Raw genomic sequence first — 144,179 nt, 5'->3', positions numbered from 1 at the left:
AATTATAAGATTAACTAATCTGAAGATAGGTTCGACAGGTTCCAATGAGTTGTCATTCAATTAGACAATACCCCCTACCTATTAATAGTCAATAGTCCAATGTTCACAAGTGTCGGTCTTTTGTCCAAACCCGAATTATGGTAGAAAATCCAATAATCCCATCTTAATATTTAGCCCAACATCACAATTACTTCGGCTCAAAATAAGCATAATAATAATTTAGTTACGAGACATTAATTTAAAAAGGAAGAGCATAGCTTACAGTGATTATTTATTACGTAGCGTTACACGGACAGAGTTCCGACTTTAAAACCCGTAAAATATTTCTTACTAAACCCAACTAAACCATAACTTTATTATTAAAATTAACTTATATTAAAATTATAATATAAATATTTTTAAGTTTACAGAAGAAGGAATGAAAAGAGTGTGTAAAATTCGGCTGAAAACATTGCAATTTATAGGATTTGGCCAGGATTCTGGGCTCATGCGATCGCATGAGATTTGTGCTTCCAGGCCATGCGATCGCATGGCCAGCTGGGACAGATATTTTTGCTTTTCAAAACGTGAGCTGCTCGATTTTAATAATATATAATATAATATATATAATTTTATATAATTATATATATTATATTATATTCTTGTGCATAGTTGACTCGTAATTTTAGCTCCGATGTCTCGCTCGTTTACGCCCGGTTTATATCTCGGTTCCGGATTTTTGAACATCTTTTTTTGTGCTTAGATGTAACAACCCAACCCGTTAACCAACCAATAACGCGAATTTTTTTTTTTTTTGCTGGAACAGCATATGGCGCGGCGCGCCAAACTTGCCTGTTCAAAAAGTCATGAAATGCGAAAATGTTTGACCACTTCCCGACGTATTTAGACAAAACACTTTTCACAACCTATTCATATATGAAAAACTAACACGTTCCATTCATAAAATAAGTTTTACGAGGCCGGGCCTACATCGTCCGTTTTACGACTTTCATACGAAAATACAAGTTTTCAATCACACGACTATTAACACAAAATAAAGCCGAGCATGGCGATGGGGGATACGCTACCCAATCCTAATCAATCCAAAAGCAAGCCTTCTAAAGCAACTACGCAAGTCCACTAGTCCCATGCTTACCCGAGCCACCGCATCCATGCAAATCTCTAAAAAGGTAAACAACGAGAGAGTAAGCTAACGCTTAGTGAGTGAGAATATACTACATACATATATATGCATAAAATGGACACGCCACACAAAATCAAATACCGCATACCGGAGCATCCAAGCATAAAGGCAAGCTAGTCTAAGCATACCGTAAGATCACTAAGCAACGAGTTAAAGATACATCAACAAAATATAAGTTCACCAACAACGATGTGAACAATGTCAATAAGCTACACCAGGAGGGTTAGCTACATCACGACAATACAACATTTTATGTATACAATATATATATATATATATATATATATATATATATATATATATATATATATATATATATATATATATATATATATATATATATCGAATAACATAATTTGCTTACGCTTACAACACAATAACCATGGTTAACCAAATCTTCGCAAGGGAATGACTTCGCGAAACAAGTCATCGATGTTCATAACATCCGTTAGGGTACTTAACACCTCGTATCACTAACTCCTAGGGTGGCACCTTAACACCTCGGCACTTCACCCCGAGTGGCATCTTAACACCTCGATGCTTAACTCATTATTTTACAGAGTGGTGTCTTAACACCTCGACACTACACCCCTAGGTGGCACCTTAACACCTCGGCACTTCACCCCGAGTGGCATCTTAACACCTCGATGCTTCACTCGTCACGTGAAACGTGGTGTCTTAACACCTCGACACTACGCATTTCATGCTACAACAAATAGATACATTATATACCTACACATATAATTATTCCACTCACTATATTAACCCTTCATCATTGAGGTTATGTAAGTCCACATCACACGCCCATGTGATAACGTACACACAAAGTGTACACCTCGCCAACGTGGTCAACCAAAACGCACAACCGTGCCAATTGGACCTATACACAAGTCCAACAATTCCACCTATACGAGAAGCGAGCTCTACAAGCGAGAACCCCTTCTCCCGACCCGCACCCATCCTACACATACATATGCATATAGGATATTAACACTCACCTTGTCGCCTTGAAGAATGCTACCGAATAATCCGCAATCTCCGATGGAATGTACCTAATCCATTTATCACATAACAAGTAACACAATTAGGGTGGATATACAAATCAACCCAAATTGACAACTAGTGCAATTTTGACCCAAATGCACTTCCAAGCACAAACTGCGCCCAAACTAACCAATAATCACTAACACAAGTGAGAATGGTCCTAATATGCCAATCAAACCCAATCATAGGTGTTAAACATCTATCTTGCCCAATATGATACTTAAACCCTAATTTGACCCATAAGAAGTCAATATCACGCCATTAGCAAGTTTTGACACCAAAACATATTTAACTCAGTTCTATGCTTCAACTTAATCCATTTTAAGTTTATAAACCTTATTAAATCGGCAATTGAGTCATAATCATCAACAAACCCTAATTTTGACTCTAGTCAAAATTAGTCAACTATAAGAACCCTAATGGTTTCCAAATCACCAATAATCACTAACACTAGTGATTATACACCATTTACAAGTCTTAAACATGGTTAAATCATTAACCAACCCAAAACCCGCCAAATATCAAAATAGCAAGTTTCCATAAACCCTCTTCATCAACCAAATGGGTTTTATAACTAACAATCTCAAACCCTAACTTGAATATCAAATCTAACAAATGAAATTCGGAGTTAGGACTTACCAATACTACCAAAACGTAGCTAGGAGCGAGATGAACAACTTTAAAACCCGAGCTTTGGCTAGAATTCGACTCCTTCTTCTCCAAATCAAGCTCTCTCACTCTAGAACTCTTCCTCTCTCTCTAAATATGGATGAGAGTGTTTGTGTGGGTGAGAAATGAGCCCCAATGGAGTTCTAGATCACTTTTGGTGACCCTAAATCGACCCTAAATGAAAAGACCAAAGTACCCCTCATTTAGACCTTTTAAAAAGGCTGAAAATTGAATCAGACTGGTTCGGCGCGCCGCGCCAAGAGGTGGAGCTACGCTCCAACCTACAGGTCAGTTTTCAGAAACTTGTTTTGGCCATAACTTTTTGACCGTAGCTCCGTTTTCGATGAATCAAATATCGTTGGAAACGTAATAAGATTTCCTTTCCAATGGTAAGGCTTTGAAACATCAACACAAACTTTATTTGGGGTTGAAAAGATACGTACACACCTTGTCACTTCAGACAACGTCCAATTTCCTTCGGCGTTCGAGCAAGCAACACGTACACTTCATACACGCATCGTACACCATAAATACATTATGTACATTAAATATTTGGGTCTTACAACTCTCCTCCACTTAAACTCGATCACGTCCTCGTGATCTTCTCCACTTAACCAATCCGGAACTACTCAACGGCCCTCAATCCTAAGTTCCAATCCGAACTTTCCTAGACAATTCTTCCCAATGAATCACCTTTAACAACAAAATCGTCACCCGCGATTTATCAAAACCACTATCCGAGCACTAAAACCTGCTCTTTTCCCCATATCGGGAAAAACTCAACCAATCTCGTACCGAGATATCAATTCCTTAGCGTATCTTTACCAAGGACAACGCTAAAAGTGACCAAGTCTCAACCTAAAGTCAACGATCCGAACGTTGAAGATCGAACCACATGAATCCTTACGGATTACACTGACATCATAAGCAATGGCTAAAACCAAAAGCGCCCAAAACGACTATGGCAATGCTAAACCTAAGGTGTACAAAATCGACTATTGTCACACCCGTAACAACATGTGGTCAAGAAGATTAGAACGGTTTAAACAAGTATTGGTTAAGTTTGGACAAAAGTCAACTTTGGTCAAGTCAAATTCAACGAAAAAGTCAACACGTTCGGGTCGGGTCCCGAACTATTTTTCTGAGGTTTTTAATCATATATAAGCATGTTGGACAAGTTTCATGTTAATCGGAGGTGCGTAGCATAGTTAGAATTAAATGAAAAAGTAAAAATTTGGACAGCCGGGTTTGGAGCGCCGCTCAAGGTATTGGAGCGCCGCTCCATGTGTCTGTTCAGCAATCTGGGCAGTTTGAACACTTAAGCACGAATCCAACTTCAAACAACCATAACTAATGAACCGTAAACATTTAAAACACGTATCTTATATCATTGGAAAGGTAATTTAATGAGGAACACAACTAAACACCTTTCATCAATCAAATTCATCTTTTAAAATAACCGATTTCTCGTCAAGTGATCATTAAAGGTCTATTTTCAAAGTTTCAAGTTCATAAATTGCATAAGATGCTTCGGGAACTTAATACACACATATAATACGTTGTTTCGTAGGTAATCACGCATATAATACTATCAAACACTTACAAATAACATTGCAAAGCATTCAATGCATTAAAAGTCCATTTTACTTCTATCAAACCCTAATTCAAAATCACAAATTAACAATTATGTTTATGAAGCTTTTCCATGTCAACCTACATACCAAATTGTAACACCCGTTTTTCAGTTACACGTTATTTCGAGCGTCATTCGAAATACGAGGCATGTAAGTGTATATTTGGATCCTAAATAAAGTTGGAGTTGATGTTCTAAAACCTTACCATTGGATTTTAAATCTCATTACGTTTCTAACGATATTTGATTCGTCAAAAACGGAGTTACGGTTTGAAAGTTACGACCAAAACAAGTTCAGTTTCAGACTCAGTTCATTGAGACTCCGTCCAGACTTTAGGAAGCCGTCCAACAATGAAGGTTAGGACGCCATCCAAGCTTTTTGGACACCGTCCAGAAGGCCTGACTTGGCCAGCGGCTCTATTTTACTCAAATTAAAAGGGGTATTTGGGTCTTTTCACTTGGGGTCGGTTTGGGATCATCAAAAATGATCTAGAACTCCATTTGGAGATCATTCTCACCCACACAAAACACTCTCATCTTATTTTAGAGAGAGAGGGTTAATTTAGAGTGAGAAAGCTTGGTTTGGTGAAGAAGATGAGCGTTTCGGGTCAAAGCTCGAGAGTTAAAGTTGTTCCTTTCGTTCACGGCTACATTTTGGTAGTATTGGTAAGTCTCAACTCCAAATTTCATTGTTAAGATTCTTGTGTACATTTAGGGTTTGAGCTTGTTATTTGTAAAACCCTTTTAGATGATGAAGAGGGTTTATGGAAACCTACTATTTTGATATTTTGCGGGTTTTGGGTTGGTTAATGATTTAAGCATGTTTAAGGTTTGTAAGTGGGGTATAATCACTAGTATTAGTGATTTTAGGAGTGTTGGAACTTGTAAGACCCATTGAGGGTAAAATGGGTGAATTTGGGTTATGTTGAGATAAGGAAAACCCTAATAGCTATTATCTAGGGTTTGGCCATGTGAATTGAAGTTGTAAGTGTTAAATTGTGTTGATTGGTCATTAATACACTTGTAAATGATGGAAGAATTGTAAATGGGTCATGTTTGGCTAAAATGGTATGTATAAGTGTTGAAATGGGTCAAATGAGTTAAGGTTGACCTAATTGGGTGAAATGGGTATGAAACACCCTAAGTTTGTGCTAATTGGTGTTAGTAGACTTACATCACTAGTTTTAGTAATTAAAGATGAGTCTTGGCCATTTTATGGGCGGTTTTGGGTGTGAGTGAGTATTGTGGTTAATTCCACAAGTTGTGTATTAAATGTGTACTTATGTATTAGGTACCTTGCTCGAAGCATACAGAAGTGCTAAATCACCACCGACGTGATAAGGTGAGTGGAATAATTATATGTGTAGGTATATAATGTATCTATTTGTTGTAGCGTGAAATGTGTAGTGTCGAGGTGCTAAGACACCACGTTTCACGTGAAGAGTGTAGCATCGGGGTGTTAAGATGCCACTCGGGTGTAGCATCGAGGTGTTAAGATGCCACCTAGGAGTGTAGTGTCAAGGTGTTAAGACACCACTCCGTAAAATAATGAGTGAAGCATCGAGGTGTTAAGATGCCACTCGGGGTGAAGTGCCGAGGTGTTAAGGTGCCACCCTAGGGGTTAGTGGTGCGAGGTGTTAAGTGCCCTAACGGATGTTGTGAACACCGATGGCGTTTTCACGAGCGCCGTTCCCTTGTACTATTGGTTAACCATGGTTATTTGTGTTGTAGCGTAAGCATATTATATTTGTTCATATTATATATGCTTTTGTTATGCTAGCTTGATTATTGGAGGTTATAGCTTGTAATTGTGATGATAAGCTAATTGTGTTGCTAGCATGTATGCGGTATGTGAGTAAGTGTTTGCAAGTAGGTATATTATATATGTATGTGTATAATTATTGCATTCACTAAGCTTTATGCTTACCCCTCTCGTTGTTTACCTTTTTATAGGTATTTTGTTATGAAGCTAGCTAGTTGTTAGACTAGAGGCATAGGAGCGTTTGGGCTCGAAGGGGTAGCTTTTGGTTATATGGACACGAATTGAGGATTTGGTAGTCTCCGGGATTATGCTCTTGGTATTGGGTTGGGTTGTAGAGTTCTAATCCGTCTAAAGAGATAAATGGGTCGAAACTGCTACTTTATTTGTAAAACGGGTCATTGTGAGCCCGGGGTTGTAAAACTTGTTTTTATGGTGGCAATATCTTAGTTTTACTTAATATGTCATATTGTGAAAATGGTTTCGTTGAAAAGTGTCGGGAAGCGGGTTTTCCACTCGCGTGTAAATAAAAACTGATCAGTCCACTTTAGTTCATTTGGACGCCGTCCAGAATCATGGGACGCCGTCCTGGTCTTTATCTCTGGACGCCGTCCAGATTATGGGACGCCGTCCAGATACGCTGTCTGACAAAAAAAAAATAATTTTAAGGCGTGTTTTTGGTAAAACGATGTCGGGTTGTTACAAGTGGTATCAGAGCATAGTCTAAGGGAATTAGATGACCTTGGAATAGGTGCCTAGTCTTAGACTTATTGGCGATTGTGCATTATTTGCGAGGCTTGTAGGAGTACGGGTCGGATTGAGATTTGTTAGTGCCTTAGAGTAGGTGACTAACTAGGACTAGTGCTTGTCCAATGTGGGATTATGTGGGGCCTTATTTCGTGAGTAAATTAGTGCCTTAGATTGTTAGTGCCTAAGGTAAGTAGGCGAACGAGGACGTTGTTTTAGTGATAGTCACCTAGGCTGTAGGATGACGTGTTATTGCGGTGTACTTGTGTATATTTATTATTATGTTGTATATAGGTGTATATATACAGGTATCTTTTGTGCGGTATCCTAGGGATGAATCTATTGGGGAGATTCGTATGTTTGGCGGTTTTGAGTGATCAAGTTCACGGTAAGGACTTTGGTCATTCGGGTACTAGGAGTTATCGCGTGTTATTTTGTGTGAATGTTGCGTCAGTCCGGGTAAAGTACTTTGCGTGACCATGTGGAAATGGTAAGGTACGCATTTGTAATAGTGACCGATCACCATTATTACAAAAGTGTATCTTGACATCAAGCATGACATGACGAGTACCGAATGGAGGAAACGTGCATGGTTGGGGTAGATTCGGGATAAATGAGGAATCTTTATTGGTTCCTAAGTGATAGTTGTCTCGGGTGATGTGCTTGTAGTCGCATCGGGTTCGTTGCGAGTCGTGAAGTGTTACGATGGATTCGGTTAGTTAAGTGAGTGAGCCAACTCACAAGTTTGGTGCGTGCTTAGCCACCCTAAGTAGTGGGTGCATTATTGAGATTGTTATTGGTTTTAGTTACCCATCGTACCTAGGAAGATCGATTTACGTTTGCGTGTGTGCGACGAGGACTTGAATTCTGTAATGATTGTAGTTTTGAGTTACACTCGGTAGAGTGTGTGGTTAGAGAATCGTGTTAGGATTCTTGTTATGAGTCGCCTTGGAATTGGCGAATCGAGGAGTCTTCGGGTCGTTAAACTCATGGAAGTGGGACCCGTGTAATGTTGACTGTGTTAGTGTGTTGCAGATTATAGGGTAACATTCCTAATGGAATATCCCTTGTAGTAGTGGTTTTATCGAGATGTGGAAGGGTGTAAGACTAGGTGTTCTCAAGCATCTCCTTAGTGTTAGATGAAGGGTTTCGTTAGGCTATATCGTTTTGGCCTTGTGAAAATTGCGGGTAGCGTGTGATCGCTTGGGACTTTCGATAAGACAATAGGCCGTAAGGTTGTCGGGTAGGTATGACTTCGGGTCATTATTATAGAGAGATGGGTGATATCGGGTGTATGGAACCTAAAGATCGATTTTCTAAAATTCATTTGATTGTGGTGGGAGTCTGCATGACACTGCGTCAGGTGCCTTTTTATACCTGCTAGTGTAATGTTCAACTCCGGTAGTGGTGTGATCACTTTGTGCTTAGGGTGCCCGTGAGATACCCTTGGAAGCATCGGAGATTATAATAGTGATCGACGGGTGATGGTAATTCGACGGTTGCGAAAGTCGAAGTTTAAGAGCATTGTGATGAATACTTCTTATGAAGTGACGGGTGAGCAAATCTTGTTGCTCTTAAGTGATAGACGGGTAAAGATGACCGGTGAGCCGGTGACGGACTTAATGGTCGGTTAGTCCGAAGGGTTTTGATGAAGTGTCGATATTGTGGTGGACGCAATTATGGTGTCAGAATTGGTCACTCTTCTCCATGAGAGTGAGCAATTGTTGATAACGATTCGTCAAGTGGAAGGTCGGCTGATCTCGACTGAGAATCACTACTAAGTAAGCGGCGTGACATATGCCTAGGCTTAGAGGCATATGTAAGACTTTGGTGGAGTTTGCTTTTTGAACGATTAAGGTAGTTAGTTGTGAATTGTGGTATGAAGGTGCGATTTCATCGCGTGTACGACGTCTCAAGTGATTGTGCCTGTCAGCTCTGAGAGCTTAAAGTGAATTTGCGGTGAATTGATGTTTATGACCAACGGTGACAATGGTCAGGTGTGACGTGGAATTTCAATTCCGCGGGATGTTATCATCTTGGCGGAGAGAATAGGGAGATAAATCCTAAGTGGGGGAGTTTTTACTGTCGCCCGAGGAAAACTCTAGTGGGGTTATGTATAGTGAAATGTCGGAGCGTACCGTGCTAAGCCTCAATAGGTATTCGGAGTTCCTAACGAGGAAGAGTGACGGGTTGCTAATGTCGACTCGAGATCGTGCTTTACGATTGTGAGTTACAACTCTGGAATGTTATGCGTGAAGATTGTTATGATGGGATCGAAGGAAGTGTAAGACTTCCTATGTAAGGTGGTCGTGTAGTACCAATGTGCTGTATGAGACCAAATGTGAAGTTTGAGATCCCGGAGTGAGAGAATGAAGTGTCGTTGCGAGTGCTCCCGTAGTGAAAAAAAAAATCTGGGTTGTCATGAAACCCGGACAGTATAATTGAATGAGAACGAGTTCGATATCGTGGCGAATATCATATTTTCCCTGTCGAGAAATGCAATCGTGAAGATTGTCAGTGGATTATTCCACTTTATGGACGAATGTGAGGCGGAGAGTGTCGATTCTGATTGTCTCACATCGAGACACGCAGATGTTGTTTGTTTGCGAGAGTGTGCTCCCTAGTGATGCGACTGTTAGTTGCATTGAAATGTTGAGACCATCCTTAATGGACGGTCGAGGTAGGAAAGTTCACCCGGCGTGGTGAATATTTTTGTGAGTCGTGTGGCGAATTGCGGAAATTTTGTGATGATGATTCGCCGTTGACGGGACTTTGGTATACGAATAGCTTCTATGCTAGTACTAGGAAGCCGTATTGTATGGTTCAGAGGAGAAACCCTATGACGATGTGTTGATGCTTCGTCTAATTCATGGTGTATTATTTTTGTCCTGGATTAATCCAGTGACGGATTGGTCGTGTGCGGATTGACTGATTGAGTGATATGGTTACGGACGTAGCTTGTGGCGAGTTGTAGCCGAGAGAACTTGAAGGTATATGTAGTGATTTTCGTATTTTCCTAAATGGAAATTCTGGACGTTGAGTGTATGAGATATCATTTATTGCGGTAGTGCACGCTAGTGATTATTAGCGTGTGGTTAGATCTTCGGATTTGTAGAAGATGTTATGGATGTCGGGCTTGGTTGTGTTTCGTAAGATCGTGAGGCGTGACGACAATGTTTGTCGGCAAATTGTTCTACTCTTAGGACGATTGTGAAGTGTATGGTATGAGTTTGGATACTCGGCGTAGGAGCAACGGTTACGGTTGTTTCGACTCGTGGGTTGATTACCCAATATTGTGGTATTATGATGCGTTAGTGCACGAAGCGAGGATTCAGATGAGTTTACTACTTGTGTGACTCCGCGTTGGAAGCGGAAATGTTCGTGGGAGAAGTGCTTAACTTCTAGTGTTTGTGCGGATCACGAGGACGTGATCCAATTTAAGTGGGGGAGAGTTGTAACACCCGTTTTTCAGTTACACGTTATTTCGAGCGTCATTCGAAATACGAGGCATGTAAGTGTATATTTGGATCCCAAATAAAGTTGTAGTGGATGTTCTAAAACCTTACCATTGGATAGTAAATCTCATTACGTTTCCAACGATATTTGATTCGTCGAAAACGGAGTTACGGTTTGAAAGTTACGACCAAAACAAGTTCAGTTTCAGACTCAGTTCATTGGGACTCCGTCCAGACTTTAGGACGCCGTCCAACAATGAAGGTTAGGACGCCGTCCAGAAAGCCTGACGGGCCAGCAGCTCTATTTTACTCAAATTAAAAGGGGTATTTGGGTCTTTTCACTTGGGGTCGGTTTGGGATCATCAAAAATGATCTAGAACTCCATTTGGAGCTCATTCTCACCCACACAAAACACTCTCATCTTATTTTAGAGAGAGAGGGTTAATTTAGAGTGAGAAAGCTTGGTTTGGTGAAGAAGATGAGCGTTTCGGGTCAAAGCTCGAGAGTTAAAGTTGTTCCTTTCGTTCACGGCTACATTTTGGTAGTATTGGTAAGTCTCAACTCCGAATTTCATTGTTAAGATTCTTGTGTACATTTAGGGTTTGAGCTTGTTATTTGTAAAACCCTTTTAGATGATGAAGAGGGTTTATGGAAACCCACTATTTTGATATTTTGCGGGTTTTGGGTTGGTTAATGATTTAAGCATGTTTAAGGTTTGTAAGTGGGGTATAATCACTAGTATTAGTGATTTTAGGAGTGTTGGAACTTGTAAGACCCATTGGGGGTAAAATGGGTGAATTTGGGTTATGTTGAGATAAGGAAAACCCTAATAGCTATGATCTAGGGTTTGGCCATGTGAATTGAAGTTGTAAGTGTTAAATTGTGTTGATTGGTCATTAATACACTTGTAAATGATGGAAGAATTGTAAATGGGTCATGTTTGGCTAAAATGGTATGTATAAGTGTTGAAATGGGTCAAATTAGTTAAGGTTGACCTAATTGGGTGAAATGGGTATGAAACACCCTAAGTTTGTGCTAATTGGTGTTAGTAGACTTACATTACTAGTTTTAGTAATTAAAGATGAGTCTTGGCCATTTTATGGGCGGTTTTGGGTGTGAGTGAGTATTGTGGTTAATTCCACAAGTTGTGTATTAAATGTGTACTTATGTATTAGGTACCTTGCTCGAAGCATACAGAAGTGCTAAATCACCACCGACGTGATAAGGTGAGTGGAATAATTATATGTGTAGGTATACAATGTATCTATTTGTTGTAGCGTGAAATGTGTAGTGTCGAGGTGCTAAGACACCACGTTTCACGTGAAGAGTGTAGCATCGAGGTGTTAAGATGCCACTCGGGTGTAGCATCGAGGTGTTAAGATGCCACCTAGGAGTGTAGTGTCGAGGTGTTAAGACACCACTCCGTAAAATAATGAGTGAAGCATCGAGGTGTTAAGATGCCACTCGGGGTGAAGTGCCGAGGTGTTAAGGTGCCACCCTAGGGGTTAGTGGTGCGAGGTGTTAAGTGCCCTAACGGATGTTGTGAACACCGATGGCGTTTTCGCGAGCGCCGTTCCCTTGTACTATTGGTTAACCATGGTTATTTGTGTTGTAGCGTATGCATATTATATTTTTTCATATTATATATGCTTTTGTTATGCTAGCTTGATTATTGGAGGTTATAGCTTGTAATTGTGATGATAAGCTAATTGTGTTGCTAGCATGTATGCGGTATGTGAGTAAGTGTTTGCAAGTAGGTATATTATATATGTATGTGTATAATTATTGCATTCACTAAGCTTTATGCTTACCCCTCTCGTTGTTTACCTTTTTACAGGTATTTTGTTATGAAGCTAGCTAGTTGTTAGACTAGAGGCATATGAGCGCTTGGGCTCGAAGGGGTAGCTTTTGGTTATATGGACACGGATTGAGGATTTGGTAGTCTCCGGGATTATGCTCTTGGTATTGGATTGGGTTGTAGAGTTCTAATCCGTCTAAAGAGATAAATGGGTCGAAACTGCTACTTTATTTGTAAAACGGGTCATTGTGAGCCCGGGGTTGTAAAACTTGTTTTTATGGTGGCAATATCTTAGTTTTACTTAATATGTCATATTGTGAAAATGGTTTCGTTGAAAAGTGTCGGGAAGCGGGTTTTCCACTCGCGTGTAAATAAAAACTGATCAGTCCACTTTAGTTCATTTGGACGCCGTCCAGAATCATGGGACGCCGTCCTGGTCTTTATCTCTGGACGCCGTCCAGATTATGGGACACCGTCCAGATACGCTGTCTGACAAAAAAAAAAAAAAAATTAAGGCGTGTTTTTGGTAAAACGATGTCGGGTTGTTACACAAATTGAAGCTAGTGATGCTAGTAACACATTTAATACATGCACTTTTAACATCTAACAACATTTAAGCAACCAAATCTCAAAATCAACACACCCATTTCAAGTTTAAGCTAGTTACATCAAAATGACAAGAACAAGCATATAAATCACATATTCATGTTAGTCTAGAGCCATAGACACTAATTAACACACTTTTAAGTTTAAAAGATCAAGAACAAGAAATTTAGTGTTTTTAGAAAGTTACCCAAACGAGATGAAGCTAGTATCAAAACGTAGAGGATGAAGAGAGGATCACGAATATGTAGTCGGATTTGTTGTGAGCTTCCTAGATCCAAATTAGATGATGAATGAGTGATTTGGTGAGTTGAGATAAAAATGAAAGTATGAAAAAAAGAGAAGAGAGAATGAGATGAATGATGTAGTGACCCGAACTTTTTCATGTTTATATATATATTAAATGAAATTGATATTTACATGATTAAGTGTTTTCAACATGTTAAGCAATCAAACTTGTTAAGACGTGATTAATTGAAATAGGTTTCATATAGACAATTGACCACCCAAATTGACCGGCGATTCACGAACGTTACAAACTTGTAAAAACTATATGATGACATATATATATATATATATATATATATATATATATATATATATATATATATATATATATATATAACGATTATAGTTAACATGATATTATGATAAGTATGTATCTCATTAAGTATATTAATAATGAACTACATATGTAAAAACAAGACTACTAACTTAAGGGTTTCGAAACGAGACATATATGTAACGATTATCGTTGTAACGACATTTATATGTATATATATCATATTAAGATATATTAATACATCATATTATTATGATAATATAATAATTTAACATCTCATTTAATATAATAAACAATGGGTTAACAACATTTAACAAGATCGTTAACTTAAAGGTTTCAAAACAACACTTACATGTAACGACTAACGATGACTTAACGACTCAGTTAAAATGTATATACATGTAGTGTTTTAATATGTATTCATACACTTATGAAAGACTTCAAGACACTTATCAAAGTACTTCTACTTAACAAAAATGCTTACAATTACATCCTCATTCATTTTCATCAACAATTCTACTCGCATGCACTCGTATTTGTACTCGTACAATACACCGCTTCTAAATGTATTTAATATTGGTATATACACTCCAATGATCAGCTCTTAGCAGCCCATGTGAGTCACCTAACCATGTGGGAACCATCATTTAACATCTATCATGAAATATCTCATAAGATTACAAACTAATGAAGACTATATTACCACCCTAAGTTCACGTGAACTAGAGGCACCACAAACACATTTCCATTTCAATTTTCTTAAATCAAATTACTCTCTCAAGTGTTCTTCCTTTGTTCTAAGTGTCCTTAATCATCTTCATCAAAATCTAGCTCAATCTAATTCATAAATCCATACATAAACCAAGATACAAAACAACTACTCAAGAACACACCAACAACACTTCCAAGTTTGCTAGCTTACTTTCAATCTTGCAAATCCATTTATAGTGATCATCCAACCTCAATAAATCTTTCTTATTTACAGTAAGATATCTCTCTAATACAAGGTAGTACTCATATTCAAACTTTGATTCAATTTCTATAACTATAACAATCTTATTTTGAGTGGAAATCTTACTTGAACTTGTTTTCGTGTCATGATTTTGCTTCAAGAACTTTCAAGTCATCCAAGGATCCTTTGAAGCTATATCTATTTTTCTCATTTCCATTAGGTTTATCCACAAAACTTGAGGTAGTAATTATTTTCATAACATCATTCGAATCATATATATAAAACTATCTTATTCAGAGGTTTAAACTTGTAGTCACTAGAACATAGTTTAGTTAATTCTAAACTTGTTCGCAAACAAAAGTTAATCCTTCTAACTTGACTTTTAAAATCAACTAGACACATGTTCTATATCTATATTATATGCTAACTTAATGATTTAAAACCTGAAAACACGAAAAACACCGTAAAACCGGATATACGCCGTCGTAGTAACACCGCGGGCTGTTTTGGGTTAGTTAATTAAAAACTATGATAAACTTTGATTTAAAAGTTGTTCTTCTGGGAAAATAATTTTTCTTATGAACATGAAACTATATCCAAAAATCATGGTTAAACTCAAAGTGAAAGTATGTTTTCCAAAATGGTCATCTAGACGTCGTTCTTTCGACTGAAATAACTACCTTTACAAAAATGACTTGTAACCTGTATTTCCGACTATAAACTTATACTGTTTCTGTTTAGATTCATAAACTTAAGTTCAATATGAAACCATAGCAACTTGAATCACTCAAAACGGATTTGAAACGAAGAAGTTATGGGTAAAACAAGATTGGATAATTTTTTTTGTTGTAGCTACATGAAAATTGGTAACAAATCTATATTAATCATATCCTAGCTAACTCATATTGTATTATACATGTATTCTAATATATTATGTAATCTTGGGATACCATAGACACGTATGCAAATGTTTTGACATATCATATCGACCCATGTATATATATTATTTGGAACAACCATAGACACTCTATATGCAGTAATATTGGAGTTAGCTATACAGGGTTGAGGTTGATTCCAAAAAATATATATACTTTGAGTTGTGATCTAGCCTGAGATGTGTATACACTGGGTCATGGATTGATTCAAGATATATATATCGATTTATTTATGTACATCTAATTGGGGACAACTAGTTGTAGGTTACTAACGAGGACAGCTGACTTAATAAACTTAAAACATTAAAACGTATTAAAAATGTTGTAATTTTATTTTGAACATATTTTGATATATATGTACATATTTGTTATAGGTTCGTGAATCGACCAGTGGCCAAGTCTTACTTCCCGACGAAGTAAAAATCTGTGAAAGTGAGTTATAGTCTCACTTTTAAAATCTAATATTTTTGGGATGAGAATACATGCAGCTTTATAAATGTTTTACAAAATAGACACAAGTACATGAAACTACTTTCTATGGTTGAACGATCGAAGCCGAATATGCCCCTTTTTACTTGGTAACCTAAGAATTAGTAAACCAGTCTACTAATTGATGCGAATCCTAAAGATAGATCTATTGGGCCCAACAAACCTCATCCGTTGTAGTGGATGCTTTAGTACTTCGATGTTGTTTTATCATGTCCGATGGATGTCCTGGAATGATAGGGTATATTCTTATATGCATCTTGTTAATGTCAGTTGACAGGTGTTCAAACTATATGAATGATTTTTATCTCTATGAATAGGATGTATATTGAAATATGAAATCTTGTGGTCTATTATTACGATTTGATAAATATATAGGTTAAACCTATAATTCACCAACATTTTTGTTGACGTTTAAAGCATGTTTATTCTCAGGTGATTATTAAGAGCTTCCGCTGTTGCTTGCTAAAATAAGGACAAGATTAGGTGTCAGCTTGCTTGTATAATATTGTTTAAAACTACATTCGAGATTTACTTTTTTGTAACATATTAATATTGTAAACCAATATGTATTGGTAGTGTGTAATTGTGATATTTTTTAAATTATCATTTCTGGATAATCTAGGTGATGTCCTTTTAACCTTGTCGATAAAATAAAGGTTATGGTTTGTTTTTTAAAAACGAATGCTGTCTTTGAAAAACGTCTCATATATAAGTCAAAACCTCGCAACGAAATCAATTAATATGAGCATTGGTCTTAGAGAACCAGAATTTTTGCATTAGTGTGTCTTACCGAGTTTGTTAGGATGCATTAGTGAGTCTGGACTTCGACCGTGTTTTTTCTTCAAAAACGATTGCTTAATATTTTTTTGTTGGAAACTATATAATATTAACATGTAAATATTATGTGATATATTAATCTCTTAACGTGTTTGATATTGTGTGATAGATGTCTACCTCTAGTACAAATCCCATCTACTCACCTAATAATAATGAAGAGTCGAATATATTTTGGGAAGATTCACAAATTCCCGAAAAGGAACCGGAAGAAGAGGAACCAGAAGAAGAGGAACCAGAAGAGGAGGAACCGGAAGAGAAGGAACCGGAAGAAGAAGAGGTTCCGGAGGAAGAAATATTGATACCTACAGTAAATCGATTAAATAAAAGAAAATCCTCAACCAACGGACCAAAGTTAAAAATGATCAATGGTGTTTCTGCCGAGGAAGCAAAATATTGGGAAGATTACCAATTTTCCGATGAATCGGATCCCGATGAGGATTCCGATGATGCTATAGAAATTACCTTGACCCAATTTAATAAAGCAAAAGAAAATAATAAGGGAAAAGGTATAAAAATGGAGAAACCTGATTCCAACCCCGATGAACTTTATATGTATCGGCAACATCCGTATTTCCTAAATTGTAACAATAACCCGGGAACCTCTAAACCACCAGGTTTTTCTAAACCATTGTGGAAAACGACGGCTCGTATTAGAGGAACACCATATATCCCTAGAAAATTAGGAAAACGAACCAAGTCCGAAGAAGAAGAAACCAGTGATTCAGATTAGAGGGTTGTAATCATGTTGTGTATTATATATATTGTAGTGTGCTTGTACTTTTATGTTCTATGTAAAAATTGCTTGTATTGTTTGTTAATTATCTTTTACGAATCTAATCCTTGTCTATTTTACAGTATAAAAATAAAATGGACGTTAAGGGTAGACAACCGAATATTTTAGAAGACCTACCAGAGGATATGATTGAGGAAATCTTGTCTAGAGTCGGTCAGAATTCATCAGCACATTTAGTTATGGCGAAATTAACTTGTCAAACATTTAAAAGACTTTCCAGAAATGCTTTAGTTTATAAAAGTCTTTCCTTTGATAGGTGGGGTATATCACATTGGGGAGACCGTAAGTTACGTCGTGTTTTCTTTAAAGCATTAAATGCGGGGAACCCAAATGCAATTTTATGCTACGGGTTAAGAACCTATTTTGACTCAACATATCCCAACATAGGATTTCGTGAGTTAAAAAGAGCTTCTAACATGCAACATAAAGAAGCATGTTATACTAACGGGTTAGTGATGTTCGCTTCTTACCAAAGTGAGAAAAAGAACATTGGATTACAACTTTTAAATAAAACCTTCCCACAAGTGACGGATTCAGTAGTTGGGGTGAGAAACAAGGTATTTAGATTATTACAGGGCTGTTGGACATTACGAAACCCTCGTCCTTTTGATGACCTTACAACATGCTGCCTAGCCAATGGTCATAACGGTTACTTCCCATAAGATCAAGGATGGGAAGTCGTCTTAGTAAAACCTGAATGCATGACTTGTTTCTGGACTTATGAATTACATGTCTTTATTTCTTTTGCTGAACAACTTGCGTATTAACTAGAATTGCCTTTATAGCTGCCGAGTAGCAAAGTTATTATGTGCTATATTTCATCTTATATGTATAATAGCGGTATTGTAAGTTTGTAAAATATTGTATAAGTTTGAACGCGAAATATTATTGTAATAAGTTTTTCATATAGAATCGTAGTAGTTGAATTGTATAATAGCTGCTAAGTATGAACTTAACGGGTAGGTACTACCCGAATTAAAACTATAAAATGCTAATATGAAGAAAAAGCTTTTATAAATAAGTTCATATTATGCTACAAAATACTATTGACTACTCTTAAATTCTATATGATTAACTCAATTCTTTTGGCTATTTTTGAAAGAAATGGCACCGACGACTCGTAAGAACTTGAACATGAGTGAGGAAGTCTTCCGTGTTTTCCTTGCTACGAACATAGCCGCAGTGCATGCCGCAATGCAAAATAACAACAATAACTCTGGTTCTAGAAGTGGAACAATTCCACAAGAAATCGTGTAGGATGTTCCTACAAAGAATTCACTGCCTGCAAACCTTTGGAATTTGATGGAACCGAGGGTCCAATCGGATTGAAAAGGTGGACCAAGAAGGTTGAATTGATGTTTGCCATAAGTAAATGTACTGAAGAAGACAAAGTAAAGTACGCTACGCATACCTTCACAGGTACGGCGTTAACATGGTGGAATACCTATCTCGAGCAGGTAGGACAAGATGCTGCTTACGCACTACCGTGGTCAGCATTCAAGCAATTGATGAACGAGCAGTATCGTCCCAGAAACGAGGTCAATAAGCTCAAGGTAGAGCTTAGAGGATTATGAACGCAAGGTTTCGATATCACCACGTACGAACGACGATTCACAGAATTGTGCCTATTGTGTCCCAGAACGTTCGAAGATGAAGAAGAGAAGATCGACGCATTTGTAAAATGGTTACCGGAAAGGATTCAAAAAGATGTGAGTTCACAAGAGCCCGCCTCCATACAAAAGGCAAGTCGAATGGCTCACAAATTAGTGAACCAGATCGAAGGAAGGATTAAAGAGCAGGCGACCGAAGAGGCTAACATGAAACAAGTCAAGAGAAAGTAGGAAGAAACCAATGACAAGAGTCACCAATACAACAACAACAATCACAACCACAATCGCAATAACTATCCCAATAATCGCAACATCAATTGCAACAACAACTTCAACAAACGACCCAACAACAACTACAATAACCGTCCCAACAACAATAATAACAACAACAACAACAACAACAACAGCAACAATAACAATCCCAACAACAATCTCAATAACAACAATGGTAATAAAAACCAAAAACAGCTATGCCAAAGATGTGAAGAGCATCACCTGGGGTTCTGTACGACATTTTGCAACAAGTGTAAAAGAAATGCTCATAGCACGAAGAAGTGTGAAATCTACGGACCAATGCATAACAGAACTAAAAGAACAAATAATGTCGGAACCAATAACACAGCTATAGTTTGTTTTGGATGTGGAAAACCGGGCCACTTTAGTAGAAATTGCCCAAATCGGGGGAATACTAATGGGCAGGGCCGCGGAAGAGTTTTCAATATTAATACGGCAGAAGCACAGGAAGACCCGGAGCTTGTTACCTGTACGTTTCTCATTGACAATAAATCTGCTTTTGTTTTATTTGATTCGGGTGCGGATAGAAGCTATATGAGTAGAGATTTTTGTGCTAAACTAAGTTGCTCACCGACGCCCTTGGATAATAAATTTTTACTCGAATTAGCAAACGGTAAATTAATTACAGCGGATAATATATGTCGGAATCGAGAAATTAAACTGGTTAGCGAAACATTTAAGATTGACTTGATACCAGTAGAGTTAAGGAGTTTTGATGTGATAATCGGTATGGACTGGTTGAAAGAAGTGAAAGCAGAGATCGTTTGTTACAAAAATACAATTCGCATTATACGAGAAAAAGGAAAACCCTTAATGGTGTACGGAGAAAAGAGCAACGTGAAGTTAAATCTTATTAGTAACCTGAAGGCACAAAAACTAATAAGAAAGGTTGCTATGCTATGCTAGCACACGTCGAGAAAGTCAATTCTAAAGAAAAGAACATCAATGATATTCCCGTCGCAAAAGAATTTCCTGATGTATTTCCGAAAGAATTACCGGGACTACCTCCACACCGATCCGTTGAATTTCAAATAGACCGTGTACCCGGAGCTGCACCAATAGCTCGTGCTCCATACAGACTCACACCCAGCAAAATGAAGGAACTTCATAGCCAATTACAAGAACTTTTAGAGCGTGGTTTCATTTGACCAAGCACATCACCGTGGGGAGCTCCTGTTTTGTTTGTCAAGAAGAAGGATGGTACATTTAGGTTGTGTATCGACTACCGAGAGTTGAAAAAACCTACCATCAAGAACCGCTACCCACTACCGAGAATCGATGACTTATTTGATTAACTACAAGGCTCGTCGGTTTATTCGAAGATTGATTTACGTTATGGGTATCATCAAATGCGGGTGAAGGAGGATGATATTCCAAAGACTGCTTTTAGGAAGCGTTACGGTCATTATGAGTTTATGGTTATGCCGTTTGGGTTGACTAACGCACCAGCTGTGTTCATGGACCTCATGAACTGAGTGTGTGGACCATACCTTGACACGTTTGTCGTTGTTTTCATCGATGACATACTTATTTACTCAAAGAATGACCAAGAGCACGAAGAACATTTGAGAAAAGAGCTAGAGTTGTTAAGGAAAGAAAAACTGTACGCTAAGTTTTCAAAGTGTGCATTTTGATTAGAAGAAGTTCAATTCCTCGGTCATATAGTGAACAAAGAAGGTATTCAGGTGGATCCAACAAAGATTGAAACCGTTGAAAAGTGGGAAACCCCGAAAACTCCGAAACATATACGCCAATTTTTAGGACTAGCTTGCTAGTACAGAAGATTCATCCAAGATTTTTCCAAAATAGCAAAACCCTTGACTGCATTAACGCATAAAGGGAAGAAATTTGAATGGAAAGATGAACAAGAGAAAGCGTTTCAATTGTTAAAGAAAAAGTTAACTACGTCACCTATATTGTCATTACCTGAAGGGAATGATGATTTTGTGATATATTGTGACGCCTCAAATCAAGGTATCGGTTATGTATTAATGCAACGAACGAAAGTAATTGCTTATGCTTCTAGATAATTGAAGATTCACGAGCAGAATTATACGACGCATGATTTGGAATTAGGCGCGGTTATTTTTGTATTAAAGACTTGGAGGCACTACTTATATGGGGTCAAAAGTATTATATATACCGACCACAAAAGTCTTCAACACATATTTAATCAGAAACAACTGAACATGAGGCAGCGCAGGTGAATTGAATTGTTGAATGATTACAACTTTGAGATTCGTTACCACCCGAGGAAGGCGAATGAGGTAGCCGACGCTTTGAGTAGAAAGGACAGAGAACCCATTCGAGTAAAAGCTATGAATATAATGATTCACAATAACCTTACTACTCAAATAAAGGAGGCGCAACAAGGAGTTTTAAAAGAGGGAAATTTAAAGGATGAAATACCCAAAGGATCGGAGAAACATCTTAATATTCGGGAGGACGGAACCCGGTATAGGGCTAAAAGAATTTGGGTACCAAAATTTGGAGATATGAGAGAAATGGTACTTACAGAAGCTCATAAAACCAGATACTCAATACATCCTGGAACGGGGAAGATGTACAAGGATCTCAAGAAACATTTTTGGTGGCCGGGTATGAAAGCCTATGTTGCTAAATACGTAGGAGAATGTTTGACGTGTTCTAAGGTCAAAGCGGAGCATCAGAAACCATCAGGTCTACTTCAACAACCCGATCCCAGAATGGAAATGGAAAAACATTACCATGGATTTCATCACTAAATTTCCAAGGACTGCAAGTGGTTTTGATACTATTTGGGTAATAGTTGATCGTCTCACCAAATCAGCACACTTCCTGCCAATAAAAGAAGATGACAAGATGGAGAAGTTAGCACGATTGTATTTGAAGGAAGTCGTCTCCAGACATGGAATACCAATCTCTATTATCTCTGATAGGGATGGCAGATTTATTTCAAGATTCTGGCAGACATTACAGCAAGCATTAGGAACTCGTCTAGACATGAGTACTGCTTATCATCCACAAACTGATGGGCAGAGTGAAAGGATGATACAAATGCTTGAAAACATGCTACGAGCATGTGTTATTGATTTCGGAAAAAGTTGGGATCGACACCTTCTGTTAGCAGAATTTTCCTACAACAATAACTACCATTCAAGCATTGAGATGGCGCCATTTGAAGCACTCTATGGTAGAAAGTTCAGGTCTATGATTTGTTGGAGTGAAGTGGGGGATAGACATATTACGGGTCCGGAGATAATACAAGAAACTACCGAGAAGATCATCCAAATTCAACAACGGTTGAAAACCGCCCAAAATCGACAAAAGAGCTACGCTGACATTAAAAGAAAAGATATAGAATTTGAAATTGGAGAGATGGTCATGCTTAAAGTTGCACCTTGGAAAGGTGTTGTTCGATTTGGTAAAAGAGGGAAATTAAATCCAAGGTATATTGGACCATTCAAGATTATTGATCGTGTCGGACCAGTAGCTTACCGACTTGAGTTACCTCAACAACTCGCAGCTGTACATAGCACTTTCCACGTCTCGAATTTGAAGAAATGTTTTGCTAAAGAAGATCTCCCTATTCCATTAGACGAAATCCAAATCAACGAAAAACTTCAATTCATCGAAGAACCCTTCGAAATCATGGATCGTGATGTTAAAAGACTTAAGCAAAACAAGATACCAATTATTAAGGTTCAATGGAATGCTCGTAGAGAACCTGAGTTCACTTGGGAACAAGAAGATCAGATGAAGAATAAATACCCGCACCTATTTCCAGAAGATACGTCAACACCTCCAACTGCTTAAAATTTCGGGATGAAATTTATTTAACGGGTAGGTACTGTAGTGACCCGAAATTTTCCATGTTTATATATATTAAATGAAATTGATATTTACATGATTAAGTATTTCCAACATTTTAAGCAATCAAACTTGTTAAGACGTGATTAATTAAAATAGGTTTCATATAGACAATTGACCACCCAAATTGACTGACGATTCACGAACGTTACAAACTTGTAAAAACTATATGATGACATATATATGGATATATATATATATATAGTTAACATGATATTATGATAAGTATGTATCTCATTAAGTATATTAATAATGAACTACATATGTAAAAACAAGACTACTAACTTAAGGGTTTCGAAACGAGACATATATGTAACGATTATCGTTGTAACGACATTTAAATGTATATATATCATATTAATATATATTAATACATCATATTATCATGATAATATAATAATTTAACATCTCATTTGATATAATAAACAATGGGTTAACAACATTTAACAAGATCGTTAACTTAAAGGTTTCAAAACAACACTTACATGTAACGACTAACGATGACTTAACGACTCAGTTAAAATGTATATACATGTAGTGTTTTAATATGTATTCATACACTTTTGAAAGACTTCAAGACACTTATCAAAGTAATTCTACTTAACAAAAATTCTTACAATTACATCCTCATTCATTTTCATCAACAATTCTACTCGTATGCACTCGTATTTGTACTCGTAAAATACACAGCTTCTAAATGTATTTACTATTGGTATATACACTCCAATGATCAGCTCTTAGCAGCCCATGTGAGTCACCTAACCATGTGGGAACTATCATTTAACATCTAGCATGAAATATCTCATAAGATTACAAACTAATGAAGACTATATTGCCACCCAAATTCACGTGAACTAGAGGCACCACAAACACATTTCCATTTCAATTTTCTTGAATTAAATTACTCTCTCTCAAGTGTTCTTACTTTGTTCTAAGTGTTCTTCATCATATTCATCAAAATCTAGCTCAATCTAGTTCATAAATCCATACATAAACCAAGATACAAAACAACTACTCAAGAACACACCAACAACACTTCCAATTTTGCTAGCTTACTTTCAATCTTGCAAATCCATTTCAAGTGATCATCCAACCTCAAGAAATCTTTCTTATTTACAGTAAGATATCTCTCTAATACAAGGTAGTACTCATATTCAAACTTTGATTCAATTTCTATAACTATAACAATCTTATTTCGAGTGAAAATCTTGCTTGAACTTGTTTTCGTGTCATGATTTTGCTTCAAGAACTTTCAAGCCATCCAAGGATCCTTTGAATCTAGATCTATTTTTCTCATTTTTGGTAGGTTTATCCACAAAACTTGAGGTAGTAATGATGTTCATAACATGATTCGAATCATATATATAAAACTATCTTATTCAGAGGTTTAAACTTGTAATCACTAGAACATAGTTTAGTTAATTTTAAACTTGTTCGCAAACAAAAGTTAATCCTTCTAACTTGACTTTTAAAATCAACTAGACAGATGTTCTATATCTATATGATATGCTAACTTAATGATTTAAAACCTGAAAACACGAAAAACACCGTAAAACCGGATATACGCCGTCGTAGTAACACCGCGGGCTGTTTTGGTTAGTTAATTAAAAACTATGATAAACTTCGATTTAAAAGTTGTTCTTCTGGGAAAATTATTTTTCTTATGAACATGACACTATATCCAAAAATCATAGTTAAACTCGAAGTGAAAGTATGTTTTCCAAAATGATCATCTAGACGTCGTTCTTTCGACAGAAATGACTACCTTTACAAAAATGACTTGTAACCTGTATTTCTAACTATAAACTTATACTTTTTCTGTTTAGATTCATAAACTTAAGTTCAATATGAAACCATAGCAACTTGAATCACTCAAAACGGATTTGAAACGAATAAGTTATGGGTAAAACAAGATTGGATAATTTTTCTTGTTGTAGCTACGTGAAAATTGGTAACAAATCTATATTAATCATATCCTAGCTAACTCATATTGTATTATACATGTATTCTAATATATTATGTAATCTTGGGATACCATAGACACGTATGCAAATGTTTTGACATATCATATCGACCCATGTATATATATTATTTTGAACAACCATAAACACTCTATATGCAGTAATGTTGGAGTTAGCTATACAGGGTTGAGGTTGATTCCAAAAAATATATATACTTTGAGTTGTGATCTAACCTGAGATGTGTATACACTGGGTCGTGGATTGATTCAAGATATATATATATATATATATATATATATATATATATATATATATATATATATATATATATATATATATATATATATATATATATATATATATATATATATATATATATATATATATATATATATATATATATATATATATATATATCGATTTATTTCTGTACATCTAACTGTGGACAACTAGTTGTAGGTTACTAACGAGGATAGCTGACTTAATAAACTTAAAATATTAAAACGTATTAAAAATGTTGTAATTTTATTTTGAACATACTTTGATATATATGTACATATTTGTTATAGGTTCGTGAATCGACCAGTGGCCAAGTCTTAATTCCCGACGAAGTAAAAATCTGTGAAAGTGAGTTATAGTCCCACTTTTAAAATCTAATATTTTTGGGATGAGAATACATGCAGCTTTATAAATGTTTTACAAAATAGACACAAGTACATGAAACTGCTTTCTATGGCTAAACGATCGAAGCCGAATATGCCCCTTTTTACTTGGTAACCTAAGAATTAGTAAACCAGTCTACTAATTGACGCGAATCCTAAAGATAGATCTATTGGGCCCAACAAACCCCATCCGTTGTAGCGGATGCTTTAGTACTTCGATGTTGTTTTATCATGTCCGATGGATGTCCCGGAATGATAGGGGATATTCTTATATGCATCTTGTTAATGTCGGTTTCCAGGTGTTCAAACCATATTAATGATTTTTATCTCTATGAATGGGATGTATATTGAAATATGAAATCTTGTGGTCTATTATTACGATTTGATAAATATATAGGTTAAACCTATAACTCACCAACATTTTTGTTGACGTTTAAAGCATGTTTATTCTCAGGTGATTATTAAGAGCTTCCACTGTTGCATGCTAAAATAAGGACAAGATTTGGTGTGAGCTTGCTTGTATATTATTGTTTAAAACTGCATTCGAGATTTACTTTGTTGTAACATATTAATATTGTAAACCAATATGTATTGGTAGTGTGTAAGTGTGATATTTTTTAGATTATCATTTCTGGATAATATAGGTGATGTCCTTTTAACCTTGTCGATAAAATAAAGGTTATGGTTTGTTTTTTAAAAACGAATGCAGTCTTTGAAAAACGTCTCATATAGAGGTCAAAACCTCGCAACGAAATCAATTAATATGGAACGTTTATAATCAATATGAACGGGACATTTCAAATGAGTGGTGGTGAAGCACTTTGACTAGTTGACCTAGTCAATTCTTTGGGCACTTGGCAAGTTCAGTCCCTCAAGTCTCAAAGCGGGTGCGTGAATTAACCGAACGAATTATTTTGAAATACACGAGAGTAAACGGAAGATGTTATAATCCAATAACGAAAATATTGAGAACGTTAGCGAATGGAGGATACGAATCTAGATACGAACGATATTATCAAAATAAAAAGACGGGCGCTAAAAATAATTTAACGGAAAAATACGGGATGTTACAATTATGGTCTTACATTTCGTTGGTGTATCTGACGAGGAAGGCTCTCGTTCCTTTGGTATCTCTTTGCTTTATGATGTGAGCTACCACATGGTTTTTCTTATGGCATTTCTACTGGCTAAACTTGGATCTAAACTGACGCTTGAGATCTTCGAAGTTTGAAATCGAGTCTTTTGGGAGAGTGTCGAACCAGACCCCAGCGTCGCTTTTCAACATGTAGGAGAAAGTGTGGCATGCTACTGGTATGCTCCATTTTGTCATACTCACTGCCCCTTCGAAAATATTTAGGAAGTTATCTGGGTCATCTTTCCCTTCGTAATATACCAAGTGAGCTGGTATCTTCATCCCATCAGGAAAGGGACAGCATTGGATGTGTGACAACCCGGGAATTTCCAACCAAATTTAAACTTTATCTTTATATGTTTTTGACACGATAATCAGAGTCTGTAATGTTGAAATCTTAAAAACTTTGAACTGTGTTTAATAGATTCATTTGACCTTTGACTATCCCCGACGATTCACCAACCACTATTTGTAAATAGATACATATATATTTAAAATATATGAATTTAAAATATAAATTGAAACAATATATGACGTAATTGTTAGAATTAATAATGTAAAATAAAATAATATATAATAACTATTATTTAAAAAAATAAAAAATAACTATATATGTAAATAATGTATAATGAATATATATATATATATATATATATATATATATATATATATATATATATATATATATATAGTTTTGAATTTATTTTTGTAAGCAACAATAACGCTCAAATGTCATTCGATCGATAATAAGTAAGTTAAAATCAAACTTATGTAATTCTAAAATAAACGGTGATTCGAAAATGAGTTCTACAAATTTTAGACTTACTAAAAATGTATTTAGGACCTAGTTATTAAGTTTTAACATTTTTTATATTTCACCCATAAATGAAAGGGACAGTTGTAATTTTTATTTAACAAATTAAGGATCGAATTTTATATCATAATGACCAAAATAAATAAATATAGTGAATCTAAAAATTTGGAATTTTTCCGAAGACTTTTTATCCGCCACTGATTTACAACGGGGTACGAAATAATACCAAAATTGTTGGTAGACATTCATGGCTGCTATACTATTGCCATTAACTGTGTCAATTTGATGATTGAGATTACTATTTTGATTTTTGTTATCTTCTTCTCATTTTATTAAAATATCATAAAGTATATGTATATATATACAAACTACATATGATATATAACCATGACTATCTCTAAACCTGCCATCCTCCATCACCATTTACGTAAATCATCAAGATCATCACCAACCAATATCATAAAGTCACCATTTCTTTATCTTTCTTTTGCTCACCATTCTTCGTTGTAAAACATGATCACACTCTTCCATACATGATCACTTTAAATCATCACAACCATCACCAAGATCATCCTAATATAGCAATTGAAACCACAACTGTGTTTGTTTTTCTTCCTGCCACTCGACATCATCACTCTTAGATCTTCTCTGGTAGCCGAGACCCAACCAAGGTCACTATCATTTCTACCCAAAAATCGTCACCACAACTCCAACATCATCAAACCAAAAAAAAATCACTTGTTACTTGTTACCACTGATAATAGATGTTGTTCACTAGCTTGTTCGATCTAAACCAAAACCACTAGTTGAAGACCACCTACAAACAACGAGACCACCATCATTATTTCCATTATTTTCTTTCTGTATTTTGTTTGTTCATCGACACCCTAACAGCCCACATCACCATCCCTACTACTATCTAATTTCTAATATCTTTATGTTTTATGTTGTGGATCACGAAAACCACCCATCACCTCTCGTTACTTCTGTTTCTGACCTCGACCGTCACCACCCCACCAAAATACCAACAACAATCAACAACTCGTCATATAATCATGCTATTACTAACTTGTAATCTTTTTTAACCAACGAACCAAGATACCCACCTGCATATATTTTTTTTACGAAAATGATGTGTGATATGGATGAGAATAATGTTACAGCTTTTGTTATTTGTTTTGGTTCAATAAAAAGCATCACCATCGAATTATTTATTTCATTGTATTCACCACTTGCTAGTTAATGGAAATGGTGACATTTATTCTTCCTAATCCACCTTCCACCTTTATTCAATTGATTATTTTTTTTTTTTGCTGGAACCCAGGCCGAGGGCCTTTACTTTGCTGTTGGGCTGTGAGAGTTTAGTTGGGCTTCCATTCAGTTTTATTATCAAATTGTAGTTGGGCCGATGTTGGGCCAGAAATATTGAAAGGGAAACTGGTCGACTGAATCATCTTTATAGAAGATAAAGTTACATAATATACGGGTTATACATATGGGGATTCTATTTAAATCAGAAAAACTGTTATGGCAGAGTGGTGAAGGAGGTACTTGGGTTAGCTAGAGGTCTCGGGTTTGAGTCTTGTTGGTGGCGTATTTTTTTTTTTGAGCTTTTCTTCAAAGGTAGTAATCTTTTATTATTATTATTATTATTATTATTATTATTATTATTATTATTATTATTATTATTATTATTATTATTATTATTATTATTATTATTATTATTATTATTATTATTATTATTATTATTATTATTATCATCATCATCATTATTATTATTATTATTATCATATCATTATTAGAAAAACAAGTATTATTATTAATTAAAATTACCATGTTATTAAGATTAACATTATTAGTTAAATTATTATTTTATCATTATTATCATAATTAGTATTATTATTATCATTATTATTACTTTTACCATTATTATTGTTACAACTATATTATTATTAGTATCAATATTACTATTAATATTATTATTATAAAAGTTAGTTATATTTAATAAAACTACATTTTTTTAATTATTTATTCAAAGTATTTAAAGTAAATATACTTAGGTTAATAATGAAACACATGAATTACTAAAACTAACAATTATATTAATAATAATATATAGATTTATTCGACGTCAATTATATGTGTTAATATAAATATAAATGATATAGGTTCGTGAATCCGAGGCCAACCCTGCATTGTTCAATATAGTCATATGTATTTTTACTACGAAATACAGTATGGTGAGTTTCATTTGCCTTTTTACCCTTTATATTTTTGGGCTGAGAATACATGCGCAATTTTTATAAATGTTTTGCGAAATAGACACAAGTAATCGAAACTACATTATATGGTTGAATGATCGAAGCCGAATATGCCCCTTTTGCTTGGTAACCTAAGAATTAGTAAACCGATCTACTAATTGACGCGAATCCTAAAGATAGATCTATTGGGCCTAACAAACCCCATCCGTTGTAGCAGATGATTTAGTACTTCGATGTTGTTTTTATCATGTCCGAAGGATTTCCCGGAATGATAGGGGATATTCTTATATGCATCTAGTTAATGTCGGTTACCAGGTGTTCACCATATGAATGATTATTTTTGTCTCTATGCATGGGACGTATATTTATGAGAAATGAAAATCTTGTGGTCTATTAAAATGATGAAAATAATTGATTATGATAAATTAATGAACTCACCAACCTTTTGGTTGACACTTGAAAGCATGTTTATTCTCATGTATGAAAGAAATCTTCCATTGTGCATGTACTCATATTAGAGATATTACTTGGAGTCATTCATGACATATTTAAAAAAAAAACGTTGCATTCGAGTCGTCGAGTTCATCAAGATTATTACTAAGTCAATTATATTTGGATATATTATGAAATGGTATGCATGCCATCAAATTTTGATGTAATGAAATTTTGTATTTTAGAAACGAATGCAATGTTTGTAAAATGTATCATATAGAGGTCAAGTACCTCGCGATGTAACCAAATGTAATGTATTCGTCCAGATGGATTAGGACGGGTCCTTTCAGTTGGTATCAGAGCGGTGGCCGTAGCGAACCAGGTCTTGCATTAGTGTGTCTAACTAGGAGTTGTTAGGATACATTAGTGAGTCTGGACTTCGACTTAGTAGTTGTTAGGTTATATTAATAAGTCTGGACTTGAACCTGGTCTGCATGTCAAAAAGTTTTGCTTATCATTTGGTGTCGAAAATTATCTGCTTATCATTCTTAGTCTAGACACGTCTTGCTGCATTGATTGCATGAATAGTGTATAAACAAAATTCATATCTTAGCGTATCTGCTAAATCATATCTTATCGTATCTATTACTGTAAACTTTGCCTGACATATCTCGTAAATTCCGCCGTAATCTATGAAACCTTTTGCTCTATATATATAGATATTCTATATAGTTAGAATACCATCCAATATTCAAAAATCAATCCCTTATTCAAATCGTACGAAATGGAATTCGTCATTAGTTCAAGTCCCTCGGATTTCGAAATGGAATCTCACTCAAGCTCCGAAAGCAGTGTGACCGGAATGGATCAACCAATCAGCCATCATCTATTTTGGATGAATTGGGAATGGGTTCGTAGCCTCCTTAATCATTGGAGAAAAGAAGAAGGTGATCCTTTCCATCCGCCACATTGGCCTCTTGGCGAAGAACCTAAAGCACTTACCGGCGAACCTATCCGAAACACCATTTTCTCTCTCATTTCCAGAGTGTCTCGTCATGACTACATACTACATCAATTTCTAGATTTCATTTATCCGCTTTTCCGAACTGACAATCACCCCGGTGTGATAGAAGAAGTCAACGAGCTTCGCGCTCGGGTAGTGGCTTTGGAGAATATGGTGCAAAGGTTACAAACACCAGCAGCAGCACCAACAGCATAACTAGTACCACCATCAACAACACCAACCGTACCATTACCACCACCAACAACAACCGCATCGTAAACCTCAATTTCACAATCTGTCCCACGAGCATCGACGTCTTATGCCCTGTAAATACCAAGGAATACCAACAACCACAAACGATGAAGCATTGATTCATAACTTCATTGGAGAAATGTTCTGCGGCAATCATGTAATCTCTAAAGTCTTAGAGATTATCTATTCTAGCCCTAACCATAAATCAGATGAATGAACCAAAATGATAGGAGGAAGAATAGAAATTTTAACAAGAATGGCGCGTGATTTACAAGCTAGACTTGTTTTACCAACAGCATCAACAGTACCGTTAGCATCATCAGCACAGTCAGTGCCGTCAACATCGTCAGAATCAGCAGCACCTAAACATTACAAACTCCGTCAGTTCAATAATCACCGTGGACATCATTACGAATCAACAACGAGAATATTGTATCAATGAGTTATGAAGAATTAACTCAAGCCCTCCGAAGAATTTATATGTATATCTTACATATATATAAATTTTGAAACCATCATAAATCTTTCCGTACTAAGCTATTATGTGTGAATTTTAACTACTTGGTTAATTCATATTACTAATATGCTATGATGACATCCTTTGTCAGTAAACTTAACCATCATTAACTACAATCTCTGTTTTAAATTCAACGAATTCTATCTCATAATAAATCAAATGTATTATTCAAATATATGTTGATTTTACACTTTCATCATCGATGTACTCGAAACTTTTCAGATGACATTATTCGTACCTTGCGAAGTTCACAAGGATTCCATGAACACCAACATCATGCATCAATAAATAATGAAGTATTGATTCATAATTTCAAATACATTGAAGAAATACTCCGTAAAAGTTATGTAATTTCTAAAGTTTTAGGGATTATTCAATTCTAGTTTCAACCGTAAATCAAATGAGTCTAATTTAATATTAGCTCATTAAATCTATGTTACATCTGAAGAAAATATACACATATATATTTTCATGAAGACTATAATAAAATTCTTTTGTACAAAATATTAATTGTAAAAAAAAATTTTAACGAGTAGGTAATACCCGAGAGATATATAAATTAACAATTATTATGTTACATTCTTTGAATCTGATTCAGCAATCATCAACGATATTTACTACTTCCATAACAACATACATTCTTTGAAAGAAATCAAGACAACCATACTCATTCAATTTCATATTTGGATTTTAACTTCTCAGAATCCAACAAGTGGCAAAATGAAGAAAACATTGGACAAAATAAAATTTGTTAGAAACAAACAATTTAACTATGAGAAAAATTTTGTTAAGAATCCATGCTAACTGTTCCTAGCTAACTGTTCCTAGCTAACTGATTACATTTTATTTATCGCAATTTAATTATCGCAATTTACATTCTCGCAATTTACATTCTCGCAATTTTATTTATCGTCATTTAATTTCTGTTATTTATTTTACGCAATTTAAATATCGAGATACGTATACAAAGTTTTGACATATCATATCGACGCATGTATATATATTATTTGGAATAACCATAGACACTCTATATGCTGTAATGCTTGAGTTCGCTATACAGGGTTGAGGTTGATTCTACAATAATATATATACTTTGAGTTGTGATCGAGTCTGAGACATGTACACGGGTCACGACACGTATTAATTAATTCAAATATTATATATTGCTAACTGTGGACTATCAACTGAAGACTACCAACATTGGACAATTAAAATGAATTAAAACATTGATTATAACATATGAAACTAAACAACTCTTCAAGTTTGCCACTTGATTTCATCTTAAACCTCATTTGTATCTTTACGATTACAATCTGTGTTCAAACCTTTCATGATTCTTGAAAACACCTCAATCGAGAGGATGAACCAACCGCACTTCATCTACGGAAGGAAAGATTTATACATATAGACATGCATCTGAAAAACTCTCGAAAACTGAGTAAACGTTTAACACGTAGTTGTGCTAATTCCTTAGTGATATTATTATCCAAAATAACTTGATAATCCCTTTCAAAGTAGCAAATTTTGTCACAGCTCCAGCAAGTCAACTTCGACTTTTCGTTCGAAACAACCTTATTATAACTTTGATATATATGCGTGCTCTTTATTGTTAATGGAGAACCTTTTATATTCCACCATATTACCATCAGCGTTTAATCATCTAAAAACCCAATTCCCCTGAAACCACCTCGGTTTGATAACCGATGATCCAGATCCATTAACTTTGAAAATGCTGACGAAGCAGCATGTTGTAGATGGTGTTAATGGCCAAAAGTATGATAAAGAATAGAGTGTTGGGAACGCTCGATAGAAAATTTGATACTGAAAAATGGATTGAGCTAAACATGAAAGGGACCAAGGACAAATACAAGGACCAAACCCTATATTCAAAGAATCCAGGTAATTCTAGATCCGATGAAATCTTTAGAGAATATCTTACTCCGAAGTCATGTTAAAATCTTGCGGAGAATTTTTTCTTCATCAACCTTCGAACTTAGCGATTCTAAAATATCATCATAAATATCTTCGATATTTTTGAGGATATTTTCATAAATATTCAAGTCTGAAATTATCTACCTCTTCGTGTTTTCTGTATTCCATTATATTGGAATCTTCGTTAAATTTAAGTATAAATTATGAATGAATTGTGGAGAAGTGTTGGGAATTGAAGCATGAGTTAGTATAATATAATGGCGCTTGGCCAACGTGATTATATTACAGTAAGTCATGCTGAATTTCTAATGAAACGTGATGATGGTTCACAGTAGATCATACTATTATCATGTGCCATGTTACATAACTCTTTCATTCTACTTAACCTTTGAACATATCAAGAAAATGTATTCTTGATAGTTCTATCTTCCGTGATATTGATAAATTTAAAAATCAAATCGTGCTATCACGTTCCTTCTTGCTTAGAACATTATAATCATTCGAAATTCTGTATCTACGAATTCTGGACCAGTATTCGCTTGACTTGAAGTTGGGAAGAGAAAATAAAAGCATAGAGCTTCGAAAAAAATAAAGGAAAATATAAAGCCCAATAACAACACAGAAATTACAAACACTATATATCTATGCGAATAGCAAGATAAGACATGGGAGAATTAGAAATACTATAACCTCAAGGTAATCGTGGAAGTAAACAGATTCTTCTGGTGGTAAATAAAAGAGAAGAATGACAGAAGCGATTGTCAAAAGAAGGACAAGAATCAGTACTGGATTTAGCATTTTCAAAATCTTTTGGAAGTAGAAATTATGGAAGAAAATATAGAAGTGGTGAAAATAATGAAATGGAAGAAGTTCATTTATAGTGAAAATACCAGACAAAGCAATCGAGACAGATGATCACATTTAATAAAAGAGATCTTAATTTCCATAAATCCCGAAGAATCAGATCTTATAGATTTCCAAGATTTTCTTTTAAATATCTTGAATTCCGGAATTCAAACGTGACTACGTCAAAAGCAAAGGCGAATCTTTATTTTCTCATTTCACTCTTTTGTGGCAGCTTCACTCGTACGCTTCACATAATCGAATCGTTTTATCTATATTACTCAATGATGATAAACCTCTATTTATAAACTCATATTCTTCATGAAAACAATTTTATTGTTAGCCATGACCACCTCACTCAAATTTCGGGACGAAATTTCTTTAACGGGTAGGTACTGTGATGACCCGAGAATTTCCGACCAAATTTAAACTTTATCTTTATATGTTTTCGACACGATAATCAGAGTCTGTAATGTTGAAATCTTAAAAACTTTGAACTGTGTTTAATAGATTCATTTAACCTTTGACTATCCCCGACGATTCACGAACCACTATTTGTAAATAGATACATATATATTTAAAATATATGAATTTAAAATATAAATTGAAACAATATATAACGTAATTGTTAGAATTAATAATGTAAAATAAAATAATATATAATAACTATTATTTAAAAAATAAAAAATAACTATATATGTAAATAATGTATAATGAATATATATATAGTTTTGAATTTATTTTTGTAAGCAACAATAACGCTCAAATGTCATTCGATCGATAATAAGTAAGTTAAAATCAAACTTATGTAATTCTAAAATAAACGGTGATTCGAAAATGAGTTCTACAAATTTTAGACTTACTAAAAATGTATTTAGGACCTAGTTATTAAATTTTAACATTTTTTATATTTCACCCATAAATGAGAGGGATAGTTAATGTAATTTTTTTTTAACAAATTATGGATCGAATTTTATATTTTAATGACCAAAATAAATAAATATAGTGAATCTAAAAATTTGGAATTTTTCCGAAGACTTTTTATCTGCCACTGATTTACAACGAGGTACGAAATAATACCAAAACTGTCGGTAGACATTCATGGCTGCTATACTATTGCCATTAATTGTGTCAATTTGATGATTGAGATTACTATTTTGATTTTTGTTATCTTCTTCTCATTTTATTAAAATATCATAAAGTATATGTATATATATACAAACTACATATGATATATAACCATGACTATTTCTAAACCTGCCACCCTCCATCACCATTTACGTAAATCATCAAGATCATCACCAACCAATATCATAAAGTCACCATTTCCTTATCTTTCTTTTGCTCACCATTCTTCGTTGTAAAACACGATCACACTCTTCCATACATGATCACTTTAAATCATCACAACCATCACCAAGATCATCCTAATATAGCAATTGAAACCACAACCGTGTTTGTTTTTCTTCCTGCCACTCAACATCATCACTCTTTGATCTTCTCTGGTAGCCGAGACCCAACCAAGGTCACTATCATTTCTACCCAAAAATCGCCACCACAACTCCAACATCATCAAACCAAAAAAAATTCACTTGTTACTTGTTACCACCGATAATAGATGTTGTTCACTAGCTTATTCGATCTAAACCAAAACCACTAGTTGAAGACCACCTACAAACAACGACACCACCATCATTATTTCCATTATTTTCTTTCCGTATTCTGTTTGTTCATCGACACCCTAACAGCCCACATCACCATCCCTACTACTATCTAATTTTTAATATCTTTATGTTTTCTGTTGTGGATCACGAAAACCACCCATCACCTCTCGTTACTTCTGTTTCTGACCTCAACCGTCACCACCCCACCAAAATACCAACAACAATCAATAACTCGTCATATAATCATGCTATTACTAACTTGTAATCTGTTTTAGCCAACGAACCAAGATACCCACCTGCATATATTTTTTTTACGAAAATGATGTGTGATATGGATGAGAATAATGTTACAACTTTTGTTATTTGTTTTGGTTCAATAAAAAGCATCACCATCGAATTATTTATTTCATTGTATTCACCACTTGCTAGTTAATGGAAATGGTGACATTTATTCTTCCTAATCCACCTGCCACCTTTATTCAATCGATTATTATTTTTTTACTGGAACCCAGGCCAAGGGCCTTTACTTTGCTGTTGGGCTGTGAGAGTTTAGTTGGGCTGCCATTCAGTTTTATTATCAAATTGTAGTTGGGCCGATGTTGGGCCAGAAATATTGAAAGGGAAACTGGTCGATTGAATCATCTTTGTAGAAGATAAAGTTACATAATATACGAGTTATACATATGGGGATTCTATTTAAATCAGAAAAACTGTTACGGCAGAGTGGTTAAGGAGGTACTTGGGTTAGCTAGAGGTCTCGGGTTCGAGTCTTGTTGGTGGCGTATTTTTTTTTGAGCTTTTCTTCAAAGATAGTAATCTTTTATTTTTATTATTATTATTATTATTATTATTATTATTATTATTATTATTATTATTATTATTATTATTATTATTATTATTATCATATCCTTATTAGAAAAACAAGTATTATTATTAATTAAAATTACCATGTTATTAAGATTAACATTATTAGTTAAATTATTATTTTATCATTATTATCATAATTAGTATTATTATTATCATTATTATTACTTTTACCATTATTATTGTTACAACTATATTATTATTAGTATCAATATTACTATTAATATTATTATTATAAAAGTTAGTTATATTTAATAAAACTACATCTTTTTAATTATTTATTCAAAGTATTTAAAGTAAATATACTTAGGTTAATAATGAAACACATGAATTACTAAAACTAACAGTTATATTAATAATAATATATAGATTTATTCGACGTCAATTATATGTGTTAATATAAATATAAATGATATAGGTTCGTGAATCCGAGGCCAAACCTGCATCGTTCAATATAGTCATATGTATTTTTACTACGAAATACAGTATGGTGAGTTTCATTTGACTTTTTACCCTTTATATTTTTGGGCTGAGAATATGTAGTGACCCGAACTTTTCCATGTTTATATATATTAATTGAGATTGATGTTTACATGATTAAATGTTTCCAACATGTTAAGCAATCAAACTTGTTAAGACTTGATTAATTGAAATAGGTTTCATATAGACAATTGACCACCCAAGTTGACCGGTGATTCACGAACGTTAAAACTTGTAAAAAAACTATATGATGACATATATATGGTTATATATATAGTTAACATGATATTATGATAAGTAAACATATCATTAATTATATTAACAATGAACTACATATGTAAAAACAAGACTACTAACTTAATGATTTTGAAACGAGACATATATGTAACGTTTATCGCTGTAACGACATTTAATGTATATATATCATATTAAGAGATATTCGTACATCATAATATCATGATAATATAATAATTTAAAATCTCTTTTGATATTATAAACATTGGGTTAACAACATTTAACAAGATCGTTAACCTAAAGGTTTCAAAACAACACTTACATGTAACGACTAACGATGACTTAACGACTCAGTTAAAATGTATATACATGTAGTGTTTTAATATGTATTTATACACTTTTGAAAGACTTCAATACACTTATCAAAATACTTCTACTTAACAAAAATGCTTACAATTACATTCTCGTTCAGTTTCATCAACAATTCTACTCGTATGCACCCGTATTCGTACTCGTACAATACACAGCTTTTAGATGTATGTACTATTGGTATATACACTCCAATGATCAGCTCTTAGCAGCCCATGTGAGTCACCTAACACATGTGGGAACCATCATTTGGCAACTAGCATGAAATATCTCATAAGATTACAAAAATATAAGTAATCATTCATGACTTATTTACATGAAAACAAAATTACATATCCTTTATATCTAATCCATACACCAACGACCAAAAACACCTACAAACACTTTCATTCTTCAATTTTCTTCATCTAATTGAACTCTCTCAAGTTCTATCTTCAAGTTCTAAGTGTTCTTCATAAATTCCAAAAGTTCTAGTTTCATAAAATCAAGAATACTTTCAAGTTTGCTAGCTCACTTCCAATCTTGTAAGGTGATCATCCAACCTCAAGAAATCTTTGTTTCTTACAGTAGGTTATCATTCTAATACAAGGTAATAATCATATTCAAACTTTGGTTCAATTTCTATAACTATAACAATCTTATTTCAAGTGATGATCTTACTTGAACTTGTTTTCGTGTCATGATTTTGCTTCAAGAACTTTGAGCCATCCAAGGATCCATTGAAGCTAGATCCATTTTTCTCTTTTCCAGTAGGTTCATCCAAGGAACTTAAGGTAGTAATAATGTTCATAACATCATTCGATTCATACATATAGAGCTATCTTATTCGAAGGTTTAAACTTGTAATCACTAGAACATAGTTTAGTTAATTCTAAACTTGTTCGCAAACAAAAGTTAATCCTTCTAACTTGACTTTTAAAATCAACTAAACACATGTTCTATATCTATATGATATGCTAACTTAATGATTTAAAACCTGGAAACACGAAAAACACCGTAAAACCGGATTTACGCCGTCGTAGTAACACCGCGGGCTGTTTTGGGTTAGTTAATTAAAAACTATGATAAACTTTGATTTAAAAGTTGTTATTCTGAGAAAATGATTTTTATTATGAACATGAAACTATATCCAAAAATTATGGTTAAACTCAAAGTGGAAGTATGTTTTCTAAAATGGTCATCTAGACGTCGTTCTTTCGACTGAAATGACTACCTTTACAAAAACGACTTGTAACTTATTTTTCTGACTAGAAACCTATACTTTTTTTGTTTAGATTCATAAAATAGAGTTCAATATGAAACCATAGCAATTTGATTCACTCAAAACGGATTTAAAATGAAGAAGTTATGGGTAAAACAAGATTGGATAATTTTTCTCATTTTAGCTACGTGAAAATTGGTAACAAATCTATTCCAACCATAACTTAATCAACTTGTATTATATATTATGTAATCTTGAGATACCATAGACACGTATACAATGTTTCGACCTATCATGTCGACACATCTATATATATTTCGGAACAACCATAGACACTCTATATGTGAATGTTGGAGTTAGCTATACAGGGTTGAGGTTGATTCCAAAATATATATAGTTTGAGTTGTGATCAATACTGAGATACGTATACACTGGGTCGTGGATTGATTCAAGATAATATTTATCGATTTATTTCTGTACATCTAACTGTGGACAACTAGTTGTAGGTTACTAACGAGGACAGCTGACTTAATAAACTTAAAACATCAAAATATATTAAAAGTGTTGTAAATATATTTTGAACATACTTTGATATATATGTATATATTGTTATAGGTTCGTGAATCAACCAGTGGCCAAGTCTTACTTCCCGACGAAGTAAAAATCTGTGAAAGTGAGTTATAGTCCCACTTTTAAAATCTAATATTTTTGGGATGAGAATACATGCAGGTTTTATAAATGATTTACAAAATAGACACAAGTACGTGAAACTACATTCTATGGTTGAATTATCGAAATCGAATATGCCCCTTTTTATTAAGTCTGGTAATCTAAGAATTAGGGAACAGACACCCTAATTGACGCGAATCCTAAAGATAGATCTATTGGGCCTAACAAACCCCATCCAAAGTACCGGATGCTTTAGTACTTCGAAATTTATATCATATCCGAAGGGTGTCCCGGAATGATGGGGATATTCTTATATATGCATCTTGTTATTGTCGGTTACCAGGTGTTCACCATATGAATGATTTTTATCTCTATGTTTGGGATGTGTATTGAAATATGAAATCTTGTGGTCTATTGTTACGATTTGATATATATAGGTTAAACCTATAACTCACCAACATTTTTGTTGACGTTTTAAGCATGTTTATTCTCAGGTGATTATTAAGAGCTTCCGCTGTCGCATACTTAAATAAGGACAAGATTTGGAGTCCATGCTTGTATGATATTGTGTAAAAACTGCATTCAAGAAACTTATTTTGTTGTAACATATTTGTATTGTAAACCATTATGTAATAGTCGTGTGTAAACAGGATATTTTAGATTATCATTATTTGATAATCTACGTAAAGCTTTTTAAACCTTTATTGATGAAATAAAGGTTATGGTTTGTTTAAAAATGAATGCAGTCTTTGAAAAACGTCTCATATAGAGGTCAAAACCTCGCAACGAAATCAATTAATATGGAACGTTTTTAATCAATAAGAACGGGACATTTCAGTTGGTATCAGAGCGTTGGTCTTAGAGAACCAGAAAATTTGCATTAGTGTGTCTTATCGAGTTTGTTAGGATGCATTAGTGAGTCTGGACTTCGACCGTGTTTTCTTTAAAAATGATTGCTTAACATTTTTGTTGGAAACTATATATTTTTAACATATGAATATTATGTGATATATTAATCTCTTAACGTGTTTGATATTATGTGATAGATGTCTACCTCTAGAACAAGTCCCATTGACTCACCTAATAATAATGAAGAGTCAAATGTAAATTGGAATGATTTGTGGACTGATTCACAAGTTCCCGAAGAGGAACCGGAAGAAGAGTCGGAACCGGAAGAAGAATCGGAACCGGAAGAAGAATCGGAACCGGATGAAGAAATAGAACCGGTGGGGGAAATAATAAAACGGTTAAGTAAAAGAAAATCCTCAACCAACCGACCAAAGTTAATTATGGTCAATGGTGTTTCCGCCAAGGAAGCAAAATATTGGGAGGATTACCAATTCTCCGATGAATCGGATTCCGACGAGAATTCCGATGATGTTATAGAAATTACCCCAACTGAATTTAAAAAGGCAAAAGAAAATAATAAGGGAAAGGGCATAAAAATAGAGAAATCTAATTCCAACCCCGATGAACTTTATATGTATCGTCAACCCCCGAAGTCCTTAAGTTGTAACAATGACCCGGGAACCTCTAAACCACCAGGTTTTTCTAAACCAATGTGGACAACGACGGCTCGTATTAGGGGAACATCATATATCCCTAGAAACTTGGCAAAACGAACCAAAACCGAAGAAGAAGAAACGAGCGAGTCGGAATAAGATAGTTGTATTCGTGTGGTGTAATATATGGAATATAGTGTTCTTATGCTTTATGATATATGTAAAAATTGCTTGTATTAATAAGTATTTTTTTTATGAATCTAACTCTTGTCTATTTTACAGTTTAAAAACACAAAATGGATAGACAACCCAATATTTTAAGAGACCTACCCGGAGACATGATTGATGAAATCTTGTCAAGAGTCGGCCAGAATTCTTCGGCACAACTATTTAAGGCGAGATCAGTTTGTAAGACATTCGAAGAACGTTCCAAGAATGTCTTGGTTTATAAGAGACTTTCGTTTGAAAGATGGGGGATATCACATTGGGAAACCCATAAGTTACGATGTGTTTACTTTGACGCATATATTGCGGGGAACCCAAATGCTATTTTACGCAACGGGTTAAGAAATTATTTTGACTCAATATATCCGAATATTGGACTTCGTGATTTAGGAAAAGCGGCTAACATGCAACATAAAGAAGCATGTTATGCTTACGGATTAGTAATGTTCGCTTCTCACCAAAGTGAGAACAAGAACATCGGGCTACAACTATTAAACAAAACGTTTCCACAAGTGACGGAGTCGGTAATTGGGGTAAGAAATGAGGTTTTTAGATTATTACGGGACTGTTGGACATTACGTAACCCTCGTCCCTTTGATGACGTTACAACACGCTGTCTTATCAACGGCCATAACGGTTATGTTGCACAAGACAAAGGATGGGAAGTAGTCCTAGTAAAACCAGAATGCATGACTTGTTTCTGGACGTATGAATTACGTGTCTTTATTGCCTTTGCTGAACGACTTGTGTACTAGCTAGAATTGTCTTCACAACTATCTTGTATCAAAGTTATTGTGTGCTATATTTCATGCTTTATGTAAAATAAGCGGTATTGTAAGTTTGTAAAATATTGTATAAAAGTTTGAACGCGAAATATTATTATAATCAGTTTTTCATATAGAATTGTAGTAGTTGAATTGTATATTAGCTACTAAGTATGAACTTAACGGGTAGGTACTACCCGAATTTAAACTTATAAAATGCTAATATGAAGAAAAAGCTTTTATAAATGAGTTCATATTATGCTACGAAATACTATTAACTACTCTTAATATTCTGTATGATTAACTTGTTCCATTTAACTATTTTGAAGGAAATGGCACCGACTACTCGACACACCGTGAATATGAATGAAGAGGAATTCCGTACTTTTCTAGCTTCAAACATAGCCGCAGTACAGGCTGCGCTACATACCAACAATAACCTTGGATCTAGCAGTACAGGAAATCGTGTAGGATGCACCTACAAAGAATTCACTGCCTGCAAACCTTTGGAATTTGATGGAACCGAAGGACCGATCGGATTGAAACGGTGGACCGAGAAGGTTGAATCGGTGTTTGCCATAAGTAAGTGTACTGAAGAGGACAAAGTGAAGTACGCTACGCATACCTTCACAGGTTCTGCGTTAACATGGTGGAATACCTATCTAGAGCAAGTGGGACAAGATGATGCGTACGCACTACCGTGGTCAGCATTCAAGCACTTGATGAACGAGAAGTACCGTCCCAGAACCGAGGTCAATAAGCTCAAGACAGAACTTAGAGGGTTACGAACCCAAGGATTTGATATTACCACGTACGAAAGACGATTCACAGAATTGTGCCTATTGTGTCCGGGAGCATTCGAAGATGAGGAAGAGAAGATCGACGCGTTTGTGAAAGGATTACCGGAAAGAATCCAAGAAGATATAAGTTCACACGAGCCCGCCTCCATACAACATGCATGTAGAATGGCTCACAAACTAGTGAACCAGATTGAAGAAAGAATTAAAGAACAGACTGCTGAAGAGGCCAATGTGAAGCAAGTCAAAAGAAAGTGGGAGGAAAACGGTGATAAGAATCACCAATACAACAACAACAGCAATTACAACAATAATCGCAACAATTATCCCAACAATCGCAACATCAATCGCAACTACAACAAACGGCCCAACAACAACAACAACAACAACAACAACAACTACAACAATCATCCCAACAACAATAATAACCGCAACAACAACAACAATCAGAAGCAACTATGCCAAAGGTGTGAAAAGAATCACTCGGGGTTCTGCACCAAATTTTGCAACAAGTGTAAAAGAAATGGTCATAGCGCGGCGAAGTGTGAGGTCTACGGACCAGGGGTTAATAGAACGAAAGGAACAAATGGTGTCGGAACGAGTAATGGCGGAGCAAGTAGTGTCGGAGCAAGTTATGCCAATGTAGTTTGTTATAAATGTGGAAAACCAGGCCACATTATTAGAAATTGCCCGAACCAAGAGAACACGAATGGACAAGGCCGTGGAAGAGTTTTCAATATTAATGCGGTAGAGGCACAGGAAGACCCGGAGCTTGTTACGGGTACGTTTCTTATTGACAATAAATCTGCTTACGTTTTATTTGATTCGGGTGCGGATAGAAGCTATATGAGTAGAGATTTTTGTGCTAAATTAAGTTGTCCATTGACGCCTTTGGATAGTAAATTTTTACTCGAATTAGCAAATGGTAAATTAATTTCAGCAGATAATATATGTCGGAATCGAGAAATTAAACTGGTTAGCGAAACATTTAAGATTGATTTGATACCAGTAGAGTTAGGGAGTTTTGATGTGATAATCGGTATGGACTGGTTGAAAGAAGTGAAAGCGGAGATCGTTTGTTACAAAAATGCAATTCGCATTATACGAGAAAAAGGAAAACCCTTAATGGTGTACGGAGAAAAGGGCAACACGAAGCTACATCTTATTAGTAATTTGAAGGCACAAAAACTAATAAGAAAAGGTTGCTATGCTGTTCTAGCACACGTCGAGAAAGTACAAACTGAAGAAAAGAGCATCAATGATGTTCCCATTGCAAAAGAATTTCCTGATGTATTTCCGAAAGAATTACCGGGATTACCCCCACATCGATCCGTTGAATTTCAAATAGATCTTGTACCAGGAGCTGCACCAATAGCTCGTGCTCCTTACAGACTCGCACCCAGCGAGATGAAAGAACTGCAAAGCCAATTACAAGAACTTTTAGAGCGTGGTTTCATTCGACCAAGCACATCACCGTGGGGAGCTCCTGTTTTGTTTGTCAAGAAGAAAGATGGTACATTCAGGTTGTGTATCGACTACCGAGAGTTGAACAAACTTACCATCAAGAACCGCTACCCACTACCGAGAATCGACGACTTATTTGATCAACTACAAGGCTCGTCTGTTTATTCAAAGATTGACTTACGTTCCGGGTATCATCAAATGCGGGTGAAAGAAGATGATATTCCAAAGACTGCTTTCAGAACACGTTACGGTCATTACGAGTTTATGGTCATGCCGTTTGGTTTAACTAATGCACCAGCTGTGTTCATGGACCTTATGAACCGAGTGTGTGGACCATACCTTGACAAGTTTGTCATTGTTTTCATTGATGACATACTTATTTACTCAAAGAATGACCAAGAACACGGTGAACATTTGAGAAAGGTGTTAGAAGTATTGAGGAAGGAAGAATTGTACGCTAAGTTTTCAAAGTGTGCATTTTGGTTGGAAGAAGTTCAATTCCTCGGTCACATAGTGAACAAAGAAGGTATTAAGGTGGATCCGGCAAAGATAGAAACTGTTGAAAAGTGGGAAACCCCGAAAACTCCGAAACACATACGCCAGTTTTTAGGACTAGCTGGTTACTACAGAAGGTTCATCCAAGACTTTTCCAGAATAGCAAAACCCTTGACTGCATTAACGCATAAAGGGAAGAAATTTGAATGGAATGATGAACAAGAGAAAGCGTTTCAGTTATTGAAGAAAAAGCTAACTACGGCACCTATATTGTCATTGCCTGAAGGGAATGATGATTTTGTGATTTATTGTGACGCATCAAAGCAAGGTCTCGGTTGTGTATTAATGCAACGAACGAAGGTGATTGCTTATGCGTCTAGACAATTGAAGATTCACGAACAAAATTATACGACGCATGATTTGGAATTAGGCGCGGTTGTTTTTGCATTAAAGACTTGGAGGCACTACTTATATGGGGTCAAAAGTATTATATATACCGACCACAAAAGTCTTCAACACATATTTAATCAGAAACAACTGAATATGAGGCAGCGTAGGTGGATTGAATTATTGAATGATTACGATTTTGAGATTCGTTACCACCCGGGGAAGGCAAATGTGGTAGCCGATGCCTTGAGCAGGAAGGATAGAGAACCCATTCGAGTAAAATCTATGAATATAATGATTCATAATAACATTACTACTCAAATAAAGGAGGCGCAACAAGGAGTTTTAAAAGAGGGAAATTTAAAGGATGAAATACCCAAAGGATCGGAGAAGCATCTTAATATTCGGGAAGACGGAACCCGGTATAGGGCTGAAAGGATTTGGGTACCAAAATTTGGAGATATGAGAGAAATGGTACTTAGAGAAGCTCATAAAACCAGATACTCAATACATCCTGGAACGGGGAAGATGTACAAGGATCTCAAGAAACATTTTTGGTGGCCGGGTATGAAAGCCGATGTTGCTAAATACGTAGGAGAATGTTTGACGTGTTCTAAGGTCAAAGCTGAGCATCAGAAACCATCAGGTCTACTTCAACAACCCGAAATCCCAGAATGGAAATGGGAAAACATTACCATGGATTTCATCACTAAATTGCCAAGGACTGCAAGTGGTTTTGATACTATTTGGGTAATAGTTGATCGTCTCACCAAATCAGCACACTTCCTACCAATAAGAGAAGATGACAAGATGGAGAAGTTAGCACGACTGTATTTGAAGGAAGTCGTCTCCAGACATGGAATACCAATCTCTATTATCTCTGATAGGGATGGCAGATTTATTTCAAGATTCTGGCAGACATTACAGCAAGCATTAGGAACTCGTCTAGACATGAGTACTGCCTATCATCCACAAACTGATGGGCAGAGCGAAAGGACGATACAAACGCTTGAAGACATGCTACGAGCATGTGTTATTGATTTCGGAAACAGTTGGGATCGACATCTACCGTTAGCAGAATTTTCCTACAACAACAGCTACCATTCAAGCATTGAGATGGCGCCGTTTGAAGCACTTTATGGTAGAAAGTGCAGGTCTCCGATTTGTTGGAGTGAGGTGGGGGATAGACAGATTACGGGTCCGGAGATTATACAAGAAACTACCGAGAAGATCATCCAAATTCAACAACGGTTGAAAACTGCCCAAAGTCGACAAAAGAGCTACGCTGACATTAAAAGAAAAGATATAGAATTTGAAATTGGAGAGATGGTCATGCTTAAAGTTTCACCTTGGAAAGGCGTTGTTCGATTTGGTAAACGAGGGAAATTAAATCCAAGGTATATTGGACCATTCAAGATTATTGATCGTGTCGGACCAGTAGCTTACCGACTTGAGTTACCTCAACAACTCGCGGCTGTACATAACACTTTCCACGTCTCGAATTTGAAGAAATGTTTTGCTAATGAAGATCTCACTATTCCGTTAGATGAAATCCAAATCAACGAAAAACTCCAATTCATCGAAGAACCCGTCGAAATAATGGATCGTGAGGTTAAAAGACTTAAGCAAAACAAGATACCAATTGTTAAGGTTCGATGGAATGCTCGTAGAGGACCCGAGTTCACCTGGGAGCGTGAAGATCAGATGAAGAAGAAATACCCGCATTTATTTCCAGAAGATTCGTCAACACCTTCAACAGCTTAAAATTTCGGGACGAAATTTATTTAACGGGTAGGTACTGTAGTGACCCGAACTTTTCCATGTTTATATATATTAATTGAGATTGATGTTTACATGATTAAATGTTTCCAACATGTTAAGCAATCAAACTTGTTAAGACTTGATTAATTGAAATAGGTTTCATATAGACAATTGACCACCCAAGTTGACCGGTGATTCACGAACGTTAAAACTTGTAAAAAAACTATATGATGACATATATATGGTTATATATATAGTTAACATGATATTATGATAAGTAAACATATCATTAATTATATTAACAATGAACTACATATGTAAAAACAAGACTACTAACTTAATGATTTTGAAACGAGACATATATGTAACGTTTATCGCTGTAACGACATTTAATGTATATATATCATATTAAGAGATATTCGTACATCATAATATCATGATAATATAATAATTTAAAATCTCTTTTGATATTATAAACATTGGGTTAACAACATTTAACAAGATCGTTAACCTAAAGGTTTCAAAACAACACTTACATGTAACGACTAACGATGACTTAACGACTCAGTTAAAATGTATATACATGTAGTGTTTTAATATGTATTTATACACTTTTGAAAGACTTCAATACACTTATCAAAATACTTCTACTTAACAAAAATGCTTACAATTACATTCTCGTTCAGTTTCATCAACAATTCTACTCGTATGCACCCGTATTCGTACTCGTACAATACACAGCTTTTAGATGTATGTACTATTGGTATATACACTCCAATGATCAGCTCTTAGCAGCCCATGTGAGTCACCTAACACATGTGGGAACCATCATTTGGCAACTAGCATGAAATATCTCATAAGATTACAAAAATATGAGTAATCATTCATGACTTATTTACATGAAAACAAAATTACATATCCTTTATATCTAATCCATACACCAACGACCAAAAACACCTACAAACACTTTCATTCTTCAATTTTCTTCATCTAATTGAACTCTCTCAAGTTCTATCTTCAAGTTCTAAGTGTTCTTCATAAATTCCAAAAGTTCTAGTTTCATAAAATCAAGAATACTTTCAAGTTTGCTAGCTCACTTCCAATCTTGTAAGGTGATCATCCAACCTCAAGAAATCTTTGTTTCTTACAGTAGGTTATCATTCTAATACAAGGTAATAATCATATTCAAACTTTGGTTCAATTTCTATAACTATAACAATCTTATTTCAAGTGATGATCTTACTTGAACTTGTTTTCGTGTCATGATTTTGCTTCAAGAACTTTGAGCCATCCAAGGATCCATTGAAGCTAGATCCATTTTTCTCTTTTCCAGTAGGTTCATCCAAGGAACTTAAGGTAGTAATGATGTTCATAACATCATTCGATTCATACATATAAAGCTATCTTATTCGAAGGTTTAAACTTGTAATCACTAGAACATAGTTTAGTTAATTCTAAACTTGTTCGCAAACAAAAGTTAATCCTTCTAACTTGACTTTTAAAATCAACTAAACACATGTTCTATATCTATATGATATGCTAACTTAATGATTTAAAACCTGGAAACACGAAAAACACCGTAAAACCGGATTTACGCCGTCGTAGTAACACCGCGGGCTGTTTTGGGTTAGTTAATTAAAAACTATGATAAACTTTGATTTAAAAGTTGTTATTCTGAGAAAATGATTTTTATTATGAACATGAAACTATATCCAAAAATTATGGTTAAACTCAAAGTGGAAGTATGTTTTCTAAAATGGTCATCTAGACGTCGTTCTTTCGACTGAAATGACTACCTTTACAAAAACGACTTGTAACTTATTTTTCTGACTAGAAACCTATACTTTTTTTGTTTAGATTCATAAAATAGAGTTCAATATGAAACCATAGCAATTTGATTCACTCAAAACGGATTTAAAATGAAGAAGTTATGGGTAAAACAAGATTGGATAATTTTTCTCATTTTAGCTACGTGAAAATTGGTAACAAATCTATTCCAACCATAACTTAATCAACTTGTATTATATATTATGTAATCTTGAGATACCATAGACACGTATACAATGTTTCGACCTATCATGTCGACACATCTATATATATTTCGGAACAACCATAGACACTCTATATGTGAATGTTGGAGTTAGCTATACAGGGTTGAGGTTGATTCCAAAATATATATAGTTTGAGTTGTGATCAATACTGAGATACGTATACACTGGGTCGTGGATTGATTCAAGATAATATTTATCGATTTATTTCTGTACATCTAACTGTGGACAACTAGTTGTAGGTTACTAACGAGGACAGCTGACTTAATAAACTTAAAACATCAAAATATATTAAAAGTGTTGTAAATATATTTTGAACATACTTTGATATATATGTATATATTGTTATAGGTTCGTGAATCAACCAGTGGCCAAGTCTTACTTCCCGACGAAGTAAAAATCTGTGAAAGTGAGTTATAGTCCCACTTTTAAAATCTAATATTTTTGGGATGAGAATACATGCAGGTTTTATAAATGATTTACAAAATAGACACAAGTACGTGAAACTACATTCTATGGTTGAATTATCGAAATCGAATATGCCCCTTTTTATTAAGTCTGGTAATCTAAGAATTAGGGAACAGACACCCTAATTGACGCGAATCCTAAAGATAGATCTATTGGGCCTAACAAACCCCATCCAAAGTACCGGATGCTTTAGTACTTCGAAATTTATATCATATCCGAAGGGTGTCCCGGAATGATGGGGATATTCTTATATATGCATCTTGTTATTGTCGGTTACCAGGTGTTCACCATATGAATGATTTTTATCTCTATGTATGGGATGTGTATTGAAATATGAAATCTTGTGGTCTATTGTTACGATTTGATATATATAGGTTAAACCTATAACTCACCAACATTTTTGTTGACGTTTTAAGCATGTTTATTCTCAGGTGATTATTAAGAGCTTCCGCTGTCGCATACTTAAATAAGGACAAGATTTGGAGTCCATGCTTGTATGATATTGTGTAAAAACTGCATTCAAGAAACTTATTTTGTTGTAACATATTTGTATTGTAAACCATTATGTAATGGTCGTGTGTAAACAGGATATTTTAGATTATCATTATTTGATAATCTACGTAAAGCTTTTTAAACCTTTATTGATGAAATAAAGGTTATGGTTTGTTTAAAAATGAATGCAGTCTTTGAAAAACGTCTCATATAGAGGTCAAAACCTCGCAACGAAATCAATTAATATGGAACGTTTTTAATCAATAAGAACGGGACATTTCAGAATACATGCGCAATTTTTATAAATGTTTTACGAAATAGACACATGTAATCGAAACTACATTATATGGTTGAATGATCGAAGCCGAATATGCCCCTTTTGCTTGGTAACCTAAGAATTAGTAAACCGATCTACTAATTGACGCGAATCCTAAAGATAGATCTATTGGGCCTAACAAACCCCATCCGTTGTAGTGGATGCTTTAGTACTTCGATGTTGTTTTTATCATGTCCGAAGGATTTCCCAGAATGATAGGGGATATTCTTATATGCATCTTATTAATGTCGGTTACCAGGTGTTCACCATATGAATGATTATTTTTGTCTCTATGCATGGGACGTATATTTATGAGAAATGAAAATCTTGTGGTCTATTAAAATGATGAAAATAATTGATTATGATAAACTAATGAACTCACCAACCTTTTAGTTGACACTTGAAAGCATGTTTATTCTCAGGTATGAAAGAAATCTTCCGCTGTGCATGTGTTCATATTAGAGATATTACTTGGAGTCATTCATGACATATTTCAAAAAAAAAAAAAAACGTTGCATTCGAGTCGTCGAGTTCATCATGATTATTATTAAGTCAATTATATTTGGATATATTATGAAATGGTATGCATGCTGTCAAATGTCGATGTAATGAAAGTTTGTATTTTAAAAACAAAAGCAATGTTTGTAAAATGTATCATATAGAGGTCAAGTACCTCGTGATGTAACCAAATGTAATGTATTCGTCCAGATGGATTAGGACGGGTCCTTTTAGGATGCTTGGGGCAAAAGGTGTCTTCTGGTTTCCCTAAGGGTTTTCAGTGTTCGGAGTCTCCACTGGTCGGGTGGTCCCTGCTTGGTTGTGTGTCCATGCGGTTGATTGAGGGTTTTGTGGCATATTCCAGGTTTGGTGATAGTAGGGATTGGCCCCAGGTGCTAGGGGGAGATTTTGTGAGGTCAGTATGGGCAATGTTCTAATGAAGGTAGGATTTTGATTTACACATGGTATTACATGGGGTCATACATATTGAGTTTGAGGTAATGGTATGCTCCAATTTGGGTGTTGAGGTGGAGCAAAGGTGTTGGGTGCGCGTGGCATAGTAGTTTTTGCGGTAGACACTATACTATGGTTATACACTTGACCTGTAGGGATTTCCAAGGTTACCTGAGGTTGTGAGATGCCAGTAGTTTCTATGTGGTGAGTTGTGGTTTAGACAGGGAGATTCGTAGCGGTGGTTGACGTGGGGTTCTGTCGCTGTGGTTCTTCCATTTCCATTTCTTCGTCATATTCCTCGCTTTCGTATGTCAGTGCTCTTCTACTTTGTAGGATCCCCGTAGTCCTTAAATCTTTCATGACCGTTCCGATGTGGTCATAGTTGTTTAAGATAAATGTTTTGTCTATGGGTGTTCTACTGATCATGAACCTTGGAAGTTAGTCGAGGTGAACGCGGTAGGCGTAAGAGGTGATTATGTTAGTGTTCCTACCATTGTGAATTCCACCTGTGATTGGTTTGAGGTTAACGTTTCCCTGGGTGGTGTAAACCCAGGTGGTGTGTGGCTAGAGTTGGTCATGGCGCCAATTTTGTACATTTTTAAACATAGTATATATTATAAAGTCCCACTGGGTGTGCCAATTATTTGTACAATTCTTAACGTACCTTATCGAATAAATAAGTATACCAACTTTAAACCACATAAATGATTTAATATGGGTGAATTAAGGGTAAATTTATCTTCGTTGGTGATTCCCCGAAGGTAGCGAGTGTATGAACCACTTTACGCCACTGAAAGAGAGCTGGAGTTGTTAATGCGTGACATTTTGTTGAAGGATTTCATGGATCTTGCTCCATTTGGTGTTTCTATTTGTAGGGGAGTTTTCTCTCCATTTGAGGTTGCTATTTCCAAATGCAACTTGGAAGCATTAACTGAATTTCCCTTTTTGGCTTCTTACAAAGAGAGAGCTTCATTGTCTTCTTTCTATCTTTGTATGGTTGACCCGCCGATCTAGTGTGGAGGTACTGTAGCTGATTCTTGTAAGTTCGAGGTTCGATGCGTGAAACTCGATGCCACCGCTTCGCTGTGGTTTGGATTCGCATATTTCCTTCGTTCCTTATTCTGTACATATTTACTTTGTGCTTCGTGAGGTACGCTATCATCAAGGATATTTGATTTTTAGATGTTGGGTTCCTTAGGTTGTTATTTTTTTTTGCCTAGATGGTTTCTATTGTTCCCGTCGTTAAGAAAATTGGACACCCTCTTCCATAGTCTAGTGAATTTATTTTGTTGTTGTGGTGATTTAGGTTTTATTTCGCCGTAATTTGTTGTTGTGAGCTTTCGTTAGCTTGCTCGTTTTGTTTAGCACGGATGTTTCCTTGATTTGTACCTTTTTAGGGGTTTCATCTTTTTGATAAACTCCTATTGGGCAATAAAAGTTTACTGTTTTTACCCAAATAAAATAATCAAATGCCATTTATACACCAAGTATAATTTATGTGGAAAAGTTACCGTTGCTTTTCTCTGTCCCGTTTTCCATGCCCAACCCTAACCCCCACCGGAGTATTCATTTTCTTTCTCACCCCAAAATCACCTCCGTAAACAACCATCTCCAACCACCCTCTATCACCAACATCATTAATTTCTTTCACTTTCGATTACCTATCCTCACTTGCTATACACTATAAATGCCTCAAAGTCAGTTTCCCCAACCTTTAAATCAAAAATTTTATAAAACCCTTTTCATCCCCGACTTCTGATGCCGGAATTTTCCAGACTTCGGATCAACAAGGATGGAGTGAAGATGCCACTTTTCTATGAGACGAGAATGGATGATGAGGACTATCAGTTCTCAGAGGCAGATTTTGACAAGCTAAGGATGAACAACATTATCTTTATCAACAACTACTTGACTGATCTGAATGCATCTGCGAAAACATATCATGCTTCTGCAGTGAAGGCGGTATACAGGTTTATTCATGACTCAATGAGATTGATGTCCGTTCACGACATTCATATGGGGTTAAAATCTGGACATAAGAAGACAGGAATCAAACCACCGAATCAAGTGATTGATGAATTAAAATACATGTCCTTACTTGAAGTGAGTGATTGTCCATATGGATTCGTTTTTGTCAATTCTCACTACACAAAGATCTTCATCAGGGTCTCAGAGTTCAGGAGATACTCAGACAGAACATTGGGGTATGCTCTTAAATATTTAAGATTGAAACAACCCGAATCCGTTTACCAAAAATGAAGCACTATTTTTTTTATAAGTTAGGTCCCATTAAAGTGTTCATAATACATAACATTTTCCAACTCTATTTTAACCAAAAACATAATATCATAACGATACATTTAACAATTTATAATGACATTTGGTACACAAATAACACATTACAAAAGCATTTGTAATAATGACCCAATCACACAAAATACGGGTTAATACTAAATAACTCAACCCGAAAACAAGAGCATAATCCCGGGGACTACCATATCTCCAATCCGCATCCAAATATTCAAAAGTTAATCCTTCAAGCTTAAGCAACGTCCATCAACCCTAGTCTAGCAAATACGTAACTCCACATCAACGATACCAATAAAAAGGTAAACACGAGAGGGGTAAGCATAAAGCTTAGTGAATGCAATAATTATACATATACATATATAATCTACTTACTTGCAAACACTTACACAAATACCGCATACGAGCTAGCAATTCAACAACCATGCGATCACAATGCATAAACGAAATATCCACAATTCACAATAAGCTAGCATCATCAATAGCAAATAGTTCACAATTTAATATGCTAATACAAAACTCACACAACCATGGTTAACCAATAGTACAAGGGAATGGTGACCATCGGTGTTCACAACATCCGTTAGTGTACTTAACACGTCGTATCACTAACCCCCAGGTGGTGTCTTAGAACATCAACACTTCACCCATCATACTTCCCAGAGTGGTGTCTTAACACGTCGACACTTCACTCGTCATGTGAAATGTGGTGTCTTAACACGTCAACACTTCACATCTCACGCTACACAAGTAAATACATCATATACATACACGTATAATTATTCCACTCACCTTGGAATGCCCGCACAAGTCACGTATAACATTATCTTCATCCTCATGTCCGAGCAAGCAACCACCTATACTACACATAGGCACAATATACACATAAATAACAATTCTCTAAAAGAGAACCCGACACTCACATCCCTTAGCCGAGGGATCACACCTTGCTCGTTTAACCCGCCCATTTATCTCCTTATGAGCTCAACCCAATTACCACTTTGGGTGGTAATTCAAACCACACTAATAAGTACAAGTTAACCCAATTTGTACTGTACACTAACTAGACCAACCTAGGTCCCGACACTAGATTGCTACTTAGGTAGTGATCATTTGACTTATGTTAAAAACATCACTTTGACTCAAAATCACTTATCATGAGTGATTACTTCCAAAGACGCCATTTAACACTCAACACAAGTGTTTAAACATCCATTTGACCATTACCAAATTCGACCCAATAAACTTACCCATTTTGACACAAGTCACAAAAACACCAACAATCACTTAACGACTAGTGATTATATTTCCAAAACACCATTTAACACATCAATCAAGTATTTACACACTTGATTCACCAAATCTTGACTCAAAACCTATTTTGACACCAAACCAAAGTCAACACCCATCTTGACTAGCAACCTTTTTCTTAAGAACATCAAAACACCAACACACTTACATCCTAGTGATTTAACACCCAAACCATGAAAAATACTCCCAAATTCTTCATCAAACCCTAAACCTAAAATAATCGGGTTTACTTACACAATACATATAACAAAACCCTCAATTCCAACACTAACTCAAACCCTAACTCAAAACAAGAATTAAACACTTACAATTTGGATTAGGGTTTACCTTAGCATCAAAACGAGTTCCGGTAGCTAGAAACATCAAGATGCATCAAGTATCACTCTAATTTGGCCAAGAATCATCATCTTCTTCGCCATTTGGAGTTTCGTCTATCTAAAACTCTCCTCTCTCTCTAAAACCCCCCAAAATTACGTTCAAAAAGCTCCTGTCTGACCCCGAATCGCTACTGCAATACCCCCAATCGCGACTGCGATCATACCCTAGAACTGCTAACTTATTTTGGTCATAACTTTCAGATCGTAACTTCGGTTTTGATGAATCAAATATCTTTGGAAACGTACTAAGGTCTACTTTCCAATGGTAAGGTTTTAAAACATTAACTCAAACTTTATTTGGGGTCAAAAGATATGATTACATGCCTTGTGATTTAAATGACGTCCGAAATAATGCATAACTGAAAAGCGGGATGTTACAACTCTCCCCCACTTAGAATGGATTACGTCCCCGTGATCCTCATCATTCACCAAGAGGTAAGTGCTTCAGATCCTTCACCCTTACATACAATAGGAACCACGTCCTATGATCCTACGAAACACAATCAAGTCCGACATCCATAATATCTTACGTTAATCCGAAGATCTCACCATACGCTAATAATCACTAGCGAGCATAACCGCAAAAAGCGGTATCTCATACACTCGACGCCCAAAATGCCTACTTAGGATATATGAAAAACACCATGTACCCCTACAAGTTCTTTAGGGCTACAACCCGCAACAAGCTACTTCCATAACTATATCAGCAATGCGATCTACTACGTCTACTATGCTGTAACCCGAGTCTTACATCAATCCAAATCAAGAAGGATTCATGTCACATTAAAACTCCGTACTTCATTGGTTCATAAATGCACAAACCAGTTAATCATGAATGTTCTTTGAATCAAGAACCAACTTCCCCTGTCACCACAACTGGGTTATTCCTTCAACGAAGGAATTTCGATATTACCAAATAGTCATGCTAGGGACACAACTTTCTCATCAATCGATCCGCACACAACCATCCGTCATTGAATTAATCCAAGATGACACACGAGCTAGAAAATATATCAGCACCTGACACATGGTTTCTCCCCTAAACCCTACAACACAACCACGCAAGACGATTTCCTAGTACTAGCATGGAAACTATTTGTATACTATAATCCTGCCAATAGCAAATTATCATCACAACAAATTCACAATTCGTCACACGACCTACAAAAATATTCACCAATGCTGGGTGAATCCTCCTGCCTAGACCGTCCGTTAAGGATGGCCTCAACATTTCAATGCAACCAACGGGTTTCATCACTAGGGAAAACACCCTCGCAAACAAACAACATTCGCGTGTCTCTATGTGAGACAATCAGAATTGGCACTCCCCGCCTCACAATTATCCATAAAGTGGAATAATCCACTGACATTTTCCACGATCACATTTCCTGACCGGGAAAATACGGTTGATATCAGCTAAAAAGTTACGTTTTCACCCCAGTATTAAAGGCCAAAAACAAGAAAGATTTGAACTTTGTTGGCAAAATTCCCACTTCATCAGTTAGAATTGAAGAACAAGTAATTACGAAGATGGTGCAAAAAGAATCAAGAGAATCGGAGCTAAAACGAAGATTCTAGAGCAAAAATGGTGAAAGACAAGAAATCAAGTTACGATCCAGGGAACCAGGCATGCCAAACGACCTGCCAAACGGCCTGCCTGGCTCAAAAATATCCTGTCAAACGCCCAACCTGGCTCAAAAATGTCCTGCCAAACGGCCCAGACAAACGGCCCCTGCAAACGGCTTGCCCTGACAAACGGCCCCTGCAAACGGCCTGCCAGCCGTTTGCAGGCAAAATCCTAGCTTATTTAAAGGGTCTTTTTTATTCATTCCAACACACACTTCAATTTACTTCTTTCTCTCTCTTGTACAATATTAGTCATACTTTTAAGGTCTTCAACTCCGTGCGGGAAACCTAGTACCCGGAGAAGAACGCCGAAAATTGTATTAGGAGTGGTCTGAATTTTGAAGTTGTCACTTTTGTATTCAGAACTCATTTAATCTACTGGTACTTGATAACGCTAAAATTATACATATTTGTTGTTATTATTTCGATCCGATTTTGTATCATTTTGTATGTAATTGTTGTACTTGTATATTGTAATAAGTTAAAATGTGTGTATAATCCGTTGCGAGTGTTGAAGCGAAGATTTATAGAAAACATTGCTGATTTTAGAAGATTCTGCGCACCTGCACCGTTTTGGCCATAACTCGGTCATACGGACTCGAAAAAAGGTGAAATCGGAGCCAGACGTCCGTAACTCAGAGCACTATGAAATGTCCCGTTCATATCGATTATAAACATTTCATATTAATTGATTTTTTTGCGAGGTTTTGACCTGTATATGAGACGTTTTTCAAAGACTGCATTCGTTTTTAAAACAAACCATAACCTTTATTTATCAATAAAGGTTCAAAAACCATAACGTAGATTATCAAGTAATGATAATCTAATAGATAACATTTTACACACAAACATTACATATTGGTTTACAAGAATATTACACTTTGATTTAAATCTCCGAATGCAGTTTTTAAACAATATATTACAAGCATGCTGACTCCGATTCTTGTCCTTAAATTAGCATGCAATAGCGGAAGCTCTTAATAATCACCTAAAAATAAGCATGCTTAAAACGTCAACAAAATTGTTGGTGAGTTATAGGTTTAAAATATATATTTATCAAATCATTATAATAGACCACAAGATTTCCATTTCCATTTTTCAATAACATGCAATCTGCATAAAAATCAATCATATGATGAACACCTAGTAACTGACCTTAACAGGATGTATATAGAATATCTCCATCATTCCGGGACTCTCATCGGACATGATAAATTGAAGTACTAAAGAATCCGTAACTCGGATGAGGCTTGTTGGTCCAAATAGATCTATCTTTAGGATTCGCGTCAATTGGTGGCAATTATAATAAACACCAATTCTTAGGCTACCAAGCTAAAAAAGGGCATATTCGGTTCGATAATTCAACATAGAATGTAATTTCGATCACTTGTGTCTATTTTGTAAAACATTTATAAAACTGCATGCATTCTCATCCCAAAAATAATAGATTTTAAAAGTGGGACTATAACTCACTTTCACAGATTTTTACTTTGCCGAAAATAAGACTTGGCTACTGGTCGATTCACGAACCTATAACAAATATATACATATATATCAAAGTATAAACATATTTTATTTACGTTTTTAACGATTTAAGTTGTTAAGTCAGCAGTCCACATTAGTAGTTCACAATTAATTATCCACAGTTAGTAGTATAGAAATAAATCAATATATTATCTCGAATCAATCCACGACCCAGTGTATACAAGTCTCAGAATTGATCACAACTCAAAGTATATATATTATTTTGGAATCAACCTCAACCCTGTATAGCTAACTCGAACATTACCGCATATAGAGTGGCTATGGTTGTTCCAAATAATATATAGATGACGTCGATATGATATGTCAAAATATTGTATACGTGTCTATGGTCTATCAAGGTTACATAATATATATTAGACTATCATGTAGATATAGAACATGTGTTTAGTTGATTTTAAAAGTCAAGTTAGAAGGATTAACTTTGTATGCGAACAAGTTTATAATTAACTAAACTATGTTCTAGTGATTACAAGTTTAAATCTTCGAATAAGATAGTTATATATATATGAATTGAATGATGTTATGAGAATCATTACTACCTCAAGTTTAGTAGGTAAACCTACTGGAAGTGACAAGAAATGATCTAGCTTCAAAGGATCTTGGATGGCTTGAAAGTTCTTGAAGTAGAATTATGACACGAAAACAAGTTCAAGTAAGATTTTTACTCGAATTAAGATAGTTTATAGTTATAGAAATTGAATCAAAGTTTGAATATGAATTATACCTTGAATTAGAATGATAACCTACTATAAATAACAGAGGTTTATTGATCTTAAATGATTACTTTGAATGGATTAGAAATCTTGGAAGTAGACTTGTAAACTTGAAAGTGTTCTTGATGTGTTCTTGAATAGTTGTTTTGAAAGTTGATCTAGGTTAGGATTTATGAACTAGATTGAGCTAGATTTTGATGAAAATGATGAAGCACACTTAGAACATCAAGAGAGAGTTTGAGAGAGATCAATTTGATGCATAAAAATTGAATGAGAATGTGTTTGTGTTTGTGGTAGGTGCTCATTCACGTGAATATGGGGAGTCAATATAGGCTCCATTAGTTTGTAATTTTGTGAGATATTTCATGCTAGATGTTAAATGATGGTTCCCACATGTCTTGGTGACTCACAATCGCTACTAAGAGCTGATCATTGGAGTGTATGTACCAATAGTAAATACATTTAGAAGCTAAGTGTTGTACGAGTACGAATACGGGTGCATACGAGTAGAATTGTTGATGAAAACGAATGAGAATGTAATTGTGACCAACTTTGATAAGTATGAGTGTTTTGATATGTGTCTTGAAGTCTTCTAAAAGTGTACTAATACATCTTAATATACTACATGTATATACATTTTAACTGAGTCGTTAAGTCATCGTTAGTCGTTACATGTAAGTGTTGTTTTGAAACTTTTAAGTTAACGATCTCATTTAATGTTGTTTACCCATTGTTTATTATATCTAATGAGATGTTAAATTATTACATTATCATGATATTATGATGTATGAATATATCTTAATATGATATATATACATTAAAATGTCGTTACAACGATAATCGTTACATATATGCCTCGTTTTGAAATTCTTAAGTTAGTAGTCTTGTTTTACATATGTAGTTCATTGTTAACATACTTAATGATATATATAATTATCATTTTATCATGTTAAATATAGTGTAACAATATCTTAATATGATACATATGTATTTAGTAAGACGTTGTTATAACGATAATCGTTATATATATCGTTTCGAGTTTCTTAACTTAGTAGTCTCATTTTTATGTATATAACTCATTGTTAATATATCTAGTGAGATACTTACTTATCATAATATCATGTTAACTATATATATATATATATATATATATATATATATATATATATATATATATATATATATATATATATATATATCATCGTATAGTTTTTACAAGTATTAACGTTCGTGAATCGCCGGTCAACATTGGGTGGTCAATTGTCTACATGAAACCTATTTTAATTAATCAAGTCTTAACAAGTTTGATTGCTTAACATGTTGGAAACATTTAATCATGTAAATATAGTTTTCATTTAATATATAATCATGGAAAAGTTTGGGTCACTACAGTACCTACCCGTTAAATAAATTTCGTCCTGAAATTTTAAGCGGTCGAAGGTGTTGGTGCATCTTCAAGAAATAGGTGGGGGTATTTCTTATTCATATGATCTTTACGTTCCCAGGTGAACTCGGGTCCTCTATGAGCATTCCATCGAACCTTAACAATTGGTAACTTGTTTTGCTTAAGTCTTTTAACCTCACGATCCATTATTTCGACGGGTTCTTAAATGAATTGTAGTTTTTTATTGATCTTGATTTCGTCTAAAGGAATAGTGAGATCTTCTTTGGATAATCATTTCTTCAGATTCGATACGTGAAAAGTATTATGTGCATTGGCAAGTTGTTGAGATAATTCAAGTCGATAAGCTACTGGTCCAACACGATCAATAATCTTGAATGGCCCAATGTATCTCGGGTTTAGTTTTCCCTGTTTTGCAAAACGAACAATGTCTTTCCAGGTGATAATTTAAGCATGACCATGTCACCGATTTCAAATTCCAAATCTTTTCTTCTAATGTCCGCGTAGCTCTTTTGCCGATTCTCAGCGGTTTTCAACCGTTGTTGAATTTGAGTGATTTTCTCGGTAGTTTCTTGGATTATCTCCGGACTCGTAATTTGTCTATCCCTCACTTCACTCCAGCAAATCAAAGACCTGCACTTTCTACCATAAAGTGCCTCAAACGGTGCTATCTCAATACTCGAATGATAACTGTTGTTGTAGAAAAATTCTGCTAACGGTAGATGTCGATCCCAACTGTTTCCAAAATCAATAACACATGCTCGTAGAATGTCTTCAAAAGTCTGTATCGTCCTCTCACTCTGCCCATCGATTTGTGGAAGATAGGTAGTACTCATGTCTAGACGAGTTCCCAATGCTTGTTGTAATGTCTGCCAGAATCTTGAAATAAATTTCCCATCCCTATTAGAGATAATAGAGACTGGTATTCCATGTCTGGAGACGACTTCTTTCAAGTATAGTCGTGCTAACTTCTCCATTTTATCGTCTTCTCTCATTAGCAGAAAGTGTGCTGACTTGGTAAGACGATCGACTATTACCCATATAGTATCATAACCACTTGCAGTCCTTGGCAATTTAGTAATGAAATCCATGGTAATATTTTCCCATTTCCATTCTGGGATTTCAGGTTGTTGAAGTAGACTTGATGGTTTCTGATGTTCAGCTTTTACCTTAGAACATGTTAAACATTCTCCTACGTATTTAGCGATATCGGCTTTCATACCCGGCCACCAAAAGTGTTTCTTGAGATCTTTGTACATCTTTCCCGCTCTGGGATGTGTTGAGTATCTAGTTTTATGTGCTTCCTTAAGTACCATTTCTCTACCTCTCCAAATTTTGGTACCCAAATTCTTTCAGCCCTATACCGGGTTCCATCTTCCCTAATATTAAGATGTTTCTCCGAACCCTTGGGTATTTCATTCTTCAAATTTCTCTCTTTCGAAACTCCTTGTTGCGCCTTCTTTATTTGAGTAGTAAGGTTAGTACGAATAATTATATTCATAGCTTTCACCCGGATAGGTTCTCTGTCCTTTCTACTCAAAGCATCGGCTACCACATTCGCCTTCCCCAGGTGGTAACGAATCTCAAAATCGTAATCATTCAACAATTCAATCCACCTATGCTGCCTCATGTTCAGTTGTATCTGATCAACTATATGTTGGAGGATTTTATGGTCGGTATATATAATACTTTTGACCCCATATAACTAGTGCCTCCATGTCTTCAATGAAAAAACAACCGCGCCCAATTCCAAATCGTGAGTCGTATAATTTTGCTCGTAAATCTTCAATTATCTGGACACATAGTCAATTACCTTCGTTCATTGCATTAATACACAACCGAGGCCTTGCTTTGAGGCGTCACAATATATCAAAAAATCATCATTCCCTTCAGGCAATGACAATATAGGTGCCGTAGTTAACTTTTTCTTCAACAATTGAAATGCTTTCTCCTGCTCGTTCTTCCATTCAAATTTCTTTTCTTTATGCGTTAATGTAGTCAAGGGTTTTGCTATTTTGGAAAAATCTTGGATGAACCTTCTGTAGTAACCAGCCAGTCCTAAAAATTGGTGTATATGCTTCGGAGTTTTCGGGGTTTCCCAGTTTTCAACGGTTTCAATCTTTGACGGATCCATCTGAATACCTTTCTTGTTTACTACGTGACCGAGAAATTGAACTTCTTTCAACCAAAATGTACACTTTGAAAACTTAGCGTACAATTTTTCTTTCCTCAACAATTCGAGCATTTTTCTCAAATATTCTCCGTGCTCTTGTTCATTCTTTGAGTAAATAAGTATGTCATCGATAAAAACAATGACAAACTTGTCAAGATGTGGCCCACACACTCGGTTCATGAGATCCATGAACATAGCTGGTGCGTTAGTTAATCCAAACGGCTACCATAAACTCATAATGACTGTAACGCGTTCTAAAAGCAGTCTTCGGAATATCATCCTCCTTCACCCGCATTTGATGATACCCAGAACGTAAATCAATCTTCGAATAAACTGACGAGCCTTGTAGTTGATCAAAAAAGTCATCGATTCTCGGTAGTGGATAACGGTTCTTGATGGTAAGTTTGTTCAACTCTCGGTAGTCGATACACAATCTGAATGTACCATCTTTCTTTTTGACAAACAAAACAGGAGCTCCCCATGGTGATGTACTTGGTCGTATGAAACCACGCTCTAAAAGTTCTTTTAATTGGCTTTGGAGTTCCTTCATTTCGCTGGGTACGAGTCTATATAGAGCACGAGCTATTGGTGCAGCTCCCGGTACAAGATCTATTTGAAATTCAACAGATCGGTGTGGAGGTAGTCCCGGTAATTCTTTCGAAAATAGATCGGGAAATTCTTTTGCGATGGGAACATCATTGATGTTCTTTTCTTCTTAATTGACTTTCTCGACGTGTGCTAGAACGGCATAGCAACCTTTTCTTATTAGTTTTTGTGCCTTCAGGTTACTAATAAGGTTTAACTTCATGTTGCTCTTTTCTCCGTACACCATTAAAGGTTTTCTCTTCTAGCGCATAATGTGTATCGCATTTTTGTAACAAATAATTTCTGCTTTCATCTCTTTCAACCAGTCCATGCTGATTATCACATCAACTTCCTAACTCTACTGGTATCAAATCAATCTTAAATGTTTTGCTAACCTGTTTAATTTCTTGATTCCGACATATTTTATATGCTGTAATTAATTTACCATTTGCTAATTCGAGTAAAAATTTATTATCCAAAGGCGTCAATGGACCACTTAATTTAGCACAAAAATCTCTACTCATATAGCTTCTATCCGCACCCGAATCAAATAAAACATAAGTAGGTTTTTCATTGATAAGAAACGTACCCGTAACAAGCTCCGGGTCTTCCTGCGCTTCTTCGGCATTAATGTTAAAAACTCTTCCACTGCTTTGCCCATTATTGTTTTCCTGATTTTATCACATAGTTTTGTAGTGACCCTTCTTCCAGCATCTGAAACAAATAATGTGGGCATTATATGTTCTTTTAGTCCTTGGTCCGTAAGCTTCATACCTTGTTGCACCATGACCCTTCCTATTACATTTGGTGCATACCACTTCACAGTATTTACCCGGATGATATCCTTCACACCTATAGCATGGAATTTTCTGATTATTGTTGTCATTGTTGCTATTGAGATTGTTATTGGGATTGTTGTGGTTGTTATTGTTGTTGGGACGTTTGGTGAAGTTATTGTTGTTGGGATGCTTGTTGTAGTTGTTGTTGATTGCTGCAATTGATGTTGCTGTTGTTGGGATAGTTGTTGCGATTGTGGTTGTGATTGTTGTTGTTGTTGTATTGGTAACTCTTGTCACCGTTTTCCTCCCACTTTCTCTTGACTTGTTTCGTGTTGGCCTCTTCGGCTGCCTGTTCTTTAATCCTTCCCTCAATCAGATTTATGAGTTTGTAAGCCATTCGACTTGCCTTTTGTATGGAGGCGGACTCGTGTGAACTCACATCTTCTTGAATCCTTTTTGGAACCATTTTATAAATGCGTCAATATTCTCCTCTTCATCTCCGAACGCTCTTGGACACAATAGGCACAACTCTGTGAATCTTCGTTCGTACGTGGTGATGTCGAAACCTTGCGTTCGTAATCCTCTAAGCTCTACCTTGAGCTTATTGACCTCGTTTCTGGGACGGTACTGCTCGTTCATCAAGTTCTTGAATGCTGACCACGGTAGTGCGTAAGCAGCATCTTGTCCCACCTGCTCGAGATAGGTGTTCCACCATGTTAACGCAGCACCTGTGAAGGTATGCGTAGCGTACTTTACTTTGTCTTCTTCAGAACATTTACTTATGGCAAACACCGATTCAACCTTTTCGGTTCACCGTTTTAATCCGATTGGACCCTTGGTTCCATCGAATTCTAAAAGTTTACAGGCAGTGAATTTTTTGTAGGAGCATCCTACACGATTTCTTGTGGAATTAGTTCCACTGCTAGAACCAGAGTTGTTATTGTTATTTTGCATTGCGGCCTACACTGCGGCTATGTTCGCAGCAAGAAAAACACAGAAGTCTTCCTCACTCATGTTCAAGTTCTGACGAGTCGTCGGTGCCATTTCCTTCAAAAATAGCCAAAAGAATTGAGTTAATCATAAAGAATTTAAGAGTAGTCAATAGTATTTCGTAGCATAATATGAACTTATTTATAAAAGCTTTTTCTTCTTATTAGCATTTTATAGTTTTAATTTGGGTAGTACCTACCCGTTAAGTTCATACTTAGTAGCTAATATACAATTCGACTACTACGATTCTATATGAAAAACTAAATGTAATAATATTTCGCGTTCAAACTTTTATACAATATTTCTGTGATTCCTAATATTTCCTCCTCCGGAACTTCTTCTTCTTCCGGTTCCTCTTCTTTCGGTTCCTCTTCTTCCGGTTCCTCTTCGGGAATTTGTGAATCTTCCCAATATATATTCAACTCTTCATTATTATTAGGTGAGTCGATGGGATTTGTACTAGAGGTAGAAATCTGTCACACAATATCAAACACGTTAAGAGATTAATATATCACATAATATTTACATGTTAAACATTTGTAGTTTCCAACAAAAAGTGTTAAAAAATCGTTTTTAAAGAAAACACGGTCGAAGTCCAGACTCACTAATGCATCCTAACAAACTCGATAAGACACACTAATGCAATTTCTGGTTCTCTAAGACCAACGCTCTGATACCAAATGAAATGTCTCGTTCATATCGATTATAAACGTTTCATATTGATTGATTTCGTTGCGAGGTTTTGACCTCTATATGAGACGTTTTTCAAAGACTGTATTCGTTTTTAAAACAAACCATAATCTTTATTTATCAATAAAGGTTCAAAAACCATAACGTAGATTATCAAGTAATGATAATCTAAAAGATAACGTTTTACACACAAACATTACATATTGTTTTACAATAATATTACACTTTGATTTAAATCTCCGAATGCAGTTTTTAAATAATATATTACAAGCATGCTGACTCCGATTCTTGTCCTTAAATTAGCATGCAACAGCGGAAGCTCTTAATAAACACCTGAAAATAAGCATGCTTAAAACATCAACAAAATTGTTGGTGAGTTATAGGTTTAATATATATATTTATCAAATCATTATAATAGACCACAAGATTTCCATTTCCATTTTTCAATAACATGCAATCTGCATAAAAATCATTCATATGATGAACACCTAGTAACCGACCTTAACAGGATGTATATAGAATATCTCCATCATTCTGTGACTCTCATCAGACATGATAAATTGAAGTACTAAAGAATCCGTAACTCGGATGAGGCTTGTTGGGCCAAATAGATCTATCTTTAGGATTCGCGTCAATTGGTGGCAATTATAATAAACACCAATTCTTAGGCTACCAAGCTAAAAAGGGGCATATTCGGTTCGATAATTCAACATAGAATGTAATTTCGATCACTTGTGTCTATTTTGTAAAACATTTATAAAACTGCATGTATTCTCATCCCAAAAATAATAGATTTTAAAAGTGGGACTATAACTCACTTTCACAGATTTTTACTTTGCCGGAAATAAGACTTGGCCACTGGTCGATTCACGAACCTATAACAAATATATACATATATATCAAAGTATGATCGAAATATATTCATAACATATTTTATTTACGTTTTTAACGATTTAAGTTGTTAAGTCAGCAGTCCACGTTAGTAGTTCACAATTAATTGTCCACAGTTAGTAGTACAGAAATAAATCAATATATTATCTCGAATCAATCCACGACCCAGTGTATACAAGTCTCAGACTCGATCACAACTCAAAGTATATATATTATTTTGGAATCCACCTCAACCCTGTATAGCTAACTCGAACATTACCGCATATAGAGTGTCTATGGTTGTTCCAAATAATATATATAGATGACGTCGATATGATATGTCAAAACATTTTATACGTGTCTATGGTCTATCAAGGTTACATAATATATATTAGACTACATGTATAATACAATATAAGTTAGTTAAGTTATGGTTAGTATAGATTTTTGTAAATTCATCTCGTAGTTAAATTAACCATTTTTAACCAATTTTGTTTTACCCATCATTTCTTCGTTTTAAAACCGTTTTGAGTGAATCAAATTGCTATGGTTTCATATTGAACTGAAATTTATGAAATTAAACAGAAAAAGTATAAGTTTATAGTCGAAAATATAAGTTACAAGTCATTTTTATAAGAGGTAGTCATTTCAGTCGAAAGAACGACGTCTTGATGACCATTTTGGAAAACATACTTCCACTTTGAGTTTAACCATGATTTTTGGATATAGTTTTATGTTCATAAGAAAAATCATTTTCTCAGAATAACTACTTTTAAATCAAATTTTATCATAGTTTTTAATTATCTAACCCAAAACAGCCCCCGGTTTTACTACGACGACGTATGTCCGGTTTTACAGTGTTCTTCGTGTTTCCAGGTTTTAAATCATTAAGTTAGCATATCATGTAGATATAGAACATGTGTTTAGTTGATTTTAAAATTCAAGTTAGAAGGATTAACTTTGTTTGCGAACAAGTTTAGAATTAACTAAACTATGTTCTAGTGATTACAAGTTTAAATCTTCGAATAAGATAGTTATATATATATATATGAATTGAATGATGTTATGAACATCATTACTACCTCAAGTTTAGTAGGTAAACCTACTGGAAGTGACAAGAAATGATCTAGCTTCAAAGGATCTTGGATGGCTTGAAAGTTCTTGAAGTAGAATCATGACACGAAAACAAGTTCAAGTAAGATTTTTACTCGAATTAAGATAGTTTATAGTTATAGAAATTGAATCAAAGTTTGAATATGATTTATACCTTGAATTAGAATGATAACCTACTATAAATAATAGAGGTTTCTTGATCTTAGATGATTACTTGGAATGGATTAGAAAGCTTGGAAGTATACTTGTAAACTTGAAAGTATTCTTGATGTGTTCTTGAGTAGTTATTTTGAAAGTTGATCTAGGTTAGGATTTATGAACTAGATTGAGCTAGATTTTGATGAAGATGATGAAGCACACTTAGAACATCAAGAGAGAGTTTGAGAGAGATCAATTTGATGCATAAAAATTGAATGAGAATGTGTTTGTGGTAGGTGCTCATTCACTTGAATATGGGGAGTCAATATAGGCTCCATTAGATTGTAATTTTGTGAGATATTTCATGCTAGATGTTAAATGATGGTTCTCACATGTCTTGGTGACTCACAAGTGCTACTAAGAGCTGATCAATGGAGTGTATGTACCAATAGTAAATACATTTAGAAGATGGGTATTGTACGAGTACGAATACGGGTGCATACGAGTAGAATTGTTGATGAAAACGAATGCGAATGTAATTGTGACCAACTTTGATAAGTATGAGTGTTTTGATATGTGTCTTGAGTCTTCCAAAAGTGTACTAATACATCTTAATATACTACATGTATATACATTTTAACTGAGTTGTTAAGTCATCGTTAGTCGTTACATGTAAGTGTTATTTTGAAACCTTTAAGTTAACGATCTCATTTAATGTTGTTAACTCATTGTTTATTATATCTAATGAGATGTTAAATTATTACATTATCATGATATTATGATGTATGAATATATCTTAGTATGATATATATACATTAAAATGTCGTTACAACGATAATCGTTACATATATGCCTCGTTTCGAAATTCTTAAGTTAGTAGTCTTGTTTTACATATGTAGTTCATTGTTAACATACTTAATGATATATATAATTATCATTTTATCATGTTAAATATAGTGTAACAATATCTTAATATGATACATATGTATTTAGTAAGACGTTGTTATAACGATAATTGTTATATATATCGTTTTGAGTTTCTTAACTTAGTAGTCTCATTTTTATGTATATAACTCATTGTTAATATATCTAGTGAGATACTTACTTATCATAATATCATGTTAAATATATATATATATATATATATATATATATATATATATATATATATATATATATATATATATATATATATATATATATATATATATCATCGTATAGTTTTTACAAGTATTAATGTTCGTGAATCGCTGGTCAACATTGGGTGGTCAATTGTCTACATGAAACCTATTTCAATTAATCAAGTCTTAACAAGTTTGATTGCATAACATATTGGAAACATTTAATCATGCAAATATAGTTTTCATTTAATATATAATCATGAAAAAGTTCGGGTCACTACACACTACAACTTTCATTTAGACATTTCCTCATTTTACTCAAGGGATGCGGCGCATCTGAAAGGGATGCGACGCATCTGTGTAGTTTTCTTGTTTGAAAGTATTAAATGCGGCGTTTCAGAGGCATACGGCGCATCAGTAAGGTCAGATACGGCGCATCTCTTTTAGATGCGGTGCATCAGGTTATAAAACGTTAAAAATGAGCTGGAAATGACCTGTACGTGAGCTGGGTGGTAGGTGAGAAGGTGATGCGGCGCATCACAAAGAGATGCGTCGCATCGGAGGCTGAAATACCACTTTTCTTGCTATTTAAAGGGTCTAAACTCATTCTAAACATACACCTCAATATACATCAGTTCTAGTCCGAGAAGGGGGCTTCCCCAGCCATTCTAAAGGGTTCTTCACCCTTTTTAGCATCAAGATTGAAGAAGGGATCATACACTACGATAGATACTCTGGGTTTCATTTATTTTAGTGATAAGATTATGAATTCCTATTGTTTCGATTGTATTGTTGTAACCTTCATTATTATGATTGGCTAAAGCCTTGTGTGTTTACTTTAATGTAAGATTTATGGTTTGGCATTGTTCTATATTTTAATGTTATTTAAGTTACTATGATGTTTGATTGATTAGATTACCATGTCTAACCAAAAGAACCATAGTTATGCTAGTTTGGTACTTTACTTCAATTACATAGATTGTTAACTACATGTGTGACAACCCGAAAATTTCCGACCAAATTTAAACTTAGTCTTTGAATGATTCCTATACGATAAGCAAAGTCTGTAATATTAAAGTCTCAAAAACTGTGAACTACTTTCGTGGATTCATTTGACCTTCGACCATTCCCGACGATTCACGAACCTTTAATTTAAACAAAAATATATGTATAAATAATCATATATGTAAATAATTATATATAATAAACTAAATATATTAATGTACTAGTATGTGATTTAGTTATTATGAACGATAACTTAAAATGACTAAAACTTATTATTTTGAATATAGAGAATAGATTGAATATACATAATTTATCAATGTTAACAAAGTAATTAAATATTATACTCAGATATTATTTGTTTCAATATATATAATTATTATAATTATCTACTTAATACTTAAAACATAATTGTATATATGGTAGTATATATATATATAAATGAATTCTATTCATAATTTGTAATTGTATGGATATAATAATATATTAAAATGTATAAATAATAAATACTCAAAATATGTTATTTCAAGTTTAAAGTATAGTTGTATTAGTAATATTATTATTACATTAAATAATAATATCGATATTAGTATTAGTAATAAATATATATCATATAGATATGAAATTTAATAAATTGTTATATTATTATTATTATTATTAATATTATTATTATTATTATTATTATTAATAGTAATATTATTATAATTAGTATTATTATAATTAGTATTATTAATAATATTATCAATTCCATTTTTTATTGATATCATTATTATTATCTAATATTATTACAATTATTATTAAGATAATTATTATTAGTGTTATTAATAATATTATTAGAAATAATACATTTTATTGTTATTAACATTAATAGTATGATTATAATCATTTTTTTATTATTTGGTATCATTATTATTTATTATTATTATTATTAATATAATTATTATTATTATTAATACATTTAATAATTAATAGTATTTAGTTATTTATAAACTATACATCAAAGAAATTATGTACGAATCTATTCTTGTAGCTATCATACTGTAATCGATTTCCAAAATTCGTACCAATCAAGTGTTGAATTACATGATCAAATCCAAATCTGTTAGCAATCGATATCAGACTTTATATATTTTTTTTTTATTTTTTACGTACAAAAGATTCTTGCTGTCGAGTTCAATTGGGCTACATAAATCCAATCCAGTTGTTAATTGACATCTTACAACTTCACATTATTATTTACAAACCACATAACACTTTAACAACTCCTATTTAATCGAAATTAATCAGAAAAGATGAAGAAAAAATGCGTACTGCCCTGTTCTTACTTCATTTTTCAAATCAAAAGATTTCGTAATCAATTTCAAAATGTGCTAATGCAGTGTTATTAGAAATATTCTATTTAAACTATCTAGAGAGTTTCAAGTTCCAATTTTATCTATTGAATTCTAATTTTTGAGTCAAACTTTAATTTTTAAAAGTCAACCAATGTGTTCATCGCAAAATTCTTATTTGTTTTTGTGTTTCAAGTTAAATTGGCTATTCAGAAAGTTTCTATGAAGGATTTCAAACATATTTCGTGTTTAAATTATGAGCCAAAACGTTCTTGAATTCAAAATCAGATGTTGAGTTTATATATATTTGTTATCGCTTACAGCTTCTGTCTTTTTTTTAGTTATTTTTTTTGTGTTAATTCAAGTCAAACATAAATCTGATCACTTCTATTCCAATTCGACGTCTTAACCCGAAATTGTATTTCATAATTTTAATTGTTCTGGCTACTATCGATTTTTAATGAAGAAGATGGAGAGGGAGGAAGATAGAAAACGGGTTTTATAATTTCAAGTTTAGAATGATATCAGAAAAACACACATGGTTTGATGGTTAGAGTGTTGGGTGTTTAACCGAGAGGTCTCGGGTTCGAGCCCGGTTCGTGACGAATTTTTTTAGAAAAAGCTTTCAAGGGTATATACATTTATTATTATTTATCATTTATTATTATTATTATGTTTATTATTATTATTATTGTTATTATTGTGATTATTATTGTTATTGCTATTATTAGTATTATCATTTAATATTATAATTATTATTATTGTTACTAAGATAAGTATTAGTTATCAGTTATTATTATTAAGATTATTATTATTATTATTATTATTATTATTATTATTATTATTATTATTATTATTATTTATTAAGACGAATACATGTACCATATTATGATTATTAGTATTATTATTATTACAAGTATCATAGTTATTATTAGTATTATCATCATATTCACAATCATTATTATCATTATTATCAATATTTTTATTATTAATAATATTATCATTGTTATTATTAAAATGATTATCATATTTAGTATCATTATTATTATTATTATTATTATTATTATTATTATTATTATTATTATTATTATTATTATTATTATTATTATTATTATTATTATTATTATTATTATTATTATTATTATTATTATTATTATTATTATTATTATTATTATTATTATTATTAGTATTATCAATATTATTATTATTAAAGATTATTATGATTATGAAGATAAAGGTTTTAAAGATATTGTTAAAGTTATAAACATAAAAATAAAGATAAATATATATTTAATACACATAACCTAACTACATTAATATTTCCATATATAAGATGAAAATATATATAATGAAACTTATTAATTTAGTATATACATAAATTACATCACTAATGAGAATACATATATTTGTTCGATTACGATTACATATGTTAATATATATACAAATGATATAGGTTCGTGAATCCGAGGCCAACCTTACACTTGTTCAATGTCGTCATATGTATTTTTACTACAAAATACAGTATTGTGAATTTTATTTGCTCCGTTTTTAAATGCTTTTACAATATATATTTTTGGGACTGAGAATACATGCGCTGCTTTTATAAATGTTTTACGAAATAGACACAAGTAATCGAAACTACATTCTATGGTTGGATTATCGAATCGTATATGCCCCTTTTTAGCTTGGTAGCCTAAGAATTAAGAAAATGGCCCCTAATTGACGTGAATCCTAAAGATAGATCTATGGACCTTGACATGTCCCATTCAGGTTACAAATGCTTTAGTACTTCGATTATCATGTCCGATGAGAGTCCCGGAATGATGGGGATATTCTATACGCATCCTGTTAGTTCGGTTATCAAGCGTTCACCATATGAATGATTTTTATCTCTATACCGTGCGAAATGCCTGATATGAGATTATGTTTATGAGAAATGGAAATGAAAATCTTGTGGTCTATTAAATTATGGAAATGATTGATTACGATAAATTAATGAACTCACCAACTTTTTGGTTGACACTTTAAAGCATGTTTATTCTTAGGTATTAAAGAAATCTTTCGCTGTGCATTTGCTCATTTTAAGGATATTACTTGGAGTCATTCATGGCATATTTCGAAAGATGTTGCCTTCGAGTCGTTGAGTTCATCAAGATTATTATTAGGTCAATTATAGTTGGATGTATTATGAAATAGTATGCATGCCGTCAACTTTCGATGTAAAGAAAGTTTGTCTTTTAAAAATGAATGCAATGTTTGTAAAATGTATCATATAGAGGTCAAATACCTCGCGATGTAATCATATGTTATTGTATTCGTCCTTATGGATTAGGACGGGTCTTTACAACATGTGACACTAGGAACACAGTCTATGCTTCAATACTTTTAGTAATCTAGACGGGTAAACATATACTTAATTGACGACTTTGCTATAGGTTTTAGATCGGTAATTGAATAAGTACTAGAACTACATATTCATGAATTTACCTCAAGTGATTGTTGTAATTTAGGTTTTACGTGAGTTTAACCGGGTTGGGTCTAATTAATCTAATCAATCTAAATCAATTATGTTCTTCCATAGATCCATTGTTGTAAGTATCCATTTACTCTAGTTCAATTATACAAGTTATGAATTGGTTTATGTGAGTTTATCAATGTTCATGGCTTGTACTTTAACACCTAGTGATTTAGACATCTACATGTGAGTGTAGGATGGTAATTGAATGGTAACCAGATTTTACAATAGTGTAGTTTATATAGAGTAATCTTAATAAACTAGGTTTTATGTGAATTTAACCAAGGAATAGTCTTATTGATTAAACATAGGTAAAGAAGAACTAATGACAAGGTTTATGTGAATTTACTAAGTTTATAGTTCTCGGTTTATAGATATTGTGAGATTGATATAAGCCATTTACATTTACTTGTAACTACATAATAACGGGTTTAAGTATAAAAGAACAATCCCTATCATTTTTCAAGCATTGAAGTAAACACCGCCTTCTCATCCTTGTTATTTATTTCATTTTATTTCCCATTTGTTACTTAACAATTATACAATTAAAACTCCCTCTTTAGAATAATTAATCATTTAAAGTCCTTAAAACAAACTTCTCCCTGTGGATCGAACTGGTCAATTTACTTGCTAGTTACTGCATGATCGGGTTTTAGTTGCCTGTATTATGTGTTAATTATTAAGCATATTGTCTACATATAAAGGTTACGTCTTGACACATCAACTTTTTGGTGCCGCTGCCGGGGAGCGGTTTTGTTTAAAAGATTTTAATAGACTTTTAGTTATTCGATCCTTTCGTGGGAAGTTATTTTCACGAAAGTTACCTGATTTATTTTTATTTTTGTTTTTGTTTGTTTTGTTTTTCTTTTGTGGTGTGATTGCAACTAGGTTACAGGTATAATATGGATGGGTATGATTATATGATTTCGAAAGCCATGTATGATGGCCAACAATCGGGTGAATTATCAGTTTTCATGGGTATGAATGATGATTGGTATATGGGTTCTTCGGAAGCTAGGGTTGAACCAAGAGGTGTTTGTGAGACTTATGGAGGTTACTATATGCCTGAGGAGTGTGATGATAATCTTATGTATCATTGTGACCCCATGGACCAACCATGGGATTATTATGAAGATGGTAACTCATCTTGGGATTCATCTCAACAACACTTTTAAGTTCAACAAGAAGAGGAGAGTCAGTCGAATTTGGAAAATGTAATTTTAGACTTCATGAGAAACGAGACTGAATGGAGCCAAAATTTGCAAGAAACACTAGCGGGCCAACAAGAATCCATTGAGCGTTTACAGAGGACCATCAGCAGTCTACTCCATCAAATTGAAGAAAGGGAGCCGGACACTTTTTCGGCTAATTCACTAGCTGATTCGAGGGGTAATAAGCAGATACCCGAGGTTTATTCAATTACCGATCTAAACATATAGCAAAGTCGTCAATTAAGTATATGTTTACCCGTCTAGATTACTAAAAGTATTGAAGCATAGATTGTGTTCCTAGTGTTACATGTAGTTAACAATCTATGTAATTGAAGTAAAGTACCAAACTAGCATAACTATGGTTCTTTTGGTTGGACATGGTAATTTAATCAATCAAACATCATAGTAACTTAAATAACATTAAAAGATAGAACAATCCCAAACCATAAATCTTACATTAAAGTAAACACACAAGGCTTTAGCCAATCATAATAATAAAGGTTACAATAATACAATCGAAACAATAGGAATTCATTATCTTATCACTAAAATAAATGAAACCGAGAGTACCTATCATAGTGTATGATCCCTTCTTCAATCTTGATGCTAAAAAGGGTGAAGAACCCTTTAGAATGGCTGGGGAAGCCTCCTTCTTGGACTAGAACTAATCTATATTGTGGTGTATGAAAGAATGAATCAAAGGCTCCCTTAAATAGGCTCAAAAGTGAAGCAATCTGGCAAGAAATTCATCAGTACTTCTATCAATTATCTTTATATAATGTCTTCTATCATTATGTTCTGTGATATTGTTGCCATGATTAGCGAGTAGTTATCATTAGTGTATGCTATGATGTAAGCAGTTATAATGCCGAAATAATGTTATGGTTTGTGTATGTTGTTGAAATGCTTTCCGATTATACTTTAAACCCAATCGCTTTTCCAACTAATAGAACGTAGTTATTGGCTCTGTTATTGGGAAGTCGCGAACCCCGATTCAGAGTACACTATCTGTGTCACTCCTTGGTAAGAGAAGTCTTTCGGATACAGAGTAAGATCGACTGAGGCACACCGGTTGTAGTAAGTCTATCGAGCTTTGGATTCTGACTGAGGACTCTTTCGTAGTGAAACATCTGACTAGACCCTTAGTACATTGTCAGTCCCAGACCATGCTAGTGTAGTCACCAAGCATATAAACTTCATATCGATTATAAACATTTCATATTAATTGGTTTCATTGCGAGGTTTTGACCTCTATATGAGACGTTTTTCAAATGCTGCATTCGTTTTTAAAACAAACCATAAACTTTATTTTATCGACAAAGGTTTAAAAGATATAACGTAGATTATCAAGTAATGATAATCTAAAATAACGTTTACACATGACCATTACATAATGGTTTACAATAATATGATACAACAAAGTGTTTTTCGAATGCATTTTTTAAACATTGTCATACAAGCATGCTGACTCCAATTCTTGTCTTTAATTATCATGCAACAGCGGAAACTCTTAATAATCACCTGAGAATAAACATGCTTTAAACATAAATAAAAATGTTGGTGAGTTATAGGTTTAACCTATATAGTAAACTGTAATAATAGACCACAAGATTTCATTTTCCTTAAATATACATCTCGTACAGGCATTTTGCAAACTGCATAGAGATAAAAATCATTCATATGGTGAACACCTGGTAACCGACATTAACAAAATGCATCTAGAATATCCTCATCATTCCGGGACTCTCATCGGATATGATAAATCGAAGTACTAAAGCATCCGTAACCCGGATGGGGCTTGTTGGTCTCGATAGATCTATCTTTAGGATTCGCGTCAATTAGGGTGTATGTTCCCTAATTCTTAGGTTACTAGACTAAAAAGGGTGATATCCGGTATAATAATCCAACCATAGAATGTAGTTTCAAGTACTTGTGCCTATTTTATAAAACATTTATAAAACTGCATGTATTCTCATCCCAAAAATATTAGATATTAAAAGTGAGACTATAACTCACTTTCATAGATTTTCAATTCGTCGAAAATAAGACTTGGCCACGGGTCAATTCATGAACCTATAACAAATAAATACATATATATCAAAGTATGATAGAAATACATTCACATCATATTTTTATTTACGTGTTGACAATTTAAGTTGTTAAGTTAGCTGTCCAACGTTAGTAGTCCACAATTAGTAGTCCACAATTAGTAGTACATAGTATACACGTGTTGTATAAGACGCAATCATGACCCACAATACTGCTATTGTCTTTGAAGTTATCTCGACGTATTGTGCATGTGGTGTCTTTTGATTTATCTAACGTACAATGTAACCATGACATGTTAGAATACATGTATAATACAAGAAAAGTTAGCTAAGATATGGTTAGTATAGATTTTATCAAACTAATCCCGTCTTCATTTTAGCCATTTTTAACCAATATTGTTTTGTCCATAACTTCTTCATTACAAATCCATTTTGAGTGAATCAAATTGCTATGGTTTCGTAACGAAATGAAATTTGTAAAACTAAACTAAAAAAATGGTATTTTATAGTCGGAGTTACAGGTTACATGCCTATTTTTAAAGAGGTAGTCATTTCCGTCGAAGAACGACATCTTGATGACCATTTTGAAAAACATGCTTCTACTTTGAGTTTAACCATGATTTTTGTATATAGTTTCATGTTCATATGAAATATCATTTTCAAAGAAAAACAACTTTTAAATCAAAGATTATCATAGTTTTTAATTATCCAACCCAAAACAGTCCCCGGTTTCACTACGACGGCGTATGTCCGGTTTTACGGTATTCTTCGTGTTTTCAAGTTTTAAATCATTAAGTTAGCATATCATATAGATATAAAACATGTGTTTAGTTGTTTTTAAAAGTCAAGTTAGAAAGATTAACTTTGTTTACGAACAAGTTTAGAATTAACTAAACTATGTTCTAGTGATTACGAGTTATATTTTTCGAATAAGATAGTATATATATATATATATATATACATATATATATACATATATATACATATATATATATATATACATATATATATATATATACATATATATATATATATATATATATATACATATATATATATATATATATATATATATATATATATATATATATATATATATATATATATATATATATATATATATATATATGAATCGAATGATGTTATGAACATCATTAATACCTCAAGTATAGTAGGTAAAACTACTAGAAATGATGAGAAATAAACTTGAGCTTCAAATGATCTTTGATGGCTTGGAAGTTCTTGAAATAGAATCATGACACGAAATAAGATCAAGTAAGATTACTACTTGAATTAAGATAGTTATAGCTATAGAAATCGAATCAAAGTTTGAATATGAATATTACCTTGAATTAGAAAGATAACCTACTTTAATAACAAAGGTTTCTTGATCTTAGATGATTACTTGGAATGGATTTGAATGCTTGGAAGTAATCTAGTAAACTTGAAAGTGTTCTTGAAGCGTTCTAGAGTAGTTGTTTTGTATGATGATTAAAGGTTGGATTTATGAGCTAGATTGATATAGATTTTGATAAAGATGATGAAGAACACTTAGAACATCAAGAGAGAACTTGAGAAAGATTAGTTTCATGCATGAAAGTTGAAAAATGAAAGTGTTTATGGTGGTGGTTGAATTCGTGAAAATGGAGCATGGATATAGGCTCCATTAATTTGTATTTTTGCTAGATATTTGATGCTAGATGTTAAATGATCATTCCCACATGTTTTGATGACTCATTAAGGCTGATAAGAGCTGATCATTGAAGTGTATATACCAATAGTATGTGCATCTAAAAGCTGGGTATAATACAAGTACGAATACTGAATGAATACGAGTAGAATTGTTGATGAAAACGAATGAATGTAATTGTAACCATTTTTGTTAAGTAGAAGTATTTTGATATACGTCATTAAGTCATTAAAATGTGTATTAATACACTACATATATATACATTTTAATCGAGTCATTAAATCATCGTTAGTCGTTACATGCATGCGTTGTTTTGAAACCTTTAAGTTAACGATCTCGTTTAATGCAATTAATCCATTGTTATTATATCTAATGAGGTGTTAAATTGTTATATTATCATGATAACATAGTGTATTAATATATCTTAATACGATATATATATATATATATATATATATATATATATATATATATATATATATATATATATATATATATATATATATATATATATATATATATATATATATATATATATATTACGACATCGTTACAACGATAATCGTTACATATAAATATCGTTTCGAAATTCTTAAGTTAATAGTCTTGTTTTATGTATATAGTTTGTTAATATACATAATGAGATACTTAATTATCATTTCATCATGTTAAACATATATATGTCCATATATATACTATCATTTCATATACAAGTTATAACGTTCGTGAGTCATCGGATAAACTGGGTGGTCAAACGTTTACATAAAATCCGTTTCAATTAATCAAGTCTTAAAAAGTTTAATTGCTTAACATGTTGGAAACATTATACATGTAAATATTAATCTCATAATATATATATATATATATATATATATATATATATATATATATATATATATATATATATATATATATATATATATATATATATATATATATATATATATATATATATATATATATATATATATATATATATATATATATATATATATATAATCATGGAAAAATCCGGGTTATGACAGCTGTCAGTTTCATGGATTACCGAATGACGATCCTAATTCTCACCTTGATAAATTCATATCTCTTTCGAACTCCTACAAACAGCCAGGGATAGGATAAGATATAGTCCGGCTATACTTGTTTCCCTATTCTCTCACTCATCATGCTCAAACATGGTTCGAAGGACTGAAAAAAGATTCCATCACGTCATGGACGGAGATGGCTACTAAATTCCTAACCAAATATTTCCCTCCTTCTACACAAACCAAACTAAAGAATGACATCATTAACCTCAAACAAAGTTATGATGAATCTATTTACACTGCATGAGAGCGATTCAAAACCCTGATGAAGAAATGCCCTAATCACCAGCTAGAACAGTCCGCTCAAATCTGTACCTTCTACAATGGTCTTACGGTAAATCATAGGACGATGATCGATGCAGCAACTCAAGGAAATCTGATGAACCAAACCGCAGCATGGGAATTGCTTAAGAATATGACAATGCATCATCATGACTGGAACAGTGGTGAAACAACTTCATCATTTGCCCCACTCTCTGCACTTAACAATCAAACGGAGGCCATCAAATCTCTCACGGATAAGATGGAATCTCTCGATAAACAACTCGGAGAATTGAAAACGCCACCACAGCAGGTCAACCAAGCTCAGGCTTATGTTAATTGTACCAACCCGCAACCCACTGAAGAATATTAAGTTGAGTACGAAAACCCTGACGGTTCAGTCTGTTACGTTCAATACCTAACTCATCCACCAAATCCCAGATTCAATCAACAACCTAGGGTTAATCAATTTCAACGAAGCAACCAGCCTTTTCGCTATCGCTACCCACCTTATCCAGCCCAATAATCTCAATTGACCTACGATCAACCACTTCCACTCACTGGTTCACCAGTCGAGGAAAATTCCCCTACCACCCAGATTACAAAAGCAACTAACCCCACTCTCGGAGCTGATGATCAGTTGACTCAGTTCATTCAAGGACAACAACAGCTATATCAGAGAACTGCAGCCAGACAAGATCATACATCGATATTAATGAGAAATCAATTGGCTCTACTCAAAAGCCTGGAGACGCAGCTCGGACAGTTATCACAACGCCTTGAAACCCGACCTTAGGGAAGGTTACCCAGTAATACTATCCAAAATCCCCACATAGAGGAAGCGAAGCCAATGGATATGTGATCCTAGAGGAAGAACCACGGAGAAGGTTAGCTAGGCTCAAAAACAAATCAACATATACTCAAAAGTTAACCCCTGCAACTCCAGTTTGTGTACCCTATCCTGGAAGGCTACAAGAGGAACCATTCAAGCTTGATTCTTTCAAACTTGATGGGAGATTCCTGGACACTATGTCCAAAGTTCCCAACCAGAAGAGATACATCCGAAGGCTTCTCTCTATAAAGAAAAGAATACCAGATTCTAACAAAATTCCCCTTAGTGAAGAATGCTCTGCATTACTCAAAAACTCTCTACCACCAAAGCTACGAGATACGGGCCGATTCGTTTTCCCATGTTTAATCTACCAATCTGAAACCATTCATGTGCTAGCAGATTTAGGAGCAAGTATCAACCTAATCCTTACTCTCTCTACAAGAGATTAGAGTTAGGAGACTTATCGCCAACTAAAATGACAATCTAACTTGCCGATCACACAATTCGATATCCTAAGGGCATAGTTGAGAACGTCTTGGTAAAAGTTGACAAATTCATGTATCCTACGGATTTCGCAGTAATGGATTTTAAGGAATACCTACACACACCAGTAGTATTAGGAAGACCTTTCATGAATACGGCTAGGACTGTCATTGATGTGTACAATCAAACCTTGATCTTGCGATCACATGGGGAGAGCGTTACCTTCAAAATTGACCGACCAACCGATCTTTCTGGACAGGCATAGATGTTTGCTATTTCCACCAGATGGATCACTTCTGATGACGAGTCTTCACCACCAGCCGATGATATCGAGATGGGTGTCAAGTCACGGTCTGTAGATGACCCAGAAATGGAAGAAAAGGATCCCAGCAAAGAAATAGAGGAAGAGGAGGAATCTGAAGAGGAAGAGGAAATGGAAGACGTAAAAGAAACTGTGATAATACCCTCTCTAAGCTTTAAGCATCACGAAGAATTAATAAGGCTTGAGATAGAAGATCGCAGTTTAATCATTCGTTTCAAGAAGAAGACTGACAAGGTTAAGGTTAAGGATATAGAAATTGACCCTGCAAGTGTCAAAGTGGAGAATCAGAATATTGAAGAAACATGTACATCAAACGCATCCTCGGAAGAACACTATACCGATGATGACGACGAAGAGAAACATGAAGACATTCTGGATAACTCACACTCTCCAACTGAACCAGATCAAGGGGAGCCGGACTCTTCTTCAGATCGGATCCCGGTCATATCTACACACGCAGACATGATAACCTTCATCAATGATACCGATGAATTTGAAGATATTCTCGAGGCCATCCGTATATCAACAATTGATTTCACGCTATGCTTAACAGAACAAATTATGGCTATCCGAGAGGAATACAACCTCTATCTCCAAAGAGAAGACAATGATGTTGAAATCCTAGAAGAAAGCATTCAAGACTTTATCAATACGCTTCACGATCATACCTACCAAGAAGAAAGGCAACGAGAGCATAATTTAGTGGTTCGCACTATTCTTGAGACAAGATCATGTCGAGATCAGAAGATCATTTACTCTAAGGTTTACAACGCCTTAGCCGGATATGCACTTCCATTCTCAGCAAACCAACGAGCACTACTGACTCTCATCTGGAAGCACATGGATCTTTCCACCGGACGCCCGACTTATTACTTTGATTTATAGATGATCGAGGATATTCACAGCTTTTTTGCTCTCCTGGAAAGAGATAATTTCGAAAGCACACCAGACAGGCTAGTGATTTACGTAACAATTGATCACCATGCTGATCTGATTATCAAAGAGTTACGAGTCGCTGTTATAGAGGAAGTAAGACGCAATAATCCGTTCTCTCATCTTGAACCAGATCGCGTCAACATTGCCACCTATGTTATGAAGCAGATATCACGTATCTTCCATGAATCCACTGATCCAAGTTTCACATTCAAAGCCGGATGTCGGGAGATATACTCAAAGACGGTGACATTAATGCTCAAGTCAGGATTGCTGTTCACTTCTTTTCCGCTTCGTCTTTTAACAAATCTGTGCAAAGCTACAGACTCTTACTATGGAGATCACCATTCTGAAAATTTCGAGATTCTAAAGATACAGTTTCTAACATTGTTTGAAGAACTCCGAAATGAGTATCCCATCAGAGAAACAATCACCACCAGCACTGATTCTATGATTGACATTCATGGGTCAACCAGCAGAGCCGTGGATCATATTCTCATCCTACTTCAAGACTTATCACGAGCCGAAACTGCGCACTATTTATCTTTCAGAAGATCTTCAAGAGAAGTACCGGATCTTCTACCACTATTGGTCCGACACTTTCTCAGGATTTACCCACTAAGACTCACATTCCCTCGAGAAGACCAAAATTACAACCATCAGCGAGGAATGTTTTCTTTCTAAGGCATCACTACGGTCGAGCCAACGACCTTAAACAAAAGCGCTTTTCGGGAGGCAACCCGTGTAATAAACTAGAGTAGAAGAATAAACGATGACAAACGATCGATAAAAGACGCAAGGATTGAAAGCCAGCCAGTATCATCACAAGCAACATCTGCTAGGGGTACTTCTTTCTTCCAGCTACTAGCTCAAAATTTAAACTATTCCATATCCCAACTTATCACTAAGTGTGGGATCCCAACCCACTTAAACACCACATCCCAACTTATCACTAAGTGTGGGATCCCAACCCACTTAAACACTAGATAAATACTCCCAAATCTTCAACTAAAACTCTTAAGTGTGGGATACACTAGGAACATTGAGGACAATGTTCGTCTAAGCGTGGAATGTTGGTATAATCTTTTTATGCTATATTAAAATAACCCAATACGAAGATTTTAAGTTCTTAAGCCAAATTTCAAAATTTTTAACAAGAGAAAGCCTTTTCGAAAAAGTATTTTTGAAAACCCAAAACGTTTGTAATTAAAAGTAATGCTTAAGAAGGGTGGAAATCTTGTTAGGTTGGACCAAATCTCTAATAGAGCATTGCATGACTAAGGCATTATCGACCTAAATTGATTATGGTGAGGCACCCCAAATAAGACCAGCATTCATTTTTAATGCTTCACTGTTTTCCGTTGAGAGTGCCGATGTATGTGCTCAAAATCAGAACTTGCTTTAGATCTACATTTCCAAAGCAGCGAAATGTGATTCGGTTATAATCAGAAGAGCTAGCCATTTGTCAGAAAAATAAGCCTTTCGCACCTCCACTACTTCTACTCCACAATCACATCATCTTTACTATTACTCAAAAAATCCAGAAAATGAGATTCCTTCCGAAAAACCGATGTTATAAACCTCTCAAGTATCACGGCAAAGGTCTTGAAAAATGTTTACCGGCAAAAAGTTTCTCGATATGAAATCCCGAAAAAAAAAAATTAAAGTTCTGAAAAAGGGAGCAGAACTTATAAAGAGAAACGCCGAAGAAGAACTTGACCGAAAATGATCAAAAGTTCTTCTCAAACATTTTAGCACTCCTATCTATCCGAATAAAAGTATGCGTAAAGACTACATTACCCTTTTTCTCACCCCTCAAAAACAACTTCACTACCACTCCAAAATCCCTTTCCATCATTGACAAATGACCTAGAAGCTAAGCTTACTACCGTTCTCACATTAATAGCAAGGATTTGAGTCTTTATCAAGCCTATGACGATGGGTTCAGCATGACTGGCTGTGAGTGAATTCATTTTTTAGATCTATAGGGAACCCTAAACACTTATGTGATTTGAGTGACCCGTGAAAGCTAGCCTATGTCATGTAACCTCCTCGCATGCTTGCAGAGATAGTTTCAATCATAACATAGATGACTCACCTTATCTTTTGCTCTTATAATAAGAAAGCAAACCTCTTACGCTATTAGAAAAGAAACTTCGAAAAGATTTCTTAAGGTAAACTGAGAGTTTGCTTGAGGACAAGCAAAGTCTAAGTGTGGGATATTTGATATCGGCTAAAAAGTCACGTTTTCACCCCGGTATTAAAGGCCAAAAACAAGAAAGATTCGAATTTTGTTAGCAAAATACCCACTTCGTTGGTTAGAATTGAAAAAGAAAGTAATTACGAAGACGATGCAAAAAGAATCAAGAGAATCAGAGCTAAAATGAAGATTCTAGAGCAAAAACGGTGAAAGACAAGAAATCAAGTTACGATCCACGGAACCAGGCATGCCAAATGGCCTGCCTGGCTCAAAAATGGCCTGCCAAATGGCCCAGAAAAATGGCCCCTACAAACGGCTTGCCCTGGCAAACAGCCCCTACAAACGGCCTGCCAGCCGTTTTCAGGCAAAATCCTAGCTTATTTAAAGGGTCTTTGTCATTCATTCCAACACACACTTCAATTCACTTCTTTCTCTCTCTTGTACAATATTAGTCATAATTTCAAGGTCTTCGACTCCGTGCGGGAAACCTAGTACCCGGAGAAGAACGCCGAAGATTGTATTAGGAGCGGTCTGGAGTTTGAAGTTGTCACTTTTGTATTCGGAACTCATTTAATCTACTGGTACTTCTATCATTTATCTTTATATAATGTCTTCTATCATTATGTTCTGTGATATTGTTGCCATGATTAGCGAGTAGCTAACTTTAGTGTATGCTATGATGTAAGCAGTTATAATGCCGAAATAATGTTATGGTTTGTGTATGTTGTTGAAATGCTTTCCGATTATGGTTTAAACTCAATCGCTTTTCCAACTAATAGAACGTAGTTATTGGCTCTGTTATTAGGAAGTCGCGAACCCCAATTCAAAGTACAGTATTTGTGCCATCCCGTAGTAAGAGAAGTCTTTCGGATACAATGTAAGATCGACTGAGGCACACCGATTGTAGTAAGTCTATCGAGCTTTGGATTCTGACTGAGGACTCTTTTGTAGTGAAACATCTGACTAGACCCTTAGTACATTGTCGGTCCCAGACCATGCTAGTGTAGTCACCAAGCATATAAACTTCATATGTGCATTCTAAAGCACAACGGTTGTTGTAAGCTGTACCTCTGCTAAGTAAGGCCATGGAACCCGGTCAGTGTTGATTAGTACACTGCACCATACGCGGTCTCAAGCATTACACCCCGCTTGAGGGATTCTTAGTTAATTAAGGAACTGTTTGTTTAGACACATAAAGGATTGGACCGTTAGGATAACCGAACGTGGTCATGGAAGTTAACTTGACTTGGCCATGGTGTTCTTTATGGTTGAACTCTTTTTAAGGACCTAATTATCTTTTAAAACCAATCATTAACAAAGTATTGAAACACATCACGTCTCTTGGATATGGTAAACCATGTATTCTATTATGCTTAAGAAAGTTTAAACCTTTGTGGAATGTTAATACGTCACCCAACCGAGTCGCTCAATTGGATGAGCCGTCTGAATGTGTATGCCTTTAGTCAGACTGCACAGGCGTCGGAGGTAAGGGACGTTGCTGTCTATTCAGAATCTTCAAGCCTATCAAATTACCCAGTGACATGTCTTACGACAGGGGAGTTTAGGACCAGTGTAATGAATACAAGGCCTCTGCCTATTCATGAGCCAACTGATGTCGTGCGAGGTGTATATAAAATACTATTAATTTTACAAGAAATACTATTAAAAATTACACAAGTTTTAATTATTTATTTACAAATGGGATATACCTAAACCTTGCTACAACACTATAGGCAGTGTACCTAATCGTAGAGTAGTATAGTTTTTAGTAAGTCCGGTTCGTTCCACAGGGAGCGGGCTTATTGCACACTATATTTTTAAACAACTATATTTGTACAAAATATATATAATTATATATAATAATATATAAAAGGGGATTTACCGTTTAATGACCGGTTTGTCGATTTATATTTTAAGCGAAGCGTATAGTAAATGACGATATTTAAATAACAATATAAAATAAATAACAATAATTAAAATGACAATAAATAAAAGTACGAGGAAAAATGAAATAAAATATATTATGCTTATTTAAACTTCCGTAACCATGATGTTTGACGTTTTGATTTTAATTTATTGTCCTGGGTTAATTGTCCTTTGTCCTGGATGTATTTGAAACCTATCTAGTTTTTGTCCATAATAGTTCATCGGTCATAATTATAAACTGCTCGGCAAATTTAACCTTATACCCGAAGTCAAATATTCCAACTAACTGGGGATTCGAACTGTAACAAGGTCTTAATACTTTGCTTAATGAATACACCAGGTTATCGACTGTGTGTAAACCAAGGTTTTAATATTTTGTTAACAATTACACCAATTACCCTTGAATGTAATCCACCCCTGTTTTAATGAGTCCATTGACTATTAATCCATCCCCATGTCCGGTCAAATGAACAATAATTCGTACTAATAAATATCCCGCCCATCGTGTCCGATTAAGCGTATGTGGTTATATATAGATACGTCAAATCATAACCTTTATATTAAATTAACAAGGTATCGTTAATTTAATATAAAGCCCATTAATAGCCCATAGTCTAATTTCCACAAGTGTCGTTCTTTTGTCCAAACCCCAATTATGGTACAAAGCTCAATTACCCCGTCTTTAATATTTAGTCCAACATCATGATTACTTTGGCTCAAATAAGCATAATAATAAATTAAGTACGAGACATTAATTTAAAAAGGAGAACATAGCTTACATTGATTATTTATCGCGTAGTGTTACACGGACAGAGCTTCGACTTTAAAACCCGTAAAATAACCTTTACATAACCCGAACTAATCTAATATAACACTAATCTATATTATATATATATATATATATATATATATATATATATATATATATATATATATATATATATATATATATTATATTTATTTATATTATACTAGGGAGTATTATTATTATTATGTTATTTTTACTCGCAGAATTCGTGAGCTTTTATAGGAGTTTTGATTTCTGACAGCTCCGCGAGTCGTGGAGTTTTTAGCCTTCAAACTCCGCGAGTCGCGGAGTTTGAAAATCCAGCTCAGGATCATTTGTCTCATAGCTTGTCGACATAATTTTTTAAATATATATAATATATAAATAATTTATATAATTATTTAAATATTATATTATATTCTTGTGCATAGTTGACTTGTAATTTTTGGTCCGTTGCGTCGGGCGTTGATAGTTGACTCATGTCCCGGTTCCGAATTTTCGAACATCCTTGCGTACAATTTAATATCTTGTACTTTGCGTTTTGTAACTTGTACTCTTGTCATTTTTAGATGTTTTTCATCAATAAATTAAACCTTTTGAATTATATCTTGAACATTTGAGCTTTTTGGACGTTTGTGTCTTCAAATCTTCGTTTTCGCCTTTTGTCTTCGCACTTATTTATTTAAACAATTACAATGAAAATATAATACAATTACATATAAAAACCTATTATTTAGGAGGGATATTGCTATGAAATATATGTTCCTTTTTAGCCTTATCAAACATCCCCACACTTGAGCGTTGCTTGTCCTCAAGCAATACAGAATTTGAAATAAAAACATACATGAATCACTTTTTTATTCATCACACTTTGTACATCTGTGATTTTGATATGGTGGTATAAACAATGATAGTAACGATAGAACCATGGTTAAAGGTGGGTGTGTCATCCACAGTTGCCTCGGGTTTAGGTCAACGACACTTGCAATCAAATAGCCGATTTACTTTCGGTTCCCAAAGCAAAGTGCACATTTGAAAGGCGGTTTACAGTCCCACATGACTATGAAAATTTAGATCCGTTAGGAAATTGGATCTTTATGAAAACATTTGATCTTTTAAAAATTCAATCTAGCTTTTACCCTAGACACGTTTTCCGGAATAACCCTTCACCGGTGTTTGCAAAATATTTTTGTGGGTTGTGTGGGTTTCAGATTTGAAAATTTTAGCTCAACACTTGTGGTTTTGTGTCACCCACTTGCTAACCTTGTATTAGGAAAGCAACACGTCCAGTATACTTGCTCCGTATATTACCTTTCGATAAACTACCGTTCGGTTGTAAAGGAAAGCGTTGAACAAGCAACTGTTAAGGCAATGTCCCCTGACATGCTTTTAATTATGGTCTATAATGTATCGGACGCAATTACTATCCTTTGTAGGAGCAATTGTAAAGCTCACCCTAGGAATTTTTCGGTCTGGCACAAGGTCCTGTCTTCGACCATGCTATGCAACCACCGTTCTTACGGTTGACACCCGATTTGGTTCAGGTGACCTAATGAATTCCAGGTGAATTCCTAGGATTTTACGTTCAATGGTAATGAACGCATTGAAAATGGGTTTTCAGAAAACAAATTGGTTTATAATTTTGATCAAAATATTTTCTCGTTCAAGCTCGAGTTTAGATATCATTGAATTCCATGAGTTTGAATTCTCAATCTTTAAGGTCAATCTTAAGGATTGAGTAATATCAGTCTTAAAAGCTGATTTTTAATCTTTAAGGAGATTATCCTTTCTGGGGATCTGATTCATTAGTCTTATCAAGCTAATTTGCACGGTGCCCTCCCCATTTTACGAGACAGACCCTCTCATAGTTAGGATAAGTCTGACCACTTGGCGACCCTGTTTGATGCTGAGGTCCGTGGATTTCCTGCTGATTTTAGTGATGACTTTTCTAGATTTTTCGTCAACCTACAACTGGTCTGGACGACAACTTCTTGACCTAAATCAAGAAGCGCGTGTCTTTTTCGGAAGACTTTACTTCCTTTTAATGATGGAATTGATTCATCGTGTAGATCCATCTTTTCTTTTCTTTCATCAGTTAAAATAGTTAATTTAGTCCAAAACAAAAGCACCTGCAATAAACTTTACAGAAACATGTGATAGATAGTTTTTAATTGAATAACTTGGCACATTCTCCCCACACTTATTTTCTTTCTTTGCCTTTTTATTCTCCTTTATTCCATTTTAAATGAATTTAATCGTTTTTAGGGAGTTTCTCAATTTATGTCCTTTTCGAGGTAACGATAATTTCGGTATTAACACCTAGTTTTCACCGTTCATAAATATATATAAACTTGATTTTAAATTCATTTAGTTTAAAATTTTTCAAATTTTCATAAAATTTAGAAAATAAGCCAAGTATAAACCCGAGAGAATTTATAACCCTTCCCACACTTGAGATCATGCAATGCCCTCATTTGCATGAAATCAGACTCTAATTATAAATTCATGAGGGTGATTAGTGTAGAAAAGTGATTGAAAATACCCAGTTTGTAATTACAAAGCTCGTCGAATGATAGATGGCGCGGCTCATCGTTCATTCCTTCTTGTTTTATCACACATATTTTTCTTCAAAAACGGTTGCTTTTCTGAACTGTTTGCTAATCTTTAAAAATGCGTCTTTTACCCTAATTTATTATGCATGTTTATTAACGAGTTATGCACTAACCCGAACCCCTAATTTAACGTTAAGTGGGGTTAAACTTCCCCACACTTAGCTGACGACATGTGAAGTCGGTAGAATAAGTTCCACGAATTAAAATAGTGAGCCAGTTATTTACATCTCTGGTGGTATAAAATATATTAATGGGTTTAAAGTTTAGACCCACCCGATCGTTACTACTTAATTCTTTTTTAAGTGTAGCTTTTAGTAAATGGATATGTCTCTTTTCTGGTTTTTGGTCAAATGGATCGATATACACCGACATACATATTATAGGGTGGACAATTTCTAACGTTTCCTTCCTTTTATTCTCGACATCAAAGTTTTCACCTCTATTACCCAATTGGGTGAAATTCGAGGTGTCATTATCTATTACAGCTCGTAGTTCATTTCCGGTGGATGACTCGTCTATTGAGAATATTGGGTTGGAAGGTTGTGGAATGGTGAAGTTTGGTTTGGCCTTGGGGGTAAAATTTTCAACGTTATCGTATTCCCAAGAGTACCAATTTGTTACCCTTACTTCTTCTTTATCCATTGATGGATCGATGATTTCGTCGGTAGAGGCTAATGTGTCGATATGTTGTGAAATTGGTAAGACTGAATAAAAAGTATCATCGGGATAGTTGGTGATTTCGGAGCTCTCGAATTCATCAAAATTCGATGATATGAGATTTTCTTGCACACGACTCCTCAGATCAACAGGTGTGTAGTCTGATAGAGTTTCAGCTTGCCGGTTTACAAACTCTCTCATTTGTTCATTTTGAGCATTGAGTTCTTCGAGTTTGATTTTCATATTGTCTAATAAATTTTCAGACACGTAATTTTCCTCGTCTGCTGGCTGTTGAGTTTGGATATATTCTTGGAAATAATCCCAATTTGAATTGTATTCTTCATAATCATTCCATTCAGGTTCCGTGGGTGCGTAATTTTTCATAGGAACGTAATAATAACATTCTCATGTTGAGTGATAATCTCCACAGATTTCACAACCAGTTATTGTTTCGTCATTCGTGATCCAAGATTGACCGAACGAATTGTCATCAACACTCGTTTGAGAATATTGATTTAATTGATTTTGGATATCAAAAAGAGTTTCCATAGCCTTGTTTTCAAAATTTTCCATTTTATTGCGATGACCAAATTTTAGCTACAATGTGGTGCATTTACTAATTATCCTATTAGTTATAAAAATAGAAAAACTTATATAAGTTGTCCAATTAATAGACTTTTCTGCTTTTGCCCACGTTTCGAATAGCCAAAAGATGCAGCAGGGAGCCAGAACCCTTTAAATCGGAAGCTCACAACTCAGCCACTAACAAATCCAACTATTACTACGAAGCAGAAAATTGTCAACGTCCATTAATTTAACCACTTAAATAATTTTTCTTTCTGTTTAAGATATTAGATAAGAAATAGAGAAAATTTCTAAGTCCTAAAAACTAAAGCGTCGAGAAATAAGAAAGAAAAAGAATGCGCGTCGAAAAACGTCGAAAAATAAAAACAAGAAAATAGCGCGTCGTAACTTAAAAAGGAATTAAAAACTAAGAATTAAAAGTTGCGTCTAAAAATATTAAAGCTTAAAAGAAAAACTATATCCCAAATGGTAATAACTTAAAAAGGTACTAAAATATAAAAACGGCGTCGCAAAATTCTAAAGCACCTAAATCTTAGTCTAAAGAAAAAGCAGTTAAGGGATTTTACGGCAAAGCCTAAAAATCTAGAAGTAAAAATAACTATGGCAAAAACTAAGTTTAAAACTAAATATGAGCTAAAAATACAAATATTACGCTAAAATGATTAAAAAGGGACAAAATATAAAAATATACAAAAAGTTATAAAAAGTACAATTTTTATAAAAATATTATTTTTATATTATTTATTTATTAAAACTATTAATTTTACATATAATAAAACTAATTAAAATTTAAAATACAATTTAATTAAAAAAAACTTAAACTAATTATAATAATTAAACTAATTAGGGTTTATTAATAATAATAATAATAATAAAATCCGTAATTAATGTGAAATTAGGGTTCTGTCACGTGTGTCAGAGTGTCTCCGCGAGTCATGGTATTTCAAGCAGCAAACCCCGCGAGTCGCGGAGTTCCAAAATTCAACTCTGGTACAGTTTTTAATTCGACGTGTTTTTTTTTTTTATATTTATCTGTTTTAAAATCTAAATATTTATATAATAAAAACTTATATTTAAAAACTAAAATAAAAATAGAACTACTTTATAATTTTATAAATAAAAATCGTAAAACTAGATTTATATATATATATATATTTTTTTTATTTTTTTTCGGTTTTTTTTTTAATATTGTTTTTCTAAAAATATATTTATACAAATATATATTAAAAATATAGCGTTTCGCCAAGTCCCCGGCAGCGGCGCCAAAAACTTGATGTCGTGCGAGGTGTATATAAAATACTATTAATTTTACAAGAAATACTATTAAAAATTACACAAGTTTTAATTATTTATTTACAAATGGGATATACCTAAACCTTGCTACAACACTATAGGCAGTGTACCTAATCGTAGAGTAGTATAGTTTTTAGTAAGTCCGGTTCGTTCCACAGGGAGCGGGCTTATTGCACACTATATTTTTAAACAACTATATTTGTACAAAATATATATAATTATATATAATAATATATAAAAGGGGATTTACCGTTTAATGACCGGTTTGTCGATTTATATTTTAAGCGAAGCGTATAGTAAATGACGATATTTAAATAACAATATAAAATAAATAACAATAATTAAAATGACAATAAATAAAAGTACGAGGAAAAATGAAATAAAATATATTATGCTTATTTAAACTTCCGTAACCATGATGTTTGACGTTTTGATTTTAATTTATTGTCCTGGGTTAATTGTCCTTTGTCCTGGATGTATTTGAAACCTATCTGGTTTTTGTCCATATATATATATATATATATATATATATATATATATATATATATATATATATATATATATATATATATATATATATATATATATTATATTTATTTATATTATACTAGGGAGTATTATTATTATTATGTTATTTTTACTCGCAGAATTCGTGAGCTTTTATAGGAGTTTTGATTTCTGACAGCTCCGCGAGTCGTGGAGTTTTTAGCCTTCAAACTCCGCGAGTCGCGGAGTTTGAAAATCCAGCTCAGGATCATTTGTCTCATAGCTTGTCGACATAATTTTTTAAATATATATAATATATAAATAATTTATATAATTATTTAAATATTATATTATATTCTTGTGCATAGTTGACTTGTAATTTTTGGTCCGTTGCGTCGGGCGTTGATAGTTGACTCATGTCCCGGTTCCGAATTTTCGAACATCCTTGCGTACAATTTAATATCTTGTACTTTGCGTTTTGTAACTTGTACTCTTGTCATTTTTAGACGTTTTTCATCAATAAATTGAACCTTTTGAATTATATCTTGAACATTTGAGCTTTTTGGACATTTGTGTCTTCAAATCTTCGTTTTCGCCTTTTGTCTTCGCACTTATTTATTTAAACAATTACAATGAAAATATAATACAATTACATATAAAAACATATTATTTAGGAGGGATATTGCTATGAAATATATGTTCCTTTTTAGCCTTATCACCAACATTCCATAATCTCGGCAGAATAACTGATGAAATCATAGTATACACTTACTTTAATCTTATAAATTAGAAAATTAAGTAACCACTACTCCTTCATAACTATCTTAGGCTTTAATATAGGTTCAATTCTACTGATATCTCAAAAATACGACTCTAGGTCATACTTCCCTTACTCATACTAAGGAGTAGTACGATTTAGGCCCCGCTAAATATAAATTTAAAATAGTACCCCCTCTTGGTGGTTGATTCTGACGTATTGCGACCTAACGACACCGCAGAAATAAAACCGTCCATTTCAGCCATATCAACAGTATCTACCATAATGTCGAACTCGTACTCACTCAATAGTAATATACGAGTTTCACACCAACCTAAATTTACATCACGAGAGCACCCGCAATGACAGTTACATTCTCTCACTTCCGTGATCTAAAACTTCGTACTTGGTCTCATACCGCAGTTTGGTACTACATGGCCACCTTACATAAGAAGTCTTACACTTCACCTGATCTCTCACCGCCAAGATGATAACATTTCGCGGAATTCTCCTTCCACGATACACATGATCAATCTCATCATTGGTCATAAACATCAAATCACCACGAATTCACTTCAGGCTCTCAGAGCCGACTTACTCGTTCACTTGAAATGTCGTACACGTGACGACATTGCACCTTCATACCAGAAATCACAATTAACAGCTCTTCATCGTTTGCAACGCGAACCCCACCAAAGTCCCATATACGCCTTTAAGCCTAGGCATATGCCACTCCGCTTAATCAGTCATGCATCTCAGTTGGGATCACCCGACCTTCCACTCAATGAACCTTTATCAATAATTGCTCACTCTCATGGAGAGGAGTGACCAATCCGACATAATAAATGCGTCGACCGCAATATCAACACTTCATCATAACCTTCGGCCTAATCGACCATTAAACCATCACCGGCTCACCAGTCATCTTTACCCGTATATTACTTAAAAGCAACAAGATTTGTTCATTCGTCACTTCATAAGAAGTATTTACTACAATGCTCTTAAACTTCGACTTTCGCAACAGTCGAATTACTATCACCCATCGATCACTATTTTAATCTTCGCTGCTTCTAAGGGTATCTCACGGGCACCCTAAGCCTAAAGTGATCACACCATCACCGGAGTTGAACATTACACTAGCAGGTATAAGAAGGCACATGACGCAGTGTCATGCAGACTCCCACCACAATCTATCGAAATTTAGAAATCGATCCTTGGGTTCCATTCACCTGATGTCACTCATCTCACAACAATAATGACCTGAAGTCATACCTACCCGACAAACCTTACGGTTTATTGTCTTATCAAAAGCTCCTAGCAATTCACACGCTACCCGCAATTTCTACAAGGCCAAACGATATAGCCTAACGAAACCTTTCATCTAATACTAAGGAGATGCTTGGAAACACCAAGTCTTACACCCTTTCACACATCGACACAACCACTACTACAAGTCTACAAGGGATATTCCGTTAGGAATGTTACCCTATAATCTACAACACACTAACACACTAACTCAACCATTTTCATACGGGTCCCACTCCCATGAGTTTAACGACCCGAAGACTCCTCGATTTGCCAATTCCAAGGCGACTCACAACAAGAATCCTAACACGATTCTCTAACCACACACTCTACCGAGTGTAAACCAAAACTACAATAATTAGACTTGTCGCATTCCATTACGGAATTCAAGTCCTCGTCGCACACATACGCACACATAAATCGGTCATCCTAGTTATGATGTATAACTACAACCAATGACAACCTCAATAGTGCACCTACTACTTAGGATGACTAAGCAAGCACCATACTCATGAGTTTGCTCACTCATCTTAGCTAACCGAAACCATCGTAACACCTCCCGACTCACAATGAACCCGATGTGACAATAAGCACATCACCCGAGACAACTATATCCTAGGAACCAATAAAAGATTCCTAATTCATCCCGAATCTACCCCAACCATGCCACGTTTCCTCTGTTCGGTACTCGTTATGTCATGCTTTTTGTCAAGATACACTTTCATAATAATGGTGATCTGTCACTATTACAATTGCGTACCTTACCATTTCCACATGGTCACGTAAAGTACTTTACCTGGACTGAAGCACCATTCACACAATACAAAACACAATACAACTAGTGCCTTCGAACAAGCAAAGTCCCATCATTAGACTGGACTATCCAAAACACAAACCCCCAAGTACCCGAGCCCCACCATTGACTCATCACTACGATACCGTACACTATATATATAGTATAATAATATATACATACATGTATATTCCATCTGATATCTATAACCTAGGTGACTATTATTCCATCTGATATCCGAGTCAGCCTACTTACATTAGGCACTATCTATCTAAGGCACCAATTCACAAAATCAAGGCCCCACATAATCCCACAATGGACAACACACAAGTCCTAGTTAGTGTACCTACTCTAAGGCACTAACTATTTCAAGAGCAACATGTATTCCTACAAGTCTCGTATACGATTTATCCACAATTCAGTCTAAGTCTAGGCACCTATCTCAAAGTTACCTAGATTCCTTAGGTCATGCTCTGATACCACTTGAAACAACCTAAATCCATTTACCAAAAACGAAGCACTATTTTTTTATAAGTTAGGTCCCATTAAAGCGTTCATAATACATAACATTTTCCAACTCTATTTTAACCAAAAACATAATATCATAACGATACGTTTAACAATTTATAATGATCTTTGGTACACAAATAACACATTACAAAAGCATTTGTAATAATGACCAAATCACACAAAATACGGGTTAATACTCAATAACCCAACCCGATACCAAGAGCATAATCCTAGGGACTACCATATCCCTAATCCGCATCCAAATATCTAAAGCTAATCCTCTAAGCTTAAGCAACGTCTATCAACCCTAGTCTAGCAACTAGGTAACTCCGCATCAACGATATCTATAAAAAGGTAAACAACGAGAGGGGTAAGCATAAAGCTTAGTGAATGCAATAATTATACATATACATATATAATCTACTTTCTTGCAAAAACTTACACAAATACCGCATACGAACTAGCAATTCAACAACCATGCAATCACAATGCATAAACTAAATATCCGCAATTTACAATAAGCTAGCATCATCAATAACATATAGTTCACAATTTAATATGCTAATACAAAACTCACACAGCCATGGTTAATCAATAGTACAAGGGAATGGTGCTCGCGAAAGACCATCGGTGTTCACAACATCCGTTAGTGTACTTAACACGTCACATCACTAACCCCCCGGGTGGTGTCTTAACACATCGACACTTCACCCATCATACTTCCCATAGTGGTGTCATAACACGTCGACACTTCACCCGTCACGTGAAATGTGGTGTCTTAACACATCGACACTTCACATCTCACGCTACACAAGTAAATACATCATATACATACACGTATAATTATTCTACTCACCTTGGAACGCTCGCACAAATCATGTATAAAATGATCTCCATCCTCATATCCGAGCAAGCAACCACCTATACCAGACATAGGCACAATATACACATATATAAAAATTCTCTAAAAGAGAACCCGACACTCACATCCCTTAGTCGATGGATCTCACCTTGCTCGTTTAACCCGCCCATTTATCTCCTAATGAGCTCAACCAAATTACCACTTCGGGTGGTAATTCAAACCCACACTAATAAGTACAACTTAACCCAATTTGTACTTTACACTAACTAGACCAACCTAGGTCTCAACACTAGATTGCTACTTAGGTAGTGATCATTTCAAACACCATATACACCAAAACTACAACATGTAGAATAGTGACCTATATGCACTTGACCACATTTGACTTATGTTAAAAACATCACTTTGACTCAAAATCACTTCTCATGAGTGATTACTTCCAAAGACGTCATTTAACACTTAACACAAGTGTTTAAACATCCATTTGACCAAAACTAGTGTCTTTACCAAATTCGACCAAATCAACTTACCCATTTTGACACAAGTCACAAAAACACCAACAATCACTTAACGACTAGTGATTAAATTTCCTAAACACCATTTAACACATGAATCAAGTATACACACACTTGATTCACCAAATCTTGACTCAAAACCTATTTTGACACCAAATCAAAGTCAACACCCATCTTGACTAGCAACCATGTTCTTAAAAATATCAAAACACCAACACACTTACATCCTAGTGATTTAACACCCAAACCATGAAAAATATTCCCAAATTCGTCATCAAACTCTAAACCCACACTTATCGGGTTTACCTACACAATACATACAACAAAACCCTCAAATTCATAAGAAATGGGTTTTATAACCCAACACTAACTCAAACCCTAACTCAAAACAAGAATTAAACACTTACAATTCGAATTAGGGTTTACCTTAGCATCAAAATGAGTCCTAGTAGCTAGAAACATCAAGATGCATCAAGTTCCACTCCAATTTGGGAAAAAATCATAATCTTCTTCATCATTTGGAGCTTCCTCTCTCTAGAACTCTCCTCTCTATCTCTCTAGAGTTTGGTTGGTGAATGATGAAGATAAGATGAGATCTAGATCAGCTCCCAAGCCATATACACGATCCTAAGTGAAAAGACCACTTTACCCCTCTAAAAACCCCCAAAAATACGTTCAAAAAGCTCCTTTCTGACCCCGAATCGCGACCGCAATACCCCAATCGTGACCGCGATCATGCCCCAGAACTGCTAACTTGTTTTGGTCGTAACTTTCAGATCGTAACTCAGTTTTGATGAATCAAATATCGTTGGAAATGTAATAAGGTCTATTTTCCAATGGTAAGGTTTTAAAACATTAATTCAAACTTATTTAGGGTTAAATAATATGATTAAATGCCTTGTAATTCAAATGACATCCGAAATAATGTGTAACTGAAAAACATGATGTTACAAAGATGGAGACTGAACAACAAACGCTATTCAACAGAAGATAGTGAGATACTCAAATACATCATGATAAGATTAAGGAGTCACATAAAAGGGGAATCTTTTGTTACAATAGAAGCAGAAGTGATGTGGATTATTCATGTGTAAGTATTTTACGATTAAGAAGCAACTGTCTTTTGTACATATCGTTTATTAACCTACTATAACTATAGCATACCCCCTTTCACGAATTGATGCATTTAAGCAAGACTTCCCGATTCTTTTCTACTACTAATGTAATGTTTGATATTATCAATGACTGGTTACGTAGGGACCGTTTCATTTTTGTAGGTGAAACCCTGACAAGGGTTTATGTACAAAGAATGGGCAAACCCTTATGGGTATCCCCGATTAAAAATTTAGAGTTTCCTATATCGTCTCAACAAAAGAATGAATATAAGGAGATATGAGAGGCTCAGAGGTTTCAAAACAAAGATTCATTTCAGAGGAACAAAGTTCCTTTAGATGTTTCATATAGGATTACATTGTATTTTTCACATTTAACACTAAGGGGGGGATTGTTAGGACCCCGAAATGTGTATAGTGTTAATGTGAAAAGCTTATTAGATGGTTCCTTAGAAGAGGGCCATATAAGGAACATTAGTAGTCCTAATTAGATAGCCATTTCATTGTAATTGAGTTTAAGAAGCTGTGGAATGTAATTTTACCGATTCTCTCTAATACCGAATCTGTTCTTTACCTTACCAAGTCTCATTCAATCTATCACATCTTCAATTCTCACTATGATCTGACCTAAAAGATTCCGTCCTCAGAATCTGGTCAAAGTCATAGGTCACGACATAAAAGTTCCATCAATTATAAGTCAGGCAACACAGATTATCATCAATTCAAGCAGTAACCTGTGACGACCCGGAAATTTCCGACCAAATTTAAACTTAATCTGTATATGGTTTCGAGACGATAAGCAAAGTCACTTTAATTGAGTCTCAAAATCTTTGAACTATTTACATGAACCTTTGACCATTCCCGACGATTCACGAACAGTTGTGTGTAATTAAATATGTATATGTATATATATATATATATATATATATATATATATATATATATATATATATATATATATATATATATATATATATATATATATATATAATATTTTAAATTAATAAAATACACTTTAATCAATTTGAAACTAAAAATGTAAAATAATAAACAGAATAATTAAGTTATTATTAAAATGAATATATAAAAAAAATTATATATAATATTATTATGAATCTACATAAGATAAATATATATAAATGATTTCTATTAATAATTATTATGTTGAAACGTATATAAAACATATAAATGTAAAATATATGTATTCATATAATATATGATATAATTATTAGATATTACAAAAATTTTAAATTGTAATATTAAATGTAATTACAAGTCTAATTATAGTTATTATTGTTACATTCATTATTAATATTAATATCAGTATTATTAATATTATTAAAATTATAATACTGAAATTTGATACATTTAATTTGTTATATTTATTAATATTATTGTTATCATTGTTAATATCATTATAACTAGTAATAAAGTTATAATTTTAGTATTATGGTTAATATTAATATTATTATTAGATATTATTATTAACCTTATTATAAAGAATTAATATTAGTATTATTATTATAAATTATTATTATTATCATTATTATAATTTTAGAAAATAACACGATACAATTAATAATATTATTATCATTTTTATGATTATTATTATTATTATTATTATTATTATTATTATTATTATTATTATTATTATTATTATTATTATTATTATTATTATTTTTATTATTATTATTATTAGTATTATTATTATAATAATTATTATTATTAATATAATTATTAATTATTAATATTAATAAAATCATACGTACAAAATTTGGAATCAGAATCAGCTTTCAATCTCTATCATACTGTTTTGAAATTTTGTTCATGTTTCTACAAAATCGAATCTAATCTATAATACCATCAAAAATTTGTTTGCAATCCCTTTCTCCTTTTAATTTTTTTATTTATTTTTCAGTACCTGATGTATAATCCTATCGACCATCAATTCATTATATAAACAATCAAATTCAGTGATAAGTGATACCAATAAACTTCACATTATCATCTATCAATTTCAATTACTTTAACAAGCTTTTTCATTGTCGAAATTAATGAAAATAAATCGAAGAACGCTGATATTCTCTGTTCACTTACTTTTTTATTAAAAAGCTCTAATTTGAATCAAATTTCAAAAAGTGTAAATGTAGTTTTGTTGGCAATCCTTTAAGCAAACTTTCTGCAAAATTTTGGATTCCAATTCATTGTATTGATTGAGAATTTTCGAGTCAAAGTTTATAAACAAAAAGTCAAATGATGTGTTCTTTGTGAAATTCGAATCTGTTTTGATGTGTCAAATTCAATTGAGGTTATAGAAAGTTTCTAGGAAGGATTTATAATCTATTTCATGTTATAACCTTAATCTAAACGTGTCTAGATTTTGAAATCAAAGTTGGAGTTTATTAGTGTTCTTCGCGATTGTTTTGCTGATGCCAAATCTTTCTGTTATATTATTGATTAAGGTATCACAAAAATACGTTTTCCTTTTCAATTTCATTTATAAATCGAGTTCTTAGTTTGCTGTTACGATTGATTATAAATCTGGCAGTTTGAGTTTTGGTGTGAAGAAGAAAAAAAAAGAACAGACGAAAATATAAGTTAAATTAAATATAAATGAGAGTTATAACAGAAAATATGAGACAGTGTAATGGTTAAGGGGTTGTTTGGGTGAGCGAGTGGTCACGAGTTCGAGCCCTGCTGGTGACATTTTATTTTTAAAGCTTGTTTTGAGGTAGTTCTTCATTACCACAAATTATTATTATTATTATTATTATTATTATTATTATTATTATTATTATTATTATTATAAATATAATTATTATCATTATTATTATTACTAGTATAAGTATTATCATTATTATTATGATTATGATTATTATTATCATTATTAGGAAAACAATACAACCTATTATTATTATCATTAATATTAGTATTATTACCATACTTATAATTATTATTATCATAAGAATTATTATTAATGTTATCATTATTATTATTATTATTATTATTATTATTATTATTAGCATGATTATCATTATTAATATTGTTATTGTTAAAAACTATTATCATTATAGGTACCATAGTCATTATTATGATTATTATCGTTATAAGTATTATTATTTATATTATCATGAGTATTATTATGGAGTTACTAAAAATTATTATCATAACTATCATTAACAATAAAATTAATATTTTTACATTTATTATCATTAATATCATTATTATTATCATTAATAGAATTATTAACATTATTATCTTATTAATAATATTAAGTATTATAATCATTTTTACCACTATTAATATTATTTTGGTATTATTATAACTTCTATTATTAATATACAAATGATATATTTAATACATATAACATAACAAAAATTAATATTTTTATATACAAAATGAATGTATGAAACATATATATACTATTAATATAAAAAGGATATAACTAATAAATTTATATATATTTGTTCGATTAAAATTATGTATATTAATAAATATACAAATGATATAGGTTCGTGAATCCGAGGCCAATCCTGCATTGTTCAGTATCGTCGTATGAATATTTTTACTACAAAATATTGTATCGTGAGTTCATTTGATTCCCTTTTACTCTTTACATTTTTGGGACTGAGAATACATGCGCTGTTTTTATAGCTGTTTTATTAAATGCTTTTAAAATCTATATTTTTGGACTGAGAATACATGAAATGCTTTTATAAATATTTGATGAGATAGACACAAGCAAAATAATCCTCGAATGAATTATTATACAGATGAGAGGTTCTGTTGATTATTATATCTGAATTAGTTGGACGTTATAATTGCCACTAATTGATATTAATATTTTCCCCTGATTATTATAGCTTGGTAACCTAAGAATTAGGAAACGGGTATGGCCCCTAATTCACGCGAATCCTAAAGGTAGCTATAGGGTTTAACACCCCCACCCAGAATGTTCACTAGATGGAAGAGCTAGGGGGTGTGGTGTTTAGTACTTCGAGGTTTATATATTTATTACAGACTGAAACTTCTGTTTATTTTAGGGATATTTATAATGCGCATTAATTGTTGAGGTCGGTTAGCAAGCAAAGAAAGCAAAGTGAATGTTATATATCGAGAGAATGATTTTTATACACAGGTTATCTGTATGATATTTTGTACACGAGATGTGTGTACGGTTATTAAGCATTTTGAAAAATAATTTCGTACACGAGATATGTGTACTGTATTTAAAGGAAATCGCATGTACATTACAGGTGGGTGTAGGATTCGGGCCCATTTGTACCATGCACATTTAAATCTTGTGGTCTATCAAAATGATGAATTTTATTGTTTATGATAAACCTATGAACTCACCAACCTTTTGGTTGACACTTTTAAAACATGTTTATTCTCAGGTTTGAAAGAAATCTTCCGCTGTGCATTTGCTCATTTTAAAAATATTACCTAGAGTCATTCATGGCATATTTCAAAAGACGTTGCATTCGAGTCGTTGAGTTCAATAAAGATTATTATTAAGTCATTTATAGTTTAGATATATTATGAAATGGTATGCATGCATGTCAACTTTTGATGAAATGAAAGTTTATCTTTTAAAAACGAATGCAATGTTTGTAAAATTTATCATATAGAGGTCATATACCTCGCAATGAAATCAATTATTATGTAACGTTTATAATCGATATGAACGGGGCATTTCATAACCTATCATACTTCTCTTCTAAACTTACTGAAACTTTCACATGATCTACCAAAATGTACGTACGTTGGCCAGACGTAATACATCTTCATAGATCATACCTCCATTTCACATCAGAAAGTCCGAGAAATCTAAGTCCAAATCATATCTATTACTACAGCCAACACTACATCTAAGCATATAGCATAGTCAGACTACACTATCTACATTAAAATACAAACACGAAGCAACACATAGGTACAATCACATGGTACTCTACTAGATACAACAATGTAATAATATGTACCTTTATAGAAAATAAGACATCTTATGTATCTATCAACACCTCGATCTCACCCGCACCCATGACCCTCCTTCCTTCTGCAACTGAATTCTCATCACTGGAACATTGTAGGTGGTACTAAATAAGTCTTCCATTACTTCATCTCGCAGTCTCTTCTATTACTAAAATTTTCGCCAGTCCTTATCGAAACCCATCTTGAAACCATCATGCAAAGCTCCGACAATGCTGAGGGTCATCAGTGCATCGGCAAGGTTCGATCGATCTTCTCACCTGTCTCATCACAACATCTCACACAAACTCTTATTAGAAAACATGTTAGTATCTATCAACTAACACACATAATCCCTACATTCACTTAACCCGTCCCCTCAGGTATGCTTGACACAACACTAGGTTTGGGAACATGACATTCAACACAATGTACATGCGGCCAAACCAATGCTCAACCTACTTTTTTTTAATATACAGCGGAAGCCTTGATTACAAAAATACCCTTAAACATATGTAAAGCGTGATTACTACAAATTTATTAAGTTATACTATTACAAATGACCGGTGTTGCGTTAAACTACATTTTACATAGATACAAAAGCTTAGACATCAGAGTTTGGTTTTGTCAAACATATCTTCAGAACGTCCACTCTCATCCCAAAATCCGCTATTATCTAAAGCCTGCAAGGGAGGAGGAGAGGGGTTAGCCGAAGCTAAGTGAATGGAACTATCTACAAATCTAGCATACAGTATCAACTCGTACAGTAACAACAAGTAACAAAAACAATACAACTTCGCTCTAGTTGGAGGAATGGCGGCCTAACTGTGCACACGACCCTAGTTGATCGGACTAGAGTCTACCGTTAGTCTTACCACTGAATCCCCAGTATAGTCATCCATACACAGGCAATGCGTCATTCAACAATATACTCAACAGACACTGGTTAGTAAGACCCAACCTAACAAGTCGAGATTGACCTCCTTGAGTAAGATCTAACAGATCGAGATCCCTCATGAGCGGAACCTAACAAGTCAAAGTTCGAAACAATAAACAGAACCTTTCAAGTCGAGGTTCTATCAACAGTGCACAAACAACTAGTAACAACATATATTAACATGGTAACTAATAACTATATACAATGTAGCATGACTTGCCACTCTATGCTACACCCGAGGATAATTCCACTCACCAATTACCAGTAAATCTTAATAGTCTAATGTTACTGAGTCTTCGCATCCACTTTATCACCTGAGAGTAATACGTACCAAGTCAGTACACTTATCTCAATCACCTTTTATCAAACTAAAAAGTTTCAATCATCAAACGGTTCAGCATAACCAAATCATAAAATATATATAAACTATATCCGTTATAAATTTTAACATATAAACAACATATATCTAGATTTGATCACTACCCTATTAGTTATCATAACTAATAAAAACTAAATACTAATCCATATAACATAATTTTACACTTAATATCTCATATTCATATAAGTCACAAAACATAATATAACCCATAAAAACCTCATTATTCTCACTAATAAAATTCATATAGTTACCTGGATATAGATTTGATTAAGTGTAGGAGCTAGTAATCACCATACGACTTGATTAAATCACAAAACTTATAATTCAAGGTGTTTTGATCTTTCACATATATGTGTGTGTGTGTTATGGGACTAAATAAAATAATGAATGAAAATGAGAATGGAAGCATGAATCAAACAATTAAAAGCATGATAATATGCCATGTGTCCAAGTCTATCTTGATAACATGCCATGTGTCCAAGTCTACCATGATAACTTTCCATGTGTCTAATTCTACCATGATAACTTGCCATGTGTCCAATTCTACCATGATAACATGTCATGTGTCCAATTCTACCATGATAACCTGTAATGTGTCTAAGTCTACCACCCCATTTATTACAATTATATTTTAACAGGTATTTTACCCGTAATCTAAAACACATGTAACTTGTTAAGCAGTCCTAATGAGGTTCAAACAACCCAAACAGATATTTTCTATGACCATCGTCACAAAGTGTATTCATACGCCCACTTAATAAGTTCGCATTTACAACTTATTATCTAACTTTTCTACTTAATTTCTATCAGTTAACAATAATTTAAATATCATATTTAAATCATATAATAAAAATAATAGTATTTCCACATTTCGTCTAGACCATTAATCGGTTTGTTACAATACGGTTAAGGTAATTATAGATTTCTTTATCGATTAAAATTTGAATTTGTAGAGAATTGTGATAACAATTGATTTAATAAAGATATGATTGTTATTAACTAGTAATGATGAATATGGTAGACGATGTTTTGTTTCGATGTGTTGTATTCACTAATTAAATTTTAAAGATATTAAAGAAGTAATTAAAGGGTTGAGATAAGAAAGAAATTCTTTTGGAGTAACGTATTGTGAGTTCATGATATTAAGAATATCAAAAGAGGTAAGTGGGGGATGAACCATATGTGTTACATAAACGAATAAGAAAGGTAAGTGTTATATGAATTATTTATATGAATATTGTAATGTTCCTTTTTATAAATATATCATGTTGTCGATATCTATTGTTATGATGTTTTAGATGTGACGCTATATGAAGTGTCATGGAGCAAGGGTAATGGAGTAAGGATTCATAATCCTTGTATAATAGAGTAATCACCAAGCAAGCGGGTTTTGAATAGAGAATCTTGCAAATTAAAGATTAGCTTGTTTATTGTTAATTGATTCTATATCCTATGTTGCTCACTAAACATAACGCTTACCCCTATTAGTTGTTGACATGTTGTAGGTTCTTTAAAGTGGCTAGAGATTCTAAAGTAGACTTTCACGGGAGCATTGAGTGAAGAGAAGAGTACGGATAAAACAATATCCCTAAAGGTTTTTAACCAGTGTTGAGGTAGTAGTGAGTTGCGAGAAATTAGAATAAGGAACCAGCTCGAGTAAGTAAATATGAATACTCAAACCTTGTATAGGTTTAATCATTTGAATGATATATGTAATCAGAAAGTGTTTGTGGATGTTCAATAATGAGTTCCAGGTTTTAGAAAAAGTTTGAAATCATATGGGTCATATGTCAATTTGGGTCAAGAATTTTTAAAAAGTTTTACCCATTGGGTAAAGTAAAAAAATGGGTCTTCCAGGTAGAATGTAGGTGATTGCTATTTATATTTTTAGAATTGGAAGTTGTGAGATTTAAGATTTTAATTCTTGATTTGCAGCAAGAAGTAATGTCAACCCAAACACCTGACTTCAACGTAGAAAGTGAAGATGAGCGTGTTTATACTCCATCAGGAGTTGAAAATTATGAGGGAAATGATAATATTGTTGGTAATGACGGTCTAACTAAGCAAATAAAAGAGGCCTTTCAGCAATACAAGCCGGTTCTCCTAGATCAAATGGAGAAAATGTTAGATTCAAGCTTGAAGTCTTTTTCTTAAAGTATCAAGTCCTTAAAGGTGATGGTGCTAGTGGTACACGTGTAGAGGAACATGTAGTCCGTAAAGAAAAAAAAAGAGTGATGATTTTCAGCTTAAGAGTTTCTCCGCTTGTTAAAGGTAGTTAGATGAGATCGAAGAGATGTTTATGTTGTGCTCGTTCCCTGAGCATTTAAAGGTAATATATGCAGCTCATTAAATGAAAAGTCGAGGGAATGAGTGGTAGGATGTTCTATCTAAGTCCCTTGGGAGAGAAGAAGCTTATAAGATTTCATGGACCGACTTTCAAAAGAGTTTCATGGGAAAATTTGCCCCCTCGGCAGAAGTAGCGAAGTTAAAACAAGAATTCCTCAATATCTTGCAAGGAGATATGTTTGCGATGCAGTTTAATGGTGTGTTCAACGATAAGTCTCATTTTTTTCCCGAATATTTTGCAAATCCGGACTTATTGAAAGAACATTATCGTGAAAAGTTTAATCCGGAAATGAGTGATTTTATCGATATGAAAGCTTGTGTAGACCTTGCAGCTATGATGGATAAAGCCTTAAACCATGAAACCGATATAAAGAAAAAGGTGGTATTGAAAAGGAAACTTGACCAGGAGGCAGGGTCATACAATCTTAGCCCGAAAAAGGCCAAGTATGATTCCAGATCATCTCAAAATTCGAAAACATCTTCCACGTCAGGTAAGAGTGGCCCCAAGGAGGGAAAGGCGTGTGCTAAATTTATCAAGAACCATCCCGGTGAGTGTCAGGCGGGAACAAAAGCGTGTTTTAAATGTGGAAGAATGGGACACAAGGTGACGGAGTTTCAAGGAAAGGTAAAGTACTTTTATTGTTCAAAGGAGGGGAATGTAATGGCCAAATTCCTCGAGTATAAAAAGGATAAAGCTGAGGGTGTTGAACGCAAATTGATCAAGAAGGAATCGGGAACAGGTGATTATAAACCCAAGCCCTGTATTTACCAAGTTACCTCAGAATAAGTCAAGGAATCGTATGATGTTATGATAGGTACCTTTATTGTTAATTCTATACCTGCTAATGTTTTGTTTGATTCTGGTGCGTCAATGTCATTTGGCTCGTTGAATATATGTAAGAACTTTAATGTGTGTGAGAGAAAGTTAGAACACCCTCTAGATGTTGACGTAGCTAATGATAAGACCGTGTTGGTCACTGATGTAATTAAGGGGTGTAGTATTGTACTTGATGATGAGACATTTTATATAGATTAAATCCCCATGAAAATGAGGGATTTTCATGTGGTTGTAGGTATAGATTTTCTCAAAGAAAATGAAGGGTTTATCTTGTGCCGAAAGAAGATAATCCAAGAGCAAACGCGTGATGGGAGGATCATTCAAGTTGATGGGGAACGGTCTAGGCGTGCAATCCCGAAATGTACGTATGCTAAGGCTAAGCGATTCTTTTCAATTACAAGAGCTACTAGAGAAGAGTTTTATTCACCCTAGTAGTTTTCCATGGGGAGCTTCGGTTCTATTTGTGAAGGAAAAGGATGGCACATTGAGAATGTGCATTGATTATTGAGAATTGAACAAAGTTACACTCGAGAATAGGTACCCATAGCCTAGAATTGATGACTTATTTGATCAATTCCAAGGCGCATACTTCTTTCAAAGATTGACTTGAGGTTAGGATACCATCAATTGAAGGTGAGAGAAGAGGATATCCCGAAGACAGCTTGTCGTACAAGGTACAGTCACTATGAATTTAAGGTTATGTCATTTGGCCTAACGAATGCATCGGCCGCTTTTATGGATTTAATGAATCTAGTATGTCACCCAATGCTCGACAAGTTTGCCATAGTCTTTATTTATGACATACTAATTTACTTGAAGAGTGCAGAAGAACATGATATGCGTTTACGGCAAGTGTTGGAGACTTTGAGACAAGAAAAGTTATATGCTAAATTTTCAAAGTGCGAATTTTGACTTTAAGAAGTCCAATTCTTGGAGCATGTTGTTAATAAGAAAGGAATACATGTTGATCTGATTAAGGTGAAAGCGGTGAAGGAATGGGAACCACCTACGAATCCTATCGAAATTAGGAGTTTTCTTGGGTTATCAGGATATTGTCGACGATTCATAAAAGATTTTTCCAAGATTTCTAGTCTACTTACTAAGTTAACATGAAAGGATGTTGTATGGAAATGGGATGATAAGCAAGATCAAACTTTTCAACTCTTAAAGGAGAAGCTAGTTCAAGCCCCGATTTTGGTTTTTCTGGAAGGGAATGATGATATGCCGGTATATTGTGATGCGTCTAAGAAGGGTTTGGGGTGTGTGCTTATGCAAAGAGGGAGAGTCATAGCGTATGCCTCCAGTCAATTGAAGTGTCTCAAGAAACGTTACCACACTCATGATTTAGAGTTGGCAGCCGTAGTTTTCGATTTGAAAATATGGTGCCATTATCTTTATGGTGTAAGATTTTCCATTTACACCGACCATAAGAGTTTCAAATACTTCTTCGATCAACGGGATTTGAAGAGTCATCAAAGGAGATGACTCGATCTAGTGAAGGATTACAATTGTGAAATTTTCTATCACCCAGGGAAGGCCAATGTAGTGGCCGACGCCTTAAGCAGAAAGGCCAGTCACCATGTTGTAAGGGTGACAAGTCTAGCTATGGTGGTAACCCCACAACTCTTCGGTCAAAGTAGGGAAGCTCAAAATGTAGCATTGGCACCAGAGAATGTAATAAGGGAAAGGATTAAAGGACAAGTCAATGAATTTATGGAAGATTCCCAAGATTTAAAGTTACATTACAATAGAATTTGGGTTCCTTTGCAAAATGATGTAGGAAATGAACTTCTCGATGCGGCTCACAAGTCTAAGTATTCTATACACCCCGGTGCCACTAAGATGTATAGATATTTGAAGAGAGATTATTGTGGCCAGGGATGAAAAGGGATGCTGTCAAGTATGTTCATAACTTCCTTACTTGCTTGCAAGTGAAGGCCAACCATTAAATCCCGAGTGGTAAGCTGCAACCGTTAGAAATCCCGGTTTGGAAATGGGAGCATATTACCATGGACTTAGTGACAAGGTTACCCAAGACACCTCGACATCATGATGCAATATGGGTGATTATTGATCATTTAACCAAAAGTATGTTGATTTTACCAATTAAATAAGCTTTATCTTCGGAAGCTATGTCAAAGTTGTACGTTCAAGAGGTGGTTGCAAGGCATGGAGTGCCGGTTTCTATTGTTTCGAACTGTGACAATCGTTTTACTTTGCGGCTTTAGAGGAAATTCCAAGAGGAGATGAGTACTAAGTTACATGTAAGTACCGCTTTCCACCAGCAAACAGACTGTCAAAGTGAACGAACCATCCAAACGCTTGAGAATATGTTACGCGTGTGTTATTGATTTTGGTAGAAGTTGGGATGCGTATCTACCGTAAGTAAAATTTTCTTACAACAATAGCTACCATTCTTCGATTAGTATGCCACCATATTAAATGTTGTATGGAAGAAAGTGTAGGACCCTAGTATGCTGGGGTGAGGTAAGTAAAAGAGAAAGCAGAAGCACCAAGATAGTGCTTCAGACAACAGAAATGATCGATCGAATTCGTGGAAGATTAAAGATGGCGCAAGATCAACAAAAGTCTTATGTGGATAAGAGAAGGAAACTGCTTAAGTTTTAAGTTGGTTATAAGGTGATGCTTAAGGTTTCTCCATGGAAGGGCATCATTCATTTTTGAAAAAGGGGAAAATTGGGTCCAGGGTTTGTAGGAACATTTGAAATTATTACGAGAGTCGGGAAGGTAGCCTACCACTTAGACTTGGTATTTGAGTGCGATTCATGACACGTTTCATGTATCACAGCTAGGGAAATGTTAGCAGATGAATCGGCATATGTACCTCTTAACGAAATAGAGATTGATGATAAGCTAAGGTACACGAAAAGACTGGTAAGAATATTAAACTAAAAGATTAAATAATTAAGGAACACGACGATGACTTTATTGAAGGTTAAATGGGAGTATAGTAAGGGTTTCGAGTGTACATAGGAACCCAAAGAATGAATGCTTAAGTTCTTCCCAACATTGCATCAAGAGTGGTTTGCGAGGAAGTGAACGATTTAACAGGGGGAGAGTTGTCACATTCTAGAATTTTTAGCATCCAAGTGCGTCGCACCTGTGTCTAAATTCGAGTTTTGGGTAGTTTTGTAATTTTTGTAAATAAGAAGGGGTAGTTTGGTATTTTTACTTTAGACGTGTTCTATACCCAAGAATAGTCTGGAAATTCCCATTGTTCCAGATCTTGTGTGTGTTCTTCAAAATGAGAAACCCAGTATTGAGAGAGAAGCTTAAGTTGTTGAAGAAGGTGTTGATAATCACGGTGTTGATAATCACCCAAATTGGATCTCATCCTTAGTGTTACGGCTAGCTAGCTAGCTCAGTTTTGGGCCTTAAGGTAAACCCTAATTCGAAATTTTATGATTGATTTTGGTTTAGGGTTAGGGTTTGCGATGGTTAAGTATTGTAAACTCATTTTTGAGATAATTTGGAGTTTTGGGTGTATGTTTGGGTGTGTTAACCCAACTGACTTGGTCTAGAATTTGATGACAAATTTAAAGATTTTGTTGTGTATTTTGGAAGATAAATTCTTGTATTCTTTTGTTTAAGTCATGAGAATGGGTTTTGTATGTGTAAAAACAAGTATTGGATTGAATGTGACCACTTAGGGTTTTGTGTATGTGTCATGGGTTAAACGAGCTAGTGAAATTGCAAGTTTATGCTTAAAATGTTGTTAGAACACACCAAGTGTTTGTTTTAATGTCTCAAAGAATATGGAATTGTGACTAATGAATTTTGGTTGCAAGTGAAATGATGTGCATACTAGCCATGGCACATTTATAAAAAGTTTATGATAAGGAAGTCTTTGACTTAAAAAAATGATGTTATTTGAATTAAAGTGTAAGTATTAATAGAAATTAGCATGTTGTATAGGTGCTAATCGAGGAAAGGATATTAGAGGAATTAAAGAATTATTTCAAAGCCAAGGTGAGTTATTTGGGGGTAAATTGGGCAGGTCAATGGGTTGGAAGGCTATGGCCAAGCATTATTTGAATGTTGATGGTGCAAAGGGCTGGTTCCGAGAGAACTATGCACTTGTTTCGCGAAAAATGATGATGATACAAGGGGCTAGTTCTGAGAGGGTTATGCACTTGGTAGCTGGAAATGTTGAATGATGCAAGGGGCTAGTTCCGAGAGGACTATGCACTTGTTAGATATGAGATGATGAACTTTACAAGGGGCTAGTTCCGAGAGGACTATGCACTTGTGTTGTATGATATGAGGGTAACTTGGGGCTCCCGAATTGCATTCGTGCAAGAGGGTGTCGATCAAGTTCACGAGATGAATGGTAGGCATTTTAAGGTGCTTATGACTTTATGATGAGACCCGTCTATAAAAGAGACATTTGTATTGAAAGTTGTATACACGTTTCCAATTTACTTGCCACTTAACTCACTAAACATATAGCTTACGTATTTTTCGTATGTTTTTTAAGCCCGAGCAAGGATCGTGAAGGTAAGGCACTGATGAGAAATGAAGCATCCCGTTCATATCGAATATAAACGTCACGTACTCATTGGTGTCATTGCGAGGTATTGACCTCTAAATGTGACATTTTTCAAAATCTGCATACGTTTTTATAATACAACCCATAACCTTTATTATAATCAAAGGTTCAAACAGCATAATAATGATTATCGTTTAGCGATAATCTTAGTTTTACAAACTTTACATTTGATAATAACAATACGATTTTCAACATATTTCACATTACAAATCTTCCGATATGCAGTTTTATTTTTGACACAAATATGCATACTCCAAATCCTGCTTGAATTTGGCATAATGCAGCGGAAGCTTTTAATTATCACCTGAGAATAAACATGCTTAAAACGTCAACATAAAGTTGGTGAGATATAGGTTTAATGCTAGCAGCGTTATAAATATAGACCACAAGATTTAATATACATAAACGTTTTAATAAAAATATTCTAAGTGGCTGAGCACTTGATAACCATTCTTAACATTTAATCAACGTCGCATATTCCCTTTATTATGAAATCTCACTACACCATACCAAGTGTAGTCACCGAAACGAAGTACTGTGCAACCGTTGAATACTGGTCGTCCAGTCCGGTTGGGGTTGTCAGGCCCGATAGATCTATCAACGGGATTCGCGTTTACAATACCTCATGTAAATAGTAGTTACCAAGTTACAGGGAAGTATGCCAGTGGTACAACTCAACGTAGAATATATATTTTTAATCACTTGTGTCCATAACGTAAATCATAAAATGCATGTATTCTCATCCCGAAATATTTAGAGTTTAAAAGTGGGACGATATACTCACTTTTGCCTTGAAGATATTTAACACGACTTGGTCTCCGATAGATATCACGAACCTAACCATATATATAATATATCAACATATTTTCTTTTCAAATAATCGTTACATATATACTTATAATACTTTTAATATCTATTAGTCCGTAGTTAGCAGTCCGTAGTTAGTGGTCCACAATTAGTTGCTCAATAAAATAAATAAAGACCCCATCATATTCGTATTGATCGGAATTAATCTCAACCCATGGTACCGTGTTGTCAAATGACGTGTTGCGTACATAAAGTACCGTGTTGTCAAATGACGTGTTGCGTACAATCATGAGGTCTTATAATTAATCTTCTCGTGTTATTTACGGGTGGTCCTGAAATATGTAAAATCAAATCATGAGTAAATATATATAAAATATCATGTTAATTAGCCAAGATATGATTAGTTTGGTTTTAGTCAAAATATTTTCGTAGCTAAACTAGCTTCGGATACCTGATTTTGTTTTAGTCGTAGTTTCTTCAATACAACTCCGTTTTTGTTGATTCAACTTGCCAGTTTCTTGGATCGAGTCACTATTTATGAATATGAACTGTAAATACCTTGGTTTACATTCGAAATCACAGGTTATAGGTCAAACTTGGGTGAATCTTATGAAAGTGATCATTTCCATCATAAAAACAACATCTAAATGATCATTTTTTAAAAATACTTACACTTTGAGTTAAACCATGAGATTTTTATATGTTAATATATTCATAAGAAATATCATTTTTCCAGAATATAAACTTCCAATTCAAAGTTTAAGATGGTTTTTAATTATCCAACCCAAAACAGCCCCCGGTTGCACTCTGACGACGTAGATTCAGTTTTAAGGTGTTCTTTGTAAAATCAAGTTGTATCTTGTTAAGTTAGCATATCATTATGATATATTACAGGTCTTAGAGTGTTTTAAAAGTCAAGTTAGAAGGATCTATTTAGTTTGCGAACAAGTTTGAAATCATTCAAACTATGTTCTTGTTGTTATAATTTATAACTCAAAATAAGGTAGCTATATAAATATGAATCAAATAAGATTATGATTAAGGTTACTACCTCAAATTACTTGGATAAAGCTACTGGAAAGGAAGTATAACTCTTGATCCTAAAGAGTGATGAAGTTGGATTGAAAGATTGGAAGTAAACTTAGAATATAGACTTGAAATGAAAGTAGTATCTTGTATTGTTCTTGTTTGATCTTAATATGATGGTTATTAAGGTGATTCTTGAGAGAGTTTTTGCTGGATTTCTTAGAGGTGAATGAAGCTTACAAGTAGGTGTTTTTAGCTAGAGAAAATGTGTAGTAAAAATGAAAATGGAATGGAGTATAAATGGTGGTGAAATGATGTATAAGTTTGTAATATTGTGTAAAAGTCTTGTAATATGCCAAATTAATTAATCATGCATGCTAAGATCTAAAATTTGCTGACTCGTGGCTACTAATAAAGTGATTGTGATGTGTATATACTAATAGTAAATACATATAGAAGCTGGGCATGATACGGGTACATATACCCTAGATATACTTGTAGAAATCTTGAGGAAACGGAACTAGGATTCAAATATAGCTATCTTTTGTAAATATACTTATATTGTTTTATGTATATAAGCCCTTTAAAAGTGATTAAATACATATTTATACGATACTTTTATAAGCATTATAAGTTATAGGTATATATGTCAAAGAACGTTACATATAGTTATCGTTTTGAAAACTTAAGTTAGTAGTCTCAAAGTATACTTATAACTCATTGTTATTAGTACACAATGATATTTAAACCATCCTTAGATCATGTTAAATATGTATAAATATGTATATGTACACAATTGTATAATTATCGTATGTTATATAGTTCGTGATATCATCGGTCAAATTGGACGGTCAAACGTTGTGTAAAACTCTTTTCAAAAACACAAGACTCAAAAATTTGGATTGCTTATCATGTTGGTAATGTTTAATTTATGTAAATATTAATCTCATATGTATAAAATGATCGGAAAAATCCGGGTCGTTATAGTACCTACCTGTTAAATAAATTTCTTCCCAAAATTTTAAAGTTGTACCGATTTTGCGTTCTCGGGAAACAAATGTGGGTACTTTTGTTTCATATGATCCTCTCATTCCCAAGTAAACTCGGGACCCCTTCGAGCATTCCAATGAACCTTAACGATTGTTATGTTGCTCTGCTTGAGCTGTTTAACTTCGCGATCCATGATTTCAACTGGTTCTTCTATGAATTGTAGTTTCTCGTCGACTTGGATTTCTTCAAGAGGAATGGTGAGGTCTTCCTTTGCAAGACACTTCTTAAGGTTTGAAACGTGAAACATATTATGTACTCTGGCTAGTTGTTGTGGTAACTCAAATCGATAAGCTACCGGTCCAATGCGTTCGATGATCTTGAACGGGCCTACGTACCTTGGGTTCAGTTTACCCCTTTTGCCGAAACGTATTACACCTTTCCAAGGTGACACCTTTAGCATAACCATGTCACCGATCTAAAACTCTATTGGTTTCCTTCGGACATCGGCGTAGCTCTTTTGGCGACTACGGGCTGTTTTCAATCTCTCCTTGATTTGTACTATATTCTCAGTAGTTTCGTGTATGATTTCGGGACCAGTTAATCGTCGATCTCCTACTTCATTCCAACAGATAGGGGATCTACACTTTCTTCCATACAGTGCTTCGAATGGTGCAGCTTTAATGCTCGCATGATAACTATTATTATACGAGAATTATGCTAATGGTAGATATTTATCCCATCCGTTTCCAAAATCGATCACACATGCCCTGAGCATGTCTTCAAGAGTCTGAATTGTTCTTTTACTCTGCCCGTCAGTTTGCGGATGATATGCGGTGCTCATATCTAAACGAGTTCCCAGGGCCTCCTGTAGTGATTGCCAGAACTTTGATGTAAATCTACTATTGTAACATCCCGCATTTTTCCGTTAAATTATTTTAACGCCCTTCTTTTTCTTTTTAAATAATACCCTTCGTATCTAGATTCGTATCCTTTGTTATGTAACATTTTAAATATTCTCATTATCGGATTTCAATATCTCCCGTACTCCCGTGTAACTTAAAATAAATCGTTTGGTTATATCCCGCACCCGATTTGAACTCGAAGGACTAAAGTCGCCAAAGGGTCAAACTAGTGACTAGGTCAACTAGTCAACCCTTCTCCTCCATCCATTCATTTCACCTCCTTCTTCCTTTTTGATACTTTCAAACTCTCTCAACATTCAAACCTTAAATCATCATCCAAATCCGTTCAAGCGAGCTTCAATCCAAACAAACTACATATTCTTGATCCTCTCATCATCCTCTTCGATTTGATGCTAACCACTTCGATTTTGGGTAACATTTCTTAAACACTAGATTTCTTTAAATTCGTGTTCTTGACTTAAAAGTATGTTAATTGGTGTCTATGGCTCATTGTGATGTCGTGTATGTAATTTGTATGCTCGATTTGTTGTTTTTGGGAGTAACTAGTTCATTATGAAAATTGCTTGCTAAATCCTTGATTTTGGATGATCAAATGTTGTTAGATTGTTAAAGTGCATGTTTTAAAAGTGTTACTAGTATCTTTAGCTTCGTTTTGATGTATAGGTTGATTAAGGAAACATCAAACTCATGACTATTGATTTTTGTGAATTTTCGTTAGAGTTTGATAGACTTTAAATGAACTTTTGATGATTTGAATGCCATGAAATGTTGTTAGTAAGTGTTTAGTTGTATTACATGTTTCATTACCTTCAAAACTACATATCATATGTATAAATTGGATTCCCGAAACTTGAATTGCAATTGATGAACTTGAAACCTTGTTTTGGAACGTTTAACGAACTTTCGACGAGATTTTTGTTGTCTAAAATGATAAATTTGATTTAGGAAATGTATCTAGTTGTGTTCCTTGTCGAAAGAGCTTTCCGGTGATATAAAATACATGTCTTGATTGTTTGCGGATCATAAACTAGGATTGATTGAAGTTTGGCTCGTGCCTTGTGTTTTCTGCAAACAGGACCTGTAAGCCTTTTGGGACGCCGTCCCAACCTCCTAGACGCCGTCCCACCCTTCATATTAGGACGCCGTCCTGACAATTGGGACGCCGTCCCACTCTTCATATCAGAACACCGTCCTGATTTTTGGGACACCGTCCTGATACACTAAAATGGGCTGTTTGCTTTGATCTTTTGACGTAAAATGTTTGCTATGCTACGGACCTCCGATTAACATGAAACTTGGCCAACATGCTCATATATGATTATATAACTTAGAAAAATTGTCGGATACCCAACCCGACCCCGTTGACTTTTCCGTTGACTTTGACCCGACCAAGTTTGACTTTTTGTCAAACTTAACCAAATACTTATGCAACCTTTCTAACATGATTATTTACTTGTAACTTGCATGAAACTTGACTAGTTGATTCACATGTTAATATAATCGAGTCGTAACGAGCCATAGGACTAATTGAACATCTTTGACCGTTTGTGCTTACCGATATTGATATAACCTATATGTTTAGGTCAAGACTAGCTTTGTCTTTGCACGCGTTTACTTGTTGAAGTACTTTATTAACTCTCGCGCTCATGGTGAGATCATAGTCCCACCTTTTCAACAACTTTTATACTTTTAAATCGTGGGCTGAGAAAACATATACTTTGTTACATCTTGTACTACTTACTTTTATGTTTTGAACACAAGTGTGAAAACAAACATTCCACGTGCGAGTAAGAACAAAAATGCCTCAATTCGATTATCATTAGTTACACTTGCAGGGTGTAAGCGAGAACTTATATTGTGTGGCCATACGGGTTTAACAAACCCTCATTCGGACGGTTCGCTACCGTTATGCGGATGAAATATATTTTTGTGTTTTAGTGTGGGTTCTAGCACTGTGTGATGGGGTAACGTTGGTTAAGTTTTGATAATTGAGTGCTCGCGTATAACAACACTTTTGGAATGCAAATGATTTGGATAATCTACGTTATGGAAATACAAAATCTTGTGGTTCAAAAACAACGTTTAATACTTACTAAACCTATGATTTCACCAACGTTTTCGTTGACAGATTCTTCTATGTTTTCTCAGGTTTTGAATGCTTAGTGATACATGCTTCCGCACTCTTTTGATACTTGCTTGGATGTCGAGTATACATGCATTTTGGAGCATCTTTTGAACTTATTTAAACTGTGTCGCATAGTTTTCATTTGTACTTATAACGTTGTAACTTAACTTGTGGTCAATTATCTTTGTAAACTTTGAAACAATCTTTACACTTGAATGGATGCGACATATTTTGGGTCAAACGTCTGTTTTAAAGACTTATGACCAGGTAATGGGACCTACGTAGTCGACGCCGTCACTTGACGATTTGTCGGGGTCGCTACAAGTGGTATCAGAGCCTTGGTTGTAGGGATTTAGAGTTCATTCGTGTCCACCCCGAGTCATAGGGTACATAGGTGAATCTAGACTACAACCGGCATATAGACTGAAGTAGGAATTACTTGACTATTTGTGCATCTATACTCGAACTCTTCTATCATATCTAACTCGTATTCGATCTTGATCTTACGTTGATAAATTTTGTTGACGCGCCACCTTGACTTTATGAGGTAATGTTAAATGCACATGAGAATCAGGGTAATATAATTTTCGGGATTATATTACGGTGATTCATATGGACATTCCGACATTATGACATAAAGAATTTAAGGCGAGTCAAGGAAAATTTTCTCTACATCATCATTCCCTATCATGATTAGTATTATTGAGAATACTAATCAACGATATTCTTGTGTCTTGAAGGAACAATGCCTCCCCGTCGCGGGCCACGTAATGAAACTTCCGAACAAGCTTTTCAACGCATGATAGCCACCGCCATAGGTGCGGCTATGGCTAGTATCTCCTCCGACATCAATAACAACTACAACCACAACAACCATGGAGCCGGTAATTCAAACGAGGGTTGCTCCTACAAAACTTTCATGGGGTGCAAACCTCACACCTTCGATGGGACCGGAGGACCGGTTGTGCTCACCCGATGGTTTGAGCAAACAGAAGCCGTTTTTAGCATAAGCGGTTGTCGGGACCAAGACAAAGTCAAATATTCCACCCACACTTTCGCCGGTATCGCCCTCACATGGTGGAATACGTATGTGCTGTCGGTGGGTATCGATGAAGCTCACACTCTCTCATGGGCCGACTTAAAGAAAAAGATGATCACCGAATACTTCCCGCGCGAAGAGACCCGTAAGCTCGAACACGAACTAAGAACTTTAAAAGCGGTCGGGAATGACCTAAAGGCATATAATCAACGATTTTCTGAGCTATCCTTGATGTGCCCAAACCTCGTGACCCCCGAACCTCTAAGGGTTGAACTTTACATGGATGGTCTTCCCAAGAGCATCAAACAAGGTGTAATGTCATCCAAACCCAGTAATCACCAAGAGGCCCTGAATATGGCCCGTCAATTGATCTAAACGGTAGACGAGATTGAAGTGCCGGCACCTAAAGCCGAGGATGAGTCGGGTGACAACAAAAGAAAATGGGAAGCCCCCCAATCGAGCAACTACAACAACAACTTTGCCAAGGAACCTCTCACCCCCGTCGGCAAGAAAAGTTATGCCGGGACACGACCTTTTTGCAACAAATGCCACAAGCATCATTTTGGTGAATGTGGCAAGCTAATTTGCCATCGGTGCCAAGGTAGTGGTCATATTGCCAAGTATTGTGGAAGTACCGCCCCCGTCACTCAAAAGGGGCCCGACGCACCAAAGCCGAGTATTTGCTACAAATGTGGCCAATCGGGTCATTTTAGGAATGAATGCCCAAAGAATAAAGCAAAAACCAACGCGCGCCGTCGAACTTACAACATCGACACCTAGGATGCCCGAGACGATGATGGACTAGTCACGGGTACGTTTCTTCACAACAAACCGTATATTTCATACTTATTCGATTCGAGTACCGTTAGACATTTTATAACCAAGGATTTGACTCGTGCTCTTTATATTCCACCTCTTTCCCCCAGATACTACTTAGACGATTTAAGTGACCGACGGAAAATATTGTGTGCCTATAAATTTTATCGGAGGATATGCGTTAAGAAATTGGACTCGACACCTATAGAACTAAGGAACTCAAAACCTATTCATTAAGGAGAAATTGTTGCCCTACATTTATGTATAGATTATCATGAACTAAGTAACTTTCGGTTGGAAACCAATACTCTCTTCCTCGTATCCATTACCTCATGATTATTTGCGTGGATCCCGTGTATTCCAAATCGACCTCCGTTCTGGTTATCATCAATTGGGGGTTAAGGGAGATGATGTCTCCTAAGCCATTTTTCGAGCTCGCAACGTTAGTTGTAAATCCCTCTTAGTACCGTTTGATTTATTTAGGACTCCGTCCGTATTCATGAACCTCCTAAACCACGTATGCAACTTATCTAGACAAATCTGTTATCATATTTATAGATGACATCTTAACTTATTCAAGTAAAGAAGGCAAACGAACAACATCATCATCTTACGCTCGAACTTTGAGAAAAGAGCAACTCTATACCAAATTCTCCGAGTGAGAATTTCTGTTAAACGAAGTTAAATTTTCTAGACCATGATGTTAATGGTCAAGGCATTACAATCAATCTCGAAATCAAGCCACACGTAATCATGAAACTCTCTCAACTCAGACTTGTATTCGTAAAATCTTAGATCTCGCCTGTTATCACCGAAGATTCATTTCTGACTTTTCTCGTGTTACCCGACTTTTAAACTCGTTAACTCACTAAGGGAAAACTTTAAACCTCTCCGTGTTCGAACCTTGAGCGTGATTCTTCACACCAACATTTCTAGTTAAAATCGTATAGCAACAGATGGAACTCAAACATGGAAATATTTCTACATGAACGCCGAAAGGCATACTCTCTCGACTCAAAATTAACGTAACTAAAATTCGTTATTTTGCACGAAGAATTCGAATACTAAACTATAGATCCGATCAACTTTCTCGTCATCACGTACCACACACATACCTCTGTTATTTCACTGTTACTGTCTGATATTACTGGAATTTAAGATAACACACAATCCAACGATACTTCACTCTTCTTTGACTTAACGTCCTTGTGTTTCTGATAATCGGCCAACTATTATTCAACCCCGAACTATACAATTACGTGTACTATCTTGTTTCTCTTCCAGACTTCAAATTTTCGACAACTAGAGGCACGTTATGGCAACCTCGAGATGTAAGCTCATCCTATTCTCAGTCCTCATTTCACTCCTATCATTATCGCTCGCATTTCCGTTTAAGGAAACTCCTTGTAACATTTCTCCATGGATAGAGAAACTCCTCACATTACATTAGTATTCGCCACGAGGGTGAATAGTCCTAACGAACATTTTTTTTTTTTTTGAACCCTAACTAACTTGTTCAAACATATCTTAAGAGATTCTATTCCAACACGGTGTATCCTTGTCAATTATCCCGTATCGAAATACTCGTTTCACTTCTAGTTTTACAAGAAACCCTGGAGACCCGCTTAGACATGAGTACCACGTACCACCCACAAACCGATGAACCGAGCAAACGAATGATTTACGTCTTGGAAAGACATGTCACAAACTCGTATTGTCACCTTTAGTAGATCACTCGTACAACAGTAGTTACCACTCGTGTGTTCACCCGCACTTTCCGAAACCCTATATGACCGCTAATGTCGTACCCCTGTTCATTTAACCAACGCATGTGGCAAACAAAACACAGAATCTGAACTCAATCAAGAAACAACAATTGAGATCATTCAAGTCCGAGAAGGGCTCGAGACAACCCATAGTCACCAAAAGAGTTATACCAAACTTAGATGAAAACCTCACAAAATCCCTGTAACAGTGTAATATTGAGAACCCGCACCTTGGAAAGGTGTAATCCGTTTCGGGAATCAGGGAAAGTTAAACTCGCGACACGTTAACCCTTTTGAAACCTTGGGGCGTATTGGAACCGCTTCCTACCGTTTGGAACTTCTGACTCAATTAAGTTTCCGCTTACCCTGTGTACCATGTAACAAACTTAGAAACGTGTCCTGCGGAACAGGAACGTGCAATCCTGCTAGATACATCAACTATCGATGACAAACTTCTCTTCATAGGAAAACCAGTTGAAACCAGGGATCGTAAAAACCGAACCTTAATACAACGAAATACCCTAACTATCCAAATTCATGAGAACACTCAAGGACGTGCCTTCACTTATTCATAACATTGACAACGTAAAGTCTCGAGTAAGAGATATCGACTACTACTTCCAACTAAATTTCGGGACGAAATTTCTTTTGAGGTGTGGATAATGTAACATCCCGCATTTTTCCGTTAAATTATTTTAACGTCCGTCTTTTTCTTTTTAAATAATACCCTTCGTATCTAGATTCGTATCCTTTGTTATGTAACATTTTAAATATTCTCGTTATCGGATTTCAATATCTCCCGAACTCCCGTGTAACTTAAAATAAATCGTTTGGTTATATCCCGCACCCGATTTGAACTCGAAGGACTAAAGTCGCCAAAGGGTCAAACTAGTGACTAGGTCAACTAGTCAACCCTTCTCCTCCATCCATTCATTTCACCTCCTTCTTCCTTTTTGATACTTTCAAACTCTCTCAACATTCAAACCTTAAATCATCATCCAAATCCGTTCAAGCGAGCTTCAATCCAAACAAACTACATATTCTTGATCCTCTCATCATCCTCTTCGATTTGATGCTAACCACTTCGATTTTGGGTAACATTTCTTAAACACTAGATTTCTTTAAATTCATGTTCTTGACTTAAAAGTATGTTAATTGGTGTCTATGGCTCATTGTGATGTCGTGTATGTAATTTGTATGCTCGATTTGTTGTTTTTGGGAGTAACTAGTTCATTATGAAAATTGCTTGCTAAATCCTTGATTTTGGATGATCAAATGTTGTTAGATTGTTAAAGTGCATGTTTTAAAAGTGTTACTAGTATCTTTCGCTTCGTTTTGATGTATAGGTTGATTAAGGAAACATCAAACTCATGACTATTGATTTTTGTGAATTTTCGTTAGAGTTTGATAGACTTTAAATGAACTTTTGATGATTTGAATGCCATGAAATGTTGTTAGTAAGTGTTTAGTTGTATTACATGTTTCATTACCTTCAAAACGGCATATCATATGTATAAATTGGATTCCCGAAACTTGAATTGCAATTGATGAACTTGAAACCTTGTTTTGGAACGTTTAACGAACTTTCGACGAGATTTTTGTTGTCTAAAATGATAAATTTGATTTAGGAAATGTATCTAGTTGTGTTCCTTGTCGAAATAGCTTTCCGGTGATATAAAATACATGTCTTGATTGTTTGCGGATCATAAACTAGGATTGATTGAAGTTTGGCTCGTGCCTTGTGTTTTCTGCAAACAGGACCTGTAAGCCTTTTGGGACGCCGTCCCAACCTCCTAGACGCCGTCCCACCCTTCATATTAGGACGCCGTCCTGACAATTGGGACGCCGTCCCACTCTTCATATCAGAACACCGTCCTGATTTTTGGGACACCGTCCTGATACACTAAAATGGGCTGTTTGCTTTGATCTTTTGACGTAAAATGTTTGCTATGCTACGGACCTCCGATTAACATGAAACTTGGCCAACATGCTCATATATGATTATATAACTTAGAAAAATTGTCGGATACCCAACCCGACCCCGTTGACTTTTCCGTTGACTTTGACCCGACCAAGTTTGACTTTTTGTCAAACTTAACCAAATACTTATGCAACCTTTCTAACATGATTATTTACTTGTAACTTGCATGAAACTTGACTAGTTGATTCACATGTTAATATAATCGAGTCGTAACGAGCCATAGGACTAATTGAACATCTTTGACCGTTTGTGCTTACCGATATTGATATAACCTATATGTTTAGGTCAAGAATAGCTTTGTCTTTGCACGCGTTTACTTGTTGAAGTACTTTATTAACTCTCGCGCTCAAGGTGAGATCATAGTCCCACCTTTTCAACAACTTTTATACTTTTAAATCGTGGGCTGAGAAAACATATACTTTGTTACATCTTGTACTACTTACTTTTATGTTTTGAACACAAGTGTGAAAACAAACATTCCACGTGCGAGTTAGAACAAAAATGCCTCAATTCGATTATCATTAGTTACACTTGCAGGGTGTAAGCGAGAACTTATATTGTGTGGCCATACGGGTTTAACAAACCCTCATTCGGACGGTTCGCTACCGTTATGCGGATGAAATATATTTTTGTGTTTTAGTGTGGGTTCTAGCACTGTGTGATGGGGTAACGTTGGTTAAGTTTTGATAATTGAGTGCTCGCGTATAACAACACTTTTGGAATGCAAATGATTTGGATAATCTACGTTATGGAAATACAAAATCTTGTGGTTCAAAAACAACGTTTAATACTTACTAAACCTATGATTTCACCAACGTTTTCGTTGACAGATTCTTCTATGTTTTCTCAGGTTTTGAATGCTTAGTGATACATGCTTCCGCACTCTTTTGATACTTGCTTGGATGTCGAGTATACATGCATTTTGGAGCATCTTTTGAACTTATTTAAACTGTGTCGCATAGTTTTCATTTGTACTTATAACGTTGTAACTTAACTTGTGGTCAATTATCTTTGTAAACTTTGAAACAATCTTTACACTTGAATGGATGCGACATATTTTGGGTCAAACGTCTGTTTTAAAGACTTATGACCAGGTAATGGGACCTACGTAGTCGACGCCGTCACTTGACGATTTGTCGGGGTCGCTACAACTATCACGATCGGATATAATGGAAATAGGTATTCCATGCCTTGAAACAATTTCCTTTATGTATAATCGTAATAGTTTCTCCATTCTATCCGTTTCCTTTATAGGCAAGAAATGTGCAGATTTGGTGAGACGATCAACTATTACCCAAATGGTGTCATAACCCCATGCAGTCTTGGGTAACTTCGTGATAAAATCCATGCTAATACCGTCCCACTTCCATTCTGGGATTTCTGGTTGTTGAAGTAACCCTGACGGCTTCTGGTGTTCTGCTTTGACTTTGGAACAAATTAAACATTCCCTGATATATGTTGCAATGTCTGTCTTTAAATTAGGCCACCAATAATGCGTCTTAAGATCTTGATACATCTTTCCAACTCCAGGATGTATCGAGTATCTTGTCTTATGTGCCTCGTTCAATATCAACTTCCTTAATCCACCCAACTTTGGTACCCAAATACGTTTTGCAAAACATCAAATTCCATCTTCCCGTATAACGAGTTGCTTCTCATACTTCTTCATTATTTCATTTCCAATGTTTTCCTTAGTAAGAGCTTCTCGTTGAGCCTCTTTGATTTGTGAGTTGAGATTCATGCGAATTTTTATGTTCATCGCTCGTACTCGAATTGGCTCTCGTTCCTTTCTGCTTAGAGCGTCAGCCACTACATTCGCTTTCCCGGAATGATATCGAATCTCACATTCATAGTCGTTTATCAGCTCGACCCACCTACGTTGTCTCATGCTCAGCTATTTTTGATCGAAAATATGTTGAAGGCTTTTATGATCGTTAAACACAGTGCATTTAACCCCATATAAGTAGTGTCTCCATATCTTCAATGCAAACACTACTGCTCCCAGTTCTAGATCATGTGTCGTATAATTTCGCTCGTAAATCTTCAATTGTCGGGATGCGTACGCAATAACTTTCTTTTGTTGCATAAGGACGCAACCAAAACCTTGTCGCGAAGCGTCACAATATATCTCAAAATCATCGTTCCCTTCAGGTAACAATAAAATAGGCGTTGTAGTCAACTTCTTCTTCAGTAATTGAAATGCACCCTCCTGCTCAGAAGTCCATTCATACTTCTTCCCTTTTTGCGTTAACGCTGTTAATGGTTTAGCTATTCGGGAGAAATCTTGAATAAACCTTCTATAATAACCGGCTAAACCCAAAAATTGACGTATTTGTGTTGGTGTCTTAGGAGTCTCCCATTTTTCAATGGCCTCAATTTTAGCTGGATCAACCTGAATTCCTTTGCAACTAACAATGTGACCAAGAAATTGCACTTCTTTCAACCAAAATGCACATTTAGAAAATTTGGCGTATAACTGTTCTTTTCTTAACAATTCTAATACCAACCTTAAATGCTGCTCATGCTCTTGCTCATTTTTGGAATAGATGAGAATATCGTCAATGAAAATGATAACAAACTTATCTAGATACGGACTACAAACTCGATTCATGAGGTCCATGAATACAGCTGGCGCATTCGTTAATCCAAACGGCATGACCAAAAATTCGTAATGACCGTAGCGTGTCCGGAAAGTAGTTTTCGGAATATCTTCTTCTTTGACGCATAGTTGATGATAGCCCGATCTTAGATCGATTTTTGAATAAACTCATGATCCTTGCAGTTGATCAAATAAGTCGTCAATTCTCGGTAGTGGATACCGATTCTTGATAGTTAACTTATTTAATTCACGGTAATCTATACACATTCGGAAGGATCCATCTTTCTTCTTCACAAATAAAATCGGAGCTCCCCACTGTAAAGTGCTCGGTCGAATGAAACCATGGTCCAGTAATTCTTGTAACTGGCTTTGTAACTCTTTCATCTCAGATGGTGCAAGTCTGTATGGAGCACGAGCCACTGATGCAGCTCCTGGTACTAGATCTATTTGAAATTCTACAGATCTAAATGAAGGTAATCCCGGCAACTCTTCCGGAAAGACTTCAGGAAAATCTTTTGCTACAGGCACGTCGTTGATGCTCTTCTCTTTTTCCTTCATTTCGACTTTATTAACATGTGCTAAGATTGCATAGCACCCTTTCTTCAAGCACTTTTGGGCTTTCAAACAGCTAATGAGTTTTAGCTTTGAGTTACCCTTCTCTCCATAAATCATTACTGGCGTTTTATCCTTACGAGGAATGCGAATTGCCTTCTTGGCACACACAACTTCAGCTCCTATTTTGGACATCCAGTCCATGCCGACCATTACATCAAAACTTCCTAATTCTACGGGTATCAAATCAATTTTAAACGTTTCTCCGGCTAAATTTATTTTACAATCACGGCAAATTTTATCGGCTTTAATTAGTTTACCATTAGCTAACTCAATCATGTACTTAGCATCTAGAGGTAATGATGAAAAATTCAATTTAGCGTAAAAGTCTCTACACATATAACTTCTATCGGCACCAGTATCAAATATAATAGATGCTGATAAGTTATTAATGGTAAACGTACCCGTAACAAGCTTCGGGTCTTCACACGCCTCTCTAGCATTAATAATAAATGCTCTTTCACGTGCAAATCCGTTATTCTTCTCTGGATTCGGGCACTGGCTCTTATAATGACCATGTTTCCCATACCCATAACAAGTAACAGTGGCCAAGGCAGTTCTATTTGCATTGGTGGCAGGAGTCTTGGTGCCATTTGTATTTGTAACAGGAATCCTACAATCTTCAGCAAGATGACCCCTTCGATTACAATTATCGCACACCACATTACAATAGCCAGAGTGATGTTTGTAGCATCTGTTACATAAAGGATTTCGTCCTTTGTAACCTGAGCTTGAACCACTACCTGCACCTTGCGTGGTTTCTTGTTTCTTGTTAGATTGTTGATTACCTTCCCACTTTCTTTTGTTTTTCGATGTCTTGACATCGGTGTTCTTATCCAGAATACTCTGGTCCATCAACTCGTTTGCCATAGTGATGGCTTCATGAATAGTCTTGGGTTTCGATGCTGTAACATTTGCTTTGATATTTTTAGGCAACCCATCTTTGTACAGTTCTATCTTCCGTTCTTCGGTTGGTACCAATTCGGGACATAGCAAAGCTAATTCCATGAATCGCTGATTGTAGTTGGTGAGTTCAGTACCAATAACTTTCAGGTTTCGTATTTCAGCTTCCAACTTCCTAACCTCATTCCTTGGACAATACTCATTGATTAGCATTGTTTTGAATTCTTCTCATGGAGTATCATAAGCTACATCTCCTCCTACGACCTTCACATAGTTTTTTCACCACGTGAGTGCACTATCTTGTAAGGTGCACGATGCATACTTGGTCATGTCCTTCTAAATACAACCACTGATTTTAAACACAGACTCAATCTTTTCGATCCACCGAGTTAAACCGACCGGTCCTTCTGTTCCACTGAATGATGAGGGCTTGAAACCTTGAAAAGTTTTGTAAGTACATCCCACACGAGGATTTGGGTTAACTGTAGCACCTCTCGCAGCCTCGACCCATAACATTCTGTCGTTCACTCGCTGATTGATGAGTTCCTCGATTTCTTGTTCCGTCATTCGATTCAATCGCGCCATATTCTTCAATAAGAATGAAAAAAATAATTATTCACATAGAATATTATGGATGTAGTGTGTATTTACAGTACATTGTAGCTTATTAATAATATGAACCAGTTATTATTATAAAAGCCTTTTCTTCCTATTAGCGTTTTATAATTATATCTAGGGTAGTACCTACCCGTTAAAGTTCATACTTAATAGCTTAGTACAGAAATTAATTACTACCATCCAAATAATACTCCACCATGGAAAATTATTGCATTTCACACTTCACTATTTTACATATGCTTATCTTACATCAAACATTAAGCAAACCACACTAGTAATATTATAAAACGTTATATGATCCCATGGTTTAAAACAACGGCGCATCATTTAACCCAAAACGTTTGTGTTCAAAGAAATCGCTTAAAGCTTATCCTGGCTGTCTCCCTGCGTTTTGGCTGAGGGACCGAAGAACTTGATGTCAGGATAGAACTAATAGGAATAGCGGGAATAGGGGTAGAAGTGTCTGGTGGAGTTGGTGCCACAACATCCTCACTAAACTCAGGATTTGGATTTTCCAATTCAGTAGCCTTTCGTTTCTTTCCTCGTTCGAACTTGTCTCTCGTAATTTCCTGTATTTCTTCCTCCTCAAGATCACTTTCCGGTTCCTCTTCAATTGATTCATCCGGAAATTGTGAGTCTTCCCCAAAGGTGTCATTTTCATCATCGGATAGGTTAATGACTGGAACACTATCTGAGGATTCTGGTTCGGAGTCGCTGAATGTGAGAACAAGTTCTAAGCCAGACATCTATCACATAACAACTAGCACGTTAGTACCACATATTATTTACATATTAATTTTTAACCAACAAGGATAAGCAATAGTTTTTGAAATCAAACATGGTCAAAGTCCAGACTCATTAATGTATCCTAACAAACTCGATAAGACATACTAATGCAAATTTTCTGGTTCTCTAAGACCAACGCTCTGATACCACCTGAAGCATCCCGTTCATATCGAATATAAACGTCACGTACTCATTGGTGTCATTGCGAGGTATTGACCTCTAAATGTGACATTTTTCAAAATCTGCATACGTTTTTATAATACAACCCATAACCTTTATTATAATCAAAGGTTCAAACAGCATAATAATGATTATCGTTTAGCGATAATCTTAGTTTTACAAACTTTACATTTGATAATAACAATACGAATTCCAACATATTTCACATTACAAATCTTCCGATATGCAGTTTTATTTTTGACACAAATATGCATACTCCAAATCCTGCTTAAATTCGGCATAATGCAGCGGAAGCTTTTAATTATCACCTGAGAATAAACATGCTTAAAACGTCAACATAAAGTTGGTGAGATATAGGTTTAATGCTAGCAGCATTATAAATATAGACCACAAGATTTAATATACATAAACGTTTTAATAAAAATATTTTAAGTGGTTGAGCACTTGATAACCATACTTAACATTTAATCAACGTCGCATATTCCCTTTATTATCAAATCTCACTACACCGTACCAAGTGTAGTCACCGAAACAAAGTACTGTGCAACCATTGAATACTGGTCGTCCAGTCCGGTTGGGGTTGTCAGGCCCGATAGATCTATCAACAGGATTAGCGTTTACAATACCTCATGTAAATAGTAGTTACCAAGTTACAGGGAAATATGCCAGTGGTACAACTCAACGTAGAATATATATTTTTAATCACTTGTGTCCATAACGTAAATCATAAAATGCATGTATTCTCATCCCGAAATATTTAGAGTTTAAAAGTGGGACTATATACTCACTTTTGCCTTGAAGATATTTAACACGACTTGTTCTTCGATAGATATCGCGAACCTAACCATATATATAATATATCAACGTATTTTCTTTTCAAATAATCGTTACATATATACTTATAATACTTTTAATATCTGTTAGTCTGTAGTTAGCAGTCCGATGTTAGTGGTCCACAATTAGTTGCTCAATAAAATAAATAAAGACCCCATCGTATTCGTATTGATCGGAATTAATATTGACCCATGGTACCGTGTTGTCAAATGACGTGTTGCGTACATAAAGTACCGTGTTGTCAAATGACGTGTTGCGTACAATCATGAGGTCTTATAATTAATCTTCTCGTGTTGTTTACGGGTGGTCCTGAAATATGTAAAATCAAATCATGAGTAAATATATATAAAATATCATGTTAATTAGCCAAGATATGATTAGTTTGGTTTTAGTCAAAATATTTTCGTAGCTAAACTAGCTTCGGATACCTGATTTTGTTTTAGTCGTAGTTTCTTCAATATAACTCCGTTTTTGTTGATTCAACTTGCCACTTTCTTGGATCGAGTCATTATTTATGAGTATGAACTGTAAATACCTTGGTTTACATTCAAAATCACAAGTTATAGGTCAAACTTGGGTGAATCTTATGAAAGTGATCATTTCCATCATAAAAACAACATCTAAATGATCATTTTTTAAAAATACTTACACTTTGAGTTAAACCATGAAATTTTTATATGTTAATATATTCATAAGAAATATCATTTTTCCAGAATATAAACTTCCAATTCAAATTTTAAGATGGTTTTTAATTATCCAACCCAAACAGCCCTAGGTTGCACTTCGACGACGTAGATTCAGTTTTAAGGTGTTCTTTGTAAAATCAAGTTGTATCTTGTTAAGTTAGCATATCATTATGATATATTACAGGTCTTAGAGTGTTTTAAAAGTCAAGTTAGAATGATCTATTTAGTTTGCGAACAAGTTTAAAATCATTCAAACTATGTTCTTGTTGTTATAATTTATAACTCAAAATAAGGTAGCTATATAAATATGAATCGAATAAGATTATGAATAAGGTTACTACCTCAAATTACTTAGATAAAGCTACTGGAAAGGAAGTATACTCTTGATCCTAAAGAGTGGTGAAGTTGGATTGAAAGATTGGAAGTAAACTTAGAATATAGACTTGAAATGAAAGTAGTATCTTGTAGTGTTCTTGTTTGATCTTAATATGATGGTTATTAAGGTGATTCTTGAGAGAGTTTTTGCTGGATTTCTTAGAGGTGAATGAAGCTTACAAGTAGGTGTTTTTATCTAGCAAAAATGTGTAGTAAAAATGAAAATGGAATGGAGTATAAATGGTGGTGAAATGATGTATAAGTTTGTAATATTGTGTAAAAGTCTTGTACTATGCCAAATTAATTAATCATGCATGCTAAGATCCAAAATTTGCTGACTCATGGCTGCTAATAAAGTGATTGTGATGTGTATATACCAATAGTAAATACGTATAGAAGCTGGGTATGATACGGGTACATATACCCTAGATATACTTGTAGAAATCTTGAGGAAACGGAACGAGGATTCAAATATAGCTATCTTTTGTAAATATACTTATATTGTTTTATGTATATAAGCCCTTTAAAAGTGATTAAATACATATTTATACGATACTTGTATAAGCATTATAAGTTATAGGTATATATGTCAAAGAACGTTACATATAGTTATCGTTTTGAAAACTTAAGTTAGTAGTCTCAAAGTATACTTATAACTCATTATTATTAGTACACAATGATATGTTAAACCATCCTTAGATCATTTTAAATATGTATAAATACGTATATGTACACAATTGTATAATTATCGTATGTTATATAGTTCGTGATATCATCGGTCAAATTGGACGGTCAAACGTTGTGTAAAACTCTTTTCAAAAACACAAGACTCAACAATTTGGATTGCTTATCATGCTGGTAATGTTTAATCTATATAAATATTAATCTCATATGTATAAAACGATCGGAAAAATCCGGGTCGTTACAAGAAATTAGTGGATCATTGACATAGAATGTAAGTATATGCAAGTCCCAATTGTCCCTAATGCATAGAACCGCGTGTGTGACGCATTTGTGTCTATTGATGTGTGATGAATATTTTAGATAAATGTCTCTCGTATGGATGTTTGTAATGAAAGTATTGGTGATTAACTTATTTTGGATAATTTCGTATTTTGGCTAAGATCATGAAGATTGTTACATGTTAAAATTGTGTTTTTAATGTGGCAACGCTTGGCTATATAGTTCCAAGTTGCAGGTTTTTATGAATATTTTGTTTAGAATTTCAGTACGTGTCAAAATGGGTTTTGAATATGGGTCAAAATTTTTAAAAAGGGTTGAGCTAGGTTTTCTGTGTTGAGGTGCGCCGCCCCTAAGGGGGAATGCGCTGCACCATAAAATTGGATTTGCTACTGACTTTGAGGTTTTGAAAACAAGACTTAAGGTTCTCCGTAATTAACCCCTGGTGCGCTGCACTAGTGCAGACGTGTGCCGAACATAAAACATGGTGCGCTGCATCTGAACCCTTTAAATAAACTGCCATTTTCTGCTTACGGGTTTAAGGGTGTCACACTCCATCACCAAAAGATTCTCATTGGTTACCGTCGAATGAAAATCGCTCCCTTTGTTGAAACATCAACCAAATTCGAGCAAACGTCAAACGTCTTCTGTCCAACACCCTTCGACAACTAATTACCCCAATGAAAAGATGCTATAACCTGCCCTCGTATTCCATAAACATTGGAATATCCAACCAAAAACGTTTGTCATCCTGTTTCAAACCCCCGCAAGCACCAAATTCTCCGATAACTCCCATTGTCGACTTTCAAACCCGGTAAATCTCGTTCGTTATAACACCACCCAAATCTGATCTAAACCACCCTACTAAACTCCCGTAACAAACAAACTTCTCTGAAAACATAACTCGTACCGCTCGAAGTTTCTGAGACAAAACGGTCTCGTACTAGCGTCATCAAACTCGAAATACTTATCCAGACGTTGCAGCAACTTAAAAAAATCGTAAATGAAGATCCAATGGTCCGATGATCGCTAAAGTTTAGCCACCCATATATCCGTATGTCTTTAACCTACAGTTCAAAATTCAGAAGCGGTCCAAAACGGTTAATGAACCGGCTAGGAATTTTCTTACCTAGCTGCTCCTGAAACCCCCAAATTTGATTGCTCAATCGATCCTTCACACAAGGTTGCGAGGAACAAGAACTTGGATTAGTCACCCAGATCTTTAGAAAAAATCTCTCCGAAACAAACCCATCAAGCCAACCCCTGACTCAGTAACCTTTCACGAACAAAAAACCACCATCATAATAAAATCGTCAAGACCAACTGCATCATAACTTTTCAGAAGCGTTACCCGAATCCTGATGTGATCAACTCTTCTTAGATATAAGACCTATCCCTAAGTTTATTGGGAACAACTAAGTCACCTAGTCTCAATACATGTTGCAAGACAAATCCTTAAGCCCGTCATTCAATAATCCTTGATAAAAAACCGAATCATCAACCATATCGAAAAACTCATGCTTTCAATTTGCCATCGTGCTCGATATCGTAGTCTATAGCTTTAAAACCACTTGTTAGGAATTCGTGAGGACTCTAACAAAGAAACATGATCTACCACAATCACAAACCCACATAGACAAATGAATAATTAAAGCAAAATAAAGATATACGAAGTGGGGATTTAACGTGGTTATATCATAACTCCAAACACGGAGAAGGGTTTACTCCATAGGCGCAAACCAGAGATTTTCTATCATTAATCTCATGCACACAGTTACAGGTTATAACAGATATATTTATATTGCTAAACTGCTAGACGAATCAAACGCAAACGAGGACTCTTAATCGCGCATGAATTATGGTCGCCCAACACAATCTCGCGGTCTCAATTGACTTTTCGTGGTTGTGAGTTTACCAAGTCTAGAACACCATTTTCTATTTACATTTCGCGAGCGTGAGATTCTTAATCCGGTCGCAAAATTCCAATTTCATGTTTCAAGTCGACTTCACACTTCACTCCAACAAAAGAGATGGAAGAATTTGACGCATTTATTAAAGATATTTGAGTTCGGAATTCTCAGTTTTGTTTTTCATAGTGTCCTTCGGGTTTGAGATTTATTTTCTGTTGACCCCAAGTTGTTCGATTTTTCATTCAGTATTGTCAAAATGAGGCTCGATATATCTAGTTTGTATGTTTGCCGCTTTCTAGGTACGAGCCTTATCGGGACTCTCTTTTGTATCTCTTTTTTGAAATATTCGGAAATGTTTTCCATATTTATATAAGTTTTCGTTATTATTGCTAAAGAAAATCAAATTCTTGTGTTGTTAGTTCAGTGATTGTTGAGTGCGAAGAAGAACTAAACAAGAAAATGAGTTACGTGTTCGAAATAAAGTTGGATTGTTGTCTGGTGAACACTCGCAATTGTGAGACTTGTAGAGGGAGGACAGACGCAATCGCGAAAAGAAGTCTAGGCGGCCAGAATTTTCTAGAACATGATAGCTTGCTCCCTAAGTTGTTTCCTTGTTTGTATTTTCCCATAAATATTACCCCGTGTAACCTATAACAATGTGCACGAAAAATATAGTGACAATATCAAGTTTGTGCTCGTGGAGTAACCTTTCTCCTCATTTTAGAGTTTGGATATAACCATGTCAAATCCCGTATCGTTTATCTTTTTTGTTTTATGCTTTATTATTTGCTTATCGTTCGTGGGTAAGTGATTAGTTTAAATCACTTGTCTTGTTGGGGCATTTCGAACTCCCAACAAGTGGTATCAGAGCTTAGGCTCGGTTTTACAGGCATGATGGAGAATTGGAAGTAAGAAGAAAAAGATCGATGATGCTGAAGATAGTCGAATCGCGAGGTTTGCTCAGCCAGTTTCGGTTTGTTCTTTTTCTTATACGATGGGCTAGGGATTTCTCTTGCAAAACATATCGAGACTAGATGACTCAGTTGGTCGCGGTGATCTCAACAGGTATGTCTATGTATCCGAGAGGTTTGATCACACCGGGATTGGTCTATGGTTCTGGCGATTTTATGATGCAACTAAATCGATGTAGTTGTATTATGATTGTGATATGTGTTCGCGAAGGGTTACGGAGTCAAGGTCGGGTCGATGGGTTTGTTGCGGAGTGATTTTTTGTGAAGATACAGGTGTCGGATCTGAGTTCTCGTTCTTCGCGATCACGTGTGAAAGATTGATTGAACTATCAAATTCGGAGTTCCAGGAGCTGATGTAGTATAAAATTCATATAAGGTTTGTTAACCATTGGATCGACTTGATTTTTTTTTATTTTTTTTTTTTTTTGATAGCAGACACAATGATCTACACGTGGTAAAAATTGGAGGACGATCTGACCGTTGGATCGTGAGATATAATTTTTTTGAATCTGGACAGTTTTCAGGATGAAGTTTTTTGGGCTTGATGATGCGAGTGCGAGATGATTTTGTCACGGAAACTTTGAGCGATACGAGCTATGTTTACAGAGATGTGGGTTTGTTACGAGAGCTCAGGAGGGTGTTCTTCTCTCGATTTAGAGCATTTGTGGTAATGAACAAGATGTATCGGTTGAAAGTCGATATTGGGAGTCTCGGGGAAGTTTGGTGCTTGAGGTTTGGAAACGGGATGACCAATGGTGTTTGGTCAATATTCCAGTGATTATGGAATATGCGGGCATATTAGAGCTTCTTGTCACTAAGGGTAATTGGTTCTCGAAGGGTGTCGGATAGAACGCGTTCGATGGTTGCCCGGTTTTGGTTGATGTTTCAACAAAGGAGCGGTTTTATTCGAGGGTGATCAATTAAAAGTCTTTTGGTGATGGAAGAGGGGCAGATAATCATGTAAGTCCCAGAACTTGAGCTTTCTAAGATCGATGAGGGTGTCGGGAACTCGGTATGAGTTTGGTAACCGACGGAAGTTATCTAGCTAGTGGGAGTTAGTCGACTAGTGGAGTTATGGAGATGATTATGCAATGTTGTTCTCCAATGTTCTCAAGATTAGTGTGATAATTTTGGGTAACACTAGGGGTTCGAATACTTGTTTTACTCTCTGATGGAAAAGAAATTTGCGACTGACTGGTTGTATGAACTAAGTTTCTTCTGGAGTAGCCGTTGTTTATTTCTTACTCGTATAGTGGAAGCGTGCTTGAGTGAGAAGATAGGGTTTATGAAACTCATAGCTATGAGGTTAGTGTACCAGCGAGAAATCAGAAAGTTTAAAAGGTAGTAGACTTCGGGGTTGTGACTGCGTTTTCACTAAAGCCTTGTTGAAGAGTCTACGAGGGCGTCTGTTGGATTTTCTGATTATTGGGAAGGAAATCATAGATAGACGGTGAAATCATGTACAAGGGTGATCATTGACATGTGGGTTCAGGATTGGACATGTCTAGATTGATAAATGAGGCGGTGTTTGTCTCATGGAAAAATCCTATAATTGAAGAGTCGCATACTTCAATTGGTCTTCTGGTATTAGAAGATGATCTTCGTGTTAGAAGATGGTGGTGCAAAAACTGAGATGACCCAAGCTAATAACTATGAGATTGGATTATCGGTCAGCGGTGTTTTTTGGTGTCGAAAGACTTCACTTGCTTGTGGGTTAACGAGTGAAGCGCGGCGTGATTCGGGTAGCTTACTCGGCGCTATCAAAAGGAGTTGGTAGTCGGCTAATCTGGAGTTATTGTGGGCGTTGAATGAATATTGTTGATGGGTTGGCGAAGGTTGTTTAATGTCTCCTTCGAGTGAGAGATTGTTGAGTGCGAAGAAGAATTAAACAAGAAAATAAGTTACGTGTTCGAAGTAAAGTTGGATTGCTGTCTGGTGAAGACTCGCGTTCGCGAGACTTGTGTAGTGACCCGACAAAATCGTCATTGACGGCGCCGCTAACTTAGGTCCCGTTACGTGGTCGTAGTCCCTATATGAGACTCGTTTGACCAAAACTATGTCGCATTCATTTGAAAAGTACAAGACTTGCAAAGTTTAGTTTACCAAACGGATCGACAACAAGTTTAAGTTTACAAAAGTAGTAATGTATAAATGAAATAACTTGCGACATAATTAGTTGAAAATCACAGTTGCTATAAATAGCGTAAGTATGTATGTATGCTTGACTCCAAACAAGAAATCAGAGTGTATGCATGTATGCTCGACCCCAAGCAAGTATGAAAGTACGCGGAAGCATGTATCAAATAGCCATGTATGAACCTGAGAAACATATAGAAAACTGTCAACGAAAAACGTTGGTGAGATCATAAATGTATTTGTAAAAGTATGTTTTTAAATCACAAGGTTTAGTATCAAAGCGTATACATCTATAAAGATGTGTTTGTATCAAAGCGTATACATCTAGAAAGATGTTGTTTGTAAACCATAAGATTTAGTATAAAGTGAATATCAAGCGTATACATCCCAAAAGATGTTGTATGTATCACGAGCACCCAATTACCAAAACTTAACTGAATCTTACCTCTGCATAATAGTGTTAGAACCTACACTATATTCCGAAAATACGTTTCATCCCTTAGATGAGGGTTCGTAAAACCCGCATGGCCACACAACATAAGTTCTCGCTCACACCCTACAAGTGTAACTAATGGTAATTGGACTTGAGGATTTTCGTTCTAACTCGTATGTTTCTTTGCTCTTGTATTCGTATTTGTGTTCAAAGTATGAAAGTATAAACCGTATAAAATGTATATAAAGTATATGTTTCTCAGCCCACGATTTAAAGTATAAAAGTATTTGCAAAGGTGAGACTATGATCTCACCTCGAGTGAACGAGTATAAATGTACTTCACAAAGTAAACGTGTGCATGAAAGTTGCTTAGCCTTGACCTAAACAAGTAAGTTGTATCAATTAACCGGTTACGACACAAGGTCGGGCAAAATGTGTTCAATTAGTCCTATGGCTCGTTACGACTCGAATATGTAGCATGTGAGTCACGTTATCAAGTTTCATGCAAGAATCAAGTATGAAAGCATGTTAGAACGATCGTATAAGTGTTTTGTTAAGTTTGAATAAAAGTTAAACTTGGTCAGAGTCAACGAAAAAGTCAACGGGGTCGGGTCGGGTCCCGAACTATTTTCCTAAGCTTAGAAATCATATATGAGCATGTTGTCCAAGTTTCATGTTGATCGGGGGTGTGTAGCATACTTAAAAATGAGCGAAATTTGACCAAAATGGGCAGTCTGCCTCAGATGCGCCGCATCTAAGGCAGATGCGCCGCATCTGCAGCTGTATCAGCAAATTCTGGGACAGTTTTCACTTATACGATTTCAACTTCAAACAACCATAACTTTTGACTCGTTAACATTCAAAACACGTATCTTATATCGTTGGAAAGGTAATTTAACAAGGAATACAACTACATACATTTCATGAATCAAATCCATAATTATAAACAATGAAAACCTCAATAAATGATCATTAAACGTTCAAAATCAAGGTTTCAAGTTCACAAAATGCATTTCTTAACTCGGGAATCCAATTTACACATACGATACATCGTTTTGAAGGTAATTAAACATACAATACAATTAAACACTTACTAACAACATTAACAAGCATTTAATGCATCAAAATCCCATTTTAAAGTTCATCAAACCCTAACCAAAATCATGAATTCAACAACTTTGTAAATGAAGCTTTTCTAAATCAACCTACACATCAATTTGAAGCTAGTGATGCTAGTAACACTTTTAATACATGAACTTTAACATTTAAACAACATTAACTCATCCAAAATCAAAGATTTAGCACACCCATTTCAAGTTCATGCTAGTTACTCCAAAAACAACAAATCGAGCAAACCAAACATATATTCATGTTAGACTTGAGCCATAGACACTAACTAACACCATTTCAAGTATATAAAATGAATTTAGAGAAATATAGAGTTTTTAGAAACCTTACTCCAAGTAGTGAAATTGGTACCAATTCGAAGAGGATGAAGAGAGGATCACGAATATGTAATTTGTTTTGATGTTTGCTTGCTTGAATTGATTTAGATGAGGAATCTTTGAAGATGTTTAAAATAGTTTCTTGGTAACTAGAGAGAAAAGAGAGAAATGGAAGAGGAAGTGAATGAGTGGTGGTAGTGGTGGGTTGACTAGTTGACCTAGTCAACTAGTTTGCCCACTTGACGCCAATAGTCCCTCAAGTTTAAAAGCGGGTGCGGCATTTAACCGAACGGATATTTTAAACACGCGAGAGTAAACGGAATGTGTTATAATCCAATAACGGAAATATTAAGAACATTAGTCAACGAAAGTTACGAATTTTAAATAACGAAAGATATTATTAAAAAAACAGTGTTAAAAATAAATTTAACAGAAAAACGCGGGATGTTACCTTACCTACACCTTAAAGGAAATTTCATCCCGAAATTTAGTTGGAAGTAGTAGTCGTTGTTTCTTCTTCGAAACCTTGCATTGTAAATTAAATGAATAATTGAGGGTACTCCCTTGGGCATTTCAATGAACTTGACAGTCGGGATTTCAAATCGTTTTAAGGTTTGGATTCACGATCCATAATTTCAACCGGTTCTCCTAGGAAGTGGAGGTTGTTATCGATAGTAAGTTCATCGAAAAGAATAACAAGTTCTTGCTCGGCAAGACACTTCTTTAAGTTTGATACATAGAATGTAGGATGAACGGAGACTCAAATGGGTCGGAAAATCTAAACGGCTAGCAACGGGTCCAAAACGCCCCAAGATTTTAAAAGGATCAAAATATCGCGGATTTAGCTTTCTACGTTTTCGACACGGATTACACCTTTTCAAGGCGCAATTTTTAACATTTTGTGGTTTCCCACATGGAATTCGAAAGGTTTACGTCTAACATCAGCGTAGCTCCTTTGGCGACTACGGGCCGTCTCGAGCCTTTCTTGGATTTGAAATGATTTTAATGGTTACTCCATGAATGAGTCTGGGTTCGGTGACTTGATTATCATTTACTTGGTTCTACAAAAGGAGGATGACGTTTTCGGTCATATAAGATTTCAAAAGGTGTGACGTTAAGACTTGAATGATAACCATCGTTGTAAGAGAATTTGGTTAAAGGCAAAAACTTTTCTCAAGTATATTTGAAGTTGATAACATGAACTCGTGTTTATGGTTTCCAAGGTTCGAGTCGTACATTTACTTTGTTCGTCGGTTCGTGGATGACACGTGGTACTTATGTCTAAACGTGGTCCCGAGACTTTTGTAAGGCACCCCGAAATCTAGAAGTGAAACGAGGATCTCGATCCGAAATGAGGTACATTTCCTTAAGATATATTTTGAACAAATTTTTGTTTCTCAAGAATTTCGCGCCGTGAAAGTTTTATCAGTTTCCGAAAACGTTCGCTAGAGCATGTTTCTTATCGGGTTCTGAATAACGTTCCTTAGGACTATTCACCCTCGTGGCGAATACTAGTATAACGTGAAGAGTCTCTCTCTCCATTGAGAATTTAGAATAAAGATTTCCTTAAACGGAAGTACGAGTATAAGGCGAGAGAAGTTTCCGCCTCGATATGAGCATACCAAACATTTTGTAGTTCGTCGATAAAACTGCTCGAAGACGAGATAGTATACACGTGTAACGTATGTTTGAAGTCGGAAGAATTTGTCATTCATTCGGAAGCATAAATATGGTTCGACAATAATTGACGATGTGTCCCGGGTATGGTTGTTATCAGTATTCTCGGAGTTTTCAGATATCCAAACAAGAAAAAATAAAAATGAAGTCATGTACATGGCAGATGGTGGTGATTAGGTTGATCGAGTCCAATCACCATCACGTGTCATTAGAACTTTGGTATGACTTACCATAATATAACCACGTTGATCGAGTGTCGTTATATTATGCTAACTCATACCTCCATTCTCACATCACTCCATAAAATCAAGTTCTTGTAATCGTGAAGATTTAAAATGAACAAAGTGTAACGACATCTCAAATGTGACTCGTATTAATCGTAAGAATTAGTGCAACTCTATAGAAGCATTCCCCGAGGGAAGTGTATAAATGATAGTTCACGTCCATGCGGTTCAAGTCAAATAATAATGTATTTAGGTATGAAAAGAGTAACAAATCATGATAACGAGTAGTACGCAACCATAGTGATAAATAGTGATGACGATACTCACCTAGAGTAGTGATGGTAGTAACAAGAAATGATAGATAGTGAGGAACACCGGTGTGACACCGATAGTAAGTTGAAACGGTGGCGAATAACAATATGGGAGACAGAGTTCCCGAACAAGTGTGACTAATGAAGTCGTCGTCATCCTTACACGTATGAATCTTGAAATTAATGTGTGTTACCAGAAATGGCAGAGTACGAGTTCGTATGATGAAAATTTGGTACCATTAAGAAGTTTTCCTAAGAATAATTCAAGTATAATGCACAAGTAGTCAAGTAAGTGCTATCTATAGCAAATGTATGTCAGAATGCAATGGCTAACTATCCGGTTGTAGTCTAGATTCACTAATACGTCCTAACGACTCTGTCAGACACACTAATAAACATCCTAGATCCCTACAACCAACGCTCTGATACCATCTGTAGCGACTTGTAGTGACCTGAACTTTTCCATGTTTATATATATATATATATATATATATATATATATATATATATATATATATATATATATATATATATATATATATATATATATATATATATATATATATATATTAAATGAAATTGTTATTTACATGATTAAGTGTTTCCAACATGTTAAGCAATCAAACTTGTTAAGACTTGATTAATTGAAATAGGTTTCATATAGACAATTGACCACCCAAGTTGACCGGTGATTCACGAACGTTAAAACTTGTAAAAACTATACGATGACATATATATAGTTATATATATAGTTAACATGATTTTATTATAAGTATGTATCTCATTAGGTATTTTAACAATGAGTTATATACATAAAAATGAGACTATTAATTTAAGAAACAAACGATATATATAACGATTATCGTTATAACAACGTCTTACTAGGTACATATGAATCATATTAAGATATTGATACACTTGGTTAATTATGTTAAATGATAAGTAAATATATTATTAAGTGTATTAATAATGAAATACAT

The sequence above is a fragment of the Rutidosis leptorrhynchoides genome, chromosome 6, assembly GCF_046630445.1.
Source record: "Rutidosis leptorrhynchoides isolate AG116_Rl617_1_P2 chromosome 6, CSIRO_AGI_Rlap_v1, whole genome shotgun sequence".
Classification (NCBI taxonomy): domain Eukaryota; kingdom Viridiplantae; phylum Streptophyta; class Magnoliopsida; order Asterales; family Asteraceae; genus Rutidosis; species Rutidosis leptorrhynchoides.
Note: the sequence above shows the minus strand (reverse complement) of the source record.